The 128,420-nt window shown below is 38.7% G+C and overlaps 5 protein-coding genes and 1 long non-coding RNA gene across 8 annotated transcripts; 2 read left to right on the top strand and 4 right to left on the bottom strand.

Moving 5' to 3' along the window:
* Positions 1-8,238: 8,238 nt before the first annotated feature.
* rims4 (regulating synaptic membrane exocytosis 4) lies at positions 8,239-44,420 on the bottom strand. The gene is made up of 6 exons (XM_053499039.1): positions 43,824-44,420; positions 27,347-27,485; positions 15,309-15,421; positions 14,331-14,432; positions 13,685-13,824; positions 8,239-10,439 (listed from the first exon to the last, which is right to left on the bottom strand). The coding sequence occupies exons 1-6, from the start codon at positions 43,918-43,920 to the stop codon at positions 10,230-10,232; spliced, it is 801 nt and encodes a 266-aa protein (XP_053355014.1). The 5' UTR covers positions 43,921-44,420; the 3' UTR covers positions 8,239-10,229.
* Positions 44,421-78,208: 33,788 nt separating this feature from the next.
* On the top strand, positions 78,209-94,069 carry ywhaba (tyrosine 3-monooxygenase/tryptophan 5-monooxygenase activation protein, beta polypeptide a). 2 transcript variants are annotated; one of them, XM_053498062.1, is made up of 6 exons: positions 78,209-78,344; positions 87,924-88,224; positions 90,901-91,024; positions 91,708-91,871; positions 91,980-92,075; positions 93,392-94,069. In XM_053498062.1, the coding sequence occupies exons 2-6, from the start codon at positions 87,931-87,933 to the stop codon at positions 93,446-93,448; spliced, it is 735 nt and encodes a 244-aa protein (XP_053354037.1). In that variant the 5' UTR covers positions 78,209-78,344; positions 87,924-87,930; the 3' UTR covers positions 93,449-94,069. The 2 variants fall into 2 exon arrangements, with proteins under 2 accessions (XP_053354037.1, XP_053354036.1); XM_053498061.1 differs by having other exon boundaries at positions 78,220-78,320.
* Positions 94,070-96,001: 1,932 nt separating this feature from the next.
* On the bottom strand, positions 96,002-107,764 carry tomm34 (translocase of outer mitochondrial membrane 34). The gene is made up of 8 exons (XM_053499418.1): positions 107,121-107,764; positions 106,819-106,955; positions 104,800-104,899; positions 104,248-104,400; positions 101,425-101,579; positions 101,147-101,288; positions 98,373-98,499; positions 96,002-96,869 (listed from the first exon to the last, which is right to left on the bottom strand). The coding sequence occupies exons 2-8, from the start codon at positions 106,946-106,948 to the stop codon at positions 96,768-96,770; spliced, it is 909 nt and encodes a 302-aa protein (XP_053355393.1). The 5' UTR covers positions 106,949-106,955; positions 107,121-107,764; the 3' UTR covers positions 96,002-96,767.
* A 3,047-nt stretch (positions 107,765-110,811) lies between these two features.
* Positions 110,812-113,899, bottom strand: LOC128526109 (cytochrome c oxidase subunit 6C-1). Its single transcript, XM_053497690.1, has 4 exons — positions 113,795-113,899; positions 112,910-113,024; positions 111,191-111,322; positions 110,812-110,958 (listed from the first exon to the last, which is right to left on the bottom strand). Exons 2-3 carry the CDS (start codon positions 113,012-113,014, stop codon positions 111,197-111,199), a joined length of 231 nt encoding a protein of 76 aa, XP_053353665.1. The 5' UTR covers positions 113,015-113,024; positions 113,795-113,899; the 3' UTR covers positions 110,812-110,958; positions 111,191-111,196.
* Positions 113,900-119,487: 5,588 nt separating this feature from the next.
* On the bottom strand, positions 119,488-121,260 carry LOC128527101 (uncharacterized). 2 transcript variants are annotated; one of them, XR_008360837.1, is made up of 3 exons: positions 121,198-121,260; positions 120,878-121,048; positions 119,488-120,051 (listed from the first exon to the last, which is right to left on the bottom strand). It is a non-coding gene; the product is annotated as an uncharacterized LOC128527101 (long non-coding RNA). The 2 variants fall into 2 exon arrangements; XR_008360838.1 differs by having other exon boundaries at positions 121,165-121,234.
* A 121-nt stretch (positions 121,261-121,381) lies between these two features.
* Positions 121,382-125,824, top strand: zc3h10 (zinc finger CCCH-type containing 10). The gene is made up of 3 exons (XM_053497800.1): positions 121,382-121,572; positions 123,309-124,596; positions 124,857-125,824. Exons 2-3 carry the CDS (start codon positions 123,451-123,453, stop codon positions 125,379-125,381), a joined length of 1,671 nt encoding a protein of 556 aa, XP_053353775.1. The 5' UTR covers positions 121,382-121,572; positions 123,309-123,450; the 3' UTR covers positions 125,382-125,824.
* The last annotated feature ends 2,596 nt before the right edge of the window (positions 125,825-128,420 follow it).

Below are 128,420 nucleotides of genomic sequence, written 5' to 3'. Positions count from 1 at the left end.
TGCCCACCAAACGGGAACTCTCCAAACCTTCTTCTGCCCGCGGATTCTGGGTTGGGTCCACAAATGCAATCAAACCCGCCCGACCCGTTGGGTCCACGTGGGGGGGGCTCCCCCCATCCCCGCCGTTCTCGACACAGGCAGCGCCGTGACCCTCGATCATCTCACGGGGATATACCACGAAGCCGTGCGGGCCTCTCCCGATCACCTGCGTACACGGCGATCGACAAAAGGTTCCAGCGGTCAGCATCAGGGTGTAAGATTGCGGGGTACACATACCATAACCGCGGGAAAAGCTCCGCCGAAGGAAATGAAAAAGGAAAAGAACCTTAACAGAGCGCTGGCAGCGACAGGGGAAGACCCCGCCCCCCTGTCATGCATGGATGGCACAGGCAGGGAGTGTGGATGCTGAGGCAGAAGGTGAGCCCTTTTCTTATACTCAAACACATATCTCCTTGTCTCAGCAGGTGGCACGTGAAGACAACTTCTCGAGACTACAGAGGGAAGACAGCCGTCTAAAGCACTGCTGGTCCCAGGTGTACAGTACGAGGTAGAAGGGGAATGCGAAAAGGGAGAGCAAGCAAGGCCCTTGGCGTACTTCCTGGTAAAAGGTGGCCTTCTATATTATTACACCAACAGAAGAGGTGAGCCCCGCGACCTCCTGGTGGTACCCCATGGAAAGGTCGACACAGTAATGTACCTAGCTCACTCGCATCCCCTCGGTGGTCACCTCAGCACACAGAACACAATAGAAAAAATTTGCGACCGTTTTCACTAGCCCGGATTAGATGCCGAAGTAAAAAAAATTTTTGTCAAAGATGCCCTGGGGGCCAGAGAACGAACGAATAGGGGTACCGTTCGAACGTATCGGTATGGATTTTGTCAACCCACTCCCGAAATCAGCACGCGGACATGAATATATCCTGGTAATCATGGATTATACCACGAGATATCTGGAAGCCGTGCCCTTACGCAAAGCTACCTCAAAGAACATCGCTCGCGAACTGGTAATCCTTTTCAGCAGGGTCGGGTTACCAAAGGAGCTACTCACCGATCAAGGTACGCCATTGATTTCTAAATTAATGTGTGATCTGTGTCGGCTGTTACAGGTGAAGCGGCTCCGCACCTCAGTATACCACCCACAAACAGATGGGCTAGTGGAGCGCTTTAATCAAGCACTCAAGAGGATTCTGCGACGAGTGGCGGATGAGAACACGTGGAACTGGGATCAACTCCTCGCCTACATGCTCTTCGCGGTTCAGCGTTGTCGCCTCCACCGGGTTCACCCCGTTTGAACTACTGTTCGGGAAAAGACTACGGGGTTTACTCGATGTGGCGAAGGAGCCATGGGGAGAACAGCCCTCCCAGTTTTGCTCAGTCATTGAGTATGTACGGGACATGCAGGAAAAAAATCACTGAGTGCTACCCATCGTACGTCAGCATATGGAAAAAGCCCAGTCCGAACAATGGAGATCATAGAACAGGCCGGCACGGACACGTGAGTTTGCACCTGGCGACCGAGTCCTCCTGCTGGTACTCAGTGCTAACTGCAAGTTTCTGGCCCGCTGGCAGGGCCCATTCACAGTTATGGAGAAAGTTGGGCCGGTGAACTACAGACTACAACAGCCAGGTAAGCGAAAAACCACAGCGATATATCATATAAATTTATTTAAAAAGTGGATAGAACCGGCGCCACGCGTCTCAGCTCTGGCGGGTTTTCCTCTGATAAACAGGCACGGGAATTAGTGCAGTGGGGAGAGGAACTAAGGTACAGGAGCTGACCAAATAATTGACCAACACCAGGACATCTTTTCCATAATACAACATGATATTAAAACTCCTCCCGGCACGGTAATACGCCGGCGCCCCTACAGAAGCCCGGAATCCCGCCGCCCGGCGATCGAAACCGAGGTGGACAAGATGTTACGGGCAGGAATAATTGAAGAGGCCGTGAGCCCTGAACATACACACCCCTCCACCTGCTTCATTCACTGTGTGTCTGTGTGATGCTTTTTGCACGAGTGTATAAATAAATTGCCTAAATTTCTGATCACCGCCATCAACTGTTGTCTGCCCACCTCTCTCTGTGTCACAGCCTGACGCTACATAGCTTTACAATTACTATGATACTGTATTAGTTATTAGCCAATAAATGTCTCTACATTTTTTGACAGGTCATTTTCAATTAAAATTTAAATACAAAATTAAAAATATGTCTAATTCTGTTTTCTTTTAAACTTGATGTACTAAGCGTGAGCGAAGATTTATCTTGGTTACATTTTGGTTGGCATTTTTTTTATTTTGACATACTTAGGAGGAGTATAAGTTACTGCAAATTTTATATGTATAGCTCTTTAAACAATTGTCATTGTCGCAAAGCAGCTTTACCCAATCAAAAGAAATTATGAATGTTTGTATAAAATGTGAATGTTATCCATCTAATTTCAGAAAATGACTTATAACATTATAATTTCCTAATTTACATACAGAACAATTTGTGGTGTATCTCTTCACAATTGAAAAAAACTATACTTAAATAATAATAATAATGGTAATAATAAAACATTACCCAGCACAACACACAACAAAGCAGTAAATGCGAAAGTTTTTTACTATTGTCTTCTGTTACTCTATGTATGTGCATAACACACCACACAGTGGACAGTTGGACTGTATACCTATATCAATAAAAAAGTTAAGTAATCTGTACTGATCTGCCCACATCTACTGCCCAATTTCCTAATTTACATGCAGAACAATTTGTGGTGATGTGTATAGATTCTTTAGCTAGGACATTTTAGCAAGGAGAAAGTCATTCAGGGTAAGAGTCTTGCACATGATGTCTGAGTGGGTGCCAGAAATAGCCTAAATGTGATAGCCTAGATTTCTCTTTTACTGTCTCCAGAGACAAAAAAAAAAAAAAAAAAAAGAGCATGTGCTAGGGATAAGAGTAAAAAAAGTTTAGGTTGGTCAGAAAGACAGATAAAAACGAGAAGAAGTCTGAGAAATTATTTCTAAATTATTTTTATTTTAGTTTTTGTTACCGTATGTAAAACTGTTGTTGTTGAGTAGTAAAGAAGTTGTTGGTATGAAAACTTTATTACTGATGATAGAATTTTGTAAGAAGATAAAAAATATAAATTTTTCTTTGGGTGCTAAACTTTTTTTCATGTCCCTGTTTAACATGTCAGTGTCCCTGGACAACAATGAAGACCATTTTTCTGTAGATCAGTCTGGGCATGACAGATTGTTCATGGCTTCCTCTTACATCTCTTCAGATAAGATTATCCCTTCCCCTCCCTTCCCTCTCTGTCTCTCTCTGTCGAGCTACAAATGGTGCTCCTGAGCTTTCAGTTCTCCAGATCCCCTCTGCCTTTCAGACCTGTCAGACCCGTTCTGATGCCCTCTTCATCAAATTCCATCACTTTCATGCCTCATCTGGAACACTCAGTTTCACTCCATTGGTGGTCCATCTATACCAAGTCCTTTCTTTTTTACAGATACATCACAGGCTTCTAATAACTGCTAGCTAATATATTTTAGAGAGCAAACAAACATATTTCCCAATTTTGTGTTTTTAGAATGATTGATTTTTCCCTTTTTCAGGCCTCACATGTCCAATAAATTAGCAGTTGTTTTTATTCTTTTTTTTTTTTTTTTTTTTGCACCAGTTCTAGGAGCTAAGCAGAGTTGAGATTCTGGACACCATATTTGTTAACTACAAGCAAATATAAATTTTTCTACCACACAAATGCAGTTTGTGAATAGAAGTGAAATAGTTTATTTTTTACATTGATGTTCAATTGAATAGCATTTCACCAAATACATAAAATTAACTTAAGGATTTTCTACATATAAACCTATTACAGGATCATGAGTTGATACTCCAACATTATCAAGCTAAGGTATAATAAATAACAGTATATGTTTACCAATAAATTATATGTAACAAAATCTTTTCTTTAGAAGTTAATGTATAATGATATCCTAAAATGTATGGTACTCTTGGGATTATATTAAATATAGTTTCTAAACATATTTTCAGTCATTTTAGTATGTGGATTTTTTAATACTCTACACATACATTCATTTATAGTTCACATTAATACAATACAATAAAACTATGCAATTAGACAAAGAGACCATTTTATTTAATAAAATATGTTATGTTAAAAAATATATTTTTTGCAAGTTATTTAGGTGGTTATTAATAAGTTAGTATGTTAAAGACGTGTAAATCAACATACAAAACAGCTTTAATATTGGATCACAATCAGCATAAAAAAATCCAATTTTATTTGTAATAATTTGATCCATGTAACTGACAAATATACAGAGTTCTGAAATGAGATATAAATATGTTGACGTTTGTGACTATGAGAAGACAACATTCATAACAGAATGTTAGAAATACTGCAACCGACCTGAAACTAACAGTGGGATTTGATACTTTCTCATCAGAATTGTTGCAAAACTGAAACTTGTTGTAATATTTTATTTTAATAACTTTACAAATAACTGCACTGTGCTTATTGATTCCTAAGCTAACATGCTGTCACAAGTAACAAATTATAGACAACATGTATGAAGATGTACAGTATGAACAAATACTGACTTATAGCATACCATAGGATGACAAGGTTCATTATTATGCTCTGTAAGAAGAGGAAAAATGTGTATCACAGCTCATCTTTTCATTTAAAAAATATAGCAAAATCTTCACTTATTTATTTAAAGTAGTGAATATATATATATATACAAACACTCGCGCACACACACACACACACACACAGACAAACACACAGACACACCAATCAGCCATAACATTGCAATCCAGGACATGCTCTGGCCCTGCAGGCTGTGACTCCACAAGTCCTCGGGGGTGGAGTGGGGTGGTGGGGGTGTCGGCAGACTTGGGCTATTTGCATCCTGGGCCCTGTGTGCAATGGATGTTTTGGCGCCTTTCTATCATGGCCAGCATAGACTCTTTTCAGTAATGTGTGCTTTGTTGGCTTTTCTGTGGGTTCGGCCAAAATCTTGGGTGCCCATGATCCTGTCACCAGCTTACTTGTATGTAATTGATAATCAGTGTTAATGTGTTAATGTTATTGCTGATTGGTGTGTCTATATATGGTATATACTGTATAGCACTGTGAAAAGTATTTGCCCCTTCCTGATTAAATAACCCAAGATGTCTGGGCAAATATTCTGTGGATTGATGAGACAACAGGTGAAATGTTTGGAATATATGGCACAAGAGTGGTGCAACCAGTTGTTAGGTTTCTGAGCAATAGCTTTTTCATATAGGGTCAGGCAGGTTTGGACAGCTTTTTTCCATTAATGAAATAATTTTTTTTTTTTTTTTACAAACTGCTATTTGTATTTACGCTGTGGTTGTGTACTGTAATATTAAAATTTGTTTGATGATTTGAAAATTGACAAATATGCAAAAGTATTCTAAACCCCTTCACTTTTATACATTTTGTTATGTTGCTGCCTGATACTACTAAATTTTACATGTACCTAAGTATTCAGACCCTTCATAAAAACACAACACTATCTCAGGTGCCTTCCATTTCTCTTGATTATTGCTGAGATGTTTCTACACCTTGACTGGAGTCCACCTGTGGTAAATTAAACTGATTAGAGATTATTTAGAAAGGTATAAACCTTGCTTTAGAAGGCTTCACAGCAGAAGTATAAGAGCAAAAGCCACAAGGTTGAAGGGACTGCAAGGGACCGAGCAGAGCTCAGACAGGATCATTGTAAGGCACAGAGCTGGGTAAGGTTAAAAAAAAAAACCTTCTGCACAGAAGGTTCCCAAGAGCACATTGGCCTCCATGATTCTCAAACAGAAGACGTTTGGCACAACCAAGACACTTCCAAGAGCTGGTTGCCTGGCCAAACTGACCAATCAGGTGAAAAGAGCCTAAGTAAGAGAGGTGGCCAAGAACCTGATGGTCACTCTGACTGAGCTCCAGAGATCCTGTGTGGAGATGGGACAAACTTTCAAAAAGGTAATGTTGATTTTATGTCAAAGTCGCTAGACAGAAGCCTCTTATCAGAGCAAAACACATAAAAGCCCACTTGAAGTTTGCAAAAAAAGCACCTGAGGGACTCTCAGACTGTGAGGAAAACGATTCACTAGTCTATTAAAACTAAGATTTGACCGTTTGGCCTCAGTTCCTAAGTTTATGTCTAAAGGAAACCAGGCACCGCTCATTACCTGCCCAATTCCATGCCACTCATGAAGCAAGGTGGTGTAGTCCCAGCAAGAAGTGGGAGACTGGTCATTGGGTAAAAGCTGAATGGAACGAAGAACAGAGATATCCTCAATGAAAACCTGTTCCATAGCAATCTCAGGATCTCAGAGTGGGCCAAAGGGCACATAGCCAAGACGACACCAGATGTGGCTTAGGGACAACTCTGTCAATGTTATAAAGTGGCCCAGCCCTGACTTGAAGCCTATTGAACATCCATAGAGATACCTGCAAATGGCTGTCCACAGATGGTTTCTATTCAACCTGACTGAGCTTGAGACAATTTGCCAAAAATAATGGTAGAAAATCCCCCAATCTAGGTGTGCAAAACTTGCTTCAACAAAGTAGTGAGTAAAGGGTTTGAAACTTTCAGTACAGTACAAGTAATATTTCAGTTTTCAGTCTTTTAAATAAGTTTATTTTGTGAACATAAAACTGAAAAAAGTGAAGGGGGTCTAAATACTTCATAAATGCACTATACTGTATATACAGTATATATATATATATATATATATATATATATATATATATATATATTGTATATATGGACATATAGACATAGTGTAACTACGATTTCATATAAATTTGAATATATGTTTTAATTCTGCATTGCCGAGGCAGTACAAAAACATTTTATATTTCCAAACATTACCTTTACAAAAAAAAATTGTTACAGAAAAATGTAAAAAAAAAAAAAATCAACATATTACAGAACAGAACACTTTTCTGACAAAAGAATACTGTATGCTGCTGGGTTTTGCATGCAAATAAAGAAGCAAGTGAGACAGTCAAACTCTCCAGAAGAACTTTGACAAAATGCTCATTAAACCCTACCAGACAATTTTCTTATAAAATGAACAAATCTTTACCTGAGACTACTATTGGAAAAAGGAGGTTGTGACACCATATATTAACATTGTTTAGTTTACTGTAGTTCCTATTTACTGCCGTATATAGCATATTTATAATGTAGAAACATTTCATGTAATTATTATTTAAGGCATTTCTTTTCAAGTGCCGAAGACACACAGTGCTCTCTCTCTCTCTCTCTGTGCGTGTGTGTGTGGGGGTGAGCGTATGTGTGTGTATTATCTTTAGTACACATTTTTATTTTTTTTTAATCCTGGGCGACACGGTGACTTAGTGCTTAGCACTGTCCCCTCGCACCCCAGAGGGTCGAGGCTTAGATTCTTACCTCAAGTCTGTGTGTCTGGAGTTTTCCCGTTCTCCCCGTGCCAGGTGTCCTGTGACCCTGTACAGGATAAGCGGTATAGAAATAGAATGTTTTTCATGTTTGCATTATTATGTATCATTACAGAATAGTACATATTCTGTAACATTACAGAACATATTACAGTACATACCAGTTTTCAGATGAAAACAAAAAAACGTAATGTTGGCTCCTGGGTTTCGCAAGAAAAGGAGCCAGTGTGACAAAGTTATCGAAAGAACTCTAGCATATTCTCCAGCACGCTCAGTAAAACCTCTCAACTGTTTTACTTATAAAACTGAACAAATCTGTATCTTACAATACTTATTGTTTTCAAGCAAAATGTTTTCACACCAAATATTGACTGTGTTTATTTAATTTCTCTTTAGTGCTTTAATGGCAATTTTTTTTTTTTTTTTTTTGCTGTTAGGTTTTACTGAGTGTGCTGGAGAATGAGTTCTTCTGGTAACTTTGTCACACTTGCTCTTTTCTTTTTACATGCGATCCCATGAGTCTACATTATTATTATTTTTTTTTTGTTTGTTTGTTTAAATCTGAAAACAGGTTTGTCAATTAATGTATTGCTTTCTTTACAGGCATGCAAATTCTTTTTTTTTGGAATGTTATGTATTTATGAATTTTCTATTCTTAAGAGTTTTTAAAGGTTTCAAGTTTGAAAATAATGAATAATTTTGTACCCAAAATGTGTGTGTGTGTGTGTGTGTGTGTGTGTGTGTGTGTGTGTGTGAATACACACCAATCAGCCATGACAATAATATCACCTGCTGAATATTGTGTTGGTACCTCTTGTGTCTCCATAACAACTCTTAAACAACATGGCATGGACTCCTGAAGGTGTGCTCTGGTATCTGGCACCACGGTGTCAGCAGTAGGTTCTTTAAGCTAAGTTGCAAGGAGGGTAATTAATGGATCAGACTTTTTAGTCCAGCACATCCCACAGATGCTCAATCAGATTGAGAATCAAGTCAACAACTGGAACTCTTGTCATGTTCCTCAAACAATTTCAAAATGATTCTGCAGTACAGCAGGGCACACTGTCCAGGGAATACTTGGTTTGCAACAATTTTTGGTAGCTGTTACATGCAGTGGTGGAAGTAGTTTCAAATTCTTGCGGGTACTACTGTACTGTACGTAGCCAAATGATGAGGAGTCCTGTTCATCTTGTAAATGTCCCCACTTATTTCACCTTGGAACTGTTCCAGACTTACTGTTCCAAAAAGACTGCTCCTGACCACTGCAAACCAGGAACATCTCACAAGAGTCATCAAAGTGCAAGTCATCAAACCAAGTCATCTAGACATCACAATTCCTTCAACATCCTTCATCAAAGTCGTTTAAATCCTTCAGCTTCAACTTCAGGGACTAAATGTTCACTTGCTGCCCATATATAGGTAGGTGCCATTGTAACAAATAATTTACATTATTTACTTCAGCTGTCAGTGGTCATAATGTTATGGCTGGCTGATCAGTGTGCATGTGTGTATGCTTTTTTATTGCTTTACATTTTACATTGCTTTACTTTACAGCTGGAACCTTCTCGCTTAGCTTGCCCAAAATTAGGAATATATTTTTATACTGTGAATACCTACTACCATTGCAAATAAAAACTAGTGCAGTGTAATAAAATTTTCATGTTTATTTCATATACCTCAGGTGCTACATGCTCAGCTAATACTGAGAGTTTTTTTTTTTTTTTTACAACCATTTACTCTACATCTTATATTCTGGTTATCCAGAAAGCTTTTTATGCCTATGCTACCATATAGTGCTATAGCACTGCTACTAAAAGTTCTGCATTCGCAACATTAAAGGCTTTAAATATTAATCATAAAAATATTATTAATCATGATATTAATTGGCCCACTCACACATGACAAGCTGGTATGAGAATAAAAAAACAACATAAAGTTCACCTGGACTATAAGGCAGTAACAGATTTGTGATGACTCATGAACACTTTTTCTGGTATTTTAATTGTTATTTCTATTATTTGTTTGTGAAAAAGTAGCTTCGTAACTGAATATTCCTCCAATAAAATATGTATAATTATTGGTCACAATAATTATTAATGTTATGTCCCTTTAAATCCTGTATGTGGCTAATAAATTAGTTAGCCTTTGTTTCGTGAGAAATGGCATGACTCTTTAAAGAAATGCTTATTTTAAAGCAACAGCACAGTTACAACAAGAATTTTAAAAAAAATTAATTAATGAGTGAGCCAAGTATCAAAAACAAGTATTTTATGTCTATTTAACCTTTTTTTTTGCGCTAATATAACTTTAAAATGTTATTTCTGTGGTAGATGCTAGCACTAGTTGTACTGCTTCTGCACTGCTTTATAGACAAATTGATGTTAAACAAAGTGATGTATTGTTGTGTTCAACACAATATATGAATCATTTTAGCTTTGATGGAAAATTAATCAGCCAGGACAATTTTTTTTACCCCATTGCCAACTCATATTGCCATACTCATGTTCAGAAAGACTGTTAAAAGTAAATCCAATTTAAGTATTGTGAACCCATTGTCAGTCCTCAGGTCATGGTTTTCATCGGGTAAGTGCAATTAAACACTTGCCCAGATAAGATTACTTTCTGAAAAATTGGGTTGTTTTACAGAATTCTAAAGTATTCTGGCAGGCCCCAAATGGCTGCTACAGTAATGCACAAGCAGCACATTAAGAATAAGGGCCCTGAGAGCCCTTACAGAAACAACAACAAAAAAACATTGTTCTTTTTCCCTTATGAGCATGGTCCAACTGTGCTCTCCAGTGAGAGCTGTGATGAGTGGCGAATGAGCGGTGCCATGGCAGGGTCCACCATAGAGGAAGTAGGGAAAAGCTTGTACCAGCCAATCACCATGCTTGTCAAATCCAGTTCCTCCAATAAAATTCGGGCAACACCCATGAAGCACTTACGATCCATTCGGCCATAGTTTCCCCAAACAATAACCTGTTAAGCATAACAATTGTTATTTTCAGTGTTTATAGTAAATAAACAGTGCCTCCAGAAAATATTCACCACCACAGCGATTAATTCTTTTTTTTTTTTTTTTTGCAATTTACAAAGCAATTTACAATTTTTTAAAAATATATATTTGGAATATTTGGTTTGACAGAATTGGCCTGAACTGCATTTGTAAGTGCTCTAGGATCTGTTAAAGACAAATTCTGGTTAAAAGGGGTAAAAAGTATTATTGTTCATTTTGAAAGCACTGTGTTTGAGAAATAATATAAAATACACTTCATCATTCAATACAGTGGAAATAAAAGGTTTACATTACCATGTTAAAAAATGCACATTTTATATGGCAAAAATAAAAAAACTTTAAAAATGTATGAATATATCCACTTATACTGTATATTTCTACAGTATATATAACAAATCTTGATTTGCCAATTTTATTGCAAAATATTTCTAGATCTTCTAGAAGGGGATCTCCTGTGTACAGCCCCTTCACAGGTTTTGATAGGATTTAGATCTGGGCTCTGAATGCAATATTCTTCTTGTAATGAAGCCATTTATTTGTTCACATGAATGAATTTTTATCATTATCATTATAATTTCCATCAGCAATCAAACAAAGGTGTTGTGGCACCATGGATTGGTATTTGGAACTAGTGCCACAATCCTGTCATGGATACCCCCTGGAGGGTTCTCAGAGCCCAGGGAACTACTGTATATGTATTGTGTTAGGTCTTTTATCTTGAACATTGTTATGGACCTCAGTTTTCAAACAGCAAATTCCCCCATGTTGAATTAACACTTAGACTTGAGTGTTGACTCAAGTTTTACTCAAATAAACCAACACAGGATTTATTGTGCGAAATGCACCTTAGTCACATTGTCCCAATTGGCACCTGGTGAATCCTGTTTAGTTTTTGTCTATATACAGTAGTCATAGTTTCAGTTATATTGTGGTCTTACATCATATTGTTGTTTTGGTTATGATTTTATTTAGTATTATCAGGATGTTTTGTATTTTGCCTGGTGATAGTCCTGATTCCTGCTTTGATGCTTTTCCTGTTTTTATGTCTTAACATCTACACTTACAGTATGTCTGTATACCTCAAGACGCAGCTAAAGAGAAATATCGCCATGGCATGATGCAGTCACCACCACTTTAAATGAAAAACTCAAACATATCTTTTAGTATTGTGCCTGAAACAGGGATTCCGTCTAGCTGCCCTGTCCCATAGCCCAGACATTTGGAGAATATGAGAGATTGTTGTCATATGCAAAAAGTGACTTGTCCTTTGGTCAATTATGGGACATCCTGCTTATGGTAATGTCTTCTTAGTACTCCATTTTCTCCACTTGTTTATAAGACCTTCACATTGATTTATTTTCTATTTCTTTTGTGTCTAAATCCTGATCGATACTTTCATCAGCGATGATGTCCCATACATGCTTTGGAAGCTTTTTGTGGACAAAAGATTTCCAAAACAGTTGATCTTTTTTGCAGCATATGCAACCAGGTTGTTGCAGGTTTTTTTTTTTTCTTTGTCCCCTTTTTTCTATTTTTTAAAGCCCTTTCTTTATGCTTTTATGTTTAATTATGTTGATTTCTATATCATAATAAAGATCTTTCTTTACATCCAAAACATACAAACAAACTAACTAAAAAAATGCAATCCTAACAGAGATGTACTAACTTTTTTTTATATTCCCTGAATAATTTCAACCAAAATTTCAACAAAAATTGTACAACCTCCACATCATCTAGTCACTTATACACTTTTTTACTCATCCATTGCCAATCCATTGCAGGATTGACCCTGGATGTTTAGGGCAAAAGTGCTAACCACTATGCCACAATGCTGTCTAAAAGTAGAACAACTATAATACATTTTCTATCAACGTGACAAAAACAACTGATAATGTTGGAAACAGCATTCTATTGTACATAATTTATATTTGTATAAATGTGCCAAAGCATTCGCAGTTGGTTAAAAGAATTAGACATTGCATGTACAGTATATGTGCAAGAGGCTTAATAGTGTGGATGTTGGACAAGTGGTTCTTAGAATTTCAATTCTAATTTTGAATTGCAGCAAAAAAGCAACATGTACTACCTTGAGACATTATCTTGATTTCCCCTTATTTCCCCTTTAGTTCCAAAAGGTTTGGGCGTTCTGTGGCAGGTTTTTTTTCTACTAAAGTTTTAGAAATCATGATTGTGCATTTTGTGATTGTAGTGTTTCTCTTATCCACACAATGGCATAAATTATACAGAAACAGGAATTATTAGTATTGCTTACAGAAACTTTGTTTTGATTTATTTTTGTAAACCAAAACTATACTAATAAATAATCATTAATTAATCAATCATGATTAATCACAATATTACAATATTCAGATTTACTTGGATTCTAAATGTGCAATGTTGGAATAAGGAAATGCATGACAAATTAGTTAGATATATAATATCTCGAACATTAACATTAAATAAATGTTAAATTTAAATCTCTCAAATGGAAAACTCTTTACATATTGCTATAGTGGTGACCATATCCGTTATCTCTCTTTCATCTTTTCAATTGCAATTGGCTGGCACATGCCTCAAGAAGACGTCATTCTTTTGTTTTTAACACACACCAAGAGAATGAGTGCAGTGGCCATTTGTCATCAATTAGATAAGCTGTAACACTGAGGTAGTTATGGTTAATTAATGATGTTCTGTTGTCTCCAATAAGTGCAATAAAAGTAGCTTCTGCAAACTGCCTCTTTTTTTATCACCGTATCTAAGGTGTTCTTGTAAAAATAGTACCCATTGAAGGTAGCTCGAGCACACAATTTTGGTTTTATCCAAACTTCCATTCAGAAGTTTTTTTATAATAAAATTTTCCATTCAGCACACTTCATGATGTTATATATAGGGAACTTTTAGCCACACCCACTAAAGTTTTTAAAAATGTGCACAATATTCTGTGTCCACTTTTTTTTATTATTCCTAATATATATTTTTTAATTGCTCACACTTCAAGTGCATCATGTTTACTGTAATTCTTTCAAAAGGTGCAATAAACTGCCAGTGAGAAAACAAAGAAAAAAATTTGTTTATTTTTTCACTGATCTTCACAAATCATTAAAAAAAAATCACATATTGCTTGTAAAGGACCTTCATTTTACTAATCACATTTTCTTTTCATTGTAAAATTCCTACCATAATTCCATATACATTTTATATGGGTTACCTGCACAACCTTTCCCTGTGGTCTTTCAGAGAATACAAGGACCTGGTTGTAAAGCGGATCCAGTGACTTCCGAACAGACTTTGTCTTCTTTTTGGCTATGCATGCACCATTCTCCAGAAGGTACACTTTTATGTATGCCGCTTGAAAAAAAGAAGAAAAAAAAAATTGTATGAGTCACACAAGCATTTAGAGTGGAGTTATTCAGACTGTGGGGCAGAACTCAAAGTGTCATGGGCGAGATGTCCAATGGGCAAGAAGTCATGTTTTTCCCTGTATTAAAAAAGTCCAATGACGCACTCAAAATGTGAATCCATAATGATTCAGTCATTATTGTTGTTCAGGTATTTATTATTCAGTAATTATTAAGTATGAAACACCTGTTAGCTATACAGTTTATTTAATAGGCCACCCAAAAATTTAAGCTGCAAATACGAAAGATTAAATAACACATTGTTTAATGTAGCACTTTTATTAGATATAAAATTTATTTTATGGTATTAACCGGACAATGTTGGGTGATGCTTCGCCATGGGGGGAGGGGGGAGGGGTGTGTGGGCTGTTCGAATTTGGCTAATGTGAAATTTAAATTGGCTATGTGGGGACTTAAAACATTGTGAGAAAGCAATTTTTCTGCTAGATGAATTACCTGGAGGCCCTCTAGAGCCAGGCTTCATGATCAGTCCTCTAGCCTTAACGATCTCAACCTCCAACTGTCCATTCCTTTCCATCAGCCCAATCTCCACATCACCTATAATGCACATATATAAATACACTGTACAAATATGATTGAGTGCCAAAGGGAATCAAACTTTTTACTGCAGTGCCCTTCTGCTCATGTCTATCAAGTTGTGTTCTGTATTGCTGGACCCTGAATGTTTTATTTAAAGCTATAAGCCTTAATTAGAAAAAAGTGTTTGTCTAAGAAAACCTTTTGTTCGAACCTCTTGTTTGTGAAACTATTTAGGAAAACAAAAAGAGTTTTTCTTATCGCCACACAGTTACAGTATTTAGTCTCAATCCCGGGAGTTCTTGTTGCATTGTGCATGTGATAATGATCAGAACTTCACTTCTAAATATATCTGTAATTTCTAATATCCTTGTTTGCTACACACCTCCAAGTAGTTCTAGTAGTAGTTGGCTTTACAGGTTAGCTAGTATAACCACACAGGCGTTAGCATGATCAGGCATACATGTAGGAGTAAAAGGTCTGAGGTGTAATGTGCAATTTAATTTATACTAAACTAACTTTAAAAGGTTTGATGTAAGGGCTTTGTGAAGTAAACTTGAGTTCTTTCACTTGAACACTATTGGCAAACTATTTCATCAACACTCATGCTGATACTGTATATGTTGTGCTAGATCTTTTAGAGATGGAAAAATGTAAGTCTACCACACAGAAGACTATAATACTGGTGTATGCTTTCAATTCTGTGGCAACAGATTGGGAAAGGTCCATGTACAGTATGGTTCGGTTAGGTGTCCATAAACTGTTGGCAAACTTTGTATTTTTTGTTTATTTTGATTTTAACTTTTGTAAGATGATTTAAGAGAATGTAATGTTAATGCAAAGTTAACTTGGATAAATTGGATAGCATGAATAAATTGGAAGATTAAATAAACTTACCCATTGAGGTTGTGGCCAAAGTCTGTCTACCGACAAACTGTGCTGGGCCCATGCCATCCAAAAAATCACTGAACTGAGCATCTGAAGCCAAACACACGCCACTGTAATTTAGACTGGAAGGGAAAGCGAAAGACCATGTTAATTTTTACAGAGTTCAGTATAGACATCCATAACTACATTTTATTATGATATTAAATTCCGTTATATAAACTTTGACAAAAAATGTTGACAAAGGTCTAAATACCATCTTTAGAGTAAATACTTTAATCATAATCTTTTATTTTTGTATTGTTAAATCTATAGTCTTATTAAAAACGGAAATAGACTATTTTATCCCCAGTATAATTACAAATGCACATCGTGAATACAAATATTGTCGAAGGGCTACAGCAGAAAATGGTATGGAAGCGTAACAGTGCCACAAGTTAAAATAGCATGTTAAATTGCATGAACTGAATGAAAACCTACTGTGAATAGTACACAATCGCAATAAATTCACTATATACGTATATTTCAAATTAAAATGTAGTTCAAGCATTTAAAACAGCAAAATATGGACCTTACTAAATTGCAGTTACAATCTATCCATTTCAATATAAAATATCATAATTTAGATGCCACTACATTGTGCAACATCTTTGTTCTTTCCTATGTAGTATGAGTGGAAAACAAAACCGTATAAATTGAAGCACAGCAGGCATGCAATTTATGATATATGTTTTATTTTGGCTGATCTGCTTTGTTGATTGCACCTTATACAGTAGGTCTACACAGAGCATTACTATTACATATCATACTCAGTGGATTGGATTGCGAGTAACTTGGTCTACGTGCATTTTGCAAGAAAGCTAAATTTGTGGGTTGTAGGTAATGCTCCCTCTCAGTGGGCATGTGTCACTCGTAAAAAAAAGGCTGTAGCAGTGTGGGAGATGAATCTGTTTAGAGAAGTGATTCCGTTAGTGTGTGTGTGTGTGTGTGTGCGTGTGTGTGTGTGTGTGTTTAATCATTAGTTAAGCATCTGTCATACAGGAGAACTTTTAAAACAAAAAAAAATGATCTAAGTTATAATAATAAGGCGTCTTGACTTATACTGGTTCCTGAACAATACTTTTTTTAAATGCCATTTCATTTAAATGCATTTTGTAATACCCACATACACACACACGCACACACACCACAGTTCCTTTCAGTTCATGTTTTACCATAAGTTAGCGTGAGCAATAAATGGTTCTCTTTTGGCACATACATGCACAACACTGTTTTTAAAACAAGATTTTTTTCCCTTCTGGGTTCTTGAGGCAACTTTTTAATACAAAGCTAATACAAATACTATTATTACTATGCTGCTCAGACTTGCATTGCTTAAAAGAGATTTTATATAATGATAACAGAAATATTAGTTGCACATTGTCCAACATGTGTCTATTGGGTCTCCCTAAATAAAATGAACATTACCAATTCCTTTTAACAGTTTTGTACAAGACTAATGATCTGTAAAATTTGCTGTTCGCATTCCTTTTTTTTATTGTGTGCACATGCATGTGAGCAACTCTGTGGTTAATGCAAGTCGTTACGTCTGCAATCTACAACATGACACTGTCTTTTATATTTAATTGTGGTTCACGTAAAGACATCCCACATAACAGAAGGAAGCATCAGCCTGGTAAAATAAAGCAATACAGTGGTTCTCATACTGGTCCTGAAGCCCATTACTGTATATTCTATAAGCTTTCTTACTACTGTAAGGTTTATGCTTCCTAGTGTGACATCCTGACATTATACTTGACAATCAAATTTCACCTAAAATCACCTAAATAAGATTTAATAATGTTAATCCTACATACTGTATGACAGCAGCACAAACTGACTGTCGTATGTAGTTTTCCGATTTTTTTTAAATGTGAGTAAAGTGTTCTAGCTGCTTTAAGTAGTGATTCACTGATAGTGACGATAGAAGATTAAGTGTTTCTTTTTAATAAAGACCTAAAGCATTACCCCCAAAAAGTAAAGCTGTGTATCTTTGCAACTGAAAGAAATTTTCCATTAGAGATGGATGTGGAAATATTAAGATATTGTGAATTTACTAGTAATTGTTATCATACTCTTTCTTTGTCTTTCGGCTGTTCCCTTTCAGGGGTCGCCACAGCGAATCATCTGCCTTCATCTAACCCTATCCTCTGCATCCTCTTCTCTTACACCAATTAACTTTATGTCCTCTCTCACTGCATCCATAAATCTCCTCTTTGGTCTTCCTCTAGACCTCCTGCCTGGCAGTTCCAACCTCAGCATCCTTCTACCGATATATTCACAATCTCTCTTCTGAACATGTCCAAACCACCTCAATCTGGCCTCTCTGACTTTATCTCCAAAACATCTAACATGGGTTGTCCCTCTGATAAACTCATTCTTGATCCTATCCATCCTTGTCCCTCCCAAAGAGAACCACAACATCTTCAGCTCTGCTACCTTCAACTCTGCCTCCTGTCTTTTCTTCAGTGCCACTGTCTCTAAGCCTCGCTGGTCTCACCACTGTCCTGTACACCTTTCCTTTCACTCTCGCTGATACTCTTTTTAAATTGTTATCATACTATATGATATTATTATTGTGATTTTTCCCCTTTTTTTCAGTCTACGTTCGTAATGGAAATCATAGGTATGACGTCTCGACTGTATGACGCCTAGTTATAATGCCAGACTTTTCACTAAGCCTTTTTCTGAAAGTGTTTAATGAAGAGTTATTAATTATTATTTTTTTGCTTATTTATATAACATTCCAAAGAAATACATTGGAGGCACCAGTTTTCTTCATTAGATTTTTTTACTTGTACACTATACAATACATATGGAATAAATCTGGTGTTTTATCTATTGATGTTATTTACAATGCTCATTATTTCCTATAAATTAATTTGCTGTGTAGTTACACAAAAATAAGCTTATATATCCACTTTCTGTAGCCTCTTTTTTTTTTTTCAAAGAAAACCAGCATTGTTTGAAAGTAATTACTCAATTAAACCACATGGTGGCAGCAAGAATCACAGTTAGGGCAGATCCACACATGGAACCCTGCCCTGATATGCTCAAAATTTTGCCTCAGCTCTTCTGCTGCAGGAAGGTTATTTGTGCGAAAGTGCCAAAATGTGCAGTTCCTTGAATGTCATACAGCGTAAATACTTTGGATTCCTCAATCTAGATCAGTTTATGCATAAGGGAAGAGTGCTGACTTGACAGTTGTCCAGAAGATGATCATCGGGTGGGTTAACCACAGATGGCACTGTATTGAAGCATAGTCATGGAAAGTTGACTGGAAGTGAAAAGTGTGGTAGGAAAAAGTGCACAAGCAACAGGCCGACTGCAGGTTTGTCAAGCAACCATGGGAGAGCCTCATAGGGAGTGAAATAAGCTGAAGTCAGTGCATCAAGAGTCACCATGCACAGGAAGAGTCTTCACGAAATGAGCATTTGTTTTCATTCCTGGTATCACAATACTTATGTACCAGAGACAATGTCAGATATTGATTCCATGATATCTTGGGGCTTGATTGATCAGCCAACTCACCTGAGCTGATTCTCTGGGTATTGTCAAGAGTACAATGAGAAACACCTGACCCAATAATGCAGACGTGCTGAGGGCTGCTATTAAACCTGGTCTTTAATAGCACCTTAGGAGTGCCACAGGATGATCGTCTCCATAAAAACGTTGACTGTGTAAATTAACATAATTTTTCAGAATTTCTGCATTGTAAATCCAATTTTAATTGATCTGAGGAAATATTCTTATATTTTAAGATACTGATTTTTTTTATTTGCATGAGCTACTGTATAAGCTGTAATGATCAAAACAAAAAGCCTACTGTATAAAAAAGCTTGAAAATTTTCACTTCACTTTCCATAAATGTATAATACATTTTAAAATGATATTAGAAAATTAAGAAATTTTATTATGAAATATTATATATATTATGACCTCGAAGACCCTAGTATGTAAACAATGTGTATCCAAGCTTTGATTCTATAACACTGGCATCAATAAGGCAAATGACCTTAACAATGCCTTAAATGTGACTCCTATCAAAGAAATGTCATGGAGGTACTGGCCCACAGCTTCCATCAACTCCTACAAATTACTGCCGCATTTATATAATCACCTTGTGTGTGTTTAGTTCCTGATTATCTATTTATATATTGTGACGCTCTCTTGTTATGTCGATTAAAATGTTAAGTTTAGCATTTGTTAATGTTTTGTTTTGCAATTGTTCTACAATTTTATCATGTTGATTAAAGTTAAATATTTACCTGAACCCTCATCTACTTTGAATCCTGACAGAAATCAAGACCAGGGAATGGATGCAGCAGATCCTGCCCTGCAGCTAATGCTGTTGCATTATCTGACACAATCACCTAATGACTGTCTGAGACCCCTCCTAACTTTCTTCGCTGTGTTGGGAGCCCTGCTTTTGAGTTTGGTAGGGGAAGCACCATAAAGGTGCTGGTGTTTTTTGTTAGCATGGCAGTCAGGGATGTGTGCCATACATTCTGGAACTGCTGTTGGATTTGCATATTGTCGTGGAAAATCTGTGTATTAAACCTGTTGTCTGGCCAGATGTTGGAAGCCCACATTGACACATTTAGGGTTTGCACATCATAGTGACATTAGCTCCTACTGGCCTGATGTGTGCATACTGTATTTGTAAGGTTGGTTTGTTTTTACACTGTTAGGTGATATGAGCCATTGTACTGTATATTTACTATTTAACCATGATCATCAAACCAGGGAGATATAGGATGAATTATATTTGCCATTGACTACAGTATTAACATGGCTTTTGTGCAGTCATTAAATATATATTTGTGCACATGCTCAGAAATGAATGAGTCTGCATGGCGAAGTATCAATGTACAGTAAACAGTAGTGGCAAGGAACAACAAGTAATAATCTGTCGCTAACTGACTAAGTAAAATAACATCATGTTTTAAAATACTGACTTATATCCATCTATGGACATCCAGATGGTGCTCCAAAAACAATGTGGGCTTTCAATTATCAATTCTGATATGTTAGAATGGGACATTATCCACACCAGGAAAGTGATGCTTTGTTTTGCAGCATAGCTTATAGTCTCAGAGCAGGCGGGGTTAAGTGGTGACAGTCCAGATCCCATGTCAGGAGGCGAGCAAACAAGCAAATACAACTCAGGCTCCACCCTATTGAGACTGTGTTTGTTCCGATTGCTAAAGTCAGTTTAGGTAACTTAATCAACATAAAATCATACAATACTGACAAAATACTCTGATTTGAAATTAGGACTGCTAAATATTATATCCCTTACATCTAAATATAAGATGCTTATTCCTATTAACACTATCACTGATGAGAAGTAAACCAAAGAAGTATGTAGCAGTTAATGAAGCTAGTCCTCCTGTTTGCATGTACATGAATCATGCAGGTCTTGCTGATAGTGGAGGAGGATGATAATCTAATTCTAGATTTATTTGGGATTAAATAATGCATAGGACCCATTCAGAAAGCTGGTCTCTTGCTTGATTTAATGCTAACATTCAGATTAGATATAGAAAATACAGTCACGTTTCCACAGAAGTTATCTTAGATAATTATCTTATTTCATTTAAAGTTTGTCTCAGTAACACAGTATATTCATTGCAACGTTACTGGCATTAACCGTGCATTCACATCAGCTACTGCACTGAGGGTTATTAGTAACCTTATTAACTTATTAAAGTTATTAACTATGATTGGCTCACCATCTGGCTCAGGTGACTGAATGCTTAGAGTCAACATTCTGTTATATTCTAGATAAGATAACTCCAAAAGAAAAATACAAGAATGAGTCAAAAACTATTTGCACTCATGTTATATTAAAACGTCTGTTGGCCACACTGTCTTATCAGTGCTTTCCTTTCCAGGCTACCGACTGATTCTCAAGGGCCAGTATAAGATCATTATCAGGTAAAAGGTTCAACATTCAACAGTGCCCATAACCTAAAATGCTTATTGAAGATCTGAAACTTAAGCTTACGATTAAACCCAGAGGGCTACTATTCAAGGGCCTTCTGATCTTGCATGACAATGCATGTCCGCACACTTCTGCCCACACTTGCACCGTGCAAGAACTCTGTTTTGAGGTGTTGAAGAAGTGAAGACAGTCATGGCTCACAGCTCAGCCTAAAACATTTTTAGTGAGGGAATCTGAAAGCTTGTTGACAGATGGACAGAAGTGTATTGAAAAGCAAGGAGATTATAAAGAAATCTACACTATATATGTATTTTTGTCTTAATAAAAATAGATTATAAATTAAAATACATTTTACAGCCAGTTTGAATAATTTTTGACTCATAATTCAAGAAAAAAAAAATGACACACACACACACACACACACACACATCTTAAGACAAACCACTAGAAAACTAGAACATGAATGGTGTCAACCTAAATTGGTATTTCAAACAGCCTGAAAGGAGAGCGTACTGACCTATAGAAAAACCCTTAGTGAAGCCAGGTGAAGGTATCACATAACTCAACAACGTTAACATTCTTATTTAATACTGTCGCCAAAAATAACTAAGAATTAGACCAGCACAGACACATGCTGTAACATGTAGTATAACATGAATGTTTAACATATTTAAGTCCTGCTGAAGAATAAATTTGGAGCCAATCAGACACCTCTCTAAAGGTATTGCATGCTGGATAAGTGTCTGTATGTTCACCATTAAGATTAAGAACACCATTAATTAATCCTGACCAAAACACCATTTGCAGAAAAAAACATTTGCAGAACCTCCACCATGCTTCACTGTTGCCTGCAGACACTCATTATTGTACTGCTCTCCAGCCCTTTGGCAAACAACCTCTCTTCTGCTGCAGCCAAATATAAAATTTTTTGACTCATCAGTCCAGGACACCTGCTGCTATTTTTCTGTACCTCGGCTCCTATGTTTTTTGTGCATAGTTGAGTCACTTATGTTTGTTTCTATCTGTCAGAAATATGGTTTTCCAAGAAGACCACTGCTGGCCGGACTTATCTGGATAGAAGATGGGTGTACAAGTCCCACTTGTTTCCGCCATTTTCATTTCCTTCCATCAAAGAAAAAGGCCTTAAAATCTCTCTCTCTCTTTCTCTCTCTCTCTTTCTCTCACTCTGAACATGCTCTTTTTATAACTGTCTGCAACCATTTACATTTCTGATGATTAAACACTTGCTTTTAATGGAGGCTAAGGCAATTCATACAATTACACATATGAGTCAGCACATGGCAATATAACCACAAATACTACACACCACTTCAATGTAGTGAAGTAAAATATTTGCTGTAGGATGTAGTTGAGTAAAAGTAAAAAAATATATATTTATTACTATTCTCTAATAAAACTACTTAAATAAAGTGTAAATATGTAAAATATGTACTTAAGTACGGTAACAAAGTTCATTTATGTGTGTATCCTCTGAGCATTTTCACATTACAGGAGTCAGCTTGGAGCTATTGACACATCCCCGGTACAGTCCTGACCTTGCCCCAAGAGATTTATACGTGCTGGATGGTGTGTGTTTGAGTGTGTGTGTATGTGCTTGTGTATGTTTGTTTTTGCACACAGACAGGCTGTCTTCTAACTAGAAAGCATGGCGATTCTGGATGCCAGTGTCTGCATGATAAATCAACACATGGACATGGTGTGAGGACTGTGTCTAAAATGAGTGTGGAACAATAGTGTTTAGGGGTCGGTGATGTAATGGGGCACAGTAACACCGTGCCCACTTTACAAATGAACAACAAGAAACGTGATCTTTATTAATTTACTAAATAAGGTGAATGGAATTATGCAAGGTGGCATAATGATATAGCATTCACTTAAACTTGTGTTTCCTGTCAGTAAAACTATCCAATGTTCCACTTTATTAAATATAAGGCAATTGCAAAAGAGCTCTTCTACTATGGAAAACTGCTTTCTCTCTTTAAGAAATTTCGCTGGGCTATAAATCACCACTGGTTAACCATCTAGTGTCGCTTTGTAGAATGGTTTGTAGTGGTTTTAAATAACGGTGTGAATAGGCTTGACCTTGTGATGAAATTTCAGGTAGATGGTTTTCCTTATGCTGTCTTTACAAAAACAGGCACACAGAGATGAAATGGTTCAGTTGGGGTAACACAGGACATTTGGTCCCTGTGTTTTTGAAGGACTAAACATGGAATGGGAGACAAACGGGCACGGCTGAGCGGACTGGGACAACAACGGCTGAGTCCAGCGAGATGGGCCTGATGTTTACCCATCCCCAGGCAACCAAGTCAATAAAGCAGATATTTTTTTCTCAGACGTAATTCAATTTATGCATGATGACAGAATGGTAATTAGAAATAAAGCCTTTGTAAAAACAAAAATGTATTGGTTAATAGCGATGGTGACCAAACTTAAAAAAAGATACAGTATGTTAAAGAAGGTATTCAGACAGCTTATTCCTGGTTTTGTAAAAAGGTTTATTAACTGTATTGGATTGTGGCTTTTTTTACTATCTGGCACTGAGTGTAATCACTGCAGTAACACTAAATATAAATGGTGCTAGAGGCTACAGAAAAGGAGCAGAACTGTACAGTATGAGCTGGAGAAGCAGAAGCGAGCTGGTTATTTTCCTACAAGAAACAATGACACAGCGAACTCTTCAGACTGGGGGAAGCGGAAAATGTGGAAGTGGAAAGGGCTTGTGGTTTTAAGTCACAACACTTCTCTTTCATGATGTTCTTTTGCACATTTTTACGATGTTAAAGAATTGTAAAAGACAAAAAAGGAGGGGCAAGTTTTGGAATTATGTTTTTGTCCTAGGTGTAGAGAGGATGTTTTTCTTTTTTGCATTATGATTCGTTCCAATAATGAGAATTAAGTTTTAATTGTGGGTGGAAATTCTAACTGCAGTGCTAACTGCATTGACAGGAACCATCTAGAACCTCTTGCTGCTTCACAAAAATGAGTATGTGGTGAATTACCATAAAAACCAGAGATAGGCCTAATTGTCTAGATAGTTTTACATTTAAGCGGAATGTTTTTCAGATCCACCACACAGTGCATACTAATTAAGATAAGATTCTGAGGAGACTGGCTGTGGCTTGGTTAATGTGTTTGTAAGTAGGTGTCACATGCTGCCACAAAGCTGGAAACATGCTCTTTTAATATTGGCCACCAGAAATGTTGTTGAATTAAAAACAGGGTTCATGCTGACCCAGGGAGACACAAGAGCTTGGAACTGTGCTCCCATTCCAGGACCTGGGGTGCATTGGGTGTGGGGAAGGAAGAGGAGATTGGGAGGTACAGTACTCGGGGTATAGGACAAGTCCTGCTTGACCCTGGTCTCAAAACCTCCCAGCTGTCGCGAGCAAGCAGTGGGAAAGTAGGATAGTTTTGCAGGATGTGGAGTCATGAGTGGAAGGGAACAGTTGGGATAGAGCATCACTTGGAGGTAACCCTCATCGATAGCAAAGGGTGAAGTTAAATCAGGAGAAGAAGAGCGACCATCAGGCCTGACGGCCCAAGATTCTTGTGGTCGGTCTACTGAACACTACTGAAATTTTTACTTGAAATTTGCAAGTGAACCGTAGCTTTTACAGCTGTGCAAGAGGTTGAAAAAAGTTTTTTTCAAGAACCTCCCGAACATACCAAGGAGTCAGCAAGCATGCAAACTCAACTAAGAGCTGACCTTTGAGGAGTGAGAGGCTGCATCTGGAAATGACATGCTCTCTTTTGAGTTTTGCGAGGCTTTTTTTTTTTGTTTTAGGGCAGCATTTGCTGGATAGATTCCATACTAGTGTGAGAGAGGGCAGGTTGTCACTGAGTAGCCGTAGAGGAATCTTGACGTTATTTCCAAAGCAAAGTGATGCTACCAACCTGAGTAACTGGCACCTGGTCTCATTAATGCAAAGACTGTAAGAATACCTCAAAAGCTTCAGTGACAACACTGGGGAAGGTAATCTAGCAAGTCATTCACTTTGACCGTATCTACTGTGTGTCTGCCTCAGAGATGGCAAAGTACAAAAACTCATTAGTTAATTAAAAGTACAAGTACTTGCCTAGCAAGGTACTCCGCTGCATGTACTCCTAGCAGAACCTACTATTGCTACCCTCTATAATGCAAGTTAGTCTTCAGAAGTAAACATGGGCATACTGCAGGCATACGGAATACAATACAGTTAAAGGATCTGCCAAAAACATTATAAGCTTGTTATAAAAAAAGACATTACTTTTTAAATATGAACCAAATACATTAGAGTTCTACTGAATCGTTTTTAAGTATGTTAGATAGTTAACTAGATCAATTCTAATCATACCATGACAAGTTTGCCATAGGAATAAGAATAAGCAGATCAGAATTCACACATTCTTTTGCTTCTGGAGCGCTCACTGATGTCAGTCACCACTGGCAGTGCAGGAACTTTATAGCAGTGCTAACAATAGCTACTAAACCAGCTTAAGGGAGGCCTCTGGCCTTCTTCCTTTTTCTAAACCTCAACAAATGCAGCCTAACTAACTGCTTGCCAACATCCAGAGCAAAATTCCAAGCATGTTTTTGCTAAAATACCTTCCATTGTTTAAAATTAATGAGTGGTCGCACAAACACGATGTGTTTTAATTAATGGTTTAGTGCTGTCAGAGCACACTGGAATGATGTCCCTAGGTAAGAAGAAATTGAAGGTGCACAATCCTGTGCCGATAGCCTTTCAACAGTACAGAGAATGTTTATTATTTTTTGGATCAGCTAAAAATCATAGGTAAAATAGTGTAGGTGATCCCAGTCCTGAGATACAATGCGCATGCAGGCGTGTGCCACATATGCACTTTGATACTTAAACTTAAACTTAGACAAGTAGAACTACACCTATGGTGAGAAAAAAGTATTAATGTTGGCATACATGTCATTTCAGAGGACAGACGCATCCACATTAGAGCCAGATAAAAGTCACTTGTAATTATGAATGTGAACCATCACGAGATACTGGTCTGATCTAAAAAAATAAATCGTAATTGAGCAACGTGGCTTGTAATGTGAACATAGGCCTAGTCTTCCCAAACAATGTAATCAATTTAATACAGTAAATGCCTGATTGTTACTGTATATTGAAAAATATTAGATAAAAAAGAACGGAAGAAAGAAAATTGACCAGTTGTCTAGGCATGATGGGGATCTCATTGTCATGTCTCTACTATTATAGCGGAAACACTGCAGAACAGATTATGTAATAAGCACTTATCATGTACTGAAATGTTTATGTACAATCACCCACCATCGCATTTATTAGGAGCACCTGTGGCCTCAGCACAATGCATAAAATCATGCAGACACAGGTCAAGCTTTTCAGAATATTGAAAAGATGTCATCTATGTTTCCGCAGCATTGCTGTTGGTGCCAGATGGGCTGGACTGAATATTTCAGAAACTGCTGATGCACAGAAATCTCTTTACGAAGGATATTGTGAAAATAAAAAACATTGCATGAGTGACAGTTCTGGGTGGAAGTGTTTGGTCGATAAGAGGGGAATTTATCAGATTAGTTCAGGCCACTTGGATGTAATAACAAACTCTTTACAATGATGGTGAACAGAAAAGCATTTAGGAATTCTGTTTTTTTTTTATTATTTATTTTGTTTTTGCACATTTGTATCAAAATAAACCCCTTAAACATATCTAAACATCCTGCATAAATAATAGTATTAGTGAATGTGCCCCTTTGGAACCTTCCATGCATATAATACAGCTTTAATCGTCTTTCTATGGTTGGAATTATTCCAACCATTTTAAAAAGAATAACAGGCTAATTACAAATCAGCAGAATTAACTAACACTTATAATATGGATATTCCTAATGCTGTGACTGTGAAGAACACATCACCACTAATGTCATTGGGAACACTGGAAGAAATGACTGCGAATTTTAATGTACTGTTGCATAATCTTGAAAAAACAAAAAAAAACAATGGCAAACATTTTTGATTTGACACACAAAAACAGGAGCTGTATGATGTGTAGTGATACTCACTTTCCCTCTGAACCATAGCTGTTCATACTGTCTTCTATTGATTCATGGCTGGCCTGACGAACTGTGCGACTGGGCATCTCCACAGCTAATCCTGTCTCTGTGCTCCTCTGGATGCCTTTTAACCTCCGTCCCTCTGTCTCTAAAGGATATTGAGAGACACTGAGAGTTAAAAAAGGAAACAGTGAACATTAAATACTGGTAAACCCATTGCTTACTTACAATTATAAATGACGATCTATCTCTAAAGGAAAGTCAAGCTGCAACAAAAAGTTCATTTAACATTTTACAGTCAAAGGTCATAGAGTACACCACCACCAATAGTCTACTTATTGTCCCAAAAAATTTGAATCATGTGAATCTTCTCAAGACAGTGTTCCCCAAATTGCTAAATGCAGTAGATGCTCTGGATTCGGTCATGTCTCTAAGTACAACTGGATTCTGTCACGTCTCTAAAGTCCCCCACTATAATGACCACAGAGTACCAGTGTTGTGTCTGGTGCTGAGTGAGAGCCTCATAAACTGCACGTAAGGCAATGCACATATCTGACTGAGGTGGAATGTAAGCAGCACTAACTATGGCCGATGTAAGTTCCTGAGGAAGGTAGACAGGGTGACATCTGATGGTTAGGAAGTCATGGTTGGATGTGCATTGTACCAGAGGTATCTGTCACACCAACTATGGTTTATCATCAGACACACACAGGTGTCTTAGTGTGTTCCTGACACAGGCTCATTTCCCTTGGGGCTGCCACTTTTGGGTATTGTCCTTTGTCCTCAGAATCTCACCCAGCCAGCATGAATCCGGCTCTAAAAGCATCAAATGATCGGTGAGCTGTAAACCAATAAAAATAAAACTATAAGTTTCTATAATAAGTGATTGTAGCCATGGTGAAAGAATGAAAATGTTAAAGCTAAAGTGAAGATGCTAAAGCTAAATGAAGAAAATTAACAAAGAATGAGTGGTCAGAGCAGTCGTAATGCAGCTGACAGGAGTAGCATCTTCCAACATTGTTGGATCTACATCTATAAGCAACAAAGGCTTCTATTTCTCTCCTTCAGCTTGCCAAGCCCATCTTTGAAAGTGTCAGATTAACCCTTTAACTTCTTAGTGAGATCATAGTGGGCAAGTGTTCCCTTCAAGCTGAAGCATTCCCTTTTATGTCTGGCTGACCACTTGAACACTGTAAGGCATGCTTGGTAAAGTACTTACTGTAACACCTAATATTTGGCTTACGATCAGCTACCACCTAGCACCTTGTAGATTTGGCTTGTGATCTCCCAAAGTGAGAGGAGATTACTTGGGGAGATCTCTGGAGTACATGTAGGTTCTCACCATTTAAAAAAAAAAATACAAACAAACTGTTAAATTCACCCACTCTGTTGGATATGCTCAAACTCCTTTTTGAGTGGTCCATACAGAGGTACAGGGATTCTCCTTGGAGGGTGTCCTATTGGCCTTGCATCCTCTTTGAGCTTTATTTCATAGCTCTAATGATCTTCAAGCTGCTGAGATTGGCTTTCGCACTATAAGTGGCACAATCAATTTATTTTTGTACGTGTTGTCAGCTAAACATCTTGTGTTACATTTTTGCCATACGTGGGACATTGTCTGGAATAATGTTGGCTTCTGCATCGTTTGCAAATAAATGTCTTTACTTTAAGTTGTTGCTTGTTTTGCCCAGTCTTTTTTTTGTACTTTTTACTTACAGTGTTTACTGCACTCTTATTTGCCACTTTGCTGATTACAGTCACTAAATCTTTGAGTTCTGCAAATTCACACACCTGTGCTTTCAGCTTTAATTCCTTCACAAAACTGTCAAACATTTGATTTGCATGCAGGACTGGAATACATACCTTTTTATATTTAGTGTTCTTTCGTGCAGAACATCTACAGTAATTTCTAAATTATATTATCATATTTGTCCTTGACTTTGCTTTTGGCAAATTGAAAATGTTTTAAAGATGTCAAATGCCTGTGGACCCACCACAGTTACAAGCAATGCCATTCTTCTTTTGTGGGTTACATTTACATTTAGTCATTTGGCAGATGCTCTTATCCAGAGCGACTTACATTTTCATCTAATTACACATCTGAGGGTTAAGGACCTTGCTCAAGAGCCCAACAGTGGCAACTTGGTGGTTGTGGGGTTTTAACCTGGGATCTTTCGAACCGTAGTCCAATGCCTTAACCACTGAGTTACCCCTGGTCCTGGGTTGTGTCAGGAAGGGCAACCAGCGTAAAACCTGTGCCAAGCTTGTATGTGCGAACCAGTTGGTCCACTGGACGACCCCTTGCTGGGAGCAGCCGAAAGCCAGCAAAATCGATATAAAAAAGAAAAGTTTTGTATGAACATTGTTCAGACAAAAGGGGAAGATATGAGCAATGTTGTGCCAGATTATGAAATGCAAGTTTTGCGGGTGTGTCTTAAACCAACTTCTGGACAAAATTAAATTAACCTCTTCGAGCATTTAGATACCTAACGTTTAACCTGCACCATTAATTAAATCAAAATGTTAAGTAAAAGCGATGTTATGAACAGTTGCTACATTAAAATAAGCTACTAATTAGCTACTTGCTTAATTTAAACAAACACCTAAACCAATAAATATTTATTAGAAAAGCTAAGCTGAATAGTTTTCCTGGGATCACTTTATTAATAGTTTTACTGCTGAAATAACAGCGCTGAAGTGGTAGGAGTGAATTTTAACATGCTCGAGTTGTTTTGAGACTAAACGTAATCTTTATTCGATCAAGTCTTTCGATTTCTCATCTGTGATTTACTCTACGATTACCGAACAGGGAGTGTATTTGGCTGACGAGTACAACTTAGTATAAACAAGGCGTAAGATACTCAACTTTAAAAAATATATATATTATTTGTATTGATACGTTAGACAGAAAGACAGGCGGATATGTAGATGAGCTTCAACCTGAAATAATAATATCACTGATTACAGTAAAACTGTTCAGCTTGTTTTTAGCTTTAATGTTTTAACTATTTTTACTCTTCTCCCCTCAATGATGGGTACTTCTGCTGCTAGTTTATTATATTACTTTAACTTTCAAGTTTACTCGCAGTAGGTTCAAAAATACATTCCTATCCCTAAAAAAAATACAACCCTCTTTTATCTCATCTTGCATTCAGATGCATTCTCTAAGCTGAGCAATGACTGTGCCTTTGATAAAACATGTCAGCAGAAGAACATTGTATAACAACAACAACAACAACAACAGAAAGTCATTTGAAATACTGTGGTTGCTATGGGAGATGATATGAGTGTGAGTTTATCTCTGTCTGTCTCCTTGTAATTTTTTTCCTGACACCAAATCTTTAAACAGAGATGAGATGGGAATGACTCAGTGCTCAGAAATACATTATGATGCATCATTGAACAAGGTGCATGCTGGATTGCAGCCACACCAATGATTATATGTCACACTGATTTCATCAGTTTTATGCAATGTGTGACCAAATATCAGCTTTGGTCGTTTGTCTGTCTTAATTAATGGAAATGTACAACAGTTAGACACAAAGCCACTGCTGAAATACTGTAGATGGATCCCTACTTGAATCATCTGAGACCAGATAAAATGTTAGTTTTTACCATAAATTTAAATTCCAATTTTATTTGGTTCATACACATTTAACACAGTATGATAGTTATGACACGTTGTTAATAGGGCTATATGCAGTGAAATGCTTGTATGACCACCCATGACCTAAAAAATAAATAAATACAAATGAAATAAAAATATGAAATAAAAATAAAATAAAAAAAACAAAAGAATAATTTAAAAGAAAATATTTAAATATAGAATATAAAATCTGAAATAAGAATATAAGAATAAAAATGATAAAAAAATATAGAAAACATTTAGCTGTAAAATGTACACTATGTTCAAGCAATAAAATAGAACTGAAATGGAAGTGAAATAGAAAAGCAATGTCTAGTCATGAGAAGAACAATGTGCAAAATTCCAGGTAGCTGTGATGTAACAACATCGGAGAATGTTGATAACATGAAGGGATAACTAAAAATTATTAACACCAAACTGATGGCCTGAGTAAAAGAACTCCATGGTGACCACTGGACCACTAGGGAACATGTAACCAATACTAGTAAACAATAACAGTGAAAAAATATACTGGCAATTTACAGAATGTTAAGTTGAAATTTAATGAATGTTAAATTGAAAAGCAGACCAAAGAGGAAAAATGCTTAATGTCTGAGATCTGTTCTGTACACCCTATGATCTAGTTTGTATGCTGTGCACACACCATATAACAGTACACTCATTTCAGAGTACATCATAGTAATATTTCTAAAAGAAAATGGAAACATTACACATCTAAGCCATGCATAACGTGATAACTAGATACTGTGTGTTGGACGCTGGAACAGACAACAATTTCCACTCGGAATTCTGAACCAGTTAAAATCCTAAATATTCTAAAACTATTCTTCATACTATCCTAAGTATGTACTGTATTTGGTTGTTTTGAGGTTACATTTGCAACATTGTGTTCGGGTTATTCATTTGATGTAACATCATTTTACTAAAGTCAACTTTTTAAAAGTGCTGTCTTTGAATGTAGCATGGTTGTTGGTGCCAGACGGGCTGGTCAGAGTATTTCCAAAATTGCGAAATCTACTAGGATTTTCTGTCACAATCATCTCTAGGATTTACAGAGAATGGCTTAAAATAGTCTGAGAAATATCCACTAAGCAGCAGTTCTTCGAGTGAAAAAGCCTTGTTGATGCTTGAGGTCAAAGAAGAATGGCCAGACAACTTCAAGCTGATAAAAAGGCAACAGTAAGTCAAATAACTTCTCGTTACAACCGAGGTATGTCAATGAATGTACAACTCATTGAAACATGAACGGTACAGATGACCACATATGAGGCTACAATTTAATAGGGCTCACCAACATTGAACAATAGAATATTGGAGAACCGTTGCCTGTTCTGATGAGTCTCTGCTGTGACATTTGGCTTGTAGGGTCAGAATTTGGTATAAACTACGTGAAAGTATGGATCCATCCTGCCTTGTATTAACAGTTCAGGCTGTTGTTCCAACATTTGGTAAGCAACATTTGAATTTATGCATTTTATGTCTCAGGAGGGGCAGGGATAAACTAAAAATGTGATAAAAGAAAGTGCCACAATCATACAGACTGTGTGGAAAAAGTTTGCCAGCTCTCACCTTGTGTCACAAAACTCTTTGTATTCAGCTGGGATAGCTACAGGAATCTGGGTTTCAGGGCTTTTCATATTTGTGGTGGCTACAAAGATGATGGATGTGTGTAGGCAGTTAGCCAAACAATATCAGACCAGCAGGTAGTGTGTCACTTTTGCGATGAGATCTGTGGATTATATATTTGCATTCATTCGAAACCCAGGACAATAGGGAACTGGGTTGAAACTCTGATCAGGAATGAGACGCATTCTGTTTATAGTACACTGACAGGAAGCATGACAAGTTTTGAGTGATGAGCTACAGCTCCTCTTCCAATGGGGCCCCCATCCAGAGTGAGAGCACTTTGAGTGGGTGTTGTAATGGTAGCAGGTTGAGATATAGTTTCGCTGTGATTGCACGGCAAAGAAGTTACCCACTGCACAAGCGATCAGCAGTGTGAGTAGGAAGAGTTTCATTAAGTTCTAAGTATATCTAGGACTGTGAAATTCAAGTGCAAGGTCACTCCTCAGATAGCCTGGTCTTTTTCACTGGAGATTTCATGATGCACTGAGCCACTTGATATTGAGGATTGCATAAGTAGAAACAGAGTTTGTTTTTTATGCCTTTGGTGCTCTATATCTTATCTGAGCTGCAGAAGTTTTTGGAGGAAACTGGGACTGAGTGATCAGGCATACAGTATGCAATGCTGATCAAGCTGTTAAAAGAAATAGACATACTGATACAATAATCAAGAGAAATTTTATCATCCTTAGCCCTGCCAGGCTGCTGCTTTCAGTGTGGTTCATTTCACTCATATTCTGTTGTGAGAATTCAGAAACTGAGCACAGACTTAACAGCACCTTGATTCCCATGTTTCAGTGTCAGCATGCCTTCTCCAACAAAAATTTGTTATGGAAAACTGTTCATAAGGTTTCAAATCCTCCCCATCTTTATTATCATACAGCCATTCCTCATGTAAGTACTTTATAAATGGGCAGAGAAACTGTACTGTCTTGAGATGCTCTGAAACCTCCTCTAGACTAGAAAAATATGGTGAACATTAAAGCATAAAAGCCTTTGCTTTTAGAATTTTTCATAGAAACTCTCGCTCTCTCTCTTGTGCTTTTTTCATCACTGTATTCCACTTCTGTTTTCAAACACCTGTTGTGTTATTAGGTGTGTCCCAAAGGAAAGGCAAGTTATGCAATTACAGATGGCTGTCCTCACAGATGAACTAACTTACCCTTTTTGGATAGCACGCACAGTGCTGTAGTTACATCAAATAAATAGTTATTCAATCAGAATTGTTAACATAATCACAGGTTAGGTGGGATTGAGACTGACAGGATTAGTAGAAATAAGTAGGACAGTTAAATACGCAATGTACTATTTACATAATAATTAACAGAACTAGTGATCTGTTTAAAGGCCAAAAATGTCATATTGATTGATTAGTGGGCTTAGGTATACTCCATTAATTTGTTAACCATAAAAGGCTCACAACAGGTTAAATAAGAGGGAAATCAGATGCCTAAAGTACTTATACTGTACATTATGGTAAAGGTTTTTAAGAGAGATTGGAGTGGTATGACGTGACCCAATGGTATGTTACAGAGAATCTGGTCAAAAATAGAAACTTACCAGATAACCCATCAAAAACAAGCAATTAAGAAGGCCAAGGAAACCAACCCATACATGAATAATTGATGAATAAAGATAAGGCAGTGGTGGAAGAGAGGAAATTGGGAGCTGTCATTCAACTAGGCTGAACCAATCATAGTATATCTTATAAATATCTAATGAATATAAATAGAAAAATTGGATCTCACAAAGAAACGAGGAGCGATAAGGTGAATGTCAGGTACAATATATAACCCATGTTGAATTAAGGAAGGAGGAACTTCATGGGGCATCTGTCTATCTGTCTGTCGGACCAGCCGGTTTAGATTTTTCTGTCTAAAACTTGATTTGCTTTTACTCTACTCAAAGTTGCTCAGTGATTGCGAAGACTAAACTGGTTAAAGTCTTCAAAATTTGCCATTTGCTATTTCTATTTCAAATACTACACACCACTGTAGTTATGTAATGCAATGCCATGCAGAAATGTAGTTCAGTAGGGGTACAGATATTTGCTGTACTGTATTATGTAGTGGTGTAAAAATAAAAAGTATCCTCTAAACTACCTTCCACAAGCCAACTGGCAAAAGCCAACTTTTATTAACACTGTCATGGTTCCATCCACTTCCAGCCCTTACTCCTGATCAAAGTGAGCTCAAGAGTCAGAGCCAGAATTTAAGTCCTTATCCTCACTCTCTTGCACAGTTTATGCACTATTATTGCTGTTCCAATAAATGTGGACTTTATTTGGGTCTTGCATTTGGGTCCTTTTCTGAGTCCTGTTACAAAAACATGTTTAGTGTTTAGTGGTATTGTTTTGGTAAGGGTCTCTGTAGAAATTTTATGACTCATAAAGAATTAAATATATCAAACCAAGACTTGGATACATGCGCTGTATAAGTGTTTAATGACTTTACATTCCTTTATGAACCTGATACTGGTACTTTTGGGGATTAGTTTTTTTTTGTTCAATTTTAGACGTTAACCTTCAAAATAAAAAATGTTTGCATATATTTTAATACTGATATTTAATAAACAGCCTTGTGGCCACAAGAAGTAAAAAAAAAAAAAACATGTAAATGATATGAAACCTGATATAATAATAATACAGAAATACAAAATAGATTTTTTTTCTTAAATACATTTCACACTTAAAAAAAAACTCACCTTACTCTTTTGCTACATTAATTATACAATGTGTATGATTTATATTACAGTGCCATTTTACTAGTCCATGAACTACTGCAATCTGTTAAAACATTATAGTTATAAACTTACTGGCCACTTTATCAGGTGCACCATGCTAGTACTGGGTTGGGCCTACTTTTGCCTGCAGAACTGCCTTAATTCTTTATGACATTGATCCAACCAGGTGTTAGGAACATTCCTTAAAGATTTTGGTCTATATTGACCTTGGTCCATATTATATTCAGATATTATTATAATTACATTCATTATGCAAATCTACACAGTGACCTATGAATCATTTAAGCATCAAAAAAAAAAACTAACTTAAGACTGTGTATGTGACAAATAAAATTTGAATTTGAATTTGATCCAGTAAGAAACAGGTGCAGATGATGACAGCAGATGATCAGATGACAGCAGGTGATTAGTATACTGAATGTAATGCTGAATGCTGAGTGGTTGAAATAGACAAGAGGGGAAAAGAGGTTGCTGCTGTGGTTGTTACATAAACAACTGATTTTAAAAAAGTGTATCTTTAAGCACTTTGCAGCTTTTTATTAATATAACATTTCTTCCCTTTTCTTTCATTTAACCTTTATAACTGAATCTAATTTTATGTAGAGAAATGAGGGGAGGCTTAAGACTTTTGCACAGTACTGTACATCATGATGGCAAAACTGTTTGTATCAAATGCATTCCAAAGATTTCCATCTTATTAGCATATTGAATGAATAAATAAAACAAACCTATTGTGGAATATAGGTGACTAGTTATGCATTGTAACGAATTAGTTAAATTTGGCATATTTAATATGCCAGTTATATGTATTATATATGTAGTAGTTACTGTATATGTTACTCATAAATTAGTTTCAAATGTCCAATAAACATAAAAAGTGAAAGGAAAGACACACTAACCAAACCATTCAAGTAAAATTATTTTTTGCATTAATATGTTGCTACAGTAGGAACATTCACCTAATAGCAAAACATGTGTAACAAAAAGATAAAATAAAAATTCAGCTTTTGGTATAAGTTGCATCTAGTCTGTCTGCCTGCCTGTCAGTTTGTATAATGTGTGTGTACTACAATAGAATATAACAACAACAAAATACAAATACTTGCAGTTATCAGGGTAAAATAAAATAAATTAAATGTCACATTAATAACGACACTTGCAATTATTAATTTAGAGTTAGCAGGACAGGAGCTGAATTAAGGTGAGAAAAAATGAGAGGAACGAAAAAAATGAACATGCATTGTCTGCACTATAATTGACTACAAGGAATGAGGGTGACCTATTTATAGTTGGAACCATGCATAATTAATAAAATATTAATACACCCCGAATATTTCAGGTTTTGTGCTACTTTGTCACACTGGGTTTTAAAGTAAAAGAGGGCACGGAATAATCTGTCCTTTAAACCACTAATGCATGTCAGAACTTGATTTAATTAAAATTATAACAGATTAATTTGAAAAAAAAAAAAAAAAGATTCAGCTCAGATACGACTAAGTAATTCTTCTATTGCTATCTATTGCTATTTGTCTTATTTATTTATTCACTCATTCATAATGATATCATTTTAGTTTGATGCAAGTGATATTCCAATTTACACTCACAAGGCACTTTATTAGGAACACCATACCATTAATGAGCAAGACCTAGTTTTGCTCTCAAAATACACTCAGTTTTTCATAGCATGAATTCCACAAATGGAAACATTCCAGATTCTGAAAACATTCCTTTGAGATTCTGGACATGTCGACATTACCTTATCCTGCTGTCTCCCATTCTACCGCATTCCAAAGGTGTTCTTTTATATTAATATTCAGTTGCCGAGAAGGAAGAAGAAAACTATACTTATGTCATTTTCATGACACTAGATGAGACGGCATTTGCTTCGTGACATGGTACATTATCATGCTGGAGGCAGCCATTAGAAGATGGATAAATTGTGTCCATGACATGATGCACATGGTCAGCAACAGTAGGCTGTGGGGTAAGTGCGCTAAGAAATAATACCACCACAATATTACAGCAGCCTGCATTGTAGACACAAGACAGGCTGGGTCAATAGATTCATTCTGCTGGCATCAAATTTTTATCCTGCCATCTGTGTACCTCAGCAGAAATCCAGATTTATCAGACAAGGCTACATGTTTTCCAGTTTCCAGTTCGGTTCAGTTTCATTGGGACTGTGCCCATTTTATCATGCTTGTGGTGAACACCTGAATCGCTGTATTTTTACTGGCTTTCTATCATCTTGTCTGGTCACTCTCCTTTGACCAGTCTTACCAGCAAGGCTTTTCCTTATGTAAAACTGACATTTACTGTTTTTCTTTTTCTTTTTAGCACCAGGAGATTTAATATAAAAGTTATAGAAGTTCTCAAATGAGTCTGGTCCAACAATCACATCATGGTAAAAAATTACTGAGATCACAAGTTTTCTCTTTATAATTATTTACTCAGTGTATATGTCTTCAGTCAATAAGGTCTCTTATTTTTTTTTCTTATTTCTTCTTCTTTTCTGCAATTTTCAAATCAAACTTTTCAACTCCCACCCGAAACAGTAGTACTGCAAATCTCACGATAGCAATTAACAAAATACTTACAAAAAATGCACTGTTACTGTTACTTTTTAAATATGAATTTGTTTTCAGCTGACAATCACTAAGCCTGCAATGATTAGTTGACATCATGTCTGACAGACATCACAGTAGGGGCCAGGGTTGATGCATTAAATGATAAAACCATATAGATGTTGATGCTGCCTGCCATTATGACAATGACATAATGACTGCATTACGTGATAATGAAGAGGAACATATAAAACTGGAATGGAGAGCAAATCAGGGTGAAGAAAAGGCAAAATCAAAAACTTTTGAATGTATGAAAGCATTTCCCTTAAAATAAACAAATGAAACAAGTAAATGCAGACTCTGTACAGCAGAGTTGTCATTTCATTGCAGCATTATTGCATGAGCCTCTGAAATGCAGGTACCCATAACCATGATATGTAACAATAATCCAGAAGTGTATGTTTCAGCGAGTTAATCTAACGCATCACATAGATACCTTGTAGATCTTATCTTTAATGACCAACTGCTTCATGCTTTAATAAAACAGCTATAATGCTGAAATCATAATGTTTATATCAGACAACAATGTCTCATAGATGAGCTAGCTAAGCAAAGGCTACTTCAGTTATTTTAGCTAATGCATAAAGTGCAATAATAAATCAGTAAATTATATAAGTAGCTTACCCTGTCTTATCTTCTTCCCTATTTCTTGCTTTAAATATAGTGTTCATTCTAAAGAAAAGCACTTGCAATTGATGTTAGCTAGTTACACTGTGGGTTGGTTTCTATGAATAATTCAGTTGTAAAATATTTAATTAGTTAAATGATTTAACTGGCATTGGGAAGGACAAAAGGGTGACATTCACAGGTGTGCAAACTTGAGCGGGTGAAGCTAAGCATGCACTCGAGTGGTGATGCTAAACAGGAGTGGCACTTACAGGAAGGACAGAAATTATCGTAGACTAATTGGAAGAAATAATTAAGCATTTAGGCTGTGACTCAGAACATATCTCAATTGATCTACTCTATCTATCTATCTATCTATCTATCTATCTATCTATCTATCTATCTATCTAATGTTAATAATAATGTGGCATCATTTAATATGTATTTTAATCTATAGATATCAATAAAAAGACTTGATAATATACAAAAGTTAATAAGCTCAAGCACTTAAGAACATCAACTTGTTCTCATCCAGAAATTTGTTCCTCTAATTAATAAAAGATAATGATGTACTTTGTGCCTGAAAATCCCCATTGCACTGCTGGATTTAAAATAGATCCCCAGTTATGTAAAACAATAAAAAATTATATGATTAAATGATTACATATAATACATTATTATAGTCAGGACAGCAAAGTGTCAGAAACAAAATATCAGATGCAAATACGGTCCACAAGGAAGAAACCAAAGGAAGAAACGCATGAAGAAAAACTTGGAAACTTTAAACAGGTTAGGGTCAGCTATGACAATGCAAACAATGTTAACTGGGACACTCTATATCAAGATTCAAGAAACAGGAACAGGGTCAAATAATGGTATTATTTAGAGCAATTTGCTGGGTAACATGCTGGCTTAGACTGGGCAGACACTACATTGATTCGGCCTGATTTAAGCCCTGAATAATTCGCTCCTGCACGTAGGTGTGTGTTTCCCCATGCAGTCATTTATTTATTTCAATAATTTTTTATTGTAGATTAATTTTTCTTTTCTTCTATTTATTCTCTACATTTATGCACATATCTGTAACATCTTGTATTGAAAACTTTTAGAATTTTTATTTTTTTCGGAAAAAGTGGCATGGTGGCTTAGTGGGTAGCATTGTTGACTTGCACCTTCACCATTGGGGATTTAAATCTAGCCTCCAGTTCTGTGTTCTTCCACAGTCTAAAAACATGCAGTCTACCTTAGTTGTCATTTCCAAAGTTCCTGTAGTAAGTGGATGTGTGTGCTTGTGCCCTACAACTGGATGTCACCCCTTCCAGTATGTACCATGCCCCATGGCCTAAGTTTCCTTATATGGTCCGGCCCCCCCCTGACCCTACACAGTATAAGTGGTATAGATAATGAATGGATGAATTGGCTTTTTTTTCTTTACGTAAAATGCTTGTTATATTAAACAAGAAAGAACTATTCTTTCATTGATTCTAGATTTTGCAACATGAGTGGTGTTGCATCACAAATGTAAATTAATTCTGAAGTTTCCTAGCAAGAACCATGCGCTACAAACATGGACACCAAGGATGCCCAACATGCTTGCACAAGGTCACATTCACCGAAGTTCTAATTAAACACACCTGTTTCTAATCACTCACACAATATAAGCAGTTTCCGCACCTTATCTTGCACCAGTGTGAAATAATATTTATTATTGTTTATTTATTTATTGACCCTGACCGTTTTTGACCTTGCCTCTGGAATACTGTATTGGATTTGTCTGCTTGGTAATATTCTTGACACAGAACTGGATATTTTATTTGCCAAAACACAAACAGAAAGAGCGTGTTTTTTTATTTATAGCATTAAAAGAGTTACAGTGACATGTGTTAAACATTTTACATAGAACTGCTTTCTCACAGAATAAAAATCTTAAGCTAGTTTTGCAAAAATACTAATAGCGATATCTCACCTACGCGGTTTTGTGCGGTGACCTAAGTCTGGTTCATTATGATTCACTGCGAGTTTTGGCGCTGTGAGTACGTTTCCATCTTTCCACATGAAAAATTAAACATGTTTACAGGTTTAATTTTTTACCTTTCATTAACATGTTTAATTTATCACATTTCAGTAACATGTTTATTTTATTTTTTTTGGTGGTACTTGCGGAAGCCTGACCGAACTTTGCGGAACGCTAGTGGGCAATCTCGGCAGCTCACAGTGCCTACCACCGCATCTCACCATGAGTTAAACCGCATAGGTGAGATAGGGGTATAAAGCACCTGTCCTGAAGCTGTAAGTGCTAAAGTCAACAGGAGGGGGCAGAGATTTCTCTTTTAAAGTTCCACAGTTCCCAAAGTGTCTCAGTGTTTAAGTCTAGGCTGTAGACATATGTAAGTGTTCATTCAAAGCTTTCTATTAATAGTTTTAATACTCACTCTCTCTTAGAAAAGTCTCAAAACAGGTGGAAAATCTATACAAAAACATAAATTCTGCTTAGCCTGCCAGCGGTGCCCAGTGTTTGGGTGGTCAGTGTAGCAGAGGTCCTTCACCATGTAATAGGAGGCTGTGTCATCATCAACTTTTATGTTATACTGTATGGTAATAATATTGGCCTATATACAGTATGCAAAACAATATAAGGTTCCTTGTAAATATTCTTTTTTAATGTTTTGAGTAATTAGTGGTACTACAGAAACTGTGACAAATGGATTTATAACTTAGATTATAAGTTATAAAACTTAAGAATGTTTTCTTTAGGGTAAGCTGCTTTCTAAAGATTAAAGAACATATTAATAGACAGAAATTTAACATGTGACTTGAAAAGGTATAAATAACTTGTAATGATAAATATGATAGCTTAAATAATTGTGCAACTTTTAATACAAATTAATCATGCTATTTCCCTTACTAGATTAGAAAATGTTGTAGGACTTAAGTGAATGGCCCTCTCCCGGCTCAGGTCTCATTTGAATGATTATTATCAGTTTTTAGATATAAATGGTGACATCTCCATGAATATCAAGGTAAAATTTGGTACCTTTGAATTATGGAATTTCTGAAATCTTTGTCAAATATTTATAAACACGGTTAAACAATCTCCAAGCTATCGCAAAAGCAGATGAGTGACACCAATTTAATGAAGGTGGGAAATGTCTAGGAGAAATTTGCATCCAGCTGTAATCAAATGTTCTGATTAAACAGAAACTCTACTATTTAGTTTATTATTTGCTGAAATAAAAGACATCGGTGTGATTACTGTCTCAGTCTTCCATTTGAGGTCTATGTATATAATACAGAAGTACCTGGATATCCTTCTTTATCTCTGAAATAGAGCTAAGATAAAGAAATACACTGTCATTACATGATGCATAAAAAATTACCAAGGTTATGTTACATTTATAATGAATTACTGTAATGGGCTACTGTCAGAAAAAGTACTTGCAGGTGCATGAATTAGCTCCAGTCAGATGCAAGCTCTCTGTTGGTCACCTGTACACTGAAGGCTACAGTAGGGGACAGAGATTGTTTTTTCAAAGTCCCTAAGTTTTAGCATTTAAGACTAGGCTGAAATTTATCTTAGTTTAGTTAAACTTTTTAATGAATAATTTTTTTGTGAGTAAAGGCACAGAGTGTTGTGATTTACTGGGATGTTTGGATGCTGTTGCCCCCTCTTTCTTCATGTGTTCATTAAAGATTGTTGATGGTTGATTGGTTGGTTGCTTTACATCACAGGCTGCCCTCACCTCTGTGCTACCATCTGGCTCTCCCTTGTAGTAACACTGTCATAGCTATTCTTGCTGGAGTTCTTCCTTCCTTCAACTCTGCACACAATCCACATTGTCCTTAACTATTACAATGGGCAAACCTACCAATATGTTATCTCTTTCTCTTTCATGTGCTTTCTCTCTCTCTCTCTCTGTTAAGTGACACATGCTGCTTCTGAGATACCAGTGATCATGAACTCTTCTGCTCTTTAAACCTTGTTTGTTCCATACTGATGTCATACATCTGGTTAGAGGTTCATCATTTGGAAAACAACTGTTAATGTTGAGGATCGCCTCATATGGACTTCCTAAAAATATACTTTAAAATGATTAAGATGGCTTTGGACTGCAATTGATTTGACGTCTTTTGATGAAACAGTTTGACCATAAAACACAAATTCTTAGATATTTGGGTTAGTCCGTCAACCCCCTCGCCCTCCCAAAAAATTATAAATGTATAAGGCTAGATAAAAGCATCTGCCAAATACCTAAATGTAAAATGTAAATGTTTAATCACCCTGGCTGATGTCACCCTGATGAGCATAGGCTCCATTTTGAGTCTAGTTCATCTCAAGATTTCTTCCTTATGTCTTCTCATAGACATTTTCCTTTCAACTATTACCTCCGTCTTGCTTAGAAAGAACAAATTTCTGAATTCTAAATTTATTTCTGGAATTTCTGTTAAGCTGTTTGTGACAATGTCGGTTGTTAAATGTGTTAATGTGCTATACAAGTAAATTTGGATTAAATTAAAGCGGGGTGGGGGGTGGATGGGGTCGTTTGTCATAATATTAATACCTTTTTACAAAGACGTGCAGTTCAATATGACTCACAAGCTATATTTAAATTATTTGCATTTTGGTAATAAAAATTGCATTTATTAGCTTGTTGTAAACATTGCATGGATAATTATTGTGGAAAATAAATGCAAAGTGCCAAATTCATTTGTGAAATTAATGTCATCTCACATGCATTTAAACTGAGAAAGAGCTCTCTCTCTCTCTCTCTCTCTCTCTCTCTGTGCATGTGTGTGTGTATACAGAAATGATTGCTGGCTAGACACGGAGTCTCATTTCTTATGCTATATTCTCTACACAGTACTTTAAAATGAGGCCAAGAGCATAGTGTGCAGGTGTAAAAAAGAAATAGGCCAGAGGAGAGATAGAATGTGAATTTCAGTATGTGTGTCAGTTAGACATAAATTATATGTAATAGCATTTTCAGGAAAAAACAGAATGAGTTTTGACAGATGCAGATATGCAGTCTGAGCGTCCTGTTAGGTTTCATGTTGTACTGTCCATGAACTAAGGCATGGCCTTTAACCCTGGGTTTGGCTATGATGATACTGTATGAATCATGACTGATCTCCAAGATTCCAGGATGTTTCAGGTTTACAATGATCATTTAACCACTACACACAGGGTTGACCTACCTTCATACACACACAAACACACACACACACACACACACACACACACACTCACCGCCATCATCCTCATCAAAGGAGTTCATGCACGGGAAGTAAATTGCAAGAGCCTCAAATGAGGCTGACAAACTGATTCGGCTCTGTGAGCGCTCCATGTAGAGTCCCGAGGCGGGCGTGGGCGCTGCTTCCGATGGCTTGGGCAGACGCGCCTGGGCATTCTTCACGCGAAGCACGGCACGCGGCGTCTTGGCAGACTTGTAACAGCTCCCTTGCCAGCAGACAGGGAGGAGAAAAGGAGACGCTGGAAAGAAAAAAATCAGAGCAGTATTACAATGTTTTCCTCCTTTGCTTCCCCACTGGGCAAATGAATCCCAAAGTTCCTTTCAAGAAATGATGGTCAGATGATGTTGTTTTTATTATTCCTTTTGACTGGGGAAAGGTCTTTAGGTTGAGTGATAAACAGATGAGAAGGGAGAAAAAACAGGCAGTCTCATCTCAGGAGTGAATGTCCATAGTTGTTGAAGACAGCAGGATCTATTGCGTTTTGATGTTCAGCCTGGTCTGTGCTGATCCCTCTCTGCTTGCTATGCTGGAGATATAAATGGATGGCATGACGAGGCAGCTCATCAGAGGGAGGAGGAGAAACAGCAAGAGAAAGCTGGAGAGAGGGAGGGAGAAGTAAGCGACGAAAGGAAGATGAAAAAGCTCATACTATTCAGGCAGTCTGAGGCTGATTCAGTTAATTCAGCAGCAAGCTCTTTGTAGACTCAAAAGGGGGAGGACATGCATAAAGCGGTTGCTGGGATTCAGAGGAGCAGCCAATCACTGGATGGATAATGGAGTGGGGGGGAGTTTTCTAGGGCTACGGCTGTGTGAGAATCTTGGATGCATATGTGTGTGTGTGTGTGTGTGTGTGTGTCACAGAGTCACTTATTGACATATATGATAATATTATGATGATATGTTATTCATATTATATTAATATAATATACATCATACATTTTTCTTTTCCTGAAGGGTATAAACATTTTTTGCTGACGCTGTATACATATTCTCTCTCTCTCTCTCTCTCTCTCTCTCTCTCTCTATATATATATATATATATATATATATATATATATATATATATATATAGTGAAACCTCAGATTGCGAGTAACGCGGTTTACAAGTGTCTCGCAAGTAGAGCAAAGATTTTTAATACATTTTGACTTAAAAAACAAGCGAGTTTTGGTTTACGAGTACCGAGTATCATGTATGACGCATGCGCTTATTGTTTTGACGCCGAGCGTCAGACGATCACAACTAAGCCAACTGATTTTCTCTCTTTTGCGCTGCGGAATTGTGGTTAAATCGTCTCCCCTGCTGGGTCTTAGTGTGCGTCTCTTACTGGTATAATCAACATCCGTGCACACGTGTACTGTTTACTATGACACTGTGAACACGTGTGTGTGTGTGTGTGTGTGTGTGTGTGTGTGTGTGTGTATGTGTGTGTGTGTGTGTGTGCGTGTGTGTGTGTGTGTAAAACATATTTTATTTTGAGATTGTAAGTGCGTGTGTACAGCGCTTACAAACACATTATAACACACGTGTGCGCACATGTAAAGCAAAAGAAAGTCTCATTAGAAGGTTAAATATCCATTTTCTCCCTCTCTGTCGTTAAGTGTGTGCCTTATGTGTGTGTGTGTTTTGACACTGTGCCAGGTCACACACACTCTCTCTCTCTCCCTCTCTCTCTCTCTTGCCTTAAGTGTGTGTGTGTGTGTGTGTGTGTGCAAACACACACACTCTCTGCTTTCCACAGAAACACTGCTCTGTCGCAATTCTTTTCAAAGGTAAAATGCAGGTTCATTTGTTTGTTTGTTTGACTTTACAGCAGTGATTCCGTTATTCTTTCTCCATTAATGTGTGTTTATGTGAAATTCAAATAAGAAAGGTTTACTGTGTAAGAAAGTCTCATTAGAAGGTTTAAAATCCATTTTCTCCCTCAGCGTGTGCGCGCATGTAATTTGAAATCGTGCCGGTTCACATACTTGGCTTCACACACACACACACAGCGCCTGCGCGCACAAATGGACCACTTCATGTCGGGATTTATTTTTCCTTTTTTTAAAGGTAAAGTGCAGGTTAATTTGTTTTATTATTACTTAATATTTTGAGTTAATTATCTTTATGTATTTATTTTCTGGGCTCTGGAACAAATAATTTGAGTTTCCATAAAATCTTATTTTTCTAATTATGGTTGTAATCCAAGGTTCCACTGTATATATATATGTCCATAAATCTGGTAAGCAGAGGGAAGCATTAAGTGCTCTAAAAAGTCCTGGTTGACCTTGACTTTGGACCTGATAAATAAAGTGGACCAGTAGATGACATGGCTCCCCAAATCACCACAGACTGTGCAACCTTTACACTGGACCTCAAGCAACTTGGATTCTGTGCCAGTGTATTTTTATTGCCATCGAAACGAGGATTTTGGCCCACTGAGTAACAGTCTAGTCATTTTGCCCAGGTAAGACCCCTCTGACGTTGTCTCTGTTGGCTTGACAAGGAATGCAACAGTTGTAGCCCATGTCCTGTATACGTCTGGTGGCTCTTGAAGCACTGACTACAGCTGCAGTACACTCCTTGTAAATCTTCACCAAATTTTCACAATTCTATTTAGGCTGCAGTTATCCCTTTTGCTTGGGCAGCTTTTTCTATCACATTTTCACTTCCATCCATTTCCCACCTTCCGTGTGGGGTGTCAATGATCGTATTCTGCACAACTGTCAAGTCATCAGTCTCCCCATAGTTTTGAGTCAATTAGCAGATATTGGATACTCATGATGTCACAACTGCCAATTATTAGGTGATTAGAGTGTGACACCATGAGTCTCCAATATTGAGCTTTTTAACAATATTATAATTTCCTGAGATACTGAATTTTGGCTTTTCATTAGCTGTTAGTCATAATCATCAAAATAAAATAAAAAACACTTAAGATATCATTCTGTATTATGAATTTTATATAAATAAATATATAAATATAAAAAAATATATAAAGCCCAGTAAACAGTAACTCATGAAACTGCATTAAAATATTTGGCATAACAATGCTTTGAGAACCCTTTAGTGTCAGGTACAATTTGTGCAGTTTTATAAAAAAAAATTATCTACTAAGTTTTACTGATCATCCTGCAAAACACTCCATAATTCTTCTGAGAACTTTGACTGTTGCACCTGTTTTTCTTTTCTTTCTTTTTTTTGGATACAAAACCCAGCAGCTTCTCTTTAGTTTTTTGTCTAAAAAGTTGTTGCTTCTAGAATATTTTTCTGTAACTTTTAATTTTGGGGGGAAACTGATGTTCTGTTTGTATAAGTAACTGGAATTAAAGTGATTTGGAATCTACAATTAATGATTTAGCATTTACCAGACATCTCAGGAAAGAGTTAAAATCAATATGCAGCCATAAGTTCCCGGCACTCATTTTAGTAACTTGATCAGTTTCCTCCAGTACATGTCAACCTACTTTCACAGGAACTAGAGCAGCCTCTTATCCGTTAATATAGAAAGTGGGACTCAGCTGACCATTTCAAATCAGAAATGATTTTACTAATTAGGAATTTCTTGTTACACAAGATAAGGGCCAAAGCTGACTTACATGCGATATTTCAAGCAATACTCTGTTGTACATTGTACATACTATACAAACATACAGATTGTTGTGAGTGGATTAAATTTCACAGGAGAGTTAAATGTGAGTAGATGTATTTCCACATATCTGTAGGCATTTATCCTATAATCAGTGTAATCCTCTGTGACAGTGGATAGAGCCCAGGCAGACATAATGGCCAACAGACAGTTTACTGTACCTATAGGAGTAAGTATAGAGAAATTATGGTTGAGTAAAATTATAAATCATCTGCCAAAGTCTTTACTAAATAAGTATCCAGCCAAAAAAATGGACTTAGGGGAAGGGTAACTATCATTAAGTCTTCAGGATGGGATTAATTTCAATAGCAGCAACAACAAACAAGCTTTTTACACTTTGTTGTATTTATACTGCTTAAAATTAAAGTTAACCAGAACAACTTTGTAATAAAGAAAAATATATCGTATAATGTACAACATACTTAGTATATTCGAATAATTCGTTATTTTATGCAATGCAGTTGATGTACAGGGGTTGGACAATGAAACTAAAACACTGGCCAATTTAGTGTTGAAGGTTTCATGGCTAAATTTGATCAGTCTGGTGGCCAATCTGTTATGGGGTGCGGTATGGAGTGCTGCACCACAAGATGTTATAATATTTATAAGAGCCCCAATGCAGGGCTTTAGAGGAGGGTCAACGAAATAGGAGTACAGTGGAACCTTGGATTACTAGCATAATTCATTCCAGAAGTGGGCTCATATTTCAAAACACTCATAAACCAAATCAAAATTTCCCACAAAAAATAATGGAAACTCTAATTATTCATTCCACTCCCCCCCCACCCCCCCAAAAAAATACATAAAAATAATTAATACAAAATATAAAGTAAAAATTTTAAAAATTAACCCGCACTTTACCTTCGAAAAGAATGGTGACAGAGCAGTGTTTCAGTGTAGAGCAGAGAGAAAGAGTGTGTGTGTGTGTGTGTGTGTGTGTGTGTGTGTGCTCGTGTACACATACGCAAAGAGCAGGATGATACAGAAAGAGAAAATGGATTTTTAACCTATCTAATGAAACTTGCTTTTGCTTTACACGCATGCTGTACACACACGCATACAGTCAGAAAACAAAATATGTTTTATGCGCACACACACAGTCTGTAACAGTGTTATAACAAAAAACAGTACACGTATGCACGGATGTTGATTATACCAGTACGAGACGCACACTAAGACCCAGCAGAGGAGACATTACCCACAATTCCGCAGTGCAAGAGAGAGAACCGTTGGCTCTGCGTCAAAACAGGAAGCCCATGCCTGATACATGATACTCGGTCCCGTAAACCAATAATAAAATTTGTTAAAAATCTTTGCTCGTCTTGCGGAACACTTGCAAACTGTGTTACTCGCAATTTGATGTTCCACTGTATATATACACTGTTGTGCTCAAAATTATTCATCCCCTCTGTATTTTTATCCTGTAGTGTTTTTGAGTTGTCTTCTGTGATAAATGAGTTTTATAATACTTTTATATATTTAACATGTGACAAACAACTGAAGAAATAATAACATGATATTTCAAGAAAAATAATTTCATGGGTTTTTGTTGACAAATATTTAAAAATCACAATGTTAAGGGGGTCGCGTGATGGCAAGTGGGGAAATGGCAGCATGCTAGAGAACTCATCCGGATAACCACCATTAATTGGATTGTTTAACATTTATTTGCTTCGCAAACCTAACCAACTCTTGACAGATATTTTATTTTCAACTCAAAGTAAACGACAAGGGTTAGGGTTAATAGTTAACACTGAGGATGGCGAAACTTGTGAGCAATCTCTGGAATAAAGCTGAGGATTTAGAAAACCGTAGCAGATGGAATAACATCCCGATAATTGGCCTTAAGCAGGTAAAAGAAGCGGATTGCAAAATGAATAAGTATGTACTAAATATCCTGTCAGAGGGACTTGGGTTAACAGGACCGGAGTTCGAAATTAAATGTAGCCACCGGATCCTCTGTACTAAGCCCTGCGATGAACAACATCCCCAAGTTGTGCTGATGGAATTTCTGCGATATGACGCGAGGGAGAAAGTCCTGGCAGAAGCTAAAAAGAACAAGGGGTTGGATTGGGAGGAATGCAAGCTATCCTTCTTTGAGGATATGTTGAGAAAGAGGGCAATGAAGAGGAAAAAATTCTCCATGGCAAAGAAGCTGTTATGGACTTCGGCATTCGTCACACCCTGGCTTATCCAGCAGTACCCAGGTTCACTTGGAAGGGGAAAAAAACAAAGTTTCACAGATCATTTTAAGGTTGAAGTATACAAAAAATAGCACATCCAATTAAATAGAGATGAGTTAATCACTGGAATTTGTAAGTCGAAACATCATAAGGAATGTTTGAGAATGGTGGACCCGGGAAAGCTTTTAGCGTCTGTCTTCCCGAGTCGGCGAGTGCGTGCTGACTGCGAGCATCATGGACCGGTATGACCCAGAGGTGGGATCGCTGCCCACTGGGATCGCTGGGAAGTGTTTTCAGTTTACCTTTTTTAAAACAATAAGTTTTATTGTTTACAATAATGTTGGAAGTTAGATTGTTGGTTTTCTATTAGAAGTTTCTTTTGATACAATACCAGTTTATATGCTGAATGTCCATTCAATTTTTTTTTTAAACATAACAGGGAAGTTGAATTGGAGCACAACAAGTGCAAAGTATTTTATTTTATTAATGTTTGATGGATAGTTAATGTTTAAATATTGTAACTTGGAATATAAATGGGTGTGGGTCACCTATTAAAAGAAAAAAAATATTAACATATCTTGAGAAAAGCTGATATTGCCTTTGTGCAAGAAACACATTTCTGAGAAGAAAAAGAAGCTTTAAAACTGAGCCGTGATTGGGTTGGACATGTTTTTCACAATTCGGTATCCAGGGGAATGGAGTAGCCATTCTAGTGAGGAAGAAAATACATTTTGGATGAATGAATCAAGGAGTATTGAAGACAAGGAGGGTTGGTTGCTCTGTATAGAAGCAAAGCTCAATGATGTACAAGTAGTGCTGTGTAATATATACGCACAAAATAAGGAGGAGCCTGAATTCTTTCACTCGGGAGACTTTTTAGTTGGCTAAAAGATTTTAGCCAACTTGGAGGCGACTTTAATCAGACTATGGATGGTACTTTGGATAGGAGTCAAGGCAACATCAGGCAAAGCCCTAGAGATAGGACTGCTATCCATAATCTAAAGGATGACAATTGACTAAAGGACATCTGCAGACTGGTTAACCCACGAGAAAGGGAATACACTTTTTTCAAACTGTCACAAGACCTTCACAAAAATGTATTATTTTTTTATTTCCAACTCATTCATTGATTCGGTAGTTGATTGTATGATTGGAGCAATATCATTGACAGATCATGCTCAGGTGGAGTTAAAACTAGAAATAAAGGTTAAGTCTAAAAGAAGAGGGAGGGGAAAACCAAATACTTCTATGCTTGAGTATAAAGTCTTCATAAACTTTTTACACGATGACATATAGATGTCTTTTAAACTCAATATTAGGTCACCTTCAAGATTAGCAACAGTATGGGATGCCTCTAATGCGTATTTCAGAGGAAAATGTATTATTTATGCCAGTAAAAAGAAAAAAGAAGGTTGTAAAAAGGTGAAATCTTTGGAAAAACAAATCAGTGATTTAGGAAAAGAATTGGTGGAGGATTTTACGAATTCAAAACTTTAACAGTTTGACTTACATATATTCTTTAACAAAAAAGCAGAATATGCACTTTTTAGATTAAAAACCAAGTATTATGAGAACGGGTGAAAAAGCAGGGAAACCTCTTGTTAGACAGATAAAGCAATAAGATGCGTCTCATATCATACCTGCAATTAAGGAGAGAAATAAGGTGCACACCTCCAACAAAGAAACTAACAGGGTTTTTAATCATTATACATTAGAATCAATATGTTACCTGACAGTTGTTATCTAAATGAAGCCTTAATATTACTCATACCAAAATCAGGAAGAGACACAAGAGACCCTGCTAATTATCATCCAATAAGTTTATTAAATGTAGATTTTAAAGTTTTAACTAAATTGTTGGCCACAAGATTAGAAGATATTTTACCTAAAATTACACAAAGATCAGGTGGGATTTATTAAAAAATTATACTCGACTGATAATATAAGAAGGTTATTGCATCTTATTTGTAGGAATCATTCTAATCTAGACCTGGTTGCTGCAATATCGCTTGATTCGGAGAAGGTTGATAGGGTGGAGTGGGGCTTTCTGTTTGCAGCATTAGAGAAATATGGTTTTGGTTTAGGTTTCATGAAATGGGACAAAATTCTTTATTCCAATTCTAAAGCAGCTGTGATAAATAATGGAATAACTTTTTTTTAACCTGTCTAGATCTACCCGTCAAGGCTGCCCTCTTAGTCCACTACTTTTTACATTGGTTTTAGAACCGCTTGCTTCAATGATCAGAGAAAGGCCGCAAGTAAAAGGTGTATTTGCAGGGGAACAAGAACATAAATTATTGTTATATGCCGATGACATACTGCTCTTAATTAAAGACCCAGCAGGTTCATTACCAGTACTTCTTAGTATAACAGAATCTTATTAAAAATTTTCGAGATATAAAATTAACTGAAATAAATCAGAGGCTGTGCCAATCTCCGGAACATGCTTCTCTTCCTCAGTTAGTGCATTCAAATTTTGTCATGCAGACTTAATCGGCGACCGGCACTAGGACCCGGACGTAAAGCGGTCGCGAACCAGGAAGTATAAGAGGAGTAAACAAACCATGATTCTATGCTCAGTCATTGAGTTCGCCCATGTCGGTTCTGGCTCTCCATCTACCGAAACGTGAGTACTCACTTTCTTGGGTTTTGCTTTCTGATATTGAGTGTGTGTTTATAGGACACAGGTTAAATTTGTGTTTTTCCCTTGCTCCCCTTCTGTGACAGTCCTTAAACTAAATCGTGTGGTTATCCTGCCTGCTCGCTTTCTTCCGCGTTTGGGTTTACCATCCACGCTACATTGGGCTAATCGCTAAAGCGGCGTCATCTAGTTTCTGAGGTTAGTTCATCTCGACAGAATGTGAACCCAGCGAATTATGCGCATCTCTGCGACATGGTGGACTGAGCTAACACTGCTGAGCTAATCAATAAGCTAACCGGGGAGATTGCTACTCTGCGCCAGAGCGTCCAAGATGTTGTGGCCTTGTGCCGCAAGGTTGCGGAGCTCAGGCAGGAGAACGGGGATCTCTGGGCGGCTGTTGCTGGCGAGGCTAGCCGGCCTCCCGCTGCAGCTATCGCGGTGCCGCATCATCCCCCCCCCACTTCTTCTGATGTTTTTCTCTCATTACCAGAGAAATGGAATGGCACGGATGGGAAGTGTAGTGTGTTTCTAACAGCGCTCGACCCCTGGTGTTTAAGTTTAATTTCACCAAGTACTCCACCGATCGGCTACGCATTGCACTACTCGTCTTGTTGCTATCAGGGCAGGCAGCAGAGTGGGCCACGGCAGTTCTTAGATCAGACACGGACACCGCTCACTCGTATAATGAGTTCACCCGCCAACTCAGACTTACCTTGAAACACCCTGTGGGCGAGGTGGAGACCGACACCAAACTTTATCACCTGCGGCAGGGGGGATTGTCCGTGAGTTGCTACACCGCGGAGTTTCGAACCCTCGCCGTACAGACATCTTGGGAAGACGCCACGCTCCGGACATGCTATTACGAGGGGCTGGCGTCACGTATAAAAAACAAGCTTGCCAGACGAGAGCTTCCAGCCACGCTGGAGGGATTAATCCAGCTGGCCCTCCGTATTGATCAGCGCCTCCTCGCTTGTCCGAAGCCAGCCCCGAGGACCCTGTGCCTGCTTTCACCTATTACCGTACTGCACCTCCACCACTGACCACTTTCACCACTGCTACCACTGGACCTGTCAGATCTCCACCTCCTGCTGTGGTTGACACCGGAGCCGGGAAACCCATGCAACTAGGACCGCTACAGAACGGGAGCGGCGATATCGTGAGGGACTCGGCGCCTACAGCGGGTCGGCAGCGCATCACCGGACGATTTGTCCTCTCCGCCCGGGAAACGCGCAGACCAGGTGAGAGATGGGTCACCTTTTCCTCTCCACCATTACAACCCACTCCTCCCGTCTCACTGTTCAAGTAAACCTTCAATTTGGCCACAAACTAGTCAAAAGTGCTGCATTCATCAACTCCGGGGCAGCAGGTAACTTCTATTGACTCCACTTACGGCAAAAGATTGGGGGTAAAATTTGTGGCGTTATCCCAGCCCATTCGGATTACATCTGTCGACGGTCGGCCCCTATCCACCAGTACAATCACCACCCAGACCCAGCCCATCACCCTCTCCATCAACCAACATCAAGAACAGCATAGTTTTCACGTCACCTCCGTCTCTTCGCCGCCCGTCATCCTCGGATATCCCTGGTTGCTATAACACGACCCTCTCATCTCCTGGACCCAAAACCGAATTCTACAGTGGGGCTCGACCTGCACCGACCTATGCCCTGTGACCGGCACTAGGACCCGGAAGTAAAGTGGTCGCGAACCAGGAAGTATAAGAGGAGTAAACAAACATGATTCTACGCTCAGTCATTGAGTTCGCCCATGTCGGTTCTGGCTGTCCGTCTACCGATTCGTGAGTACTCACTTTCTTGGGTTTTGCTTTCTGATATTGAGTGTGTGTTTATAGGACTCGAGTTAAATTTGTGTTTTTTCCTTGCTCCCCTTTTTTATGGAATTTTTTATGGGAAAGTAAAAGACCCAGTATTGGGATTAATAAATTATTTCTGCCTGGAGATAAGGGGGGAGATAGCACTTGAAATGTCTAAACTTGCTAAACACTGAGGGGAAGAGGATTTAGATATAGATTTAGAATGCAGAAATTAATAGAAAGACAACTCACCTCCCCCTTTTCTCACAAATTACAGATGGGAAATTAAAGCATTAGTCCAACCCAATACTGTTTCATTCTAAAGAGCTTTGGAAAATTGTTTACAAAAATTGTCAAATCTCTCATTTATCTCAGTATTACTCTTCAATTTGAAATAACCCCATTGTTAAAATTGGGAAAGAGTCCTTGTTTTGGGGACAGTGGTTTAGAAGCGGTATACACACTTTAAATTATTTATTTTCTTAATGGTAAACTCGTCTTATAATTATTTAAAAGAAAAAAATCTGGAAATGTAGATGCAAAAAAAGATTTATTTTTCCTACCCATTTTGAGCACACCTGTGTATACATACATACCTTGTCAGGCTCACTATATAGTAAGTATGACCAAGTAAAGACAAAAAAATCAAAAGACATTTGGCAATTCACTATTTGCAAATGTGTATTCCGTGTGACAGTGAGAGCTGGTCTCCATAGGGAACCAGGGAAAATTAGGCCACACTTTTCAGACTTACCTCCAGTCCAAACTTTGCCATCTCTCATGACAATCCTTTCAAATGATATTCAGGGCATGACACACAATGCTGATGAACAAAATTGTGAAGGCCATCCAATAAAAATAAGCCATGGGGCAGTTTATTGTTTTATTTCCTGCTAAACAAGTCACCATCAAATTCTAATAACCTGGAATAACATTTCCCAATGTCTTTTCAGGATCAAGAATAGTCTTATTTCCTCTTTGGTTTGAGTGTTCTGCAACACTCTGTATAGTCTATCTTCAAAAATAGCAAATTATGGGTGGGAAAGTGGAACCTTGGACTGAATTAGACAACCATCATCCGATATTACTTGGTTAAGGGTGTGTTTAAGTGGCTGGTCATGTGACTGTTCCAGAGGCGTATCCATGAGGGGAGGGGTGCTGTTGATATCAGTATAAGCAAATCAACCATGTTCTGTACCAAGACAACATTTGACATAGTAAATAAATCAATTGTAGAGGCTGAGCATGGAGCAAGTACTTGCACAAAATTATTTAAAGGTCTGTTAAGTAAGTATTGTAGATTCTCTGGCTCACTTCTCTGGCTTAGTCATAAATGAAGTATAATCGACAGGTGGCAGCCATGATGCAAAACTTTCACTATTATCCTCCTTAAAGAGAGAAACTGTAGTTATTTTTTTAAGTGGAACTAGATAATGGACTTCGAGACTACTTATCAAATTAACTTTGATAACTTATTAACAATTAAATTAAAACTACAGGCTGTAAAAAGACAAATTTTAAAATGATAAAACATTCATTAAAGCTAGACTGTTAACCATTAAAAGGTATTGCAAATGGAGTCCTCCTCTCTGACTTTAATGATGATATTGCTGCAGTGCTAAGTAAGATCGAATGTCCAATTTCATCAAACTTGGAAACTAAATTGCATGTTTGTCCGATGCTTGGTGTTTTTTTTTTTCACAGTTTAGGTTAAACAGATTAGGATAATTGGCATTCCAAAATTGCCCCCTAGCATTTGAATGTTTGTGTGAGTATGTGTCCATGTGTGTGCTGTGATGGATTGGTACACTGCAACGTGCCTGAAGTGTCCTGGAACAGGTTGCTGGCTACCCATGCCTCTGTAAAGCTGTATAGAAAATTAATGAACTAATGAATTAATATTTGATCAATAATAAGCTGAGTGACTTTTATATTTCTTTAATTAAATTTAACAATGCCTTTAACAATGATCATTATCTCATAGCAGCTTTACAGAATTAAAAAAACATGAAAATTAGTATGAAATGTGTGAGAAAATATGTATAATTCAAAATTATCAGATGTTCCATGTTGAGCAAGCTGAGGGTGATGGAGGAAAGGAAAAAAACCCTTAGATTTTAATAGGAAATTCCAGTCTTGAACTAATAAGCGACTGCAGTCACAAGTCCTCAGCTGTCTGCATCAGCCAAGGCCAGGACTGTCTTCATGGAAAAGTCCTCAGTCACGACATGCATCCCAACCAAATCACGTGGAGCCTCCAAGCATCGAGTTCTACAACCAGAAACGGGGCACCAGCATGAATCAGACAAGTCTAGAGAGCAGATGGGGGCTAAATCACCGGGAGCTCAGGAGTGCCATGTGTACAAAGCCAGATGGTATGGCCGGCAGAGCTTGTGTGGTGAGAGAGAGTTGTGCACTTCCATCCGGATTTCCGGCTATCCACCTAATGCTGGTTTTCAGTTGTAGTTTGGGGGAATATAAAATGGGTTGTCAGAACAGCAAGGTGTGGCACTAATTTGCCCCCAGGTTGCGTTTCTGGAACTTTGTTGCCGCGTGAGGTATGTTTGGCGTGCTATACTCTCTATTATTTGTACGCACGAAAGTTTATCTGACTAATCATAAATTCTTTTAGGAAGCGGGTTATCTCAGGATCTTTCTAGTATCTGAGGTTGACGGATAAGCGGTTCACTGTCGTCCATTCTACTTGCCGCTTCCAAAGAGATGTGTGCTTTGTGCTTGTGAAAGCGGAAGAAGAAATGACAAAAGACTCTATTCTTCTGTTTAACAGTGCTAAGATCATTAGCTGTAGGATTTAACATGTTTGTCTCTCCCTATTGATCTATTAATTCAATTTAATTCAATTTTATTTGTATAGCGCCTTTTAGCAATTGTCATTGCCGCAAAGCAGCTTTACACAATCAAAAGGATTATTTAAGTTTGTATGAAATGTGAATGTGTATGAATCAAAATGGTCAGTTTGTTCCTGGTGAGCAAGCCGAGGGCGACAGTGGCAAGGAAAAACTCCCTGAGAAGGTAATAGGACGAAACCTTGAGAGAAACCAGACTCAACAGGGAACCCATCCCCATTTGGGTGAAACAGAAAGCAGTAAATGATCTGCATTTATACAGTGTGTTTGGTGGCAGGCAGTTCAGCTATAATAGCTGATGTTAATTGATGTAAATATGGAGTCCAGGTAGTTATTGAAGACCCAGGTGGACTTGTAGGAAGTTCCAGTCCTGAACTATCGAACTGTCAAGTCCCCAGAGAAACAGTTGCCAACACCAGTCAAGGCCAGAACCATATTCTAGGTAGAGAGAATCATCCCCAGACACCAGACGCATCCCAAAGAGACACACGGGGCATCCATGTGACGAGATCTTTTACCAGAAGCGGGGCACCAGGATGGGTCAGACAGGTCCGGAGGGCAGAGGGAGTCTGGATCACTAGCAGCTCAGGAACGACATGTGTAGCTCGACAGAGAGAGAGAAAGAGTGAAAGGGTAAGACAGGGGGAGAGAGGAAAGTGAAAGAGGGGGAGAAAGAGAAGAAGAGGAGAGATAGCAGTTAGGTATGGTCACAGTCACACAATGCATAATGTGAATGTATTAAAGGACTGGCTGCCTGATAGATGTGGTCTGCATCGCGTGGTAGGTGGAACATAATTTCTTAGTAAACGCCACAGGTATGGCAAATTTTTCCTTTAATGATATTTGCTTTAATTGTATTTTATATTTTAGGTAAATTGATAGGCGATGGTGCTTTTCCTATGTGTCTTTGGCATTGCCTTGCTCACGGCTTGGCTTGCAGCTTCAGCTGCTGTTTTTGCTCTGGCTTAATGTTTAGTCTGTTTTTGCTCGGGCTTAATGTTTAGTCTGTTTTTGCTCCGGCTTAATGTTTTAGTCTGCTTTGCTCCGTCTTTGCCATCAGCTTAAGGCGGCCATTGGATTGTCTATTCCTTATCTCGGTTACGTCAAAATGGATGTTGAACTTAAGTTACCTTGAGTTAAAGGTAAGGCTCACTACAGCTCCAGTATTGGTGTATGCAGACTTTTCTCATCTGCTTATTCTGGAGGTAGATGCTAGTCACGGGGGACTGAAAGCTGTCCTTTCCCAGGAGCAGGAAGGTAGGGTGAGACCTATTGCTTATGCCAGCCATGGTCTGAGATAATATGCATATATTATCTCAGTATAAAAATGCTGATGCCCTTTCTTGACAAAACCCTCCCTGAGCGTACGGTGATGGGTGGAGGAAAAACAATTAATGATTACCACCTAGTTACTCACTAGATTATTTTGGTTTATTGCAGGAGGCAGATCTTGTCAAATCTGAGGTTCTGCCCTTTTGGAAGCGGAACGCTCGTCCTGGGCCAGGGGAGCGTCGGCAGATGTCCACTATGGCTTTGACTTTGCTGCGTCAATGGGAAAGGATGGTGTACTTTATCGTAGAATCTATTCTCCCAGTGGTGGGGAGGAAGCTCTACAGTTGCTGTTGCCTGTAACATGAAAATCGGAGATTCTTTCTCAGGAGCATGGACACCAGGGTGTAGAGCGCACTGTAGAATTGGTGGGTCAGCTGTGTTATTGGCCAGGTATGTCAGCTGATATTGCTGGTTGGTGTCTGGAGTGTAAGCAGTGCCAGTCTAGTTAAGATACAAGGCCCCCCGGGGCCTCTGAGTGGCGCAGTGGTAAAGTGCTCGCCCTATCATTTGGAGATCACTGGTTCGAACCCCGGGTGATGCTGTTTTCCTCTCACAGCCGGAGGCACAGAGAGAGCTCTCTCAGGGGGCGGGATGAGAGGTACTTGCGCTCCCACATTAATCACGGCTCTACAGCCAATCAGGGGTGTCTGTGAGCTCGCGCACGCGGAAGGAGCGGCTAGCACTTTCCTCCGAGTGTGTTACTCCGCCCCTAACGGTGCGTGAGCGAGCAGTTCGAAAAGATGCGGTTCGGAGGAAACACGTGATAGTCTTCGCCCTCCCGGCTGAATGGTAGTAGTAGCCTTAATGTGGGAGCCCCCTAGTGACGGGGAGGAATTGGCCACGACTAAATTAGGGAGAAAATTGGGAAAAAAAAAATATATATATATAAAAAAAAAAGATACAAGGCCCCCTGTCCAAAGTTTTATTGGTCAACTCCTGGCCTCCAGGTCAAATGAAATTCTGGCTGTTGACTTTACGCTGTTGGAGTCTTCTAGTGAAAGGATTTGAGAATGTGCTGGTGATGACTGATGTTTTTAGTAAATATAACCTTGCTGTGCCTACATGGGATCAACAGGCGGCCAGTCTTGGTCACAGAGTGGTTTTATAAGTTTGGTGTACCAAGTCGTATTCATTCCAATCAGGGGCGAAACTCCGAATCTTTGTTAATTGACCAGCTTTGTGGTCTGTATGCTGTGTAGAAGTCTCACACCATAACCTACCATCCAGCGGGGAATGGCCAGTGTGAGTGGTTTAATCAAACCCTACACAACCTACTGCGGGTGATACCAGCTTCTCGAAAGAGAGACACGGCCATGGGTGGCATATTTGCCTTAGGTTCTTTTCTGTTATTACACCACTCCCCATCAATCCACTGGTGAGTCACCACACTTTTAAATGTTTGGTCAGAAACCACAATTGCCTGTTGATTTTCTTTTGGGAAGAGTACAAGAGCCGATCCCTGGTAGTGTGCATGAATGGGTCCAGGAGCATCACAGCAGGTTACAGGTGGCATTCGAAGGGGCATGAAACCGGTTAAAGATCATGGGCGAGAGATGAAAGCTAAAACATTATCTGCAGTTCCAGGATGTGCCTCTGATAGAAGGCCAATTGGTGTACTTTCGAGACTTTGGTGGTAGAGGTCGTCATAAGATTCAGCATCTGTGGAGCCCAGTTGTGTACCAAGTGGTACAGGTCCCCTTAAAAGGGCGTGCAGTTTATTCAAATGCTCCAATGGATGACTTGGGTAGGACCGGTGCTCATTGCTTAAAAGCCGTATCCCGAAGAGGTGCCAATAGAGGAGTTAGTAGAGCCACTTGGAGTGTCATCGGAGGGGAAGATAGATCTGGTGGGTGTGATCCCCGCGGAAGACTTGGCAGTTAGTGTTAGGTCTGACTGTGTCTCTGCCCAATTGCCTTCAATCAGGATGTGCTTCCTAATTCAGGACCTATTGAGCCTGGTACATCCGGTATCTACAGCTAATTCGGTGCCAGTACAGGAGTCTGGAGAGGGCGAGAATTCATTGCAATGTACAGGGTGAGTAACAGCTAGAGGACATTTGAACCCACACCATCTTCCCCGTGCAGTAGGTGGCTTACCTTTTAGTCACTCCTTGTCTAGTTCTTGTCAACTTCTATTTTTAGGCCTTGGAATTAAGTTGGGCAGTTTGAGTTTATCATCAGGCCGATGATGAAAAAGGGAAGGGGTAGATTGTGGTGAGAGAGAGTTGTGCACTCCCGGGGGAATATAAAAGGTGTTGTTAGAACAACCATGTGCGGCGCTAAATCCCCCTTAGGTTGCGTTTCCGGAAGTTTGTTGCTGCGTGAGGTATGTTTGGCGTGCTATACTCTCGATTATTCTAGACTATTTTGAAAGCAGGTTATCTCAGGATCTTTCTAGTATCCAAGGCATAGCACACTTTCATAGCATTACATTCTTTCTAGAGCTATTTCGAACAATAGTTATACTGTGTTTCTCCATATATTTTTGCATTGTCATCCATGTTGTTAACTACTTTTGTTTGTCTCTGCGCTGTTGCTGAGTGCTGTTTTATCTCTGTTTTTCTCTGTGTTTTACAGTGCGTCTTATGGCAGGATACTGGTTAACTTTAGCTGTTGTATTGATGGCCTGGATTAGCTGCATATGTTAATTTACTGTAGTGGTCATTTGCTCCTGTTAGTGATCGCCACAGCAGACCATTTGTCTCCATCTAACTCTTTCTATCATCTCTTTTGTCACTACAACCTCCTGCATGTCCTCCCTAAGCACATTAATAAACCTTCTCTTGGGCCTTCCTCTTGTCCTTCTGTCTGGCAGCTCCATCTCTAACATCTTCTTCCCAATATACCCCTCATCCCTCCAAATCGTCCTACCTGCACTCTCCCTGTAATATACTTATACCTGATTCTGTCCATTTCTCCTCATGTTTAAAGCAAATCGCATGTTCAGCTTTGCCACATTCAGCTCTGATTTCTGTCTTTTTGTCAGTGTCTCTAAACTATACAACATTGCTGGTACTGCAGTACTGTCCTATAAACTTTGCCTTTCATTCTTGCCAATACCTTTTTGTCACAGATCACTTCTGCTACTATGCTCTACACATTCCAACCTGACAGCACTCTCTTCCCCATTCCTTTGGACAGTTGACCCTAAATATTTAAACTCCTTTACCTTCCCTACCTCTACTCCTTGCAACTGCAACTTTCCTTTATTCTCTCTCTCTCATTTACACACATGTACTCCAGCTCGCTCCTACTGATACTGACATGCCCTTTCCCCAGTGCAACCCTCAACCTAGACTCATCTCAACCTGCTCCCTACTCTGCTGATCACAATATCATCTGCAAACATTTCAGTCCATGGGGACTCTTGTCTAACTTCATCTGTCAATCTGTCCTTAACCCCTGCAAAAAGGATGGATCTAAAAGCCGATCCATGATGCAGTCCCACCTCTACCTTAAACTAGCCGGTCATATATGGCACACCTCACAAAAGTAACACTGTCCTTGTACATAGAGTATCTTGCACCACCTTTATATATTTTTTTGCCACCGCTGACTTTTGATGCTTTTGACTTTCTTTAGACCTACAAACACGATGCAACTCTTTCTGACCTTCTCTATACTTTTTTATCAGCATTCACAAAACAAGCATGGCACCTAATGCTGACTTTCACTGAGGAACATGATGTCCACACTGAGTGGCTCACTTATACTGGTAAACTTCAGCTGTTGTTTTGATGGCTGTGACTCTTATTGCTTATTGGCCTTGCTTGCCTGGCAAATCTGGCTGCATATTTTCATTTAATGTAGTGATCATCAAGTATCACACCTGTGGTCCTCTTTTCTGGCATGAAGCCATACTGCTGCTCACAGGTTTTTATCTCTCTTTTTAAACTAGATTTCACTACCCTTTCCCATAACTTAATGGTGTGATTGATCAGTTTTGTGCTTCAGTGGTTGCCACGGAGTCCTTGTTCTTAAAAATTGGAACTAAACACTTCTCCTGTCATGCTCTCAGCGCGCCGCGCTGATCAAAGACCGCTACGGCTGTTGACATTTCCTTTCTCACACTGTCATGCTCTTCACCACGCTGGCTTGTTTTCCCACGCTGTCATCTTTCCACACACGCCCCTGGACCGCCCTGCCCGCACACTGGTTTCTCATCCGCGCTGATTTCTTCCGGCTTATAAGGAGGCGCAGCGCGCGAGCTCGCCGCTGGATTATTGTGTGTTTTTGCAGCAGTTTTCTCGCGTTTCAGTTCATGATTCTTTTTACGTTACCGACCTCGCTTTGTTTCTCGTTTTTTGCCTCTCACCTCACGTTTTGGATTTATCACTGCACTCGGATTTAACGGCTTTGAACTTTCGCTTTTGTTTCTCGACTACGACCCTGCTTCGCCCCTGTTTTGGCTCAACGCCCCCCGCTGATGGATCGCACGGCATTGAACTCCTCCTTTTGTCCTTTGACTACGGCACTGCTTCTCATTTCATCTCATCACACAGCTCGCCAAGCGCCTCACATAACCACCTGCTTCTCTGCACCTGGATCCATCTATCCGCCTGCTCGTTTCGTCTCTATTGACAGAATAATCCAGCGAAGGTATGATTTTTGATCTACAAGCCTCTAACTTCTCCTCAGAAGGGTCGCAAGTGGCCTATGTCATCACCCTTCTTACAGGCAGAGCCCGGGAGTGGGGCACGGCTCTCTGGGAGGCTTGCGATCCATGTTGTTACGACTTTGATGCCTTCTCCAAGGAGATGAAGAGGGTCTTTGACCGTTCTTATGTTGGCAGGGAGGCTGGGAGCAGGCTGTTGAAGGTCCGCCAAGGATCACGCTCCACTTATGGACTTTACCCTCGCAGTCACCAGTGGGTGGAACAACAGGGCCCTATCTGACACCTTCCTCGAAGGCTTGTCAGAGGCAGTCAAGGACCAGCTGGTCTCTCAGGAGTTCCCCGCCGACCTTAGCGAACTCATGGACCTCGCCGGCAAGGTCGACGCACGTCTCTGTTCAAGGCAGACCTCCAGAGGACCACCCTCCGCTCGGAGACCCTCTCCTCCCAGGACATTTCAAGATCCTTGAGACGGACTGATCAGGAAGTGCCTATGCAGCTAGATAGGACCCGGATGTCCAAGGAGGAGAGACGCCGCTGCTGCCAGGAGGGGGCCTGTTTCTATTGCAAGGCCTCAGGACACTCACTCAAAACCTGCCTGTTAAAAAGGAGGCGTCCTCTAGTCAGACTGGGAGCACTAGAGAGCACTCCTTTATCAATGACCTGCTGGTCATTGATAGATCCCATGCTGCTGTAACTCTTGGTCTTCCCTGGCTTGCTCTTCACTGTCCACAGATTGACTGAACTAAGCAGACCATCACGGGCTGGAGCCCCTCATGTTCCAGGTCTTGCCTTCTCTCAGCTCTCCCTTCTACTCCAGCTAAGCCTGAGGATCCCCTGGACATCTGTAATGTTCCCGCCGAATACCACGATTTCAAGTTAGTCTTCTACAAGGCTCGGGCCACCTCACTCCCTCCCCATTGACCCTATGACTGTCCTATTGAACTCCTTCCAGGCACCTTCCCTCCAAAGGGCCGTCTTTACTCCGTAACACGGCAAGAGCAAGGAGCCATGAATGAATACATCACGGGGGCCCTCGCCGCTGGCATCATCTGCCCGTCCTCCTCACCCGCAGGAATGGGTTCTTCTTCGTCAAAGCTCAAGAAAAGGTTCACCTCGGCTCCTGTAATAATCATCCCCGACCCTTCCCGCCAATTTGTAGTGGAGGTGAATGCATCAGAGAGATCCTGTCCCAAAGGTCGCCACAGGATAACAAACTGCACCCCGTTCTTTCTTTTCCTATCGTCTGTCCCCGGCCGAGAGGAACTACGACGTGGGCGATCGAGAGCTACTAGCCATTAAGCTAGCGCTAGAGGAGTGGCGCTAGAGGAGCAGCGCTGGCTGGAGGGAACCAGGCTCCCATTTCTAGTATGGGCTGATCACAGGAACCTCGAATACCTACATAAGGCCAAGAGGCTCAATGGCCGACAGGCTCGCTGGTCCCTTTTCTTCTCCCAGTTCAAACACCAAGTCTGACGCTCTATCACGTCAGTTCTGATTTTCCCCATGACTCTGCGCCGTCCGACACTATCCTGCCCTCACGTTGTCTGGTAGCTGCTGTGGAACTGGACATTGAGGCAAAAGTTAAGCAGGCATTGACTCAGGAGCCCGGCCCAAGCAATGTCCCTCCAGATCGTCTCTTCGTTCCCCTCGGTCTACGCTCCCAGGTCCTGGAAAGGGGTCATGGATCCAAGCTGTCCTGTCACCCAGGCTCTGCCCAGACACTCTTTATTCCTCAACAGCGCTTCTGGTGGCCCACGATGGGGAAGGACGTTTCCAGCTTTGTGGCAGCCTGCGACATCTGCACCTGTTGCAAACCCAACAACCGCCCACCGGCTGGCCTCGTTAGACCCTTACCCATACCTCACCGCCCCTGGTCGCACATCCCGCTGGATTTCGTAACGGGCCTACCCTCATTCAATGGGAACACCTGTATCATGACCATCATTGACTGTTCCAGTCAAGCTTCCCTCAGCCAAGGAAACTGCTGAGCAGTTAATCCTTCATGTTTTTCGTCTCCACAGTCTCCCCACTGACATAGTATCAGATCGTGGCCCTCAGTTCACCTCACGCTTCTGGAAAGCTTTTTGTAAACTCATCGGGGCCACCCCTAGCCTGTCTTCTGGCTTTTACCCCCAGTCCAATGGAACGAAAGAACCAAGCTATGGAAATCGCCCTCCGGTGACCACCCAGGATGTTACAACCTGGAGCAAGTTTCTCCCATGGACCCAGTACGCTCACAACTCTCTGCCATCTGTCGCTACAAATGGACATGGTTACGAGCCAGTTGATCCCTACTGCAAGCGTTCAGGTTGTACAAGAGACAGGCTGACCGTCATCGCTCCAAGACCCCCAGGTATCACGTGGGAGACAGAGTCATGCTCGCCACCAGAGACATCCCCTTAAAGACACTTTCACACAAGCTCTCTCCACGTTTCATCGGTCCATTTACAATAACCAAGTTAATCAATCCGTGCGTCATCCGATTTTTACTTCCTTTATCCATGCGACGCATTCATCCCACCTTCCACGTGTCCCAGCTACAACGCATCGTAAACTGTCCTCTAAGTGTCTTCTAATCTCATCTCGTCACACAGCTCGCCCAGCGCCTCACATGACTCTCTTTTTAAGATCCTGTTAAATTATCTAGTAAGCAATTACTTTGCTATCTCTCCCAAACACTTTCATGCCTCCACTGGAATGTCATCTGGACCAACTTTCCACTCTTAATTGTCTTCATAGCGGTCCTCATGTCGTCCGTACTATTTCCCTGTACTACCTAAAACACTGCCTTTACCTTCTCAAAAACATTCTCTTTGTTTGTCAGTACATTTCCATCTGCATCTTTTATCACCCTAGCCTGTAGTATGTCCTTTCCCACATGGTCACTTTCTCTCTGTCTGGTTAGTCAATATAAATCCTTTTCTCATTCCTTTGAGTTTAGCTTCCCATACAACTCACTATACGCCTGTCTTAGCCTTTGCCATTCTCCTTTTTACTTTACAGCTTATCTCCTTATACTCCTGTTTACTCTCTTTATCTCTCTTACTATCGCAATTCTTATTTGCAAGCATCTTTTGAAAAAATCAGCACATGGTCATATACCAGGGTTTATAAGTCATGTTATAGCTATAATCTACTAATTATTTAAACATTTCCTCATTGAGATTGTAAAGAATGCTTCTTTTATTTATTACTAGTGTAAGTACCCATCACTGATGGGAAAAGAATTTTTGAAAATAGTTAAAAGCTAAATATAAGCTGATCAGCTTTAATTTAATCATTGATATTATTTCAGGTGGAAGCCCACATATGTCTACCTGTCTTTCTGTGCTGTCAGATGTTACTATGGTATATTAAAATATAATTGCAAGTGTCAAAGGCCCTTATTGACAATTAGGTATCTGAGATATATCACCAATAATGCACTGGGACAACATTAGACACCCTCACTCTTTTTGGCCCCTCTTTTAATGCCCAGCTGTGGCTGATGCAGAATGTGAGTCATGCAAAGCCTCTACGTCCAACTTTTATGGCATAGAAGATCCGCAAGTTTCTATTTCTGCATTCCTTGACCAGTTCCTTGTTCTTAGCTTGGAAGCCTCTGAGGTGATGACACTGTTTGGTCTGAGTGATGTTGTAGCTGCTGGGAAGATGTTCCAGGGAGCCTCTGCTCTGCTCACTTGCAATTCCTCCACACCTGTTCGAGTCTCTTTCTGGAGTAGATGGTATCTCTCCTGGCCTTGCCAACCAGTCCAAAAACAGGCTATAAGCAAGATTTATTAATTACTCAGTGTGTATGGTTTACCATCTTTAGATTTATTCAGGAATAATTGAGAGATGGATTTAGATGAACCAATTTCAGAGGAAATTTGGTACAAATATACCAGTATAATATGGTATAATACAGGGAATTTTCTTATCATCCTGAGCCTCCAATAACTACCTGGACTCCATATTAACATTAATTAACATTAACTGTTATGCTGAATTGCCTGCCACCTAACACACAGTATGAATGCAGATTAATTCCTGCTTTCTGTTTCACCCAAATGAGGATGGGTTCCCTGTTGAGTCTGGTTCCTCTCAAGGTTTCTTCCTATTGCCATCTCAGGGAGTTTTTCCTTGCCACTGTTACCCTCGGCTTGCTCATCAGGGACTATCTGACCATTTTGATTTACACACATTCATATTCCATACAAACTTATATAATTTTTTTAATTGTGTAAAGCTGCAATGACAATTTGTTAAAAGCACTATACAAATAAAATCGAAAATAAAATTACGCATGCTGTAATACAGTTTAAGATTGTACATCGTTTACATTGGTTAGTCAGACTTCATAAGATTGAAGCTGATATACAGGGGTTGGACAATGAAACTGAAACGCCTGGTTTTAGACCACAATAATTAATTAGTATGGTGTAGGGCCCCCTTTTCCAGCTAATACAGCATCAATCCGTCTTGGGAATTACTGATACGAGTCTTTTTTAAGGAGTTTTGAGCCATTCTTCTTGCAGAATAGAGGCCAGATCACTATGTGATACTGGTGGAGGAAAACATTTCCTAACTCGCTCCTCCAAAACACCCTAAAGTGGCTCAATATTATTTAGATCTGGTGACTTTACAGGCCATGGAAGATGGGTAACTTTACTTTCATGTTCATCAAACCACTCTGTCACCAGTCTTGCTGTGTGAATTGGTGTATTATCATCCAGATACACGACACCACCTTTAGGATATAATGTTTAAACCATTGGGTGCACATGGTCCTCCAGAATTGTTTAGCAGTCCGTGGCAGTGACGCCCCCATCTAGCACAAGTATTGCGCCTAGGGAATGCCATGATATTGCAGCCCAAACCATCACTGTTTCACCCCCATGCTTCACTCTGGGCATGTAACAGTCTTCTCCACACCATAACTTTCCCAGATGTGGGAAAGACAGTGAAGGTGGACTCATCAACTAAAATTGATGAGCACCAACAATTTGTGCTCTTTTAAACTCTAATATGTCACCCAAAATATTTTAAAATAGTGTCTTGCAATATAAAACTGTGCATTTACTTTGCTAATTAAACCTTCACACTCTGCTTTTGCTGGTAGAATGTGCAATTAATAAAGATTGGCCACCAGGCTGGTGAAATTTAGCCATAAAACCTCCAACACTAAATTGGCCAGTGCTCTTGCAACTCTGCTGTATATGTTTTGGACATGTCCAAGTTTACATGGTTTGGACAAACATTTTTGAGACCTTTTCTGGACTATTTGGAAAGGTCATAGAGGCATCCCCACTTATTGCATTGTTTGGTGGGGCCTCGGAAAACACTAGTTTTCTTATTAAGCTTATTATTTTCTTTTCAATAAACATCTGACTGGTATAGTATCCTTATATTTATGTCTAATGTTGGGGGGGATGGGAAGTTTGGTTATGGATTGTTTTTTTTGTTTTTTTTTAAAGCCCAGGCCGGAGCCTGCTTAGCTTCTGAGATCAGACAAGATCTGGCATTCTCAGACTGGTATGGCCCTAAGTGAAAGCTGGTTTGAAGAGAGCCCTGTTTGAACAATATCAATGCAGTTTATTTTTTTTTTAACTATACTGAATAAAACTAAATAGCTTACAGCACCTGCTACTGCCAACCAGTCTCCCATCCAAGCACTAACCAGGCACAAGCCTGCTTAGCTTCTGACATCAGACAAAACCAGGCACTCTTAGACTGGTATGACCCTAACTGAAAGCTGCTTTGAAGGGAGGCCTATTTAAACAATAACATTGCAGTTAAAAAAAAATAGGGAAATTACTACTAATAATAAATTATATGAGCAGGTATGAGCCTGCTTAGCTTCTCAGTAAAAACTGCTTTGAAGGGAGGCCTATTTGAAAAATAACAATGCACTTAAAAAAATCTTTAATAAAAAAATACTAATAATAAAGTTTTTTGTATAAATGGGGGAAAGCAGTATAATTTAAAAGCTAATACAAACAAGGAACATTTGCGGTAATGATTCAAAAACAGGATCACAGGATCAAAGGAACGAACGTGCTGGAGTCATTGCGTGGCAGAGTCAATGATAAGACCAAACAAGGTCAAAGGACGAGAGGGAGGAACACAGCTCAGAAGGAAGAAAAGCAAGGAGAAGTGAAAGCTGTTAAACATCAAATTAAAATTTTATTAGTCACATACACAGTCATACAGAGTACGATATGCAGTAAAATGCTTAAATGACCGCCCGTGACCTTAAAAATAAAAGATTATTAATAGGAAATAAATATAGCTAAGATAAGAATAATATATCTATAGAAGACAAAATATACAATATAAGAATTAATTTAGCTGTACAAATATGGAGAAGAGATGGTTTCTGTAAAGATATAGAAAAATATTTAAATTTTAGTGTGGAAATGAAGTGGGAATTTAAATAGAAATGCCCGGGGAGGGGGGTGGGGAGGTGTTACCAATATCCATGAAAGTGTCTTACTAAAAGCAAAGAAATGGAGTAGAATTATGTGAATGTGCATTAATGTGGAGGTGTGCAGTGTCCATAAGTGTCCATGAATGTCCAGAATTAGTGCAAGAAATACCAATGTCCATAAGTATAAATGTGCAAAATGATTTAGCACTGTGTGAGGTACTAATTGAGAGACCGTATCGCCTGCGAGAAGAAGCTCCTCTTAAGTCTCTTGGTATTGGCCCACAGAGAGAACAGTCCATTGCTGGGTCCTTTACGGTCTTCCTGTAAATTGAGTTCAGGTCAGGGAGCTCGGTGCGGATGATGCGCTCAACTGACCAATCCACCCTCTGTAGAGCTTGTCTATCCTGCATGGTGCTAGTACCGAACCAGGTCGTGATGTTTCCCGTCATGTTGCTCTCTATGGTGCAGGAGTAGATATTCCTGAGCACTCTGGAGGGCAGTCTGAAGTCTCTCAAGCATCTGAGATGGTAGAGACGCTGCCGGGCCTTTTTCACCAAAGTGTTGATGGGACAGGACTATGACAGGTCCTGCATGATGTGAACATCGACGGAACACTCTCTCCACTGGACTGTTGATAACGGGGGTCTGGTAGTTCCTCTGCTGCTTTGTACTGAAGTCCACTATCAACTCCTTTGTTTTTGCTGATGTTTAGAAGGAGATTGTTCCTTTGGCACCAGTTCTCCAGATTTCAAATCTGGCCATCTCATGGTTGTCAGTGATCAGGCCCCCACAATGGTGTCGTCAGCAAACTTGATGATGGTGGTGGAGTTGGCAGTGGCCACGCAGTCATACATGTACAATGAGTACGATAACGGGCTCAAAAAACAGCCCTGGGTGGCTCTAGTGTTAAGAGTGAGGGAGGCTGAGATATGTCTACCCATTCTTACTGCCTGTGGTCTGCCAGTTAGGCAACTGGAGATCCACTGGCACAGGGATGGGCTGAGTGCCAGGTGCCCCACCAACTCACTTGGTGGTGAGTTTGTAGGAAATTAATGGTATTAAATGCTGAGCTGTAGTTGACAAAGAGCATTTTAACATAATTCCCCCTTCTAGTGTCCAGGTGAGGGAGAGATGTATGGAGGAGATGAGAGATGGCATCACAGTAAGCAAACTGTAATGGATCCAGTGTTTCAGGTAGTGAAGAGATGATGAAGTCTCTGACCAGCCGCTTTATCACTACTGAGGTGAGGGCTACAGGGCGATAATCGTTGAGGGAAGCAGTTGGGGTTTCTTTGGGACAGGAACAATGAAGGACTCTTTAAAGCATGTGGGGATAACCGACTGGAATAAAGAGAAGTTGAATATTTCTGTGAACACAGGTGCGAGCTGGTCTGCACAGGCTCTAAGGACTCTGGACAGTCTGACTATCATTAGCTGCAGCCTCGTTTTTAGCTGCAGCTTTGAAGCGAGCATAGAAGGAGCTCATCTGCCAAAGCCTTTTTTTGTATTTTGGCATGAGGAAAATGGCGGGGTGGTTGGAGTTCTCTAACAGGAGGCAAGATTGTGCCTTGTAGCCGTCCTTGACTGTTGTATAACAATGATTCAGTGTCCTTTCGCCCCTGGTGGGCCAGGTAATGTGCTCATAAAAGTTTGTCCCGTCCCATTGTTGTGTCTGGTGCTATGTGAGTGCCTCATGCAGCTCGCATAAGACAGTGACCGTGTGGATTATAAATGGTGCGGATTATGACTGATGTAAATTCCAGAGGAAGGTAAAAAAGGAAGACATTTGATAGTCAATAGTTCCAGGTTGGGTGTGCATGAGCGTGCAGGGCCTGTGTTATTATGTAATGTTTTGCCTTTTTAAAAAATAGATACTTATAACTTATAATGCTAATAAAGCTTCCGAGACCAGGACAATGCGAATGAGAAGGACAACGCGGGACAGAACCGTTCGAGCTCCCGTAGCAGCTTTACTCCTGCATAGAGTCCGCCTTCACATCTCCCGCCGCCAAAGAGGAAAAGGCCACCAAGAGGAGTGCGTTAGGGCCCCTCATCGCAGCCAAGAAAGAGAGGGCGAAGCCAGGTGAGACTTCCGTCTGTGGCTTCGCCCAGAGAAAGCTGGGAGGGGCCGGTCTTGGCTTGTGTTCGCTGGAGTGCTTCAGTCTGCCACTCTGCCCGCTGCCGTCTTTCGCCAGCCGTGTACCTGTATACCAGCTGGGCACTGACACCAGACCTGCACTAAATACAGTATATATTACAGTGTAATGGGCATGTGCCTAAATCTTATACCGCTTCTTGCTCACTCCGAAGCTCACTAGGTAGACGGCCTTCCCTTCTGCACGTGTGTGAAGCCGTGACAATTACAGAAAGGCTGACTTTAGTCAATAAGTGCATGAGATTTAGGAATAAGTGCATGAGATTTGTAATGATTGAAAGCAGGCTATTCAAAGAGCTCATGCAAAAATTACTTTTAAAAGGTATTAAAACCCAACCGGATGAGCGGGCTTTTGTATGCACAAAAGGGGGAACACGTGAGGCATGGCCATGAACGGCTCACTGGCGTCTGGAGCCAGTGACGCCATTCCTCCGAGGCCCACTTTATGGCCAACAGCTCCCGGTCCCCTACCCCGTATCGCTGCTGAGTGGGGTCAAATTTCTTGGAGAAGAAGCCACAGGGATGTAGCTTCTGGTCTGGACCTCGCTGAGAGAGAACAGCGCCAGCGCCCACATCTGACGCGTCCACCTCTACAACGAACGGTTGGTTGGCATCTGGGTGAAGAAGAATGGGTGCAGTGGTGAAGCGGTAACAGAGTTCTTGAAAGGCGGAGGTGGCTTCAGGAGTGAGATGGAAGGGACGAGAGGAGGGCCTGGTCAGACTGGTTAGTGGTGCTGCAACTGTACTGTAGCCCCGGATAAAGCGACGATAGAAGTTCGCAAACCCGAGAAACCGTTGAAGCTGTTTGAGAGTCCTGGGTAGGGGCCAATGACGAACAGCTTCCAGTTTCTGCGGATCCATGGCCACACCCTGGGACAAGATGACAAAACCCAGGAACGTGGTGGAGTGCTGGTGAAAGGCACACGTCCCAGCTGGGTCCCGTAGGCACAGCTCAGTGCAGGTCGGCCCCCACTGGAGGATTCTATTTCTAGTCCAGGAAATAGCTGGCCAGGGGTAGCTCAGTGGTTAAGGCATTGGACTACGGTTCGGAAGATCCCAGGTTCGAACCCCACAACCACCAAGTTGCCACTGTTGGGCCCTTGAGCAAGGCCCTTAACCCTCAACTGCTCAGATGTGTAATGAGATAAAAATGTAAGTCGCTCTGGATAAGAGCGTCAGCCAAATGCCTAAATGTAAATGAGAGGGTCATGCTGTAGCAGCCAGAGGTATCCGAGAATGATGGGAGGTGAGGAAATGGAGGTGAGGTGGAATTAAATGGGTTCGTGGTGTTGATTGATGATGAGGGTGATGGTCTGAGTCTGGTGGGTGATGGGGCTGGACGACAGGGGCCGACCGTCGACAGAAGTGATTTGCACTGGCTGGGATAACGCCTCGATCTTTACCCCCATTTCTTTGGCATAAGTGGAGTCAATGAAGTTGCCGGCGGCACCGGAGTCGATAAACGCTGCACTTCTGACTCGTTTGTGGCCAAATTGAAGGATTACCTGAATAGTTGTGTCGGTCGTGCTGGAGATTTGGAGGGAGCCCGGTGAGTCTCTCCTCCGGCTCACCGGGGCTGCGCGTTTCCCGGACGAAGAGGGCAAATCGCTCGGTGGTGTGCCGCGGACCCACAGTAAGCACACAACCCCTCTCGATACCGGCGTGCGCGTTCTGCTGTAGTCAGGGAGGCGCATCCTAATTGCATGGGTTCCCCGGCTCCGTTGTCAACCACGGCAGGAGGTGGAGATCCGACAGGTCCAGTAGTGGCGGCGGTGAAAATGGTCGGTGGTGGAGGTGCAGTATGGTGAGAGGTGGAAGCAGGCGGCAGGGTCCTTGGGGTTGGCTTCGGACGAGAGAGAAGGCGCTGGTCGATGCAGAGAGCTAGCTGGATTAATCCCTCCAGCGTAGCTGGAAGCTCTCGTCCGGCAAGCTCGTCCTTTATGCGTGACGCCAGCCCCTTGTAGTAGGATGTCCGGAGCGTGGAGTCCCCAAGAGATGTCTGCACGGCGAGGGTTCTGAATTCCGCGGTGTAGCGACTTACAGACAATCCACCCTGCCGCAGGTGATAGAGCTTGGTGTCGGTCTCCACCTCGCCCGCATGGTGTTCGAAGGTGAGTCGAAGCTGGCATGTAAATTCATTGTATGAATGGGCGGTGTCTGAGTCTGATTTAATCACTGCCGTGGCCCACTCTGCTGCCTGCCCAGTTAGCAACGAAACGAGGAGAGCAATGCGTAGCAGATCGGTGGAGTATTTGGTGGAATTAAACTCAAACACCAGATCGAGCACTGTTAGGAACACACTACACTTCCCGTCCATGCCATTCCATCTCTCTGGTAGTGCGAGGTCTTGGATGCCCTGGCGCAGAGTAGCGACCTCCCCGGTTAGCTTATTAATTAGCTCGGCATGCTGGTCAACCACATCGCAGAGATGCGCGTAATCCACTGGGTTCACCGCTTTTGGCTCAGTCATTCTGTCAGGATGAACTAACCTAGGCGACCAGATGACTTAGCTTTAGCGATTAGCCCAATGTAGCGTGGATGGTGAACCTAAACGCAGAAGAAAGCGAGTAGGTAGGATAACCACGCGTCTCAGTCTAAGGACTCTCACAAAAGGGGAGCAAGGGAAAAACACAAATTTAACCCGCGTCCTATAAACACACACTCAATATCAGAAAGCGAAACCCAATAAAGTGAGTACTCACGAATCGATGGATGAACAACCAGAACCGACATGGGCTGAACTCAATGACTGAGCGTTGAATCGTGGTTTGTTTACTCCTCTTATACTTCCTGATTCGCGACCGCTTTACTTCCGGGTCCTAGTGCCGATCGCCGATTGAGTGTGCATGACATGAAGAATGTGACAGTAATTTTTTGTCATTATTATGAAACCCTACAAAACATATATATAATGCTAACAAAGCTGACTATAGATCAAGGATTGCATTTTGTTAACTTTTAGGTCATTCTGTGTAATACTGATTGAAAGTTTTCCTTTAAAGCAAAACCCTACATACAATGATGCATTTTAGCTAAATCCCAGTTAAGAATCTCATTATTGCTACTGGGTAATATTCTAACGAGAATCTAGAGAGATGAGAAGAGCCTATAAGTATTTCTGTGCTGGGCTTCTGGGCGATGTTGGAACCACCTTGTAAAGCAAGGGTTGCAGTCTTTGGCCCTTGCCATCCAACCACACGTAAGTGTCAGCAAGCCATATAATATTTATCAAGTCCTGTGCAGCTCTCTGGACAGTCTTTGACGTGTCAGTGTGCACCAGGAAGTGGAGATTGAAGTAAAGATTCAGTCAAATTGAAGAGCTGGTGAGGCACATTTTCAGGTGTTGAAATATGCACTCCATCTCTTCTGTCAGGCGGGGTTGCTGCCATAAAGGCCACAAATTAATGGTAGTAACCATCAGCCCTGAAAAAAGTACATATCATATTCTTGATCGAAGGTTGCAGGTACTGCTTCTACTTTCTTCTCTTGTGGGTTCAGCAGCCCTCAGCCAATTCTGTACCCAGATACTGTGCCTCATCCAGTGCTATTTGGTTGTTAGTCCTTCTCACCTCACCATCCAAAAAAGATATAGATGATCTTCACAGGTGTATAAGTAGTATTAGTGTCATCTAAATAAGTGGCAGCATACAGTAGATGATGGCGAATTTGATAAGTCAAAAAGCTCTGTGTGCCATATTGTTACGGCTACTACTGCTATTTTTTATTTCCACCCATTAGTTTGTGCTCAGGCAAACTTTTATGCCTCTCCACTTTAATGCCTGTTTTTCCACTTCTCTCCCCATGCATGTATGCCCCGTCATAAACTCGAACAGACTTCCTAGCTTTTCCTGCCTTTCTAGTTTCTCTACATGAATTGCTATTTTCTTCAATTCCTGTTACCACTAAGTTTTTCCCCATGTGAGGACACAGAGAGAAAAATATCTTTAGCTTATCGCGAGTATAGAAGGAAATTTTAGTTGTTTTTTATGTCTCTGACACCAATGATTTTAAAGGAAAAATTATGCTATAGGGATAGGTGAATAAATATAATTTACTGAGTTATGGGTACTGTTGTCTCTCCCATGGGTACTGTGGGTACTGTTATGAGTACTGGTATCTCTCCCATGTATGTGCACAGTAAAAGGCAAAAGTTGTCCAAGCACCTTCCCATTCCTACACCAAAGACGAAGAAGCATCTTACATGGTTTAAAGAGAAAAATAATTGTACTGTTATCCCTCTTTTCAGATAAAAGTAAATTTTGCGTTGCATTTGGAATTTAAGGCCCCTGTCTGGGGGAAGAGTGCAAAGGAATCCAAGTTGCATGAAGTCCAAGTTTCCAAAGTGATGCTTTGGGGTACCATCCCATCTGCCGGTGTTGGTCCACTGTGTTTTATCGAGTCCAAAGTCAACATAGCCGTCTACAAGGACATTTTTGAGCACTTCATGCTTCTGTCTGCTGACAAGCTTTCCCGAGATGCCAAGTTCCCTTTCCAGCAGGACGGTAGCACCTTACCTCCGTGCCAAAATAATCACTAAATGGTTTGGTGACCATAATATTACTGTTCCTGATTGGCCAACCAACTCACCTGACCTGAACACCTGAAAATCCATTCAATCATCAAGTACAGTATTTCACATTATTAATTATGATAATTATATTCTAATTTATTAAGATTGAGATGAAATAAACTGTCAGTTATAGTTTGAAACCAATAAACAACTATTAATGCCAAATGTTTAGTTCATTTTCATTATACAAAACTTATCTAATGTTCCATAGGCTTCATCATAGATCAAAACTACGGGCATATTGTATTGGACTCTCTTTATCTCTTTACACTTATCCATTAAGGGAAAAAGGGGAAGACAGGGAGGTGGAGAAAGCAAGATACCTTAATCATAATCAAATGCATTTGACTGCACAAAATGTAGATGCAGTGTCAGTTTAGGGATATTATGTACAACTTATAAATTCATTTTAAAATTGGTACGGTGCAGTAAAAGATTTCATACATTCTAGGGTACAACAATGTTATATCTCAAATCCAGAATATATTTTACTTAATTTTAGAATACATGGGTGTAAGTGGTCAAGGTATTCACAAGCTTTTGGCTACAGTATATAGTATACTTCCTATTTTGAACAAACCAAGTCATCAGGTTTAAGGTTTGGTCCTTTACTTTTGTTTGGCCTGGATTTTCATCTCTGTGCTTTGGCAAGAGAGAAAGGAAAAATGGTAAAATGCTGTGTTGAGTTTTGGCCAATACTGTGTTTATGCAACATGTCATGACAATCATGCTGTCTTTCTGTAAATGAGTGATTTCACATGATAGGTCAGTTGGTCATCAGTTAGTCATCGTGGTTAATCCTACTGCTTTAAAAACTGTATGTCACACCATCATTCAGAAGAAACAACTGCTGTAGCATTTTAGGGGCCCCAGTCAGGAACCCTTGGAATCATCTTTAAACCCAAACACACACACACACACACACACACACACACACAAACTTTACTGCACCATTGGCTTATATTTTTGAAAGGTTTGTATTTAGTTTCATGTAATAATTCATCCACAATAGAGGAGTGCCAGTGTGGGTGGGAATGCGTTATCTGGCTTGTGAATGAGCAGATCTTGCGTTCAGTGACTACAAACTGTTTACAGATGTCTAGAGATTTTAACATTTTTAATGCATTTAAAGTTATGTAATCAGTAAAAAAAAAGGATTTTACACTTTGCGTGTATGTGCATCAAGATTTCTAATTCAGACGTGGGCTCCTGGGTTATATGGATCTCTGTTATTTATGATTATTAGTTTTATCCAAACTCTTGCCATTGTGAACTGATTTCTTCCAAAAGGGTTACCTTTACTTTTTTTTCATCTCTTTCCTGTGACATATTTTAACAATGTCTACAGATTTTTAGTCAAAACACAACAAAAGATGTGCAAGTCACTACTTGGGAGACACAGATTAACCGATTATGAACCTTATGAGATGGCGCCCCTGTCCTAGCATGCAACATGGTGTGACATATCTTCACCTTCTGCATTCACCTTTACTGTCTATAAAGTATGATACCAAGAGCAGTGTGGTCTTTTATACATTAAACAGTCTCCACTACACCCTGCTGGCTAATTATGTGCATTGTGTGTTTGCGTTAGTCTTGTAAACTGTTTTTCATGTGTAAACACTGTCCTTCCTCCCACTTACTTCTATTTTTCCTAATTTGCTTCCTCAAATGATTTATTTAACTGTTGTTCCAAAATTACTGTAAGTGAAAATATTCACACTTGTATTTATATAATTATATAAAAAGCTTAATGTTATTGATAAAAAGACCTTGCAAGACAGGGACATATATACAAGGGTTGTATATACATATGCGTAGACATATGTTCAGCTTTAAATATAAGGAAAACAAACAATAGACATATAATTAAGAACTTAATTATGACATCCATGGTGCTGGCATGGTTTATACAAATACTACTGTAGTTGATTAAAGTGATGATGATGATGATGATGATTGAACCACCACTATGTCTCAAGTTCTGAAGCCTGTGATTTTGGCTGGCCTTTTGCATGCGCCAAACTGCCAACCACCTCCTGGCAACAGTTACTATAGTGATTAATTACGTCATCCTACGACGGTTGCCATAGTCCTAGTGACGTCAATTGCCCTGTAGAATGCCTTGGAAACCCCGGATAAGGGTTACTATGGATACTGGCTGGGGTGGAGCTTAGAGGAGGCGGAAGTGTTAACGCAGGCGGAAGTGGTACTGCCCTGAATTCCCTCAGCAGCGAAACGGAGGACGGACTGATACTCCAAGCATTTAGAGACCAAAAGTAGGACTCGAAATATATTTAAATGTAAGTTTAATTTGTCATTGATTTAACTGATGTTGCATTGTAGACTTTGAAATGTATTGAGGGATACGCTGGTTCATATGTGCCTCTGAATCATGTCAGGGGCGGAAGGTGGTTTGGGGCTGGGTACAAGGACTCATTTAGGCCGAAGCGTGTGATAAATGGCGAGTATTTGTCCTCAGTGAAATGTCCAGTTTCCATTTAGACTCGAACGGTACACATTCTGTGGTATTTACGTACTAAACAAGTACGCAACAGCAGTAAACAAACATCTTCAAATGAAAGGGAAAGTCCATGACTTTTTTTCATTCTGGACGTCGTAAAAGCTAGAAGGCTAGCTAGCTAATGGCCTTCGGTATCGGAAGAAATTTACAGCGCGGCAGTGACCAAAGGCCTTTATTATAATTTCACGCATTTAATTACTGGGGATCATGCTTTCAAAGTAGGCATTTTATTTGGATGTGTTTTTTGATTCCCTGTTTTAACATATTCTGCAAGGGAATGCGAGAGGGCGTAGGTAGCTGGCAGCTTTTCACAGGGGAGGCTACATTGTTAGCCCGCTTGCTAACAAATAGGAGCGGAGCTGAAGGCGCTGCACTGCAGTGTTAACTAGCTGGTTGTTTCAAAACGGGTTTCGACGATCGCACTGCATTACGGATCGTATTGTAATAAGGATCGCACTGAGCACTGTACTGCACTTTTTAGGTTGTTATTAAAAAATAATCCAGAAATCATATAATTTAAATGATAGGTTTACGGAATTAGGCCAGACATTTATGTGGGCCGCCGTGACTGTTCTCTTATTATCGAGCTTAAATAATTCTAACTGCGTTAAATAATTAATTTTTTCCGAATAACATTTAAGCGAAAAGTGATTTTCATCTTGGGTCTGGCCTGCCAGTGGCAGCTAACGTCAGCATATCTGTGCAGTAAGCAGGACACTGATTTGGTATTTTGCAACTCCTGCATTGTTACCTAGAAGTGTATCGGTGATAGCAAGAGTTTGAGTTGATTCGTGCGAGTAGCCGCCGCCCTGGGCGTTGTCACGGATATGCAAACACCTTAGCTAATACCCAGATGCCTAGGAACGATTACATCACTGGGCGATCACAGCTACCTTCGCTCTCGATGCTGTTAGAGCGCGCTCGGTCCGCGAGACCCGGAACAACACTGGGACACAGACACTGGGAAGCTTTCTTGTAGATTTGGAGTTAAGTTACACAAGCTTTGACAGCTTCTTTCCGTTCAACTTTGTCTTTTTAAATAATTTTTTTTGTGAACAGTCTCTACATTAATTCCTTGTATCAGCATATAAAAAAAATACTCCAGCTAGGGGTGGCTTGGGGCAAAATTACAACATGATCACCATGCATCTCAAAATATTAATAATAATAATAAGAAGAAATAGTGTAATCATAATGTTATCTGCTTATACCTTAAAACATTCCAACTGACTGGCTGACAGCAGCTTGTTTGTAAGCAGGGAATTTAAATATATTTTTTACACCTATATTTTAGGGGTATACTACTGAGATAATGTAATTGCTTGTACTTTTACAAATTAACCATTTACAGTGGTGCTTTCAGATTTGTTTTTGATGCTGTGTAAAAGATCTAAAGTGTTGCCATTGATTAGATTGCATCCAAATAACACATATGTCAACTAATTTTCGTAGTAAACCTTTGGGCTTAGTTTAAACGGGAGAAAAGAACAGCGTCGAAGACATTCGGTAAGTCATGGTGTTTATCAGGAGCCTGTTCTGGGAACACAGGGCGTGATGCAGGAATACATCCTGGCTTAAACATCAGTCCAGTAAAAGGCACTTGGGACATGTACACATTTACATGTACAGTCTATTTAGCAAAACCAGTTTACCTGTGGCCATATTTTTGGAGTTGCCTTTTTCATTTTTATTTTCAGCCAGATTCAAGTTGCTCATGCCTATCTATTCATTTCAACCACATAAACTACAGTGAGTTTTCTTTTTTTTGTGCCTGAAATTGAGCAAAACACTGCATGTCTTTAGAATTTCTATAATTTTACACAAATTGCTTAATGCAGCAGTTTGTGCGATAGTGGTCATGTAGTGCTACCTCGCTTTTTTTTTTTTTTTATTTACAGTGAAAGCATCAAGAATTATCTAAATATATATATTTTTTCTAACTTTCATAACTTGTGTGTCGACACATGAATGACGCCTCAATGTTGTTTTTTTCATTGGGATTAAATATCAAAGAGTGGTGTAATTGGGGCAAAAAGTTAATCTGCTCTTGCCAAGATTCATCAATAAAAACCAAACCCAAGTGGTTAATAAGCTGTTTATTATCCAAGTTACCAGGTATGATTTGTGCATGCTTCTGCATGTTGCAGTGCTAAGCTCTGTACTAAATTCTTGTCTCATTTTGTCACTTTCCTTAACCACAAAACCACTTGAAATGCGTGCAAAACACAACGTGGTGTTCATAAACTGCATATAAACACAAGCTCTGTAGAAGAGGAACTGACATTCTTGAAAGAATGTTTTTATCATTTATTATATGTATTTTTCACATTGCTGTAAAAATCTAGTCTTAAAATGTAAAATTTTGCCTTAAATGTAGTGCCCACATTAGAAAATGACTGTTGTAGCATTACTTGCATCTAATTAAATAGAATGAAATTATAGAGACGTGTTTTTTTTTTTTCTTCTTTAAAAACTGATTTACCTTTTTTTGTTTATCTGCATATTCCATTATTATTATTATTATTATTATTATTATTTTTTAGCATGGATTATTTCTGTGCATGCTTTATCCTGGTAATTTTAATTGCCATGACTTTATTTTTCTAGTAAATTAAATTGTGCTCTAGCAGAACAGTCTTAAAATTGATTTTGGATGTGCAAAAAAATCCCTTCTGGATAAAGTTAACTAAACACCTACTATGCCATCTTGTTGTCCAGAAAACAATTATTTTAATTAAACAGTGTCAATGTAGTATAGTGTATTTGATGAATAGGAATAGTTATTTCTGATCCTTTTAGGTATTTATAGTAAAAATTTGTTTTTCTTAGACAACCGACCTTAGGAGTGCTGGAGTAAAGAGACAAGTTCTGTGCTTGAGTGAAAGTAAGGATACTATAGGTAAAAATATTACTCTGGTAAAAGTTCTGTTTAAATTTCGACTTAATTAAAAGCGCACAAGTAGTCTACACCAGGGGCATAAGTTTGACACTGATGCCAGTTAACATTATGAATGGTGAACGTGCGTGAGAACAATTTCTCTTAGGGCGATTTAAGTGGCTGTTAAATAACCAGATTTAACCCCCCCCCAGGGATATTCAACAGGTCAGACCTAATTGGCCAGAATAAAGCATGAGCTGTATCCTGAATGGGGTGTTTGATGTATTGCAATTTGAACATGATGTAAAGAAAAGTACAGTTTTTTTTTTCTTTGAAAGGTGAAAATATATCATCTTGTGCTTTCCAAAATGGAATCACGAGAGGGCATCAAAAAGTTTCAAGAGAAGTTTTGTAACCGGGGTATCACGGGGAGCAACAACCTTCATAAGTCAGCGTGACAAAAGACCCGTGTACATTGAGAGCTGCGCAACTGGTGCTTTTCTGACCTCATTCGTTCCATGTTTGCTATTTTAAAATGGAAGCAAGTTAGAACAAAGAGCGAAACTGGGCAAATTTTGACAGATTTTTGACATGATTCGGCAAGTTTACAGCGATGCTGCAATGAGTCGGTCAAGGTGTGTTAAGTGGCAAGAGCAAGAACATCACTGGAAGACAATGAGAGATCAAGAAGGCCATCAACCAGTTCAGAAATTCCCCTTAAAATGGCAAATGGCTAATTTTGCGCAATGATCGTCAAAGAACAATGCACTACTCGTATGGAACAGTCCATGCAATCCTCACATGTGATTTGAACATCCGCCAAGTTCGTCCTCAGGTTACTGACCCGCGGAACATCACGTCAAAGTCTGCCGAGAACCGTCTGTGCTGTGGGTGACCTGAAAAAAAAAAAGCCTTCATTGTGGAAGAGCACAATGAGCATTATTATCTCTATGACTGAAAGCATGACATTCGCAGCATTTGTTCCAGGGGCTGGACTGTTAATAGCGGATTCTACCTGTAGGTTTTAAGGCGACGGAAAGAGGACATATATGGCGATGTAAACTGTTAACTTTTTGATGCCCTTCATAGTTTAGTAAAGTACAGATATTTAAAAAAGATAATTAGGTAACGTAAGTGATTATCGTGTTAATTTGTACTCCACTGGGTGTTGGCTTAGACAATTAATTAATTTCAGTTGAACGTACAGATGTTTTTAAAACAACTTGGACCACTTGTCCACAATTAGCATAATTTACCAAAATGTTAACAGCTTAAACCGGGACTTTAGATATTGTTTGTGTGTTTAGCTTACAGCCAGAGAAAGCCTGCAAAATCAAAAGCTGAACAGTGTTCATATTAGTGTATGGATGCTCTGAAACAGCACTGTTTGCTGAATAGTGAACTGATCGTTCCGATTGCAACAAAAGAAAGTAAATGTAAGTGTCGTAAACGGCCAATGTTTGTGGGCGCAAGCGACAAAGTCTTTCCCCATTCAGTTTATATTACTGTTAATATTCTGTTAACCAAAGAGAGAAGTGCTCTTACACATGTGCACATGAAGCACTATTCAGAGTACATTTGAAAAAAAAAAAAAAAAAATACTACTAAGAATAATGTAGTCTAAATGTTATGTTACTAAATGTAATAATGCATCTAAATGTTAGTCATTTTGGGGATTTTTAAGCTTTCAAAAATGTCAGCAATGATCGTGACCTTTGCTTTGTAAAGTGTGATCTTGCTCGGTACTGTCAACGAGCATCTTTGAGTTGTAAATTGTGTAAAGTGGTAAATAAGTTTATTTTTTTTATGTTGTAAAACAGGTAAAACGCTAACAAAACGTATACAAGTTATAACCAGATTATGTAAATATTTCTTCCTCCTCACTTGTAGGAAAAATATGGTGGCATGTCTATATGATGTGTGCAGTACTAAAACTCCTACGGACAGGAAATTATTTATTTATTTCTCCCTCACCTATAAAAAAATAAATTAATAGGTTGCTTCATTGTCCCCACAAGGCCAAGAAAGAATACTTGTATTCCAGATATGGGTAGATGATGTCTCAAAATCATCTCTAATCCACAGTCATTTATAGCCCTGCATTAGCTTTCTAATCACCCTGTGTTAGAGATGGCAGTTTGTCAATTTTTAAGGTATATTTATCCATTAAAAAAAAGTGTATATAAAAAAAAATTTTTGAATAGTTTGATGTTGCTCTACATAAACCATTTCATTTGTGAAACCATGACAGTGTTTGCACTGTCCGTACAGCCTTTCATCCATACATGGCCCCACTTCCTGTCTCCCTCTGCATGTAAACTCAGTGTAACATTTTTGGTTTAAGAAATTGACTTAGTTTTTAATGCCAGGAGTCAGGGAGCATATGATGTGATGTCTCTGAAATAGATGTAAACACATTCCCATAAGGATATGAGTTTGGTTCCTTTTTAGGTTTCTTCATGTCTCAGGGAGTATTGTAGGTTTCCTGTTTGTGCTACGCAGATGATATCAGAATATCCTTAATTCATGTAAGTTGAAAGGTGTGGCCTTCATGAATCAGGCTTCTTGTGCAGCACAATGCCAAGATGCTTGATTGGAGGGAAATCTCCTTAAACCGTCTGCTTCCACTGCTATTTGTTCCAGATGTGATATTAGGTATTGTAGTTAAATGTGACAGGTGTGCACGGGTTTAGCATGGGCACTGTGGCCAGTCTGCAGCAACGCAGCCCCATATGCAGGAAGCTGCAATGCATTGTGTTCATGGCCAGTGTTAACTTTATTAGCAATTTGTGCTACAGAATCTGTTTTGTGGAATCAGACGAAATGGACCAGCTTTTGCTCCCCACATGAATGAGACTTGGGCTCTTGGACTGATTTACACATTGTCATCCCTTCAATCACTTTTGGCTGATACTAACTAATGCAGGGTGATGGTTATTACGATTTAAAGACTATAAAAACAATAATAGAGGGGCTAAATAACATACAGTTTTTTAAGAAGTAAGAAGGCCAGATTGAAAACTTACAAAAGAATTTGAGGTCGTGTAAGGTGTACATGCAATTGTAATACTATCCAGTTTAAGCAAAAAGTTGCTCAAATCACCTTTTATCCCCCTTTTGAAATTTAGCAGATCATCTTTATCATGTCTGTGTGCCTAAATGCACTAAGCTCTGGCATGCGATTGGCTGATTTAACAAGCTGCATTAACATGTTGCAGTTGAATAGGTGCACCTAATTAAGTGTCCAGTGAGTGTATGTATAGATGGTATACCACTGATAATTCTCAGTGCCGGAAACCTGCCCTGACCCTGAAAAATTTTTCTCTGTGAGGACATATTCTACTGTTTTTGGGTAAAATTAACACCTGTTTTTATTAATAGCATGTATGCAGGCTGAAAATCAAAGTCCATAATAAAAAAAAAAATTATTTAGGTTAGAGTACGAGTAAATTACTACTTTTACAGTATAAATACCATCCATCTTAGTCTAGTTCAGTACATGCATGTGGGAGAATGGTGACATTGTCCAGAAGATGAACATTGACACCCACAAGGAGGGTAGGCCACAGAAGGTCATCAGTGAAAGGCCTTGCTGTTGACTGTGTGCCTTATCGAAACTTTTTCTTGGAAAGTTGACTGGAAGGGAGGAAGTATGGTAGGAAAAGGTGAACAAGCAATAGGCATGACCACAGCGTTAAGAAGATTGAGAGCATTACAAGGAGTGGCGTGGCACTTAAGTCAGTGTGTCAAGAGCCGCCACCACACGGATGTCTTCAGGAATTGGGGTACAACTGTTTCATTTCTAGTATCAAGTCCCTCGTAAAATAATGTCAGACAAATCTAGGCTAAGGAGAAAAAAAGCTGGATCGTTGCTCTGTGGTCCAATGTCCTCTTTTCAGGTGAAAGTAAATTTTGCATTTCATATGGAAATAAGCTAACTATAACCCACAGTCCCAGAGCCTGGACAAATGGTGAAGGGGACAGAATTCACGTTGCTTGACGTTCCGTAACGCAGTCTGTGATGATAAGCAGTGTCTGTGTTGGTCCAGAGTTAATGCAGCAATCTACCAGAAGAGGAAGATGAGAGACCTTTAATTCAACAATACAGATGTGCTGAAGACTGTTGTGAGAGCAACCTGGTTTTCAATAAAGCCTCTGTAGTGCCACAGGCTGATTACCTCCATGCCATGCCGCATAGGTGCAGTAATTTGTTCCAAGCATCGAGCACAAAACATAACTTTTCAGAATTTCTGCATCATTCAATAAAAAAAAATTTCTTTAAACATTTAACCTTTTAAATTAAAGAAATAGAAACATCTTTTAGCATGGCAGGCGACAAAAAGATACAATTTTACAATATGGTATTTATGTAGCAACCTTAGGAGCAAACTTGTTTCCTGTCTTGTCTGTTCCTGTTAAAGAAAAAGCTGAAAATGTCTCTGAAGCTGAAAATGAAATTGACCAAAAAGGGAGGGCCAACTATTCCTTAAGTCTGACTCATTGGAAGCAAAAATATAAAGAAATATGAGGAAGTGGTAAAGCAAGCAATAACTAGTCACCAGGGCAACGACTAACCCACTAACGTCTTAATGTGAAATTGTCTTTCATGTCACATAAACGTATAGTAGTCCCCAACACAATCTTCTTCCTGTATTGTCTTTTATTATTATTCAACCAACAGACACATCTGACCAATAAGCAGAGAAGACATTCTTGCGTGATTTGAAGTGACGCATTTTGGTGCACTTTTCTTGAACCGAAACTGAACCAAGAGGAAAATGCAGAGCAAATAACCTAAGGTGCTTATGTCCACTTCGAAACAGACCTTTTCTGTTTTGGCTGAAATGGGTGTTGAAAGGAAGACAAGGAAGACCCCCCCCCCCCCCCCCCCCCCCATGATTTTCAGCAGTTTTCTACTTCCTTAAATACAGATGTATATGTGCGTGCCATGCATACACATGTGCTCACACACACAACTCTCTGCTTCCCAGCGTTTAAGAGAACCTATTTTCATGCGAGTCTGGCTGCCATCTTGTTTGTTTGTGCAGTAATTCGCAAATGTCACACACATCCAGGTTGGACAATATAATGGCATTTATTGATAATTCATAAGTTTGCATCTTTTGGACATTTTTGGATGAAGTGCTAGAAAGATGCCTCATTTTGTAAAATTGTGATATCATTTGTATGGCGGTGTGCTGGAGTAGCAGCACGATGTTGGCTTGTTGTGGGGCCCAGGCCACCATTCCTCAGCATCACTTGATGGTTTGGACCAGCAGAAAAGACGTTTTATGCTTTATGCGAGGAAACGGTGGTTTGTGCCAGGCTAAAAGAAAACCTAATGTTTGCCCCTCATGTCTGCAACCTGCAAAATAAATGGGACTACTTCGGACTAATCAGCATTTCTTTATTATTACATCTTTTGTATTATTACATATATATACATCTTTGCCGAAGCGTGGCTCAGCGATAGAGTTCTCGGACACCACTGTCCAGCTCGATGGGTTTGCCTCATCTTGTGCCAACAGAAATGCAGCACTGTGCAGTAAGGCTTGCATTAGTGAATTCTGTTTACTTCAACAAAAAATGGCTTAAGAACTTGAGCACAAGTGTCTAGCTGCCTCTCATCATTCGAGTTTGTGAACGTTGTATGCAGATTTTTTGTTATTCACCACAGGAATTTACCACTGTATTTGTACAGTCATGTACATTTACCACAGCTCTAATGCTAAAGAGTTGCTTTGTAAACTGTATGTGGGTATTAGTAGCTAGTCTGTGTTGTATAGTTTGGTTATTGTACCATCTTGGATTATAAGACACTCCAGAACATAGTGAGGACAACTTGGAAAATCAGGATCTCTCTTCTCTCCATTTAAGGAAATTACATCAAATGTTGCATCCACAAAGCCAACAGCAATGTGGTTGACCGCAAGTACTCCATCACACAATCACTTCAGACTCCTGCTATCTGCTGTTCTCAATATCCCTGGACTCGGCTGACAAACACACACACACACACACACATGCACCAACTTAAAACCGTTCTACTCTTTTATAATATTCTATTCTATAATTATGATTATTATGGTATTTAATTTTATTCACACGATGATGCTTCACTGTTGTACATGTGTGCTACTATTTTTATTTTAATTAAAAAAAACGTCCTAGTGTGAAAACAGCCATATTTTTTTTGTTCACGAAAAGGCATTCTCACTTTTACAGTTGGTCTTGAATTATAGTGGTAAATGAGTAGGCTGCCACTGTAGACCACAATTGACCTATAATGTGTGTTTTTTTTTTTTTCAGGGCACAATTTAAAAATATAAGTCACAAATCTGGTAATGTTACAGATTTAGAAACATATATTTTAATCTATACAAATTTAATTAGTATAACACTTTTGTGCCATTACATTTTGGATTTATTCTTAATATTTTTTCTGTAAAATGTATAAAATGAAATTACTTTTCTTAACAGTATCGACATGGATAAGAGCGACCTAGTGCAGAAGGCTAAGCTGGCTGAACAGGCTGAACGCTATGACGACATGGCTTCCTCTATGAAGGCCGTCACCGAAGGTGGAGGTGAGCTGTCCAATGAGGAGCGCAACCTGCTGTCTGTGGCCTACAAGAACGTGGTGGGTGCTCGCCGATCCTCCTGGCGTGTCATCTCCAGCATCGAGCAGAAAACTGAGGGTAACGAGAAGAAGCAGCAGATGGCACGTGAATATCGTGAGAAAATTGAGTCTGAGCTACAGGACATCTGCAACGACGTGTTGGTGAGGAATACTAAATTACTTATGGGTGGGACAGTGTGTATTTAGATTAGGCATATTATGACATGTTGCAGTAATTAACTGATCCATCACTGTTTGCGAGGTCACCTGTTTAGCGAGATTTGTAAAGATGTGTTGTGGACGTTATGTTGCGGGAAATAGCCATGAAGATGGGTGCCCTTTTTCCCCCCTTTCCTTAACATTTTTGAAGGATGGTTTACTATTAAATAAAATATTTTGAGCGTTTTTTTATTAGAATACTTTCTATAGAGAAAATGTAGACATGTCAAAATATTAACTGTAAGATCTATAGGCAAAAATGTACAATTTCTTTCACATAAGGGTCCATGTCTTGCATGAAAATGCCCCAGCTGCTGTGGCATTTATTTTTCTCAAATCAGAAGTTTTGATTGTACAGTCTATGGTTTATTAAAATGTACATTATTCTTTAGCGTTAGCTGCCTAGCTTGCTGCTCCCAAACGAGGTCCAGGGTCCATTTTCTTATGACATCTTTCAAGCTTCTTGACATAAAAAAATGCTGTGTCTCCATTACATGCTCTTATTCGACTTTCGACCCTGTATCAAAGACATTTGCTTGAAATGAAGATGGCTCAGCCCGTCCCCCCGTCCCCCCCCCAAGATAGATAAAAAAAAAAAAAAAAAAGCTTTAAATTGCCAAGTCCAAAAGACCAACCTCATTTAGATGCAAGATTTTAAGAGATCTTGTGCATGACTAAATCCTCTCAAACATCAATGAACTCGAGCAATGTTCTAAAGAAGATCTAGCCCCAAAAAAATATCTTTCAGTATTAGGTGACACTGTTGCTATGTTACATGTTACTAAATAATAGGGTGCGCCAGTATTTTCCCATTCGGTTTATAAAACTATTTACAGAAAAGAAAAATTACCACATTGAAAAATCTTATTTTGTTTTCAGAGATAGAAGTCGGTAAGGATCACAACTATGTCAGTTGAATATGTAAAGATTTAGAACTTTTTTCCCTCCACTTTTTGGACTAAAGTATTAAGTGTCAATCTGGTATATATTCTCTGACGCATGAAGGCACAACAGGAGACCTGGCGTTAAGCAGTATAGGCTGAGAATGAACATCGTTTTGTGCTTTGAATGATTTTATGCTAGACTTTGGAATTGCAGCTCAAGTTTTTGATTTATGCTGAAACCTTTACCCTTTTAGCTGAACAATGTTATGCTGTCCTTTCATTTTTATTCAATAGCATTTAGACTATTCCATTTGGTTTCAGTAGTTCTCTTGCATGGAATATGCTTTATTGATGATTAGGGTTTTTAAGCATCTACAAAAAACGGTTATGAATTTCAACAAGATTGGTTAAATGTCCTCCCCATTCACCTAAAAAAAAAAAATAAAAGTGGTGGAGTGTCAAACGGTGAGCTGCGGCAGCACTTCAAGTATTGCTTCTGAAGCTGCATCACAGAATGTCTTGTTGCTAAGCTACAGGTCCGTTGTGGAAATGGAGAGGAAACTATGTTTTGACTTTAATTTCCACACACACAGCTGTAGATGAGAAGACTTTTTTCCCCCTTGTAAAGTATCACTTTATTTGCTATTTGTCGTGTGTGTGTGTGTGTAAAAACTAGACTATATTCACTCTGAGTACAACATGCACTGGTGTTTTGTATTGAATGGTACAATACAGATATAAACATTATACATACTAATACACCCATGTTGTACAGAGATAGGAATGTTTGAGGGTTGCATTTTAAAAAGTAGTCTTTAGAGATAAACCAATCAGCCATTACATTAAAACTACCTACCTAATATTGTGTAGGTCTCCATTTATTGGGCTTAAACTGCTCTGACCTGTTAAGGCATTGACTTCCCAAGAAGCCTTGAAAGTTGGACTGATAACTGACACACAGATTTCACCAGCATATCCTCAATTGGTTTAAGATATGGGGAATTTGGCCAAGTGTGAACTCCTTGATCTCATGGTCATGTTCCTCAAACCATTCCTGAATAATTATTGCGGTGCTGCAAGATGAATTTTACTGCTAAAAAGGGCCACTGTCACAGGTAAATACATTTGCTATGAAGGACAATTGTTTTAATGTTAATGCTGATGTTTCTAATTACTGCAAAAATCGGAAAATAGCTAATTGACCAGGTGTCAAGCTGAGGGTGCTTATTTCTCCAGGTCACCACTACTTTAATGAAACATCTTTAAACCGTACATACATGTGAAATACACCTATAGTCTTTGTCTTAACAGAGACACACCGATAAACAAGATTCAGCAACTTTGATCCAATTGTGCAGTCTAAATGTGTAATTCATTCAAAACCCACACACTAACCATACAGCGCAAAACATGTACCTAACACACACATTTATATGACCATCATTTAATTCATATTCAATTGAATCTTGAAGACACAGAATAAAAAAGAAAATTGGGGAAATTAGTATGAAATATGTGAGAAAGTATGTATAAATCATAATAATCAGTACCCCTAATGTGTAACGTCTTGCCTTTTTTCACACCTCGACTGTGTCCTTGGGCTTAAACTTTGCCCATATGTTACAATTGCTGCTTTAATGAGGGCCATAATTGGCTCTCTGTAAAGGCTAATACAGAAAATGTCTGATTTCAATGGTGGTGTTCTGACGCAATTTTCTTTTCTTTGTTAACCCAGGGCCTTCTTGAGAAGTACCTCATACCCAATGCTAGCCAGGCAGAGAGCAAAGTCTTCTACCTGAAAATGAAGGGAGACTACTACAGATATTTATCTGAGGTGGCATCTGGCGAGGCAAAAAAAAGTGAGCAGATTTCTTATTTGTCTGTAACATTGCAGTAAAATGTGTATTATCTGTATAACAGGGCAGTAACAGATGTGCTGTTCAGTTAATTCTAGATTTATTACTAATATTTTGCAGGTATAAAAAAAAGCTGTATTTGTTAAGACAAAGCATCAGTTTTCCATCCTCACTTCCAGGTTACTTAATATATTTTAAAGTTTGCAGCTATATTTTAATGACCAGGAATGTTGACTTGATTTCATAGGATACCCAAGACAAGTTGAGATAGCTACATGTATAGCTTTGTATAGAAAGCAGGTTGTTGGCATGGGGCAAATGCATCTTGTCAAATTATACGTACTATATGTAGTACTGAAAATGTAAGTAATAGAATCCAGAAATGCTCATATGAAAGTCAAAAAATTAAATAAAACTGTACAAGACTGGTGTATTTACCTACGAAACATAAGTTTTTTTTTTATTTATTAAGTCATATTTAGTTTACGTCATTGGCATTAATAGGACAATTTATTAAAGTGAAGTTAGACAGGGACAAATAGACAGATCATGGTTTGGTTACAGTTTTCCTTCTATAAGTCTTCTTCTTCTTCTTTTTTTTTTTTTACTAGTATTAAAAATCTGTGGTAAACATTTAATAGACTTATTTATTACATAATAAAAATAACAACTGCTTTGTTGTACAGCAACGGTGGACAATTCTCAGAAGGCCTACCAGGATGCGTTTGACATCAGTAAGAAAGAGATGCAGCCTACACACCCCATCAGGCTGGGGCTCGCTCTCAACTTTTCCGTGTTCTACTATGAAATCCTAAACACCCCGGAGCAGGCCTGCAGTTTGGCAAAGACAGTAAGTCTAGGGATAGAAATATATAACATAATGGGGAGATTGTAGATTTTTAAAAGTCAGTTTTTTTGTTAACTAAACCCTAAGGCTTGCTTTGCTTTTTGTTTATAGGCTTTTGATGAAGCGATCGCCGAGCTCGACACTTTGAATGAGGACTCTTACAAAGACAGCACCCTGATCATGCAGCTACTAAGGGACAACCTTACTGTAAGCAAACGCACCCCCCACTTGACTTGCCATCTATTTATTTATACATGGTGTTTTTATGAGCCCACTTTAAAGACTGCATCTCTGTAACTCACCACACTACATCGTACTGTAGCTTATCCAAATTGGGAGATGCAGTCAGGTCCATATACATTTGTATCCTGACAAAATAATTGTAGCTGTCTGTCTACCACAGTAAATTGGAGTTTAAAATGAGCAACATGAGCACAAAGTGTAGATTTTAAGATTCAATTTAAAGGTATTTACATTTAAAGCAGAATATCTGACAATTTCAAGAAGCTTATGATATTTATGACGATATAAAAAAAAAAACTTAGTTTTATCTGTGCTGCAGGTGGCAGCAGCATCTATTAGCACCAACAAAATAAAGGGTATTTTTCATCTTTCTTAATTAACTAGTCATTGATAACAGACTACCTAATTTGAAGTTACAATCAATTGGCACAAGATGGCAGCATCGTTATACTGCGTTTTACAGGATGAGTCAGATAAAAGCTCTGTATTAGCCTAGGGTAGTGTTTTTGCTTAAGCGTTATGTTATACTTTTTTTTTACTTGAGATTTAACACCATTAACAATCTTGGTAACTAAAATAACCTTGTTTCTCTCCTGGAACCAGCACAATATTGTCACCTAATAAAATTTACCTAAAATTAAGTACAAATGTAAACAAACAGCAGCAGTCTAAACAACCCTTCAGGAATAAAACGGAATAAATGAAAGTAAAATAAAATACATTAACAGTAGCCTAGCAGCTTTTTCGGGCGGATTGCCATCGGATGAGGTAGAATATCAGTGCTACAACTGTTGCATTGCCCATAATTTATTTGCAATCTAGTGAGGTTTACAAATGTCAAAATTCATACTTTTTAATGCTCTTTTTACTCAGTTTAATCTTGGTCAAGGACAGATAAAAAAATGGAAGCTGATGAACCTTCTAGAACCAAATTATGACATTTCTGGCTCCTAGATCAAACGTGTATTCTCTTTACATGTAAGAAGTGCAATGGAATATTTTATCTTTATTAAGGTACACAACACTATATACTTCTTAGTTTCACACATATGAAGCATATGTTAAATGTTATTGCTAGTAAAATATATGTGACAAGCTACTGTTTATAGGCTATAAAGTGAGACTAGATTGAAACTAGCCTGATTTGTAGAAATTCAAGGATTTTCAGAGTCTCCTAACAGTCATACTGGCAAGCACCCCACACTCTAATACTAGTACTTTTTATATGGTGACATACAGCTTTACCCAATATTTTCTTTCTCTTTCTTTTTCCCCCTCAGCTGTGGACATCAGAAAACCAGGGTGATGATGGAGATGCTGGAGAGGGCGAGAATTAAAGGCATTGCACTTCACTGTTTAAATCCACCCACACGCTTGATCTTACACATACAGCCCATAGTTCCCTACTCCATCCACTTCACCCTAACTTGCCTTTCTGTATGATGAGCAGCATGAATTGTATCTGACATACAAGTCTCTGCCCCTCTGAGATCAAGGCACAGGGTAATGTTCGGTTCTTTGATGGCTGAAATGTTTTGAACACTTGTTTTGATGTCCTGTGGGAGGGAAGGGGATGTTGAATATGGGGTATGGTGGCCTAATACTGCTTTTTTTTTTTTTTTTTTTTTTTTTTTTAAAGGTAATTGTTCATTATCAGGTAATGCATTATAGTATCTTTCACTCCTGTCTCTCCTATCTTCAGTGGTTTTTATCAAAAAAAGGTTATTAAACTGTCCGTTTAATTTAATAATCACTGTGATTCTTAATTCCCCCTGATTAAATTGAAAAAGTTTTATTAGTATGAGCAGAACAATTCTGTTGCAACTCCTACAGAAAGGAAGTAAACAGGCTGTATTGTGACACTGACTAACATGCATTACTGTTGTTGTTGTGCAATGTTGATGATTTTTACTTTGCATGAGTCCAAGAAAGAAAATAAAAGGGACCTGAGGTTGTCATTCCAGTTGTTGTCAAATTTAAACATTCCATCAGTAGGTAATTCAGTAGTTAGACTTTTTCATGAAACTGGAGCGTTTATCCTGATGAGCTGTCGAAGGGCGGTTAGGGGTGCTGTTTAACATCATTAAAAAGTCCTTGATGTTTTGTCCCTCTTTTTTATGTTAAACCCATTATATGATAAGGTAAACAGACATGTCTTGAATTGGAATGTAACCCAACTTTAAAAACATTTAAAGCTTCTAAACGTCGTCCCCCTGAAATTGATCCACTTCCAGGCCAATATTGCACAGTTGTGGTTCTGATTTCACTGAGGTTGACAATATTATTATTTGTGGAGCGTTTGTTCAATCCTTTTCTTGGCCACTGACTACACTTAGTCCTGGAATAAATGCAGTCTCTATGGTAACCATGATAACAAACCCACTGTGCTTTCAGCGGTTAGACATTTTGCATTTGCCAGAATTTTCTGCTTCGGTTTAGGCATGAGTTTTTAAAAATTCCAGTTCACTGTTAAATGATTGAGGGTACTATTGCTGTTTCTGGAAATGAGGATTTTAAAGGGATTAGGCCTTTCAGTGTCACAATACCTTGTCACATCATTAACATTCTACTTAGGTGTAGAACTCTTCTGTCTCCAACAGAAGACACAATGTTCATGCACTGAAGTAAAAACACGTCTCCCCATAGCTGAACAAACAGCAGTTATTCTATGCTTGAGAAAAAAAGTACAGTAGTGAATGTGGAGCCGAGCCTGTCTGTATATCTGGTATCTCCGATCGCTTTTGTTTTTACTGACCAGTATTCTGCCTCCAGTTAGCTTCTGTGATGGTTTTATCGCTTTAGCGCACGTGGTTGTGAAACTTAGACTAGCTTAAGAGTCCCAAATAAACAAAAAAAAAAAGAAAAAAAAATCCTAGTACATCCCTGGTTATTGACGTAATACTAGATTTGTGTATGTCTTTTAAACAGTTCTAGTTTCACCTTACATGTTATAATCAGGAAAAGTGTAAACGACAATTTAAAGTGAAATAAAAGTTTTATCGGTTCCAAATTTGTGGTGTTTTTTTGTTTTTTTCTCCTGTTTTGAGTCTTCACTTGCACATATATTGAGGATTGTTTATACATTTATTGAGGCAGTTTTTTTTTTTACTTGCATTCAGTAAAAAGTGACATGTAGGTTTAACAGATGGGTATGCATTAAAGCAGCCTAGATTCCATGGTGGCATGTAACAAAATGTATAATTATTGTTCTTAAGAACTTTTAGTAACTACTAAGTGTTCCTTTTTTGGAGAACTTTTAAACTTTACTGTATTTTCATACAGTATGTTAAATATTGTAACTACTACAGTATGTGACTCTACCTGACTACATTTATTAAAATACTCAAGGGATGAAACTGAAGCCTAGCAAGCCCCCTAATCAGGATACAGTGCACACTTTAGCTGATTAGCTGACATTGCTAACCATTAGACCTAGCAAAGAGTATTAAGCATCTGGAAAAGTCATTCTGATCAACTTGCCACTTCAACACCCATGGCCCTATCTGAATGATTTATTTTTTTTATAAGTTGAACAGAAGAAAATGGCTAATGCCTTCTCTGCATACAATTTCTTCTTACAATAATTCTCCATCAAATCTGAGCAAACATGAAAAGGTATGTCCATTTTTGAGCCTCTGGTCAATTTCTTTACTAAATAATCTAAAATATCAATAAAATGTTACATTGTGTTTAAAAATGAATCCAGCAAGATTGTGATTGTATGCATGGCTAATTATTTAGCCAAGTAAGTCTTGATTAGCAAACCAGTACTACACTGCAATCCAATACAATACCAAGACAAGCTTAAGCTAGGAATCACTTGAAATGCTATCCTTTCCATTAGCTGGATAGTGGTTTTAAATTAGTTTCTAATAGAAATTACACACATGCATGTTGACTGCTTAAGTTTATTGACATCAGTGTCAGACTAATTTAATGGCCTTACATTAAGATTTGTGGGCTCATAGAAGATTCAGACTAAGCACAAGTCTAATCACAATATTCGAGCCACCATAAATCATAAGTTTTTCATACATTTAAAGTTTTTTTTCTAGTTCATTCATTGAGATCAGTGACTCATATCAAAGACTTAAAACAGCGTAAGTTTAGCATACAGGTGTGCACATCACAAATCTGGTGGCAAAAAAAGTTTGTTTTACAAAATGACTATTAAACAGGTTTGTCATTTGGTTAATTATGAACAAGCATTGACATGTATATACTGAGTTTTTACTCTTGGTGTTAACCGACCAAGGGCTACTGTTGAGAACCAACAAGTTACTATCCGAAGTACGCATCCATAGGAAGTTATGCAAGCAAACTACTAAATATACTTATGTATTTTAACTGAAATTGATTCACATGTTGAAGTTTCCCTTAACTTTAAAGTTTTAACTTAGCCAAATGCAACAAAAAATGAGTAGAACAATTAAAGTTGTCTAACAAAATTTCACATTTAAATGGATCTGAACCCAAATAAATGGGCTGACTTGTGAACTGTAATGACAAACTGACTGCATAACCCTTTATATGCAGACTATTTTGCAGTTCCTCTGAATATAATTATAATTTTGAACATAAGGGAAATTTGTCAATAAAGTGGTGCAGATCTGAACTGGGTTAACTTGAGGCACTTAAGGTGTTGTTTTAAAAATGTTATTTCATCTTTTGAACTTCTTGTAGTAGCTTCTGTGCAGCAGTGTTGTTGGGCTCTATTTTGAGCAACCTCCTGAGATCTTCCACACAGGTTTTCTTGTTCTGAAGAGGAAACAAACATCACAAAGTTTAATAAAGAAAAAACTTGGCACACTCGAAACAAAACTTTAAAAAGTTCAAAATATACATTTATAAAAATACAGAGTATTTTTATACACCTACACTGATGTGCATCTTCTTTGTCAAGTATAATGCTTGTTAAATCTTTTTATTGCTTTTTGAAACATCACAAGCTACACACGTAAAATTAATAATATCGTGTTACAGTGGCACCTGGAAGTGTGGGTTACCCAAGTGAACATTTCTTCCACTAAAGCTGATGTTTTGGAAGCAGAAAATATGGACAAGCATCAGCATTTGAGTTATTTTTACATCAGCCAAATTAGGGCTAAACAAGTGGGTCAGCAAATCAAAAAAGAAGCTTTTTGTGGTATGTTCCCAGTCTGCAGTAATCAGGATCAACCAAAAGTAGGAAACCAAGGAAGGAAAAGCAGTGAACCAGTGACAGGGTCATAGCTGGCCAAGGCTCATTGATGCGAGCAAAGGCTGGCCTGTGTAGTCTGATCCAATAAAATAGCTAGTGTAGCATAATTAACAGAAAAGGTTAAGGCTAGTTTCAATAGAAAGAACACAGTGCATTGCAATTATAGAATGGCTGTGTATGCATCTGAACTAGACCACAGAGCAATGAAAGAAGGTGGCCTGGTCTGAGATCAATTTTTCTTTTATATCATGTGGATGGCTTGGTGTGTTTGGTCACTTACAGAGAAAAGAGATGGTACCAGGAAGCAATATGATAAGGAAAGCAAGCCAGAAGTGGCAGTGTAATGCTTTGGGCAATGTTCTCTCTCAATACTATCTACCTAAAATATTGTTACTGACCAAGTAGACCGATCCATGAAAATGGCATCACCGTTCTAAATATGAGTACTTTTATAGGCACGGCAATTAACATAATACTAACTCCATCTGCCTTCCAGTGTGTTGGTTGTCCGTGTTTCCATTGTCTAACATATCTCACAGAAGCTTGACCAATCTAAGATCTGTGGACTTTTAGAGACCAAGTTCAGACCTTGAACTCTTTACGTTAATCAGACCATTCATGGTCTAATGTCCAAGGGCACACTATCCTGCTGAAAGAGGTCACTGCCATTAGGGAGTAATGTTGCCTTAAAAGGGTGTAACTTGGTCTGCAACAATGGTTAGATTGTGGTACATTCTAAAGTGACATCCACATGAATTCCAGGACTGAAGGTTTCCCAGCGGAACATTGCCCAGAGCATCACAATGCCTCCCTGGCTTGCGTTAGTCCCATAGTGCATCCTGTTGCCATTTCTTACTCAGGTATATTGCGCACATGCACCTCGCCATTCATAAGATGAAGAAATGTGATTTATTAGAGCAGGTCACTTTCTTTCATTGCTTCAAAGTTCAGTTCTGACACTCACATGCTCATTGTAGATGCCAGTGGACAGCATGCGCACTGACTCCTCAGCGGCTGCACATTACATACGCGCATACATGCGCGCACTTTCTGTAATTTACCTTAAGCTCCTTGTATGCCTGTGCACGTCTGTATAGTGCTTTAATATTAGCCGGGTCCAGCTGAAGAGCCTCTTCACAATCTTTTACTGCTTCCTTATACATTTGTAATGCCAAATAGCACAGAGCCCTGTGCACACAGAGACAAAGCAGTTAATTACATAATGAACATAACAGTTACTGTACTTACAAAGATAATAAACACATTTTGAATCTTGGTACCAACTATATAGAATATATTTCAAATAACAAGGGTTAATACATTAAATAGAGAAATTTAGTTTTATTTGCATAGAGATTTGAATACCAGACAAACAAAAAGAAGCTTTACAGATTAATAAATTAAATATTAAATAAATATAGATACCATTCTTTTGAGTGATACTGAATAGTGAGATTATAAATAATCAACACACTACCATACTGATTGGAAGGTCAAATCTATTGTCAATGAAAAAAAAAAATGTTATAAGCTATAGTTTCCTCACCTTATGAATGAGTATTGAAAAAGGAAAAGAGTTGTGACTAATTTGAACTGCACGTAATTAGTAAAAGCAATTAAAAAGTGATGTTTGGGGCAGTGTGTTCTCACTGAGCCACTGATGCTAATTAATAATTGGACATTATCTAGCATACAGCAAAGCACAGACTAAGCAATCAATCACTTTATTGAGGTCCTTGGGGGCAAATATGCAAAACCAAAGTCATTAAATCTAGATTTTTAATACAGCTGGGTGTAGCAGCCAACATGATTGCATTTTTAAATGTTTGAATCACAATAACGGTCAACACTAGGTCTAAATAGCATTGTTGGGAAATGTGCTTGTTTATTCCAGAAGAGTATTCAGACATATTGCAAAGACAAAGCTGATTATTTTGTTTTTGCTCTACACAAAAGACATTTGGGTTTGAGACCAAAAGATTAACATGAGATGGTAGAACAGGATTCCAGCTTTTATTTTCTGATTATTATCTCTAAATTCGTTTTAACAATTTATAATATAGCAGCCTTTTCGTCAAGCCACCCATTTTTTTTGGTGAGCAGTGCTAGTTCACATCATGTGCCAGCTTTTATATATATATATATTACACACACACACACACACATACATACATGCACACACACAACTGTGAGCTAATTAAAACTGTGTATAGCCAAAATTTGCCAATATGATGAGTATCATGATACAGTGGTTATGATTTGCTTTATTGCCATATTGTAAGCAAAGCAACATACTGCAATTTAAATAAAAATATTAGGAAAACTGTCAATCTTTTTTAAAATGTTTTTTCTGCTATAATCTGTTATATCTATAAAATCTGTTCTAAAGTTTTCATGCAGTCAGAACAGTGAGATCCGTGTTTACATTCATCACAGTCTATGTAACCCCCAACATCATAAAATTGCTTTTTGCTCTAAATTCCACTGGAGCTGTTTTTAGATTCAGCCATCTGTGGTAACAGTACTAGTTAACTAGGTTTGCTAATGAGCTACTTCCTGTCACAGTTTACTTTGTTACATTCGAGTGGACGATTCAAATGACTGAAGACGAATTAAAATACTGCATTTACGGGTTTTAACACAAAAAAAAAACACTGTCTGCAATGAACCTTTGCATATAAATTAGTGATAACCAAGAGATTTTGAGAATTCATATCACCACACTTACTCCAAAATAGATTTTTTAAATACATGCTTACATGTTTATAATAAAGATGAACCGGTCAATTAGCCAGTAACCAGAATTTTTAGGTTTTTAGTTTGATTGGCCGATCAGTCACAGATATAAACAATTATGTACTGAGCGCAGAAAGTTCTGAGTGGCGCAACAGAAATGTGACATGTTTCATAAAAAAAAAAAAAAAAAAAAAGCTCCGAGCTCTGTGAGCGAATTAGTCTTAAAGCGACTCATTACACACACTTACTATACAGCAGTTTCAAAATTAGACTAAAAATCGCATTGCATCAGAAGCCCCTAGTGTCCGCATTGGAAGCCGCATGCACCTGTGCACTCGCAGCCACTCAACCCGCATGCTCATTGTCAAATTACGGTTTGAGATTTTGAAAGTGTTTGAGGAGATAAATTGTTTATTTATAATCTTACAGGTGATGCACTCTTTTATTTACACATTTTTATCCTATGTAATAGGAGTAAATTATTAAGTTGGCTTAGAAATTATAATTATGGTAGATGACATGCTGCTCAGTTAGTTTGCCTTGTTTAAATGCTGCCCTTGGTTTTTAAGTGAGAAAACTAATGTTATAAGGAATTGACTACATTTAATAAATCATTAAATTTTTCTGTTGAAATGTTTTTAACCAAAACATATTAACAAAACTGTGGAAAAATGTAATATTGAATTGGGATATTTATAAAATAGTGATATTATAGAATCGTCATTCTAATCAAATTGCCACCTAGGTATCGTGATAATATTGTATCAGGAGGTGAATGGGTATTCCCATCCTTAATTTTGTTTATGGAGGAAGGGGATGTGGCTTGATCCACCCGTTTGCATGACCTTGCATGTCTTGGTGTGTGTGGCAAAATCCTTTTAAAAAAAAAACAAGGAGAACAATGTATGTATCATCTTAGAAAATATGCAGAAAGAAGGGCCCCAGCACTTAACCCTTTGAGACAATCTTGTTTATTTTAATGCTTAAACAGATTCTACCTTTTTTGCAAAGCTTGGTTTTTCCTAAATACTAAAAATATTTTGTTCTTAAATACTAAGAAATCAGTCAGATGGTGGGACAAAGAGTCCATAATGTTTACCGGTTTGTGTAGGTTGTGATTTCGGTGGGGTCTTGGCTGAGGGACTGTGTGTATTTCTCCACTGCCTTCTCATGCTGTCCTTTCTTCACAAATGCATTCCCTTCCTCCTTTAGCAGTTTGGCCTTTTTCACATCACCACCCACTGGAAGATAATTAAGCTCAGAAAGATCATTAAGGTAACCTAAATTAAACCTCCATGTTGAAAACATGAAGTGCAGATAATGGCAGTTATAATAATTTATTACATATTACCACTGAAAGTGAAAAAAAGAATTTACTTTGTTTATTTCCAGTTTGATTGTTCTGCGGTGCGCTCACAGTTGGTGTTGCAGTTCTCAAAAATTGTTCTTTTATTGGCATTGGAACAGTTGGAATAGGAGGAAGCTTTTCTCGCCATGATGGTCCATCCATCTCCGTCAGTGCCTTTGTCATTCTGAAGATAAATCATTTATTTCATAAAGCACATTTTAATTGTTTCTGTTCAGTGGTAGTTTATCCTGTAAATTTTTGTTTCAGTGAAACCTGTACATTGGTACATGCAACCACAATCATGGGCAGTCCAAAAAATAATCAGACAACCTAAACAAGAAGGGAAAGCCACAAAAGGTCATCACTAAAAGGGCTGGGTGTTTGCATAGAGCTGTATCTGGTCATATTCAAGGAAAGGTTATTAAAAGGAATAAGTGTGGTAGGAACAGGTGCAGATGCAAGAGGGTTGACCGCAGTCTTAGGAAGATTGTCAAGACCTTCGCAGAGCTTCATAAGGAGTGGAGCAAGGCTGGAGTCAGTGCATCAAGAGCCATCATAAACAGACATCTTTAGAAAATATGACAACTGTTGCATTTCTAATACATCCCTGAGTTACAACTTACCAGGGCTAAGAAAAACCTCTACCAAGAACTGGACCTCTATCTAAATTTTGCATTTCATTTGGAAGTCAAGGTTCCCGAGTCCCCAAGTTGCTTTAAGCATAGTGAGAAGTGTCCACAGTTGGTGATGATTTTGGGGTGCCATGTCATCTGCTGGTGTGGTCTACTATATTTTATCAAGTCAACACAGACATCTATTACTATCATCAATTTATGGAGATAAAAACTTAAAAGTACCATTAACTGGTTTGCTGACCACAGTATTACTCTGCTCGACTGGCCACCTCTCTCATCTGACCTAAGCCCCACAGAACATCTATGGGCTATTGTCACAAGAAAGATGAGAAACCCAACAATACTGACCAGCTAAAAGCTGCTATCAAAGAAAACTAGTCAACCATTTCAATAGTTCCTCAGCAGTGTTACAATCCAGTTTCCTCCGTGCCACGCTGCACTGATGCAGTAATTGTGCTCAAAGAGTGCATAAATAAACATAATTAAGAATTTTTGTATTGTAAATCCTTTTAGTTATCATGGGAAATACTTTAATATTTTGATGATACTAATACTAGGTTTTTGATCCTCACAAAAAAAAGGCTGTAATCATGGACAACAAAAGAAAAAGCTTGAAATATTTCACTTTATATGTAATGAATCTATGATGTACAAGACTCCATAATATTCTAATTTTAGAGATGTACTCTGGGTGTGCGTACATGTGTATACGTACAAACAGAGAGAATGTATACATCTGCACAAAAATTGTTAAAACTAAGGAATTCTCAAGTGAATTCTGAACATCTGTGCCAAATTTCTGTACATGAACTTCAGGAAGTAATCAAGCAGACATGGACTGAGCAAGTAACACCAGAGTACTGCAGACTCTTTTTTTTTTTTTTTTACTTTATGCCCAGCCGGATCCAGCAGGATTTAAAAAAATAAAGAACTTCCTAATTATTAGCAATTGTTATATAGCAAATTTGTTGCATTAAAAAAACATTTTATTTTTATGTCCCTTAAGGCAAGGCTTTTTATTAACTAAAAAAAATGTATTGCACTCAAGTTTAAAAAAATAATAATAATTATTATAATAAACAAACAAGGTAATACAAAACTTTTAACTTTCCTGGAAAAAAGCACTTTTCCTTATTTTACAACTTTTAAAGCAAATAAAAGCTATTGAACATAAATACAATGATAAGAATAAACTAAAAATAACTAATAAATAGGACCGGTATTTTTTGGACACTTAGTTCTTCATCACTGCATACATTAGTTTATGACATTATTTTTAACAGCATAAGGTGACTGTAACAGAGTTTGTTAGGTAGTTTTAAATTAAGTACATACAGAAGTATATGGTATGCGCCGTAATTTACAGTACTAAAACTCGTACGCGCATTTGTCAACGGGACATAGCTCCAGCCACACTTGCTCCTAGTAGTGAAAAAGGTTTGTTGTGCAGTTGTTGAAAATGGGTCTCTCAACAGAGAAAAAAAGTATTCACAGTTGAGTATTATTTCCACTCACATGGAAATGGTTGTGAATGGGGACCAAGTTTCAAAAAGGTGGCAGAACAATTCCAAGAGAGACTTAATAAAATGGCACCAAGTAATACAATTATACTGTCTATTGTTACAAAATTGGTAGCATACTGTGTCAACATCACACAGGGAAGTCGTCTCCTTATGTTCTGGGATAGGTTTGAGAATCTGAGTGAATTGATATGAACGCTGTTAATAAGAAAGAGGCAGTGAACACACTTTGAACACTTGCGCATTGCATGGTCAATCAACACGCTAATAGTGTGTATGTTAGTTTCTTTCAAAAACTTACAGATGACAAGGTAATATTGTTTCTTTTTATTTCAGTACTGTATATTTTGCCAAATACTGTACATGCCTGTCACTGTTGTGAAAGTAGTGTGTATTTGTTTTTAGCGTGTGTGCACATGAGACATTTACAGTATGCTGATGTAAATAATTGATATAAAAATTTAATGATTTGACATAAATTGAGGGGAACATACAATTTAATGTGAAAATTAGATTCTGTTACAGGATTATCGCTCACTCTTCCAAATAAATCTCAACATAAAATATGTGCTCCAGGTCCCTGGACAGAGCTTTTCATGTACAAATACCATCCAGCATATAAAAGCACAGAAAGAACTTTTCCAATCAATAAATGCTACTTATTTACATTAACTTATACCCAAAAACAAGTTCCTACCTGTTGGTTCCATCATGAGCTGCAGGCAGGTTGCAATCAAACTGTAAGACTGTTTTATAATCTACATAGGCTTGTCTGTATCGCTCCATAGCTTCATAAGCTGCAGCACGGCGCAACAGTGATTTAATCCCAAATGGAACAAGTTCCAAAGATCTTGTAAAACAAAAAGAAAAGTGCATTAATGTGGAAAGCTTAATAGTTGATAATATATTGGTGTTATTCTAAATGCCAGTATTCCACCAGAACCTAGACCAACACCCTATAAACTACAGTGAAATGTATAGGCTAACAAGAAACAAGCATAACTTTCACAAAAGCAGGGCTATTCAAAATCACTCTTGAAGGGCCAGATAGTTTGTATTTCACCAACACTTAAACAGTCCAATTGAACCTGGCAAGTAACAGAATAATTCAGGTAATAAATGGTATGTTGCAACCATTAAATTGAGTAATAGTTCATAAACTCAAATATATTAACACTGTACATTAAATAAGACATTTAGAAATGAAAAAATATTTGGCACTGTAATTACTAAGTTCCAAGAAACTTACACTGAGCAGTCCTTGATGCATTCACTGCAATTACCAACTTTCAAGTTACTGGCTGCCCGATTAGAATATAAAATAGCAAGATCTTCCTGATTCTTCTGACCTGAAAATTAAAATTATGCAATGTTACTAAGCATTCACATACAACTTAAGTTTTAAAGGTAGCAAATTGAAACCATTCGTACAAAGTTGAGTGTAATCATTCATACACTGAAGCTTTCAAGTAAAATTGCTGCTGTTGCATGCATTAGGAGCAATATATTAGAAAATAATAAATGTTGCACATTAATTTAAAATCAGTCTATCAAGAACTAAGAAAGAATGTAAACAAAAGGTTCTGTCCCTGAGCCCTGGTGGGTTTTGATGTGGGGCTTCCATGAATCAGACTTTTTTTGTCGGGAGCATCCTATCAATCAGAATGGGCTCTGGGGAGCATGTACACTGACTGTGTAGGAAGGCTTGCAATCTTTGCCTGCTGGGCCATGAGGTCTAGACTGTGGTGCACTGGGTGTTCAAGTGCATTTCTATCATAGCTAGCATTTTTTTTGTGTGTTGGGGGTGTGGCATTGGCTTTTCTGTAGAACTAGACAGGCAGGCCAGGAAATGGATAGTCTTGGGTGTCCATGATCCTGTCACTATTTTGCTGGTAATCAATGTTTTTCAGTTCACCTGTCAGTGGTCATAATGTTATGCCTTACTGGTGTAGGTCTTTTGTCTGAGGTTGTGGGTAAAAGTTGAAAGATTATTATAAAGCTGTTTAAGGTTGTAAACAGGTAGAAAATAGAACTGGTTTCCAAACTAGTTACACAGAGTATATAATTCCAATTAACATTCCCAGATAGCCCCAACTATACCAATATAAACGACATGCAGTATTAACAGCAACACAGAATAAATAAAAGGAAAAAAATGTAATATAATTTAAATAAATAAACACATATATACAGTATATAAACATCATGTGTAAGCTTGAAAGAGATCATTAAACGTTATTATTTTTTACAAACATAAATAAAATAAAATCAAAATCATTGTTACACATGTATTCATCTTGGAATATATGGGTTTAGAGAGCTTCATCACCTGGCCAAAAGGTCACACACTAATATTTCACTGGACTAACTTACCCTTACATATCAATCACTCTGAATTAAGATAAATCTGGACTCCTTAGGCCATGTGACCTTTTATTATTGCTTAATGGAACCTAGCAAATTCATTTCTTCCCCCTCACTAACAAACAGATCTCTTATGGCTCCACAGCTGTTTAGTACCAATCCTGTGAATTCCTGTCACATTGTGCATATGGAAATGCTGTTACATTCACTATTAAACATAGCTCTGATTTAATTTTTTTTTTTATCTCTACCAAGTATTGTAATTGAGTGACCTCCGATCATGATCATTCAACACATTCTTTTTCTGACCACATTTCTCGCAAGAAGTTGAGGGTTCACCGCTATTCCTGCCACAGATCTGTGTGCATGGAGTTTGCATGCTCTCCTTAAGTTTGGTTTCCTTTGGGTGCTTAGGTTTTCTTCCATAGTACAATTTCATACAAGTTAGACTATCCCAAATTGCCCATAGCGTGTATAAATGACAATCAGGCATCGAGCTGGCATCGACCTGACCCCTTATGTATCTGCCACAGAAATTACAGATATCTCTCCAGAGTGGGAAGTAATTGTCGCCCAATGTGACGGATAACACATGGACGGACCAAAATAAAAAAACAAATTAAAAAAACTACCCTTCCAAGGTCTCTATAATGCTTATTGATCATACAGTTCTTAACCCAATTCTGGTAATTTCAGCAATACTGTTTTCTTTATTTAATTCTGGCCAATAATTTGATCCTCTTGAAAAATTATAATATCTTTTCTAAAACAATAATATACATTTTTTTAATTATAATGTGGAATCACGTGAACATAGAATACATGTTAAATATAATGAAATGCTTTTCTGACATCATATTTTGACAGCATTGGGTCATTCTTTAAATGAATTAGCATTCCTTACCCTGTTTCTTCAGCACCTCGATGGCTTGGCTGTACAAAGAGACGGCATCTCCATATTGTCCGGTCTTAAAACATTCGTTGCCGGCTTGTTTCAGCTCTGCCCAAGACTGTGACCGCCGCTTCTGAGGCATATTTCCACTATAACACAGATACGATTAATTAGAGAGGAGTAAATATTTACTTTTAGCTAGCTCGCTATCAAAAAAAAAAAAAAGCTAAACGCTGGGTTTGACCAACAAAGAATCGATTTTGTTTCCGTACAAAGTTAACGTTCATAAACTATGTATTACGGCGGGTCCTTACCTTAAACGTTGTTGTTTGATGTAGGGTGAATTGTTAAACACTTACTGAGTGACTTATTAGGTGATTATAGTAAGGCTTACAGACGCCGGGTTAACACCTAAATTATCGTTGCATGTGTAGCTGCTAGCTACTCGGCTAATTTAACTAATGAAAAAATGCTCGTCTAATGCGCTTTAAAGTTTTACACTAACGTTAAGTTTGAAGAAGGCGGCGTTGATATATATCATAAACAGACATAATAGCGCAGAAACTGGGTTAACATTAGAGACTTCTACTGCTCAGGAGCTTACTCCTCTTCCCCGTGTTGAGTGAGAGTACCGTACTCGTTCTAGAAAATGTAGACGAATGAAGCTAGCATTAGCCTTCCTTTTACAGCGTAGTCACACCGGCTCCCTGCACTGGGGTCAGATTTCAGTTTCAATTCCCAGCGCCGCTGATCACTCCCTCTCTCAAGCTGCTATTTAAAGCTAGTTTGGGAGAAAAGTGTGGAATCCCAAACGCAGGAGCTCTTATAACATTTAAACTGCAAAGACAATGCACCCAAACAAGACCGACAACAACCACGGAACATATTCCTTGTTCGTTATAAAGCAACGTCTTTAGCGCGCGCTCACTCCCACAGCTGACACCCGTAGAATCATACAGAAACTAATGGAAGGTATGTTCTGATCATTTGTGCTAGTGACGGATGCTAAGGGTAAATGTAGTATAACAGTAATTAAATTATTTGAATTTTTTATTTGAGAAGCTTGGGGTAACATATTCCTATGGAATAGGAAAAATATCCCCAACTAATGATGTTCCCAGTACATAATCACCAAAATGAATTAAACAACCCACAGCTTGTCAATCCACGCATGCGCAGAATAGTCAAGCAGCATAAAATGATAGGTAACATAGATTGGCAGAACACCGTGTTTTATAAGAGTGCTCGGACATAGTGACGTCACACCGCAGTGCATTCTGGGACAGCAGTCATACTAATTTCTGGTCATTTAAAAATATTCTTAATAATAAGAATAAAAATTTCAAAACAAAGTATAAAATACAAGATTCAAATGTAAAAATCGAATTATGCAATTATAAATATCCACAGTTAACAGAACAATAAACAAGTCTATGGAACTTAGACAGTATAAGCAAACTTAACAAAAATATGTAAACAAATAACAATAGGCCGAAAAAACCAACAAACAAATAAGTAAAAAAAAAAATAGAGAATATAATTTAAAATGAAAATATTAGATTCACAAATGAATGAAAAAGATAATTTTCATTATATTTATAATTTGATGAGTACTACATTCTTTCTGAATGTTGCAGAATCTACATATATCCACAACATCCATATACTTTGCAATTACAGAATTAACAGGACAAATACAGTGTAATGTAATTATGGTAAGACTTTGACAGTGCTTCACATGACCGTAAGGGTATAAAAATAGACACGAGAGTTGGTTACATAAACTTTTATTAATTGCCTTTGTGTTTAATTTGTTAAATGTTAAAAATGTTTCTTCTTCTATTTATACATTGATAGCCCACACATTCTGAGGAAATGATAGAGAGAGAAAGAGTACTTTATTAATCCCAAAGGAAATTGTAATGTTACAATAGTCAGTTCACCGATTCTACAAGATACAAGCAAACACTATATTCTTTTTCAGCCATTCTGATGTAGATTTACTGGTGTGCTCCGAATCATTTTCCTGTTGTATATCCGAATTTCGACCATGTTTTAGCTCTTGGACAGATGGGAATCTGCACATAATAATAAAAAGAGCTGCACATAATAAACATGCAAGCATCACTAAGTACCGCCCAAAAAATAGCTTGTAGATCCAACTTTAGCAGCAATAACCTGAAGCAGTAGTTTCCTGTATTACATTATCAGTCTCTTACATCATTGTGGAGAAATTTTAGCCCATTCTTCTTTACATTTCTTCAGTTCATTGAGGATTTGGCTATTCCCTTATGACAGCTCTCAATTCCGCCACAATATTTCAATTGGGTTGAGGTCTGGACTTTGACTAGACCATTCGAAAACCCTGTTTCTTTTCTTTTTTAGCCATTTTGATGTAGATTAACTGGTGTGCTCTGAATCATTGTCCTGTTGTATATTCAAATTTTGACCAAGCTTTAGCTCTCAGACAGATGGCCTCAAATTAGTCTCTAGTGAAAAGTATTCAAGAAAAAAATCTAACCATTAAAGTAGAATGGTTTCATGGTGTAATGGTTAGCAGTGTAAACTTCCACAGTTTAGTCAGAATTCATGTGCAGCTCTTTTTATGTGCAGTTAGAAATTTGATGGAACCTCGAAAGCTTTTGTTCACTGCTCTGTAATAAAGTAGACAAAAACTCTCAACTGAATTGAATGCCAATCAAGCTTTCCTGTTACAACAGGAAATTTTATTATAGTAAAATAAATAATGACCAAACTCTGTTCAAGGTAAATATGGGCCAATTCTGCAATGTTTGGGTTTGGATTTAATTATAAAATCTTAGTTCCTGACCTATGGTATAATCACAGCTTGCAAGAGAGTATTAACCAAATTCTGTTGAATATATCCTAGGTTGAACGGTTTTGTCAAAAGTTTAGACATGCATATTACATTTAAAATGGTATAATTGCTGCTTGGCAAGATATTTTATAGGTGCTTATTTACTGAATCTGCTGCATATTAAGCATCTGGGAGGGGAGTTGCATAAATTAAATGTTAAGAATCTTAGGTAATCTCAGTTGGCTTTCTCAAAGATTGCCCCCATACCACACCGCTAAAGGTAAGAGAAATTCTTATATGCCATGGCAAATCAATCCAGACCCAGCCCAAACCTCAAATTAGGAATGCAATTATACAAAGTAATAAGATGTTTCCTACTTAAAAAAAAATGTTGGCTTCCCTGTTGGGTTCCTCTCAAGGTTTCTTCCTACTATCATCTCAGGAATTCTTCCTTGCTACCATTTTCCTCCGTTTGCACAACAGGGACAAACTGATCATTTATTAATATTTCCCACTTATTTTAATTTTTACCTGTTTCAATACTGTAAAGCTGGTTTGTATCAGTGACCATTGTTAGCCATGTAAGAAAAACTTAATTCAATAGACAAACTCTACATAACTTTGACTATGCATATATTACCTGTAGTACACAATCATGTGATGATTGTCCATATTGTGATTTAAAATCATAATTATATTATACAATTCTTATAATTAACTTGCACTTCAGAATATGTATTTCTGCTAATTGCAATTGGTAAACGAGTATTCAATAACTTAAATGACAAAAAAACAGTATTATGTTTTAATGGCACTCAGAAATTCTTATTCAGCATGTTTTAATATCACAAGGGAAGAAATCCAATTGGTTTTTAATGGAATGCCGCTGTGACCGCAATATATTAGCAAAGGAAGCATTTGACTTTTCTGCAGTGTTAATGCTTTTATGTTAACAATGGAGACAACAAATTAGCATCCCCCCTCCAGACAGCTGTCCTTTGTCCAGGGCTCCAAAGGGCTATTTTTTAGGTGTGCTTCAGATGCTTTCAAACTAATTTTCAGGAATCATAACTGGGTGGCTGCCAGAGAGGGTGTTTTTGATGTCTGCAACAGACATCAGCTTTACATTTGATGCTGCATATAAATACACAATGCACGAGATAAATAGTTGATTAATTAACATTAAATAGAGGATGAAGAGATTTTATTTTCTCAATAGCTCAAGAAATTACAGCTCTTGTACAGGAGTTGACAAAGGTTTAATTATGTTTATTAATCATTCAACATTCAGTAATGAAGATACAGGATAGGACAAATGCAGAGACAGAACCATCCTGTAAGAGAACACAAAAATATGAGTTGGGATATTTGCCCTTCCACTGTGTGAGCAAATGAAGGAACATTATTCTAACTTAAATGTCCTTTTGCAGTAGACTGTTAAATTAGAGAAGGAATACATGAGTGCATTCATAGAACAGCCATAACATTCTTTTAAACATTTGGAAGGGATGCATGCCGTGATAATACTCTACTCTTCATATTTTGTAAAAACAAGAGCATACTTACATTATTTTATCCACTGGAGGGCCTCACACTCTCAAAAACCCCAGCCTCCTTCATACTGTTGAACTCTTTTGTGGCATCATACTGCTTGTAAAAGTCAGCATACGCCTTTTTCCTTGGCTCTGCTACTGAGAACTAGAAAGAAAATAAAACACTAAACTAATTAAACAGATCAGTGGGCTCTTGATAAAACCATGATCTTCCTACAACTATCCTGCATTCCCAAACATGCTTGGGATTTGCTGTCCAGAGAAAAAATAAAGAAATCATATGTCCAACTGTTTTAGGAGCTATTGCTAAATAGAAATGCTTATATAGTGCTGAAATGGAAACGTCAGCAAACGCCCCAAAGAGGCAAAAGAAAAAGTCACATTTATTCCAAACTGCCCACTCATTCACCTGACCTCATATGTATCTGATCCAAGACCACATATGAAAGTGACTCAGATCCATTCCAAAAACATCAGATTTGACATCAGTCTTCTCAAATCAAATGTGACACATTGGACAAAAAAATAAATTAAAAAATTAAAAAACTGAAAAGAGGTCACTTCAGGCAGGAAATGTAAATGTATGTGCTCCTTTTTGACGCCGAGAGTAATGATCACAACTGTGCCAAGGGTTTATTTCCACACCACCTTACTCACACCTCTACATCCTGTAGCTGCCCGCATCAAATTTAAAACCCTGGTGCTTGCCTACAAACCTTGCCTACCCAACTACCTCTCTGCGCTAATCACACCACGTTCCCTGCGATCCTTCAGCACTGCTCGCCTCATCCCACCATCTCTCAGGGACCGAGGCTGGCACTTATCCAGGCTCTTTACTGTTCTGGCACATAGGTGGTGAGATGAACTTCCTCTAGATGTCCTTACAGCAGAGACTTTGACTATCTTTAAACGACGACTCAAGACGTATCTGTTTCTGCAGTACTTGGACTAATTTGATATACCATGGTTCCAGAATGAATTATGCTCCCATTCCAAGGCTTCACTGTAGTTGAGAAATCCTGCAGAACGGTAAGCTAATGCTATAAACTGCAAAGAAGAAAGCAGCTACTTTTAAAGCTTTAGCTTATTGTCTCTCATTTTGTCCTCCATGTTTCATTAGCAGACGCAATTAAAATCTTCGAAACAGTCCATAAATGACCATAATTTAAATTGTCACATACACAATCATCCACAGTATGATATGCAGTGAAATGCATATGCATTTTATACAACTGTCCGATCTAAAATGGAAAGATTTCACTAGATTTTCACTAGCACTAGAGAGCACAATTTAACTAAAGATGGAATTTCCCAGAAAAAAATAGGCAGAAATACATAAAGATAGTCTGGAACCCTCACAAAAGATAACTGGCAGAACAATTCTTCCAGGGAAAAAAAACGCAGTTAAAGCAGAGAGGCAGCTTAACCCCCACAAAATGTTTTTAAAAATCTGATCAAAAGTGCTTATTGAAGACGCATTTATAACGCTAGGAGTGAAAAGGTATGCTTCTCGGTTGTCCAATCACCCTGTTACAACCGTTAATGTAAGGCATAATCAGGGGCAATTAAACACACAGGATGAACGGTGTTCGGATAATCTTAAAAGAAGTGTTTCAATAACCACAAATACTTACCATTTAAGCCACGTGAACTCTCATGCCTCAACAATGAAATTTACGTGCAAACACTTTTAATTAACATTAACAGTTGCTTGAAAGACATGTTAACTGACCTTGAATGCAGCAGCTACAAACACAGCAAGGCCAAAAGCGAGAGGCAGATGAAACCTCAAGCGCTTTGCGAGGAGACCCCTCATCTGAGGCTTTACAAGAGACATGCTGAAGGATCTGTAAATGACACAGAAAAGTCACCCACTGCAAAAAAGTGAAGATTAAACACACTAAACATCAGTGTCAAGGCTGGCAAAGTTAAAAAATAAAACGCAAAAATTAACAATAAAGCACCACATGAGCTTAATATTTTCTTACAAATATCTATTACTTTTGCCCAACAACCGGTTTGTAACGCTGTGACTGAGCGTCAAGTCTCGAGACAGCGGCCCTGTGTGACATTAACACTGCGAGGCGGAAGTAATGCTAATGGCTTTAAAATAAGGAAATTTTCCGGCTTGGGCTTATAATAATTAGCATTCATATATTCCAATTAACACAACTGGATTATTAAACATTTAATTTCATTCAAAAATATATAACTATATAGCGTAACTATAACTAAAACCCTGCGCCGACAGGCTACTAGCTACATTAGTGGCAAAAACACCAAGCCACTGTACAATAAAAGACACGAAAAAACAGTGTCACCGGGATATAAATGACTCAAAACGACATATATACTTTATTAACGCGTAGGAACAGCAATTTGTCGAAGCAAACAGCAGGCTTTCCCTAAACATTAACGTACAAGAAAGCGCACAGCTAACAAGCTCGCTTGCTAACTATTCGCAAAGGTTACAACGTTTGGTGTGTATCAGAAAAATTAGGCTAAATATAATATTCAGCATTAGCGTATATACATGTCTATAAGCCACTTCAGATTCCGCGTACATTACACCAATAAAATTAGTAAGAAAAACATGAATTAAACCAGAAAACGTAACCTTTCGGTGCACGACCTTCACAACAACCGCCCGATAGCCGAGGATAGCGTGTTAAAACTCTACGGAACCTCGCACGGGCCAAAATAGCCGCAAAGCATCACGGGACGAGACGAGGCGCCCAGTTTTTCAATGACCTTAGCTGGGGAGTTGAACCAATTTTCGCCAAAGACTTTTCAGAAAATTCTTCAGTACATAGTTTAAAACTTTGAATTATCCTATATGGAGTTGAAAAAAAAATCTTATTTACTATTTAATGCCATCTCTCAATCCATCAGATTAATTTTTACAATAGCACTGGTATATTTAGCCCCCGAGCACTATGGCATCAGCCTTATGAGGTCATAATGTTTAAAGGGCCCTCTTGTATGGAAATCCAAAGTGTTCAAAATTAAATAAATAAAGGGGACATGCTGAAATAAATAACTCTATGAATAAATAAGACACATATATGTAATATGAGAATGATTGTGAAATAATTAAACTTTTTTTTTTTTAAGTTTATTTTTGTGAAATATATTCTTCTTTCTTCTTTGTCTTTCGGCTGTTCCCTTTCAGTGGTCGCCACAGCGAATCATTTGCCTCCATCTAACCCTATCCTCTGCATCCTCTTCTCTCACACCAACTAACTTCATGTCCTCTCTCACTGCATCCATAAATCTTCTCTTTGGTCTTCCTCTAGACCTCCTGCCTGGCAGTTCCAACCTCAGCATCCTTCTACCGATATATTCACAATCTCTTCTCTGAACATGTCCAAACCACCTCAATCTGGCCTCTCTGACTTTATCTCCAAAACATCTAACGTGGGTTGTCCTTCTGATAAACTCATTCTTGATCCTATCCATCCTTGTCCCTCCCAAGGAGAACCTTGACATCTTCAGCTCTGCTACCTCCAACTCTGCCTCCTGTCTTTTCTTCAGTGCCACTGTCTCTAAGCCGTAGAGCATCGCTGGTCTCACCACTGTCCTGTACACCTTTCCTTTCATTCTCGCTGATACTCTTTTATCGCGCAACACACCTGACACTTTTCTCCACCCATTCCAACCTGCCTGTACCCGCCTCTTCACCTCCTTTGAACACTCTCCATTGCTCTGGACCGTTAACCCTAAGTAGTTAAAATCCTGCACCTTCTTTACCTCTGCTCCCTGTAGCCTCACCGATCCTCCTAGGTCCCTCTCATTCACACACATGTATTCCGTCTTGCTGCGGCTAACCTTCATTCCTCTGCTTTCCAGAGCATACCTCCACCTCTCCAAATTTTCCTCCACCTGTTCCCTGCTCTCGCTACAGAGCACAATGTCATCTGCAAACATCATAGTCCATGGGGACTCCTGTCTTACCTCATCTGTCATCCTGTCCATCACCAGAGCAAACAAAAAGGGGCTTAGAGCCGATCCTTGATGCAGACCCACCTCCACCTTGAACTCTTCTGTCACACCTACAGCACATCTTACCACTGTCTTACAGCTCTCATACATGTCCTGCACTACTCTAACATATTTCTGCCACTCCAGTCCAGTACTCTTTCTAGGCATAAAACCATATTGCTGCTCACAAATTCTCACCTCTGCCCTTAACCTAGCTTCCACTACTCTTTCCCTTCTTTTGTGAAATATATTGCACGCTATTGTTGGCTCTCAGCTATTTTTCCCCGGCCATGCTGCCCAAAGCGTCACAGTTTGTGTGCATGTGAAAGTATTGTAATCCTGTTCCATACGTTTTCTGAAACCACGCCCGCTTTCACTTTTAATTTATTGAGGAAAAGATTTGGATCCTTTCTCGATACAGCAAAGAATAAATAATTGCCATGGATAAAAATTGAAAAAAAAGAAAAGGTGGAGCTGAAAATTTACGTGACAAGAAGAAAAAGCTTTAAAAGCAGATTGTGTAAAATTCTTCAAATTAGCAGAATCTGCATCTGGTGTGAGGGGAAATTACAGTTCCGCAGGCTGACAGCTCTAACATTATGGTCAGGGACAGCGAGTCTGGATCCAGCAGCCTCAGGGTCAGTGATGATGATGACCAGCACCTCTCCCCTTCTGTACCCGAGCCAAGTGAAAATCAACTGAACAGATAAACTGGAATAAAATCAGAGGCAGCATTAGCTCGGGCTAGTAAACTTACTCATTTTAATTATTATTGTAGTTAATATTAATTCAAAATAAGGCTAAGAAAATATTATTTTGAAATAATATTGACTACAATAATAATTACTAGCATGAGCTGATGCTGCTACTGATTTTATTCCAGATTACCTGTTCAGTTTGATTGGCATCATTTTCACTCTGGTAGAGAAGGGGAGAGGTGTTGGTCATCATCAGCAGGCACTGGTTCATTATCACTGACCTGCTGCACTTGCAGCTTACACTGATGAGTGATATCTTACACTGACTGCATCGAGATGACTGCTAAAACTGGCTCTCATGAAGGCCATCCCAGGAGGGCGGGACCAAAACCTGCCGCAGGCGCGAAGTTCATTTAGAGTTATCAGCATGAAAAATGACCAATTAACAGCACCTCAGATTAGAGGCATTATGAAGTCTTTACAGAGCATAAGTAGCAGACACATCTCAATATCAACTGTTAAAAAAAAAAGACATTTTAAAATAAAAACAGCATGAATTAAATAAAATAAAATCTCTGTTATTGGAAAAATAATTACCATGAAATATTATTTTATAATAATAAGTACATTTATATAGCAGAGTGCAATATATTTCACAATAATAAGCTTTTTTTCAAAATATGTTTTTATTATTTTACAATATTATTCTCATATTACATAGATATGTCTTATTTATTTATTTAATTTTAAACACTTTGGAGTTCCAGACTCTTGTTCTTCTAAAGATTTTTTCCAGGCTTTTTGGAGGTCTAATATGCTCAAAACGTCATAAGCACACAGGTCTCTGGAATCAGCACCAAACTAGGCTAATATGCCTGACAATGTCTCAAGACGGCCATGTCCACACGTAGCCAGGTATTTTTAAAAACAGAGAATTTTTTTTTTTAGTTATTTTAAATAATTCTGTCCACACAACCTATGTTTTAAACTCGTCCAAACCCACCGTCGCTGTCTGTGTGGTCTATGTCTTTGGAGTTTTGTATGTAGCAGCAGTGAGCTTCGTAGGCACCTCTGTTCATTAACGTAATGTGTAAGTAACTAAACGTTAAAGCAACGTTAACAAGGTTAACTAAGTCCACCATTGCACAAAATATTCTCATGAGCTGGCGTCAAATCAAGAAGACTAGCACGCAGACATTGACATCATCTGCATACAAGGTGACATTACAAGCCAAAAGCTCAGTTTCCCCTGTCCACACAACACCACTGAAAACATAGTTTTCCAAAAGCTCAGTTTTCAACGACCAAAACAATGTTTGCATGTGAACAATAAACCAAAACTACAGATAAAAACAGGTAGAAATACCCAGCTACATGTGTACATAGCCTGACATCAATGAGATCTGAACCTGAACCTAAATGCATGTGTGCACTGTGCCCACTGTCAATGCTGCGGGTGCTTGGGCCCAATCATCATTGCTTTCAAATATCTTTAGGGCCCAACAGCTATAACATCAGCCCTATGTTTTCATAGTGTGTGAAGTGTTTCATATTTTTTTTCCAATATCTGGGGCTTTTGGGGGGGTCAAGATTAAGATGCTTAAAAAGTCATGAAAACCAGCACCCATATTGGAATCTGCAGTCATTAGCTGTCATGCCCAGGGCCCTCACATGAGATTTTGCTGCATAGCTCATACACACTTGCATGTATGCACGCGAAACCCGGTATACATTCAGAGCTCATTAAGCTGAAAAACTTTCACATAGCATGTCATGGGATCTACTCAACAGGAAGCTGGTTATTTTGGATAGTTTGTGAAACGCTCCTAATGGATTTTAATGCAATCTTCCTTCCTTCCTTACTATTGGCAACAAACCAAGCCTATGTGATCTTAAGACATTGAGAATGCAAAATTGCAAAGAGATTTTTGATATCTCAAATGAGTCAGCCATGACAATGCTTTAAACGTATGCCAAAAAGTAGTCGATAACTTTTTATGTGACATTCTATCTTTTTGGTGCGCCTGGGTGGTGGTGGCACAGGGTGCTTATGTCTGTTTATCATTGTTTGCAAATATATTTAAATTTGTTTTTACTCTAATGTCACCTTTTATTTCATGACACATTTTTCTTCTTCTTTGTTGTTTAACAGTGGTTGGAATCTAGTACGTTACATTTCAAAGATTACCACCAACTTTAAGTCTCATTATGCCTCGTCTTTACGGCCTATTAAAGTAGATTTTTTATTCCAGCACTTTTTTAAAAACACCTAATCAGGGCTAATAGTGGAAAAAATTCTTGAGCCTGAACTTTTTTTCCTTGCCCTCGAGGTGAGTAGGGGTGGGGGTACTATGTATGTGACGCACTTTTAACACATAACTTGTTGGCCCCTGGGCCCAAATATATAAACAGCTTATATATACCCCTGATCATCATTATTGTCAAGTGGCTCTTTTTTTTTTTTAGATATTTTCATATTTGCATTATGTCCCCAGTATTATTCAAGAAAATACAGCAGATTGACATTATTAGCCCATCTTAGTACAATCACTGGAAGTAAATGCTACAGCCATACAAAGACAGGTCAGTAAGTGGCAGTAATAGTACTCCAAAGTACACAAGAATTGATTAACTAATTGATTGCATCATCCGCTAATTTCTTAATTATATAGATATTAAACGACAGGTCAAGCTCAGCAAGGAAGGAGCACAAGCAAATTTTTAAATCAGTCACACGATCGGTTATTGAGGGTGGAATATTATGGCGTTATATTCCTGCCACAATTCTGAGTGATTCTCGATTATGTGCGTGCTCAATTCTTCCTGCACGCAAGTGCAACATTTATTTTCTGTGCGCGCTCGACTCTTCCTGTACGCTCGCTCAACTTTGTCCAGTGTTACAAAACAGCCAATCACAGACTTCCACACACTACTTATGATTGGAACGCTATCACCCCTGCATAATGCTTCCTTCACAAATTTTGTTTTGTCTTGAGTTTTGATCTAGAGGATTGTATGGAGTTTTAAAGCTCTACTGTAGAAACTTGCTTACATATTTCAGTTATTTCAACCTAGCTAGCTTAGCTAAAATGCTAAGATGGATCATTTAAATTTATATGGCAACATTACTTTGGGTGGCATAAGTACATTTTAATGCACTAAAGTTGATTTAAGACAAAACTTAATCTTTATCTGATCTACTTTTTCGATTTCTCATCTGTGATTCAATCTTTTAATCTCCAGTTACTGAACAGGAAGTGTATTTGTCTGATGATGAAAGAACTACAATCCAGAGCAGCATTAGGTAATAACAAATAAATATTATTATTATTTCCCTCTTGCTTACTTGTACCCTCTAATTCCTACTGTGGTTAACTTTTAAGTGTTGATATTACCGTTATTATTATTATTATTATTATTATATTTTTAATAACCTTGTCTCTTCATTCTGTTACATTCCCCTCTAGTCTAGGGGTGGAAGGGAAGTAACAAAATAAATTGAAATAGCAGATTTTGATCTAAAATTAAGAATACAACGGTAAATTTTGCTTTTCCCCTGTCCCAGCACTCCAAAAGAGAACACACTAATCTCAAATGCCAAACAAAAGATTTTATTTACAAACCGGGGAGCAAAACAAACTTCAGGAGGGAACAAGGCCAAAATAACAAACATCACAGTTCTAACTTATATACCAAATAAACAACAGAAGTCTTACAGTACCTAGCTCCCTTACTAACTTAACACATGAGAAAAGATGGTACAAAAGTAAATGGCGTCCTCCTCCCTACTGCTCCAAATAAAGTGAGTAAGTAAAGACAATAAAGCACTTAAGTTCAAGGAAAAAGTGTAGGAACAGAGTTGTAGCAATAACTACAAAAAAAAGACAATTGGTGAAGTTACACTTAGCACAAGCTAACACCTTAGCACAAACAACAAGCTAACAAATAGCACTTGCAATAGCACACAAGCTAATGTCTAAGACAGGAGAAAGCACAATAGTCTCTGGTGAGGTGGTCAGTAAACAGGAGGTCACCCTCTCCTAAGCTACTCTGCTCTACACTACCTATCCACAGTACTGCCCTCCTCGTTCTTCAGGTGTCTGCAGCCTTTAACTCCAAAGAGCTCTCCTCGTTAGCCAATGTGGATCCAGTGGTGATTGGTGCAATTAGGCACAGCTGAGCTACATCAAGCTGGCTGTGTGGTAGACGAGAGAAAAAGGAGAGAAAAAAACCAAAATACTGCAGTATGACAGTTCATGTTTACACAACATAAAATAAATACGTCAGAGGACGTAACAATTCACTCACCAATATTATTATTAATATGAAGTGATGATTATTGTATCATCAGCAGCAGTAACAGTACTGTGAATAGTGATTAGTTCTTATTTAAACATCTTAAATGGTTTTCATTTATTCCCATACTTTTACCATAACAGGCAGATATGTCTCTCTCTCTCTCTCTCTCTCTCTCACACACACACAAACACACACACACATGCAGAGTAGTTATAGGAATTAATTTATTATTGCTTCTTTTCCTTGTTTTGCCGTCGCTTTTTTTTCTTCCCCTCTGTCATTTTACATTTGTTGGCATCTGTTTATGTTTGTGCTTTGTTTATTATTTAATCTGTTCGCATAAAACGTCTTAAAATAATATATATAAAATCTTTTTATTCATATTTAATATTCATATTTAATAATGGTATATCCCTCTGTCTTGTATTAAAAAATTACATTATAAGATATTTAGATAGCATTAAGTTATAAAAAAAAGAAGCTGTTTTACACTTTCAATTTATATGGTGATTAAATTCATATGGAACAAAATATTTGTTAGAATCAAATTGTGTTATTGTTTTAACCACAAAGGGAAAAAGAGGATCCACCCTCGAACTCCAGTATGGTAGGTGGCGGTAAATGTACGTTAACATTAGATGCGATTCGCCAAGAAGAAAAAGAAGAGCTTTGTTTTAAAGAAACAAATATGGCCGCCGGGCTTTGACCCCGCCGGAAATTACCTCAAGTGTACTTCACAGGGTGCTCCCTACTCGCTGCTCCGTTTGCAGGGAATGTCGGCGAAGGGAACTTCTGTTGACAAAACTCCTTTATTGGGAACACCCCTGCGAAGTCACCAGCGCAGACGTCACTTCCTCCGTGCGTTACCATGGTAACATAAGCACCGCGGATGTCTGTATTTATTAAAACAAATACTAATACCATTATAAAACATGATATTAAAACGTATATTTCTTGATTAAATAAAAAAGTGTCCATTTTAACTTCAAAAAGTACTTTAAAAGTATACTTCGCAGGGTACTTCAGGTCGATCGGAACGCACCTACAGTGTCAAACGTCCATGGGTGAAGTGAAGCCACAGTCTACAAGTATCTTGAATCTCCCTCCAGCAAAAAAAAAAAAACTCCTCAGTTAGGTCATATTGGAGTTTTGATATTTGATTGAATTGGAGTTTTTGCACAGATCGTATGCACGTGTTAAACAGGAACAAAGATAATGAAAATGTGCGAAACTACGCAGACATGCCGGCGGTCCTGAGTGTGAACACATCCGCTATACCGCTCGAGCAGCCGGAAGTTGTAGCCTGGTCAGTTATAGCGTGTGAAATCGTCGTAAATAAACAAACATTTTGAATTGTGGAGAAGAAGTTGTGCAGATGGACTTGCTTTCAGGCGGCTAGAAATCTCTGCAAATGCCGGTAGGTTAATGCTGTCAAAATTTACCAGGTTTGCTGAGCAGCTCGTTTCCTTTAAACAGCTAATATGCTATCGCTAGCTATTTCGTCTGCTCCTATGGAGTGTATAACCCGTTTGTGTACACCCACAGTGGTAGGTAGGTTAGTAAATAACTTGGTTAGATAAAAGTTTAGTTTAATTTTAGTTCGAGTCGTGTTGCAAATGACACCAGACTTAAAATAAACTCTTAAAACAATACATTTTAATATCTGATATAAACCCAGCATTTGGGATAACAATCCAAACAATGAAACAGCAACAGTCCTGCCCATTAGAACCTTTACCACATGCTGATAGTCCATTTACCACACTAGGGTCCATAATGGTACTAATGGTATAATGTTATGTATACTATGGCATGGGACGTGGTTCCAAATATACCATATAATGTACCGTGGAATGCATGTCAGGAGGCTGTCAAAAATGTTATACATGATTATGTACCATAATAATATTTATGTAGTAACCTCTGCAGTGCCATTGTACTCTCCAGAGAGTAATACATAATACCTTGGTAAATATTGGGTACATATTAGGTAATACAGTGGCTACTAGGCTTCAGCAGGTACCATACCATTGTAGTACTGTATGTACAAACATATCTAATATGATACTATGTTTACCTATACATGCTGAACTTTGGTACCCACTGTGGTAGCCCATTAGTACCACAGTATTCACTAACGTATTGTGGTACACACTATAGTATTACCACTGAACACAATGGAATGCCATCATTTGAATTTAATGAGTTTATAGTTATGGTTATGCTTACAACAGTATAATATAGTTGCAAGCAATGATTTGTGGGCTCAAGCACTTGTGCCATCACCACCTGTGTGCCTTTTGAGCACGCTAAGACGTCCAAAAGCCCCAGTTGCAGATGTGGGTCCATTGTGTGTGTTTTGCAAATTATTAAAAAATGTATGACATCCTGTTGTGAGTTGAGCCCATGAAAAAAAATCTCCTGCCCTGAGGAATGCTCAGACTCGCAGAAATGCTAATGGTAGCGGATTTCAACCCATGTGCCGATTTTAATGAATTTTCGAGCATGGTAAGACCTCCAAAATGGCCTGGATGATTAAAAAAAAGTTTCCTTAAATGAAAAAGAGGACCCTCTTACATTTATGACATGAGCACTATTGAAACAGCATTATCAGAGTGATGGCAATGACATCATAATCATGTCATGATTGTGCTAATGTTATAGTGCTTGGGCTCTAAATATTATTATCATAGCCCCCCCCCCCCCCTTAAAAAAAAAAAAAACATTAAGACCCCAGATGCTTAAAACCATTCTTAAATCCAAGCACTCAAACCTTTTTTTTTTCTTTTTTTTTTTTTTTACTTTTCCCTTTGTGGTAATGGCCCAATCCATGATCACACATGGATCCACAGTTAGCAAGATCATTCTCCTGTTTCTCCTCAAGCCTTGTGTAGACTTGGAATATTGCTCAGCTTCCACGGCATCTTAGAATTTTTCATGACATGTGCTTGGTAATCTTGTAAGTGGAAATACCTGAAAGTTATGATATGATTATTATTATTATTATCTCCATATATTTTCCATGGCTTTCAGGAAACCAGTCTGGAGAAGCCACTTCTTTTGCTTCCTTGATTTTGAAATGGATGGAATGGAACAGTAAGCATTTCCAAATTGTGTCTACCTTTATGTAATTTGCATTCTCTCTTTTCACAGGTACCACGCTGGATTTGCAGATTGCAACAGAAGTCTGACCAGGGTACCTTTATTTAAATCCTCAGGCCTTGAACAGTAGTCAAGCCTATGTTTGCTGGCCCACACATGAGCACGGGCTACCTTTTTGACTGCGCTGAGCGCCATGCCTGACCGGGATAGCGCTTACCTAGTAGGTGGTGGTGGGGGAGGCAGTGGAGGGGGTGCTAGTACGGGGGTAGGGGAGGAAGTAGCCTCTGGGTCTAGTTTGACTGGGGGTGCAGACGGTCGAGGGGGAGTTGGGGGAAGCTCAACAGGGGGAAACAGTGGTTCTGGGACCATGGGATGCAGTGGTGCCCTGGGAAATGGCCACAACTGCAATGGAGCCGGTGGCAGTTTTGCATCTGGCTTGCCATCAGATGGTGTTTGCCGTGACTTCTTACGAAATGTTTGTAAACGTGGAAAGCGTTGTCGTTTTCGCCACCCAGACTTCAACGAGGTGCCTGACCTTGGTGCACAGAAGAATGAGTTTGTCTTCTGTCATGACCACCAAAACAAAGAATGTGTACGTGCCAACTGCCGCTTTGTGCATGGCTCCAAGGAGGATGAAGACTACTACAAAAAGACTGGTGAGCTGCCATTGTGGCTACGGTGGAAAGTGGCAGCAGGCCTGGGCTTGTCGCTTACTGACCTGCCACAGAACCGTGGTGAGGCACCAATATGCAGAGACTTCCTGAAAGGTGAATGTCAACGGGGCAACAAGTGCAAATTTCGCCATGTGCGAAAGGACCATGAGCATGAGGCTTCACGATTCAGTGCAGTGGGAATGATGGGTGTCTCAGGTGGGGTGGGTGGAATCATTAATGCAAGCAGTGGAGGAGTGACTTGTGGGGGAGTTTCAGGATTGGTTGGAACAAATGGAGGCAGTTTGATGGGGATGGGAAGCCCCAATATTGGAAGTTGCAGAGATCAGGGATTGTGTGGTGGTGGAGTAGGAGGAGGATCCATGGGAAGTTGTTTATCCTTGGGAGCAGCTGGACAGCGACGCTATGACAGGGGCCCATGTTCCGTTTATGAATCACTGTTCGAGAATGGACTGTTTGATCCCGGGCCACTGGAGAGCCCTGTTGATCATGCAGTTCTTCAGCTAAAGAAAAGACGACTGGAAGGGCTGCGATTGGCTGATGGGACTGGGGGAGGCCACTATGATTTAGGGGTGCAGGCTGCTCTTTCAACTCGGCCTCTGGAGTATCGTCTGTTAGAGGAGGAAAATGCTTTGCTAAGGAAGCGAGTGGAAGAGCTCAAGAAACAGGTGAGGAATCGAAATTGTGCTTCTTTAACTTAATGCTTTCCTCATCACTGCATTAGCACACCAATTTAAACTTTGTCCTGTAAATTACCTCTTTCTAGTTTAAGACTACATGACTACTCACTTTTGGCGAAAAGGGGCTCCATCTAATTAACTTAAAATCAGGGCTGTTTTCTAAACATAGTCCAATTTGTACTAATAATGTTTATTTTTTGTACTTACGAATGTAACCCTCCACCCCTATACACCCCTCCACATCTTAGGTCTCCAACTTGATGGCCACCAATGAAGTCTTGCTGGAGCAGAATGCTCAGTTCCGGAGCCAGGCAAAGGTCATGACCTTGTCATCAACACCCACACCATCAGAACAGAGTCTGGCCCCGCCTGTCGGTTCTGTGAGCTCCTATAACCATGGCATCGCACAGACTCGCACAACTTTGAGCAGTGCTGGACTACAGCCACGTGCTGTAACCCAGCAGGAACTGGTGGCACCTGCCGGGGCTCCTGCAGGTGCACCCCAAGCCAATTCTGCACCCCCACCTGCTGCACCTCCACCTCCTCCCCCCCATATGAATCCGGAGATCACTCCACTCTCAGCTGCCCTCGCCCAGACCATTGCACAAAGTTTGGCCCCGCCTGTTTCAATGGCACCTGTTGCAGCTTCTGTGGCCCCAGTTGTGTCCATGGCACAGCCACTGGCGGGTATCACCATGAGTCATGCCACCACGCCAATGGTAACATACCCAATTGCCAGTCAGAGTATGAGGATCACCACCATGCCACATTAACAAATTAAATGCAATAATTTACTTTTTTATCGTTTTTCACCCACAAAGCTGTGGTGCAGTTTTACAAAAAACAAGTACCATATATAATCTGTGTTGACATTTCAGAAATGGCAAAAATAACACCAGCATCTTGTGGATGCTCCAAGCAAATATTTTTTTACGAATCTTTCAGGCTTATTAAAAAACCTGAGCAGTTTCTTATATTGCATACAGTTTTTGACACAGACCTAATTATGTGTATGTGCTAAATGCACATATTTCTACATTTTGAATGGACATGGACTTTTTGTCTGGGAGAAAAAGAGCTTTGGCTTCTTAGGATGTTGTAAATCTGTTAATTCTTAGCTTGGATCACTTGTTTTGTTGATTTTGCTCTGTGAGATGTCATTCTTGAGTTTGATCACAAGCAGAATAAAGGATCAACCTGTACCTGTAACCTGTGGTTTTTATTTAGAGTGCACATGTACTGTATGCTGTAGATATGGGGCCAGAACATCTGTCAGTGGGATATTTAAAATACCCAAAAAAGGAAAAATAAGCTGAAAAAGTGTATTTAAGTAAGCAAACACCATGCCTTTGGTTGGATAATCACTGCAGTGCTTAGTATGTATCAGCTGGTAACAATTCTTTCAATTTTCTCTCTTTACCTTGCCCATTTTTTTTGAACAACCATGGTCATGACCTTGCTGGAGCAAGGTGTCAGAAGACGAATCTAGCAGTTGTGGAAAAGATGTTACTGTGTTTCAGAAGGGTCACATTATTGGTCTGCGTCAAGCAATAATAAAAAAAAAACTAATCTAAGGAAATTGGTAAAATTACTCAAATTAGGTTAAGAGCAGTTTAATGCATTATAAAAACCGTGAGTAGTGTGGTGAATTTTAACTTTGTAGATGAACTGTGACAACCTGAATGTGCTGAATGACCAGGTTATCACTGTAATAGATTTTATTTTCATGCAGTTAGTAAAATCCTACAATACTACCAAAGAAAAACTTTTATAATTCCTCATGATTTGCTGCAAGTTTGCCAGATGTTCTCTAAATTGTCCGTAGTGTGTAAATGAGTGCACATGCTTTTTTCTTGCACATGCTGAGGATGCATATGTGTGTGTCCTTTGATGGATTGTCCCTAAGTCTCCTGGAATAGGCTCCAGGCCCCCCGCAACTCTGAATACAGGATAAAGCAGTATAGACGATGAGTGAGTGAGAATGTTAGAATAATAAATATACAGTACATGAACGATAAAAAGAATATTATCAACACCACAAATCTGTCATGGTTGCCCTCTAGTGGTACACTACTGCAGCTGAACCCTATTGGACCTTGTACATGTTTGTGGGACTTTTATGTTGACATAAGTGTTTTTCCTGTTTCACAGTTTGTTTACAGGTTTTTGGTCTTTTGTAATATAGGTTTCTTAAAATAGGTTCTGTGTTTTTTTTTCCCCTCGTCTTTGTAGTTGGTCATTAGTTGGTCAGTTGGTCATTGGTCAGTAACTCATTAGTTGGAGTGCAGAGAGATGCGGTTTTGATAGTTGGCTGATAGAAACTGGACTGTGAACGGGCAAAGGATGACAAAAGGTGATGATGAAACAGGACGTGATCTAACAACTAGATAGATAGATTTACAAAGTGAAGAATCTAAACATGGAGGAAACATATACAGAACCGGGGTAAAAAATAATCCTTAAACTCACACAGGAGGGAATGTCGTTCAGATATTGAAACCTGATAAAATGTAAAAAAAAAAATTTTTTTTTTTTAAAAAGTTATAACATCACTAATAGGAAATATTAAAAGTTCTAAAGGAGTAAGGATAGTGTTCAAAGGAGGTGAAGAGGTAAGTACAGGAAGGTTGGAATGGGTGGAGGAAAGTTTTGTGTGTTATGTGACAAAAGAGTATCAGCGAGAGTGAAAGGAAAGGTGTACAGGACAGTGGTGAGACCAGCGAGGCTAAGAGACAGTGGCACTGAAGAAAAGACAGGAGGCAGGGTTGGAGGTAGCAGAGATGATGATGTGGTTCTCTTTGGGAGTAACAAGGATAGATACTGTAGGATCACACTTAGTTCATCAGAGGGACAACCCATGTTAGATGTTTTGGAGATAAAGTTAGAGAGGCCAGATTGAGGTGGTTTGGACATGTTCAGAGGAGAGATTGTGAATATATTGGTAGAAGGATGCTGAGGTTGGAACTGAGGTTGGAACTGCCAGGCGGTCTAGAGGAAGACCAAAGAGGAGATTTATGGATGCAGTGAGTGAGGACATGAAGTTAATTGGTGTAAGAGAAGAGGATGCAGAGGATAGGGTTAGATGGAGGCGGATGATTCGCTGTGGCGACCCCTGAAAGGGAACAGCCGAAAGACAAAAATGAAAAAAGTCTTAAGGAATTGATCTACAGTATATTAATTATCTGCAAAAACACATACAGCAGTTTTATCACAGGGATGTCAGCAATAGTAGAAATAGAAGACAAAGCAAAATATAACAGGAGGGAAATTAAAATATAAAAAATTACAAGAAATGGAAGAAGATGTGATAGCTTGTCATTGATGCTGGAATTTGCCATACAGAGTATTTATGAGATACATGATCTGTGAAGTTAAGTCATACATCCACATCTTCCACTAAATGCTATAAAATGCCAGAAGTATGGGCATGTAGCAGCGGTATGCATGTAGCAGAGGAAAGCAAAGGTGTGCAGGGGAGCACGATTGTGGAAAGTGCCAGACAGGAGCTACATGCTTTTTTCTTGCAAATGCTGATAGTAAGAAAAAACAACTTTGTGCCGTTTATGGCAGACATCATAAATTGTGTGGCACGGACAAGCAGCCAAAAAACATCTAGGGGTGGACGGAGGTAGTTAGGATAAAGTCAGTGGAAGACTAAATAAAGGAGCAAGCAGCACATAAGTCTGAAATAAAGATATTACAATGGAATGTGAGACATTTATTTGCTAATGGACAAAAACTTAAAAATTCATATTGGAAATACAAGAATAACCACAAATTATATGCATATAGGAGACATGGCTAAAAATAAA

The sequence above is a fragment of the Clarias gariepinus genome, chromosome 6, assembly GCF_024256425.1.
Source record: "Clarias gariepinus isolate MV-2021 ecotype Netherlands chromosome 6, CGAR_prim_01v2, whole genome shotgun sequence".
Taxonomy (NCBI): Eukaryota; Metazoa; Chordata; class Actinopteri; order Siluriformes; family Clariidae; genus Clarias; species Clarias gariepinus.
This window is presented reverse-complemented; position numbering and strand designations above follow the sequence as displayed.

What these genes read in the sequence shown, in the direction of transcription:
- tomm34 (XM_053499418.1), bottom strand. Translation starts at nt 106,948, where the DNA reads ATGCCTCAGAAGCGGCGGTCACAGTCTTGGGCAGAGCTGAAACAAGCC. An exon ending in GCTCATGATGGAACCAACAG is followed by an intron (nt 101,580 to 104,247) that starts GTAGGAACTTGT and finishes ATTTATCTTCAG; the next exon opens with AATGACAAAGGCACTGACGG. An exon ending in TCAAACTGGAAATAAACAAA is followed by an intron (nt 101,289 to 101,424) that starts GTAAATTCTTTT and finishes ATTATCTTCCAG; the next exon opens with TGGGTGGTGATGTGAAAAAG.
- LOC128526109 (XM_053497690.1), bottom strand. Translation starts at nt 113,014, where the DNA reads ATGTCTCTTGTAAAGCCTCAGATGAGGGGTCTCCTCGCAAAGCGCTTG. An exon ending in TTGTAGCTGCTGCATTCAAG is followed by an intron (nt 111,323 to 112,909) that starts GTCAGTTAACAT and finishes TTTTCTTTCTAG; the next exon opens with TTCTCAGTAGCAGAGCCAAG.
- zc3h10 (XM_053497800.1), top strand. Translation starts at nt 123,451, where the DNA reads ATGCCTGACCGGGATAGCGCTTACCTAGTAGGTGGTGGTGGGGGAGGC. An exon ending in TGGAAGAGCTCAAGAAACAG is followed by an intron (nt 124,597 to 124,856) that starts GTGAGGAATCGA and finishes TCCACATCTTAG; the next exon opens with GTCTCCAACTTGATGGCCAC.
- rims4 (XM_053499039.1), bottom strand. Translation starts at nt 43,920, where the DNA reads ATGGAGCGCTCACAGAGCCGAATCAGTTTGTCAGCCTCATTTGAGGCT. An exon ending in AGCTATGGTTCAGAGGGAAA is followed by an intron (nt 15,422 to 27,346) that starts GTGAGTATCACT and finishes TTTCCCTTCCAG; the next exon opens with TCTAAATTACAGTGGCGTGT. An exon ending in CACAGGGAAAGGTTGTGCAG is followed by an intron (nt 10,440 to 13,684) that starts GTAACCCATATA and finishes TATGCTTAACAG; the next exon opens with GTTATTGTTTGGGGAAACTA.
- ywhaba (XM_053498062.1), top strand. Translation starts at nt 87,931, where the DNA reads ATGGATAAGAGCGACCTAGTGCAGAAGGCTAAGCTGGCTGAACAGGCT. An exon ending in ACATCTGCAACGACGTGTTG is followed by an intron (nt 88,225 to 90,900) that starts GTGAGGAATACT and finishes TTGTTAACCCAG; the next exon opens with GGCCTTCTTGAGAAGTACCT. An exon ending in TACTAAGGGACAACCTTACT is followed by an intron (nt 92,076 to 93,391) that starts GTAAGCAAACGC and finishes TTTCCCCCTCAG; the next exon opens with CTGTGGACATCAGAAAACCA.